This window comes from Anomaloglossus baeobatrachus, chromosome 1, assembly GCF_048569485.1.
Source record: "Anomaloglossus baeobatrachus isolate aAnoBae1 chromosome 1, aAnoBae1.hap1, whole genome shotgun sequence".
Lineage (NCBI taxonomy): Eukaryota > Metazoa > Chordata > Amphibia > Anura > Aromobatidae > Anomaloglossus > Anomaloglossus baeobatrachus.
In genome coordinates this window covers 658,253,175-658,375,070 of record NC_134353.1, presented here as the reverse complement: position 1 = coordinate 658,375,070, position 121,896 = coordinate 658,253,175, and the positions used below count along the sequence as shown (strand labels likewise).

The following is a 121,896-nucleotide window of genomic DNA, read 5'->3' as shown; positions in this document are numbered from 1 at the left end:
TTGGGTTATGTTGAAATATAAAATATCTAAGCATCTTTGCTATGTTTTGTCAGTAATGATTGCACATGCTAAGAGTTAAACTATGTGCGCACGTGTGCGTATTGCATGCAGTTACGCTGCGTTCTGCACCACAGCGTAACTGCATGCGTCCTGCGTCCCCTGCACAGTCTATGAAGATTGTGCATGAGCCGTGCGCACGTGACGTATTAGAACGCAGCGATTCGGCTGCTGCCCGAAGTGTGCATTCTAAGAAGTGACATGTCACTTCTTTCGTGCGCTTTGCATGCGGTCTATAGGGAGAGGCAGCATGCAGAGCGCACGAATTCTGCAGGCAACAGGTGCTTCAGAACAGAGCTTTTCGGCTGCGCTCTGAAGCGGACCTTTGTGTGCGGTGAAGAGTACACACGTGCGTACATAGCTTTAAAAGAGGTGGTTCACCCCTTTTCATTACTGGCCACATCGATATGTTGAGAAACAAGGTTTCTCTCAAATACTTTGTGTTGCCAATAGTGCCTGTGAGCAGCGCTACTGCCGTCCGCTCACCCCCTTCTTGTGACCCCCTGGGCTCCATGACCTCTGATATCCAGTGATGTCAAGTCAACTGAGGCAGGCTGCAGTCTTCCTGAGTGACTGGGCTGTGGATAGTGTTTCACCTCTCGTCCCAGCCCAGCATCTTGTGTGCTCTCTCCTTCGCTGCAGAGCGCTGCAAGCAGGAGTAACACTGGGCTGTGATGAGTGGTGAAATGCCACCTACAGTCCAGTCACTCAGGAAAAAACTGTGGCCCACTTCAGTTGATTGACCTCTGATGTCTGGTGAGGTCACAGAGCCCGGAGGTCACGCAATAGAGATGAGCGGACCGCAACAGCACCGCTCACAGTCACTATTGGCAACACAAGGTATTTGAGACAAACCTTGTTTCTCAACATAATATCGATGTGTCCAGTAATGAAAACTGGTGAACCCCCTCTTTATAGCGCAGCACCGGACTACAAATTGGCACGTCCAACACGTACCATAGCGTTCAAGTGACACTTGATAGATTTGGAGCTCCAACTCTCTAAGCATTCTACAGGTGAATCCAGTAAAGGTGGACGTGGACATTAATAAAAGTTCCCTTTTTGGCAGTGAGTTACTTTGTACGTCTTAAAGGAAACCGGACATTTTCAGAAATGTCATTTATCTGCAAATATAGGGTTAATATGCAGGTAAATAACAGTAAAATGATGCATGACTAGCTTACTCGCGCACTAGCTACAGGGAGCAAAAAGTTTAAATTCTCCCTGTAGCCACTCTTTCAGTCATTGGGGTGGTACAGGGACCTGCAATGGTCACTATACAGTGAATGAGGCTGTAATCCTTCCCTAGCACTTTTACAGTCAGCTCTGTAGCATGTGTGTATACCAGGTTGTCAGAGTGCTGGGGAGCAATTACCGGCAAGGTATAGTGAGTGGTAATTGTAACTGCTCCCTGCACTGCCCCAATGACGAAGCGAGCGCCTACAGAAAGAGTAGAGCTTCATTTTGTCCCTGTAGCTGCTGCTCCAGTAAGTCAGGCAGGATTTTAAAAGTACCCTGTATCTGAAGGCAAATAGCATTTTCAGACATGAAAGGTTGCCTTAAAGGTCACTAGACAAGGAAATGCTAAGGACGGTTATCGCACACCTTTAGCAGTAGGCTTGCTACACAGATATTAATCTGCCCCTATGGATGTAGAGATCATTGGTGATGCAGTAAAATCTACTAACAGCTCATATATGGGAATGGTTTCATTGAAGAGATGATAGCCGCCTCATTGAAGAGGAGAAATCTTTAAAGGAATCATGATACGGGACTCCATATTCCGCACAAGAGGTACTGCAAAAATAAATAAAAAAAAAATTGTGTCAGTAGAAAGATAACATTAGCGAACATCTATTGGTTAATTACTCCATCTTCCATTCAACACAACTACAAAATTTGAGATAATGTGGAATTGAATACTAAAACTCACACGTTTCACGTCTTGCACACTGCATAAAGAAAATATTGCAACCTTTAAAAAAGCACTCCCATAAAAGCTTTATTTATCATATTATATAGTACTATATACTTACAATTGCTCGTTTTCCATTCTATATAGTTCATTTTTGTGTTTTCCATTAAGTTTATCACATCATGTGATTAAAAACAGCCTAGCTCTAAGCTCCATGTAGAAACAGGAAGTCTCCTTTCCCTGCATGAGTCATCACCGCAAGAGTCCCTGGCAGAGGGGAGGAGGTAGCATCTGGGTCAGGAGATGAAAGGGGGATGAGTCATGCAGGGAAACGTGACCATTTCTGCAAAAAAGCAGAATTTACCAGGTAGAAAGGTAAAAATGAGCAACACCGTGCCATCCAATAGCATGATTGCATTATAGGAGGATAGAAAAAACAAAAAAAAAAAAAACAAAAACATTGGAGTTATTTAAGTATTTGCCCCTCAACCAAAAAAAAAAAAAAAAAAAAAAAAAAAGTCATGTCCTCGCTACAGTTATACTTAAAAAGTCACCGGGACTTGTACTTTCACACCATGTACCATCAGATGCCATATGTATGGGGAAATGGTTCCAGGTGAGGACTGCTCCAACTATAGCATCCACTGGAGCATAGCAGAATATTACAGTGCCATACAAATAAGTATAACAGTGCTTATTGAAGGCATATTACGGTTTTATACTATTAAATATATAAGTTATGTAAATCTAAAATAAGTTGTTCTAGAATGCTGCTCTCATACCACTGTATTAATCCCTCCCCCGTGTAGTGTATACATATGCTAAATTAGGCAAAATGTTGGACCAGTCATGTGACATGCATAGCCAAGGTGATCGTGTGCATGTCTAATGTCATGAAATCCAGCTCAAACTTCCATTTACTTATCCATACATAGGCAGTTTTAGGGCAAAAGGGAAGGCTTGGAAGGGAAGCACCATTTGATTTTGAGAGTACAAATTTGTCTGGATTTGATTGTGAATGCCATGTTGCATTTAGGCTACATGCGCATGCTGCGTTTTTTGTTGTGCGTTTTTTGGTGCAGTTTTGTTGTCAGTAAATCTGACTTCTCGTACACTTTGCTGGGAAGTCAAATGTCAAAGTTCTATGTGTACCTTGCCATCGTTTTTTTTTGTCAAACGTTTGACAAAAAAGATGCAGCATGTTCATTTTTCTAGCGCAGTGTTGCTCAACCCCAGTCCTCAGGACCCACCAACAGATCATGTTTTCAGGTTTTCCTCAATGAGGTTTTAAGAATTTCCTTAATGTTGCACAGGTGATGGAATTATTCCCTGTCTAATATTGAGGGGAAACCTTGAAAACATGATCTGTTGGTGGGTCCTGAGGACTGGAGTTGAGAATCCCTGTTCTAGCGTTTTGTCAACATTTGTCACAAAAAAAACGCATCAAAAGCACATGCTGTCAATATGGTGCATTTATGTCACAAAAAAAAAAAGCACCAAAAACGCATGAAAAACACACCTACATTACAAGCTTTTTTTTTTTACATTTCTAGGCTCTCTCAGACAAGGTGCAGTTTTGGTTGCAGTTTGTGTGCAGAAAAAAATGCAGCGTGTGCATGTAGCCTTACAGCGCCCCTGGCATGCCAAAACAGCAACCTCACCCCCACAAATAACCCTATTTGAGAAACTAGATCCTTCAAGGAGTTAATCTAGTAGTGTACTGAGAATTTTTAGCCTACATGTGACTCAAAACTTTATAACATTTAAAAAGGTGAAAAAAAAAAAAAAAAAAATGTTGTGCCACTAAAATACTGTTTTAGCACCAAATTTATAATCTGCACGAGGATGGAACGTGGCATACTCCATAGGTAAATGTACACTGCGGTGTGACCACATGACGGTGGGGATCAGATGGGAAGGAGCACACCTTTGTAGATAGATCACAGATTCTGTTTGAATAGATTAGCCAAGGCCCTCAGGTGCCAGATTAGCAGAAACTCCACAAGTGATCCTATATTGAGAAGTTCACTGCATCTAGCGGTGTAGTGAATTTTGTGAACCCACAGCTAGTGCAGGAGCTCATAAGAACAGATTGGTGTCAGAACCCCATTGACCTCATTGATGACCAAGGGCCGAACATACCATTGGTGCAACCTGGGCCCACTTCTACTCTAAAGCAGTACACGTGTGTAATGAACTATTGGCCTGAAAAGAACACACAAACCATTCTTTAACAGGGGCACTCTTGTCTGTATCAACAGTAGTGATGAGCCATCCTAGTAACACAGCATTTTACCTTGGAAAATATTATGTAAGCTACAAAAAGTGCACAGTACCTGTATAATATACATTTTCATCCCAGCCTCTCTTGCTCCATGCATTTTTCCTAGTTTCTTCTCTAGACTGTAGATCCTTGTAAGCTTAAAGATAAAATAAAAAAAAAAAATTAGCATTTTGTACATGGATTCTAAGTGATAACATGGACTCTGTCAGTGCCTAGCAGGGGTTAAATTTCTTAAAATTCAGCCAGACATGAAGATAGTGTTTACTGGATGCTATTTAACTTCTTTCTCTGCCATTGACCATTATTACTGGGATATTCTGTATACAGCTTGAAATTCATCCAATAAGAGAAGCAACCTTGTACAACCAATCCGATAAGGGACAGTATATCCTAAGGGAAGGCTTGGGCTATAAAAAGGGACTTCTTGGAGTCACCAGTTGTAGATGTTGCATAATCCAGTCTAAGCTCTTAGGAGTTGGCTAGGGGGATCAGAACCAGGATGCCTTGTGGACTCGGTCTTGGGACTTTGGCTCCGACTAGAGGATCACTTGGCTACATGGCTTCAATATAGGGGCTCCGATTCCGATTGGAGACCATAACCACAGTCTAGGGATTTCGACTCCTGCTGACAGGATTATATCATATCATCATACCAGAGACTACTTAAGGAAGAAACCCAGGTTGGGACAATTTGGTCACCTGGCTACAGAATTTGTAGACCTCAGCCAGCTTCCTAAATCTGGCGTTATTCCAGTCTCGGTGGGTGCCAGCCGAAAGCGGGGTGCTGTTGGATTGGAGTAAGTAGCCCTGGAAGCACTGAGGCACGGACATTCTAAATCCCTGGTGAGCTGGTTATGTGCTATGTGCCGTTAATTGTTTGGGGATCCAATAAAGTCTTAATATTGTGATTCCCTCACCCTGTGTTGTCTGAGTAGTGTTCTGCCCACGGTCAAGGAGGTTGGGCGTTCAGTTGGGATGAGCCCTGAGCCATGCTGTCTTTCTAAAGGCGGCCCTGCCAGCAGACGAGAGCACCCACTGGCCCCCGTGTCTCCACAATAAACATTCTTTATACTGTTTAGTTTGGGGGGGGGGGGGAACAAGAATATTTCACAGTGCTCCTATAGCCTCAGGTACAGTACCTTAGTGTAGCCCATCAAAGCTTAAAAGGGGCTCTCACCAGGTTTTTGCTACCTTACCTGAGAGCAGCATGATTTAGAGACGGACACTGACTCCAGCAATGTGTCTTACTAGGCAGTTTGCTGTCATTTTCATAAAAAACAATATTTTCTCTGCTGCCGATCTAGCAGTTATACAGAGCTCATGAATATGCTGGACTACCTGGCAGCACGCCCAAGTAGTGCTTGAATGATAATCTACTGTTGATTAATCAGTGATTTTATCAAAACTACACTTGAGGCCCCGTCACACTAAGCAACATCGCTAGCAACATCGCTGCTAACGAACAACTTTTGTGACGTTGCTAGCGATGTTGCTGTGTGTGACATCCAGCAACAACTTGGCCCCTGCTGTGAGGTCGTTGGTTGTTGCTGAATGTCCTGGGCCATTTTTTAGTTGTTGCTGTCCCGCTGTGAAGCACAGATCGCTGTGTGTGACAGCGAGACAGCAACAACTAAATGTGCAGGCAGCAGGAGCCGGCTTCTGCGGAGGCTGGTAACCACAGTAAACATCGGGTAACCAAGAAGCCCTGTCCTTGGTTACCCGATATTTACCTTTGTTACCAGCCTCCGCCGCTCTCACTGTCAGTGCCGGCTCCTGCTCTGTGCACGTGTAGCTGCAGCACACATCGGGTAATTAACCCGATGTGTGCTGTAACTAGGAGAGCAGGGAGCCAGCGCTCAGTATGCGCTGCTCCCTGCACGTGTAGCTGCGTGCGCTGGTAACCAAGGTAAATATCGGGTTGGTTACCCGATATTTACCTTAGTTACCAAGCGCAGCATCTTCCACGCGGCGCTGGGGGCTGGTCACTGGTTGCTGGTGAGCTCACCAGCAACTCGTGTAGTGACGCTCCAGCGATCCCTGCCAGGTCAGGTTGCTGGTGGGATCGCTGGAGCGTCGCAATGTGACATCTCACCAGCAACCTCCTAGCAACTTACCAGCGATCCCTATCGTTGTTGGGATCGCTGGTAAGTTGCTTAGTGTGACTGGACCTTAAGCAGCTCAGTAAGTGAGACACCATTGGAATCAGGATCTCTGCCCCCACATTATGCTGCTTTCAGGTTAGGTGGCAAAAAGCTGGTAACAGATTCCCTTTAAAAGGGGTACTCCAGGGAGATAAAAAATTATTATAATAGCCATGCCTTTATACACAATAAGGTTAACATAGCTAGTACTGTTTGAAAACCTCATGGTATCTGAAATTCGGCCTGACGCTGGAGCTGCTGATCACGGCTTCCCCTCCCTTCTGGGACATTAGGTCACAGATCAAGGGTCATGGCCTGCTCCCAGCCCCTTGAGGTCTCCTTCACTGCAGCGCAGGATGAGGGGGCATGGCCTGCTCCTGGCTTTTAGCAGTAGCCAGCCCCCTAAAAATGACTCCTTGTCTGCAGTCTGAGGTTAGGGGGTATGGCCTGCCACCAATCTTCTAGTAGCAGTCACAGGACTGAGGTGAAGGAGCATGGCCTGCTCCATGCTAGTAGCCCTGCAGTGAAGGAGACATTATCAGGTGGCTGACTGCTACTAGAAGCCAGGGTAAGCAAGCACCACCCCCTCATCTTGGACTACACTGAAGGAGACACTATCAGAGGGCTGGCTACAGCATCAGGCCATGCTCCCTGATGTGTGACAATGTTCCAGAAGGGAGGGGGAGCAATGAGGAGCAGCTCCAGTGTCAGCCTGAATTTCAGGTACTGTGAGGGTGGCAAAGAGTACTATAAATGTTAAACATGTAACCTTATTCTTTTGAAGGAATAGCTATTGGAATATTTATCTCCTCGTCGTACCCCTTTATTCATCCTTTAATCATCTGTACTGCAGGCCTCTCCTACATGCTAATTCAAGTTATCACACATGTTAGATATATGCCTGCTAGCAAACAAAGTAAGGTATCCTCATTTACAATCATTTAAAGAAATGGTTCACTTATATTCATTATTGGCCACTTCGATATTATGTTGAGAAACAGGGCTTCTCTCAAATACCTTGTGTTGCCAATAGTGCCTGTGAGTGGCGCAACTGCGGACCACTGTTCCCCATCGTCTGACCCCTGGGCTCCATGACCTCTGATGTCACGTCAACTTACTGTTGACCTGACATCACTGCGGCCGGCCACAGTCTCCGTGAGTCACTGGGCTGTTGGCAGCGTTTCACCGCTCGTCACAGTCCAGCATTCTTCCTGGTTGCACGCTCTGCGGTAGAGGAGGAGGGAACAGGGAGATGATGGGCTGTGACGCTGGGTTGTGACGAGCCGTGAAACGCCGCTCACAGCCCAGTCAGTCACAGAGACTGCGGCCGGCCTCACTTGACATTACATCACCGGATCCCAGAGGTCATGAAGTCTGCAGCTCACCTGAAGGAAGGTGAGTGGAGCACAATAGCGCCGCTCACAGGCACTATTGGCAACACAAGGTATTTGAGAGAAACATTGTTTCTCAACATAATATTGATGTGGCTAATAATAAATATGGGTGAACCACCCCTTTAAAAAAGGTGAGGTGTCCCTTTTTTATTTTTGTATTAATTAATAGTGATTATGAAATAAAGTATTTTTAATACAAAATTAAACTCACAGTTTTTCGTTTTTATTTAATTCTAGTTTTACTTAAACACTGGGGGCTGCCATCTTGGATATGCTGTGTGTAACAACAGTAACTCACCACATTTATGGCAGCCCTCTGTGCATCAATTCTCGGGCTCCAACCCTATTCTTTAACACAGACAGCTTTAAGTGAGACACGCCCCCCTGGGCTGTCCAGATCACAGCAGAGGGAGGAGATTGCCGCCTTCTTTGTGGAGCTTACTTTGTGGATGCTGCACTTTCCCCATCACCCGCCAGGAAGGGGAGAATACTGGTGCAGGGCAGCAATGACTGCACCATAACTGATTCTGGTGTGCTGCTCCCTACCCCTCCTTGCCCCCCCTCCCCCGCTGTTTACCTAGGGCTTCTGTTCCTCGCTGCTCTGTGCGGTGATTGCGGATGGGAGGAAAATACACCAGACTGACAGGACAGGCTTCCGGGGGCGCAGGTCTGTGGTGAGTGCATGTGGCTGAAAGCAGTGATCGCGGCATGACATCTGCAGCCTGAGCGGCACTGCACTACAGATCACCCCTCCTTCCCGCATATCACCTCAGACCTCCAATCCCGGCCAGCAGCACAGTATATGGGGGCACGGGATACAGTGGGGCACTATGCCAGCTGTCCTTAGTGACACTTTAGACATTAAGATCACTTTGCGGTCAACAACAAAATGGCTCCGCACTGTGATCCTAAAATTCATTCTCCATCCTTTTGGAAACCCCCAGATTGGGAGGGGGATGTGACATCACACACAGGAGAGCAGATTCTGCCCACTTTTACTGTAGTTGGTATGCGAGCTAGTTCTACAGTAGGATTCCAGCAGCTGCTCCCCTAGTGTTTGAGTGGAAACTATGAAAAACTTTTAAATATTTTTATTTTTGTCAATTAAAAACAAATATTTAAACAAAACCATTAATACTTTACATTTTTTCAGTTCAATTTTTTTTTTCTTTTAACGACACCTTCCCTATAACCCCTTAACGACCGCGGGCAGTAAAATTACATCCTAGTGGTCAGTGTTAATCTTTCCCGGCTGCTGTAGGCAGCTAGGGAAGATCGGCGCACAACTCAGCTGATTTACACAGCTGACATGTGCCTGCCAGGCACGAGCGGAATAGTTATCCGCTCGTGCCTTTTAACCCCTTAAATCGCACTGTTAATAAGTGACAGCACCATTATAGCCGCGATCGCGCTGAAACTTAACTTACAGGCCAATACCGGAAGTCACGTGATGTAATCACGTGACCTCCGGTGGTTGTCATGGTAGTACAGGGTTAACGGGATTATGTGATGACTCCTGTGCTCACATGACTAAGGTCCTGTAAAACAGCCAAGTACTGGCTGTTACAAGAGATTATCATTTCTCCTGGTCGGAGCGATGTTGCTCTGATCGGGAGAAATGAATGAGCGATCAGAGTGCTGATCGTTATAATCCCCTAGGTGACCTAGTAAAATATATATATAAAAAATAAAAATAAAATAAGCTAAAACCTAAAAAGTTCAAATCACCCCCCTTTCGCCTCATTGAAAATTAAAGGGTTAAAAAAATAAAACTACACACATTTGGTATCGCCGCGTTCAGAAACGCCCAATTCATTAAAATCAATTAATCTGATCAGTAAAAACGTAGCGGCAAGATTCCAAACACCAAAATTACGTTTTTTGGTCGCCACAAATTGAGCAAATTGCAATAACAGGCGATCAAAACGTACCATCTGCACAAAAATGATACCATTAAACATGTCAGCTCAAGATGCAAATAAATAAGGCATCACTAAGCCATAGATCCCAAAAATGAGAACGCTAAGAGTTTTGGAAAATGGAGCAAAACGTTCACCACGGTTTTGGGACAAAATTGTGAATTTTTTTTTTAACCCCTTAGATAAAAGTAAACTTCTACATGTTTGGTGTCTACAAACTCGTACCGACCTGAGCCACCACACCCACACATCAGTTTTATCATCTAGTGAACATGGTAAATAAAATATGCGATTGTGGTTTTAAGGATTACATTTTCTGTAGCCTATTGAGTGCAATTTTTAATTGCTATATACACATTAAATTCTGTCTATAAATGAATGGATACGGACAATTGACCTTATTAACATTATATGTGATAGAGATATATAGAGAGAGAGAGAGATCTATCTATATACACACACAAATACGGTACCAACTGAACAATTATAACGTATCATAATACCTAGCTGTTTAATTATTAAGATTATACATATCAGCTTCAGCATTTTGGTTCATGTCCCTCTTGGTGGCTCCCGGTTTTCCACCTTTTTTTGATGTTTTATAATTCTTCATAATAAATTCACATTTGATTAAACATTTATAGTGCAATCGCATTTATTGTCCATGGGATGGTATTCCTTTGGGCATTTGTTGGGCTAGTTTATGTTGCCGTGTGTGCACTAACTATATGTAAAGGACAATTTTGTTGATTAACTATATACTTTGAAATCTTTACCTGTGAGGGACTTTTGCTCATGCAGTAGAACTACCTTGTGTATTGCTGCCCAGTCTTGCCATGATATATAATAATCTGCGATATGAAACTTTTCCATAATTTCACCTTTGTAGCAGCATTTGGCTCAGTTTTAGATGGAATCCGTCACCAGGTTTTTGCTATCCCATCGAAAAAGGAGCAGATAATATTTCATAAAAATATCACTCTAGGTCTCTCATTTTGATAAAATAACTTCTATTTGCTGCAGATCTACTAGTCCTCTGAATGCGGACCTCTGCACAACTGATTGACAGCTTTTTGTGCACACAGCGCATAGTCAGAAAGTTGTTGATCAGTGGTGGAGGTTGAGTTATACAGAACTCCTGAATATAGAATATTACATGGCATCAGATTTACTACTCTTCTAATGACAAAATCACTTAGCAGGAGATCGAAAAATTAAACAAGCAGCCTAAAAAGGATCAGGATCTCGACCTTCAAATTATACTGTTCTCTGTATAGGTAGCAAAAACCTGGTTATAAATTGCCTTTAAGCCTCCCACACAGCTGTTTCTATTTCAGTTAACTACTTTCATCCTACATATGAAAATTATGATCACCACCTGTTTTGTAAAACTGGCTTTCAGCAACTGTATTTAGAGGAACTGATGCGGTGTTAAAGGCAAAGTTATGGTCACAACAAACATTGATGTGATTTAGATTTCTCTTTTGTTAATTAACTTTAACTTTATAGTTATCAATTAACAAAATGAAAAACTAGTGATCCTTCTATTTTTGAAAGCATTCTTACTTTCCGGTAACTAGTAAGACTTTCAGGTCTTCCACACCTGCCTAAAACTTATGCACAGTAAAAGGTTGTTTTTTTGGGGGGGGGGTTTTAAACCCTTTTCAAATTTTAAACCAATTTTGGCTATTATGCTGTGCAATCTGAAAAGCAATTCGATAACGGAGGAGTTTTTCCTAAAGCAGCGTCCAAAAGCGCTTTATTAATTTATTCTCCCTTCCAGCATCATCATCCTGACCAGGTTTTCTTTCAATACTAATAGGAATAATGAAAAGAGCATATACAGCATGGGAGGAATAGAGCTATCCAACAGCATGTGTGAAAAAGACTTATCGTAGTGTGCAAAGTACCCCTATCGCAGGTGCGAGGTCGGTGGGGTCAAATCGAAAGTGACGCACATCCGGCGTCGCTGTCGATATCGGAGTGTGTAAATCGTTTTTGATACGATTAACAAGCGCAAAAGCGTCAGAATCGTATCATCGGTGTAGCGTCGGTCATTTCTATAATTTCGGAAGGACCGATGTTACGATGTTGTTCCTCGTTCCTGTGGCAGCACACATAGCTGTATGTGAAGCCGCAGGAGCGAGGAACATCTACCTGCATCCTGCGGCTCACGCCGGCTATGCGGAAGGAAGGAGGTGGGCGGGATGTTTACGTCCCGCTCATCTCCGCCCCTCCGCTTCTATTGGCCGCCTGCCGTCGCTGTAACGCCACAAAACCCGCCCCCTTAGGAAGGAGGCGGGTCGCTGGCCAGAGCGACGTCGCAGGACAGGTAAGTCCATGTGAAGCTGCTGTAGCAATAATGTTCGCTATGGCAGCTATCACAAAAGAACGCAGCTGCGACGGGGGCGGGGACTATCGCGCTCAGCATCGCAAGCATTGGCTTGCGATGTCGTAGTGTGCAAAGTACCCCTTAGGTATACTAATAGATCACAGACTGAACATGAGTCAACAGTGTGATGCAGCAGCAAAAAAGGCAAACACCACTCTAGGATGTATTAACAGAAGCATACAGTCTAGATCACGTGAAGTCATTATCCCCCTTTACTCCTCTTTGGTCAGACCTCATCTGGAATATTGTGTCCTGTTCTGGGCACCACATTTTAAAAAAGACATCAACAAACTGGAGCAAGTTCAGAGAAGAGTGACCAGATTGGTGACTGGTCTGCAAACCATGTCCTATGAGGAACGGTTACAGGATTTAGGATTGTTTACCTTGCAAAAGAGAAGTCTGAGAGGAGACCTAATAGCTGTCTACAAATATCTTAAAGGCTGTCACACTGTAGAGGGATCAGTTTTATTCTCATTTTCACAAGGAAAGACTAGAAGCAATGGGATGAAAGTGATCGGGAGGAGAAATAGAATAGATATTATAAAAAAAACTGACAGTGAGAGTGATCAATGAGTGGAACAGGCTGCCACGAGAGGTTGCGAGTTCTCTTATAATGGAAGTCTTTAAAAAGAGGTTGGACGGACATCTGTCTGGGATGATTTAGTGAATCCTGCTTTGAGCAGGCGGTTGGACTAGATGACTCAGGAGGTCCATTCCAACTCTAATATATAGCAATATTCTATGATTCCATGAATGAGAGGAGTAAATACGTGTGCCACAGCTTCAGTACAAGAATTAGCAGTCGGGAGTTCTTCTAACCGCCATCAGACACAAATGATTAAGGAAGCCAATTTGCCACAGGAGGTTTAAACAAGCGCCTTGCACTGGGTATTTGTTTGTCACAACAGTAAGATAAAAGGTCAATGGCAGAGAAGTCATTCCATAAATTATGCATGGGCTGTTACCACACATGGTTTTCGTGCTCCAATAACTTGTAAACCACCACTGGATTAATGATGTACAATAATCATGTGGTTAGACTGTCACTAATTACACTGGGGTTTCACACTGAAGGCACCAATAAAACAAAGTGCTCTTGATTTATTGACCACTTTCTCTGCCGTTAATCCTTGCTATCATACTAGGTAAACATACCTATATTGGCTCAATGAAATATTATAGTTTGTTTGACCTATTTTTAGATTAGGATTGATCCTGTTTCCTGACAAGGAGTGCTTTTAACCCCTTGGGTTCTGATAGGCCGAGCAATATGGCAGACCTGCAGGTCTTTTTCAAGCCTCTGGTTGCCAAAATAATATGTTTAGTTGCAGCATAAGTAGCAGGAGTTCAGCTATGTCCAAGGAGATTATGCCCATCTCATCCAGCGGGAAAAAACTGTATGATTGATTGCAAGAGGTTACCACTTATGAGGCAAATCTGTTGGTATAGTTACATCCATTTGCTAGAAAGGGTTAAAAAGGAAGCAATAAAGAAGGGAATTTTGTTACTTACCGTAAATTCCTTTTCTTCTAGCTCTTATTGGGAGACCCAGACGATTGGGGTATAGCTACTGCCCTCTGGAGGCCACACAAAGCACTACATCAAAAGTGCAAGGCCCCTCCTCCTCTGGCTATACCCCCCCCGTGGTATCACGGGTTCTCCAGTTTTAGTGCCAAAGCAAGAAGGAGGAAGCCAATAACTGGTTTAAACAAATTAACTCCGAATAACATCGGAGAACTGAAAAACCGTTCAACATGAACAACATGTGTACCCGCAATCAACAAAAAAACATCCCGAAGGACAACAGGGCGGGTGCTGGGTCTCCCAATAAGAGCTAGAAGAAAAGGAATTTACGGTAAGTAACAAAATTCCCTTCTTCTTCAGCGCTCTATTGGGAGACCCAGACGATTGGGACGTCCAAAAGCTGTCCCTGGGTGGGTAAAGAAATACCTCATGTTAGAGCTGCAAAAACAGCCCTCCCCTACGGGGGTGTCACTGCCTCCTGCAGGACTCTTCCACCTAAGCTGGCATCCGCCGAAGCATAGGTATGCACCTGATAATGCTTGGTGCAAGTGTGCAGGCTGGACCAGGTGGCTGCCTGGCACACTTGTTGATCCGAAGCCTGGTGTCGCAATGCCCAGGACGCACCCACGGCTCTGGTAGGATGGGCCTTCAGCCTTGATGGAACCGGAAGCTCAGCAGAACGGTAGGCTTCAAGAATTGGTTCTTTGATCCATCGAGCCAGGGTGACCTTAGAAGCCTGCGACCCTTTGGGCTTACCAGCGACAAGGACAAAGAGTGCATCCGAACGGCGCAAGGGCGCCGTGCGGGAAATGTAGATTCTGAGTGCTCTCACCAGATCTAACAAAAGTAAATCCTTCTCATACCGATGAACTGCATGAGGACAAAACGAAGGCAAAGAGATATCCTGATTAAGATGAAAAAAGGATACCACCTTCGGGAGAAACTCCTGAATGGGGCGCAGCACTACCTTGTCCTGGTGGAAGACCAGGAAGGGAGCCTTGGATGACAGCGCTGCCAGCTCAGACACTCTCCGAAGAGATGTGATCGCTACCAGAAAAGCCACTTTCTGTGATAGTCTAGAAAGTGAAACCTCCCTCAGAAGCTCGAAGGGCGGCTTCTGGAGGACAACTAGTACCCTGTTCAGATCCCATGGATCTAACGGCCGCTTGTACGGGGGTACGATATGGCAAACCCCCTGTAGGAACGTGCGCACCTTAGGAAGGCGCGCCAAACGCCTCTGAAAAAAGACGGATAGCACCGAGACCTGACCTTTAAGGGGGCCGAGCGACAAACCTTTTTTCTAACCCAGATTGCAGGAAAGATAGAAAGGTAGGCAATGCAAATGGCCAGGGAGACACTCCCTGAGCAGAGCACCAGGATAAGAATATCCTCCACGTTCTGTGGTAGATCTTAGCAGACGTGGGCTTCCTAGCCTGTCTCATGGTGGCAACGACCCCTTGGGATAATCCTGAAGACGCTAGGATCCAGGACTCAATGGCCACACAGTCAGGTTCAGGGCCGCAGAATTCCGATGGAAAAACGGCCCTTGGAACAGTAAGTCTGGTCGGTCTGGTAGTGCCCACGGTTGGCCGACCGTGAGATGCCACAGATCCGGATACCACGCCCTCCTCGGCCAGTCTGGGGCGACGAGTATGACGCGGCTACAATCGGATCTGATCTTGCGTAGCACTCTGGGCAAGAGTGCCAGAGGTGGAAACACATAAGGGAGCCGGAACTGCGACCAATCTTGCACTAAGGCGTCTGCCGCCAGAGCTCTTTGATCGCGAGACCGTGCCATGAAGGTTGGGACCTTGTTGTTGTGCCGGGACGCCATTAGGTCGACGTCCGGCCTTCTCCATCGGCGACAGATTTCCTGAAACACGTCCGGGTGAAGGGACCATTCCCCTGCGTCCATGCCCTGGCCACTGAGGAAGTCTGCTTCCCAATTTTCTACGCCGGGGATGTGAACTGCGGATATGGTGGAGGCCGTGGCGTCCACCCACATCAGAATCCGCCGGACTTCCTGGAAGGCTTGCCGACTGCGTGTCCCCCCTTGGTGGTTGACGTATGCCACCGCTGTGGAGTTGTCCGACTGAATTCGGATCTGCCTTCCTTCCAGCCACTGCTGGAAGGCTATAAGGGCAAGATACACTGCTCTGATTTCCAGAACATTGATCTGAAGGGTGGACTCCTGCTGAGTCCACGTACCCTGAGCCCTGTGGTGGAGAAAAAACTGCTCCCCACCCTAACAGACTCGCATCTGTCGTGACCACCGCCCAAGACGGTGGTAGGAAGGATCTTCCCTGTGATAATGAGGTGGGAAGAAGCCACCATTACAGAGAGTCCTTGGCCGTCTGTGAAAGGGATACTTTCCTGTTCAGGGATGTTGACTTCCCGTCCCATTGGCGGAGAATGTCCCATTGAAGTGGACGCAGATGAAACTGCGTAAACGGAACCGCCTCCATTGCTCATCTTCCCGAGGAAGTGCATGAGGCGTCTTAAGGAGTGCGACTGACCTTGAAGGAGAGTCTGCACCCCAGTCTGTAGTGACCGCTGCTTGTCCAGCGGAAGCTTCACTAGCGCTGAGAGGGTATGAAAATCCTGCCAAGATACGTTAGTGATTGGGTCGGTGACAGGTTTGGCTTTGAGAAGTTGATGAGCCACCCAAACGTCTGGAGAGTCTCCAGCGCAACATTCAGGCTGAGTTGGCATGCCTCTTGAGAGGGTGCCTTGCCAAGTAGATCATCCAAGTAAGGGATCACAGAGTGTCCCTGTGAGTGCAAGACTGCTACCCCTGCCGCCATGACCTTGGTGAACACCCGTGGGGCTGTCGCCAGACCGAATGGCAGAGCTACGCACTGAAGATGGTCGTCACCTATCACGAAACGTAGAAAAACATTGGTGCTCTGTAGCAATCGGCACGTGGATATAAGCATCTTTGATGTCTATTGATGCTAGGAAATTTCCTTGAGACATTGAGGCAATGGCGGAGCGGAGGGTTTCATCCGGAACCGCCTGGCCTCCACGTGCTTGTTGAGCAGTTTTAGGTCCAGAACGGAACGGAAAGAGCCATCCTTTTTTGGCACCACAACCAGATTGGAGAAAAACCGTGTCTTGTTCCTGAAGAGGAACAGGGATTACCACTCCTTCTGCCTGCAGAAGAGCATCGGCTCGGTGGGGAGGTGGGGACGGTCTGAAGAATCGAGTCGGAGGACGAGAACCGAACTCTGTCCTGTGCACGTGGGCACAATGTCCCTCACCCACCGGTCTGTGACCTGTGGCAGCTAAATGTCGCCAAAGGCGAGCGAGTCTGCCATCAACCGTGGATGCGGAGAGATGAGAGAGCTGAGAGTCATGAGGAGACCGCCTTGGTAGCGGTTCCTCCGGCTGCCTTCCTTGGGCGTGATTGAGCCCGGCCGGAAGCTGAGCCCCTCTGAGGCTTTTCAGCCCTTTTGGACGAGGACAAGTGGGACCTGCCCGAGCTTGGGAAGGACCGAAACCTCGACTGTCGTTCCAGGACAGCATCAATAGGGTAAGTCGCAATGCAGACATTGCGAGGTTACGGACGCCCCTGCGGCATAGATGTACATATGCTCAAGACCAGCTGCGTCAAGAACAGCTGAAAGCTTAGGGTGCCCCTACGGCTGTGAATGCCGGAGCAACCGACACGCCGATAGCCTCATAGACAGATTTCATCAGAGTCCATCTGTCAGTCAATGGCATCTTTAAGTGAAGCCCCATCTCCACTGCAACTATGGCTTTAGCCGCAAGCCTGGAGATTGGAGAATCCACCTTTGGACCCTGGGTCCAGCGCTTGACCACGTCAGGGGGAAGGGGATAACGTGTATCCTTAATACGTTTGGAGAAAACGCTTATCTGGTAAGCGTGGTGTTCCTGGACTGCTTCTCTGAATTCAGCGTGGCCAGAAAAATACTCAATATACGTTTGAGCTACTGGAATGGGACTTCTCCTGCTGTGAAGCTGACTCCTCCGCTGGGGGAGCTGAGGGAGAAAGATCCAACATTCCATTGATGGACGCTATAGGATCATTCCTTATGGCGTCACCATCCGGTGTATCCGGATTGAGATGTCAGGATCAAAGTCCTGATGAGCTACGTCTGCCTCACCATACAGAGAGTCCTCCTGGGACCCCCCCGGAGCACCGATTTTATTCCAAATGAGGGTGGCCAGGGAGCAATGAACCAGATTGCGCATGGCCTGTCTGATGACAATATATCAGCCAAAACTGCAACTCTGTCCCTGTCCTTGGACAGGGTTGACAGGTGGTTCCTTTGGCCACGTCTAGGAGAGACCCCGGCTGACCAAGTGCTACAGGAGAGCATTGCAGACAATGGGGGTCAGTGCCGTGGAACAGTATCACATGCAGTAAAAACAGCATTGAAAGCCTGTGTTGCTTATATGCTGCTGCCGACTAGCCATCTAGGATTATAGCGCCAAGAATGGCGACCGTACAGTGCAATGTATAGCATACCAGCACAAGTACAAATGACCACTGCAGCACATGCAATACAAGCAGCGTAGAAGCCTGTGCCGTGGCACCCCAGCTCTACTGCTGCTGTAGACTAGTCATCTAGGGGAATATGGCCCAGAAGAGTGACCATACAGTGCAATGTATAGCATACAAGCACCAGTACAAATGCACACTGCAGCCCATGCAATACAAGCAGCATAGAAAAAAACCTGTGCCCCAGCACCCTTGGTTTTCTGCTGCTGTAGTCTAGCCCTTCCAGGAGAATATAGCTAAGACTAGCGACTGTACAGTGGAATGTACAACACAAAAACACAAATGAGCATCTCAGTCTGCGATACAAGTAGCCTAGAAAGCCTGTGCCTTAGCACACCTGCTTTCCTGCTGCTAATGTGTCGCTCCCCAAGCGGGCATATAGCGACCTGTGCAGTTAAAAACAACACATGTACACACTGCATTTATCTGTGTTCAGCACTATGTGTGCCGCTTACCGCCCGCCTATCAGCGGGTGTATGATCGCCACCGTCCTGCCTGGTTGCTGAAAATCCGAGCTCGGACTTCAGTAATGGCTGCCGGCTTCTTCCCCAGCTCATGTGAGGAGGGGCGGGCCGTGGGCGTGCCCCCAAGGCAGAGCGGGAATCCGGCGCCCGACAGTGTGCAGTGAGAGGGCTGGAGCATGTAAAAAGGCTCCAGCCCTCGGCGCTGCTGATTGCTCAGCGCCTGTCCCCTTCCCTGAGTGACAGGGAGGGGGCGGGAACGAAGCGGCCCTAGGCCGCAGAAGCCGGGGACTGTATTTATAAGCGCCGCCGCCGTAAAAGCGCGGTCGGCGCCCAGTCCCCGGCGAACTACAAGTCCCAGCCGCGCCGCCGCTCCCGGAGCGTCCGGCGCGGTAGTTCCCAAAACACAAAGTCACTCAGCAAAGCTGCAGTGACTGTAACCCATTACTGTCCCCGGCGCACTAGCACACCCAGCAAGCCTGGAGTGTGCTGTGCCTGTGTGTACGGGGACACAGAGTACCTGTATGATGCAGGGCCTGTCCCTGAACGGTACTCCAGCTCCGTATCCAACAGGTTCAAATGGGTCTGTGGATGGAGCCCGGCGTCAGAGCTTTGAGGCCGGCAGGATCCCACTTCCACAGAGCCTCTCAGGGGGATGTGGAAGGAAAGCAGCATGTCAGGCTCCAGCCCTGTACCAGCAATAGGTACCTCAACCTTACAACACCATCCAGGGGTGAGAAGGGAGCATGCTGGGGACACTATATGTGTCCTCTTTTCTTCCATCCGACATAGTCAGCAGCTACTGCTGACTAAAATCTGTGGAGCTATGCGTGGATGTCTGACCTCCTTCGCACACAAAGCTAAAACTGGAGAACCCGTGATACCACGGGGGGGGTATAGCCAGAGGAGGAGGGGCCTTGCACTTTTGATGTAGTGCTTTGTGTGGCCTCCAGAGGGCAGTAGCTATACCCCAATCGTCTGGGTCTCCCAATAGAGCGCTGAAGAAATCAGAAAACTACCTATTGTTTAACACCTTACCAACATTCGCCATACATATACGGCACAAGTCAGTAGCAGGTGTACGAAGCAGGCCAATAGGGTGACTCAGCCCCATACCAGACAGGTAATGATTGTTTGCACATCACAGCTCTGTCAACTGCGTGGTCGCGATATTTAACCTATTAAATTCAGTTGACAAACTTTGACAGTTCCTTTAACAGGGCATCGGCATATCATTCCATGCGGACCATCAGTAGCCCTGAGATGAGCTTGCATGGCGCCGATGGGTTGCTATGACTGCAAGGGGTCTGTTGAAACGCTGGGGTCCTGGGTTCAAAATTCACAAAGGACAACATCTGCTAAAAGTTTGTATGTTCTCCCTGTGTTTGTAGGGGTTTGCTCTGGGATCTGAGATTTACTCCCACACTCCACAGATATACTGATAGGGAATATAAATTGTGAGCCCCAATGGGGACAGCGATTAAGTCTGTAAAGTGCTGTGATACATAACGGAGTAAAATAAATAAATTCAAACGTACCACTTGACCAACAAAAAATTAAACCCTCAAAGACAAAAGAAAAAAAAAAGAAAAGAAATAAACAATAGATAAATAACTGGGGACAGGAGGCTCCTATACTGTCCCTCTTGCTAGGGGGATCCTAGGCTATTCCTAAAACCATAATCTCTCACAGCAATGAAGTACTACAACTACCAGTAAGTACAGATCACACCACCTCTCCAAACCAGTCTCAAATTAATGGAATTATCCAGGCAGCACCTACAGTGTGTCCACCGCCATTAATTTGAGAACGGAGACAGCTATAGGCATAGAAGTGGTGTCTAGGTATAGTAAAGTAGCCATGCGCTACGCAATGAAACCACCTATAGCGCCACCAGGTGGAAAACAACGGAGGTAGCATTTTTATCTCAAACGGAACGAGATAGAGAAAAAAAAAAGTGAAATACAAAGTTGTAGGGCATCATCAATTCAATAAGAATCGACACCTTGCATACAGAAATGCTATGATTAGAACGTGTAAAACTCACAAGGCTGCAGACGTGAAGCGATATTTCATGGAGACCTTCCTACAAGTCATTTGGTATGGTGGCTGCGTGGAGTGGCCTCCACGCTCACCTGACCTGACCCCACTGGACTTCTTTCTGTGAGGTCACATCAAACAGCAGGTGTATGCGACCCCTCCACCAACATTGCAGGATACACCGATTAATGCCAAAGGGAGGTTGGTGTTAAATTATCACCAAAAGGATTAAATACTCCTCAAATTCATAAGAAAGGCTATAATATAGATACATAAACCAATTCATAGAAAATAGCCAACATCAGTAGTAATAAAATAAAAACATCTCTTTATTGATAATGTATTAAAAACATACAAAATAGATCAGCAAGGAAATGGTGAAGAAAAAAAAAAAAGAGAGAGGGGCCTAAAACACAGTACTAATATGGCAATGATATTGCAATATAACTTCAATAAAGTGCAAAGAAGTGCAGTTTCATATATAAGGCCACCAGATGGCAGGATGGGGAAATAGCTACAGATGCGCATAAGCAAAGACCAAAATCACCATGAATATCTGTGCAAAATTTGCAAGTAATAAAGTGCATATAATAGACCAATATGGGAGATGCACAGAAGTGCTATAAGAATGGTCAATACTAAAGTGCACTATAAAGATCAGTCATGGTGATAGGTGTCAGCAAACGTCCACCTGCAGAATCACACTACACATACCACTGGAGGTGAAATCCATCATAGAGTAGTAAAATATAGTATTAATATTACCATGCACCCATATGGCAGCAAGATTAAATGGAGATGGATATACCTGAGGCCATCAACAAGACTGTGTGTAGGCAACCTCCGACCCTACACGTGTTTCGGCGTACCTTCGTCAGGGGATGAGTTTGTTTTTCCTCTGTTGCTTCAAACAGACATATTATCCCTTGCCATAAAGTATTAGCGTGGTGTGGCAGCAGTCTGGTGTATTTATGGGCTGCAAGCTCCCTGCATACCATCTTATTGTAGAACATGAATAGTACACTAGTGATTGTCATACAGAGCCAGAATTTAGCAAAATTTGTTTATACAGGGGATTTGGCGCTTTGTATAAGAAAAAGGAGCTGACAAATAAGGAGACATTAGAAAATGTAAAGGGTTCTCCAGGAATATGAAGAAAAATATAATTATAATAATTTTCTATATACTAGATATAAATGGATCACATTACGCAACTCTAGTTCACCACGTCAGTCCTCTCTGGCCATGGACAGGAGCTGCATGAATTTCCTGATCTGCCAGGTTCCGTGGTGCGGCGTTTGATTCACCGGCCTGGTGTAATGTCATCTGTGCATTGTACAGATATGATTTTGCTATTCTGGCGCTTTCACAAGAAGCGCCCAGGATTCCTGCAGCTCCTGTCCACAGCCAGAAGGCACTGTTCTCTTTCTTCTCTACAAGCATAAATTGACATGTTGTGGTTTGGGAGGCAGCGCCGCATGTCAGTTTACACTGCATAAAAAAGGAGCACAGTGGGCATGGGATTTCTATAAATTCCATCCATTGAGCTTGTAATGTAAAAACACAGCAAAAGCCATGCTGTATCCAAAAGGCTGCAGACACTGATCATGTGCACATACTCTTACAGTCCATGAAGAGAAAAGGAGAAGGGTGGTCCGCACACAATCCAGTGGCTTAGATGCATAGGTACGAAATTACTAAATCCACTTATACTGATCTTGTCTTTATTAAAAATGTAAAAAAAAAAAAATTTAAAAACAATCGCTTGCTGTACAACGTGTTTTGGAAGTCTCTGCCTTCATCAGGTTCATAATACGTCTAAGCCACCAGATTGTGCGAGGACCGCCTTTCTCCTTTTGTTGATTATGCTCAGAGCCCAGAGAAGGTCTCCGATTCAGTGGGCCGACCAGATGCCACCAGACAGACAGATTCCCCGGATTACATGCTCGATCCATTTTACCCCAAAAGGTGAGTATTACCATTCAAGCACTCCTTGTGATCACAAATACTGCACCCAGAAAAGCGCCACCTGGCGCTTCCTTTCTAGGAATTTTTTTCCACTTTGCACTTAGTCCATGAAGCAGTGTATATAATTCTATCATGTGTGATAGAGTGAGCAATGCAACACCAATTAACAAAAGATAGATTTTTGTGTACTCACCGTAAAATCTCTTTCTCTGAGTCTTCATTGGGGGACACAAGACCATGGGTTATGCTGCTGTCACTAGGAGGCTGACACTAAGTAAACAGAAAAAGTTAGCTCCTCCCCAGCAGTATAACCCCTGAGCCAGAGGCGGACTCAATCAGTTTAGTGCACAAGCAGTAGGAGGAGAACCAAACAATCCTGAATAAGACAAGGAAAAAACTATAACCAAATAGACGTGCGACCAATGGCCTGGGAATATGGCCACTGAGGCAACAGACCGGTAAAATGTAACCCAAAAAACACAAGCAGGGTGGGTGCTGTGTCCCCCAATGAAGACTCAGAGAAAGAGATTTTACGGTGAGTACACAAAAATCTATCTTTCTCCATCGTTTCATTGGGGGACACAGGACCATGGGATGTCCAAAAGCAGTCCCTGGGTGGGAAGAGAACCATCACCGGAGATCGGTAGGAAACCGCTACCTCCTGTCGGGCTTGACCCAGACCTACAATTACCTACCTTGTTACAGGTGTGCTACTGCCGCCCGCGAAGATAACGGCAAGACTGGCCACTGCCAAAGCTTGGGTGTGACCTGATAGGAACTAGTAAAGGACTGCCTACTAGACCAGGAGGAGGACCGGCAGACCTCGGTCCGTCAACGTCTGTAGTCCAATCATCCAAGAGACTCTCCTTGGACGGTAGAAAAAAAAACGGCGTAGGTCCGTTTTCCATGCGATAGGCTTCACCTATGACGGAAGGATCCCTATGGAAATCTTAGCCCTGGGCGCTGGCAAGCGCCTCCTGGGACCGGATGAAAAGATGAACTGTCCTGAAAGATGAACTGACTGTCGGAGTAGACCGAAAAGTGCGGTCCTGAGGGCACAACCTACTGAGGGCTCGTACCCGTTCAGGAACGAACTAGGCTCTTTTCAGGCTGAGAGAAGGTACTAGAACCGAACCCGAAACCCCAAACACTTTATCTGGAAGGAAGGCGGGCTGCCTTGGACCGAAGGGAAGGTAGTGGCCGGAGCACCCCCCTTGCCCTACTGGAGGACCTGGAAAAAAAGGGGGGGGGGACAAAGGCAACAAGAGAGAGCTGTCCGCCCTGATGCCCCTTGAGACAAGGAGACGGCCACGAGGAGCCCACCTATCCAAACATGTGGGAGTAAGAAGCCCTCGGAAAAGCTCAAACCGAGAGCCGTGAGGTGAACCCATCGCTAGATTAAGGTCCCACGTTACTAGTGGACGGCGATGCCGCCGAGCCAGATGGACGCTTCTCTGCGTGAAACACCTTGGTCGTGGGACGAGAAGTGATAAGCCTCTGAACTGAAATGACCGCGTCGACACCAGGCCCCTAGAGGGACGCGCTAGAAGGCCGCATCCAGATCTGACTGTCAGCATGGCAGTAGTGCAGGAAAGGAGCGAGAGAGAGAGGAAAGAAGATGTGCTCTTTACACCCCGGAGGAACTCCACACGTGTGGTAATACCTTTTCGAGGGAACCGGCTCCCCGGTCTCCAACATCGTCTGCATCCTTCTTGCCAACCGGCCTGTGCGAGCAAGAACCCGGGATCCGCTCTTAAGGTCGGGAAACTTAGGGCTTCTAAGTCCTGGTGGCAGAGAGGACTCGACACGGAAGAACTGGACGGTCTGGAAAGCGCCACAGGGCCTCTGCGAGTGGATTGAGTGACTTCTGTGAACTATGCTCGCCTGGGCCCCTCCATAGCCACCCTCTGCCTTGGTCCCTCTTGAGAAGCTCGAGATCATGGGAAGCCGTAGGCAGATGCCCAAAAAATGAATAAATGAACCGGCCTCACAGCCGGGCGAGGGCGTCGTCACCTAGCGCAGAAAAGGGGGCACCCTAGACGTGCCGTTGACTAGAAAGCTGGATCGGGGGGCCAATAGGACCACGACTGGAGGTCTTCCTTCGTCGTAGATCTGGCTGGAGACTTCCCTGTTGAGGAGCCATTCTGCCTAGGCGAGGCCCCTCCTGCTGAGAAAAAACGGCCGTCCAAACGTCCACGGTAGGGATGTGAACTGCTGAGATTAGAGAGCGCGAGATCCGGCCCAGAGCAAGATCTTCTTGACCTCTTCCTTTTTCACGCCACTTCCTGCGCCTCCCTGGTGGATGATGCACGCCACCACTGTGGCATGGTCCGACTGGAACCTGACCGGAACAACCTCGCCCCAGTGAAGAAAACGTAACCAGTCTAACCGGATGGATCTGAAATCCTGGAATGCTGAAGGGGAGACCACACATAAGGGGTGTTCCTCGGGATCGTGCTGTGGAAAGGTGGACAAGCCCACCCTAGCATAGGAGACTGGCAATGGCTGATGCTATTCTCCAGAGGAGACGGAGAGGGGATCTTCCCAGGGACCGGACACGAAAGCTGGTCCACTAGGAAGGGAAGGCGGATCCCCCGGGTCAGACGGAAGCTACTTATCTCCGTTCTTCAGTGGGGACCTCTGGAAGGGCAAGGATGAACACCTGGTAAGTGTACCACCGCTATCACCTCCCCCGGCCGCTGCGGACTCGCATACCGAACCCGACTTGGTGCGGGGAAGGAAAAACTACTCCTGCTTGAAGAGTAACTTCCCTATGGCGGTCTCGAAAAACATGCCTAAGGGGATGATCTACCGGGCCGGGATCTGAACGGACTCCAACCGGTGGAGCAGCTGCCCTAGTAGCGAGAAATGACGATGAGAGATAGAGGCGCCCTGACGGTTGCGGCTTGAACGGACAGGAGCCGAGCGTTGAAGGCGACGATCCTGAGCGTCTGGGCCGATGCTGGGAAGAGATGTGCTCTTCCCTCACGTAGCCTAGGGAGAGATGTACACTTCCCTCACGTAGTCTAGGGGGTCCACTGGACTAACTTATGTCCGAAGGGACGTTCACCTAAAGGCGGAAGGAAGGTCAGCGACTCTTTAGATGTCGCCTCCGCGATCCAGCTCCTGAGGCAGAGGCCTCGACGGGTGGTCACACTGCTGCTATAGACTCAGGCCGTGAAGCTGGTAAGTGCCAGGGCTATGATGAGAAGGTACTTACCGAAGATGTCAACCAGTTCTGATCGGCAGAGATGGAATGTAGTCCTCTGTGTAGGGAGTCCGTGGAGTCCCTGAGAGACGTCACCTTAGGGATGATAAGCCAAGAGGCAACCTGGCGGGTCGATCGCAGGGGGGCATGCCCCTTCTCTCCGGAGCCCCTTGGAGAATGAATAAAGACAATAACAAGACCTACCGCTGGTAACGTCCAGTCTGGCTGATGTCTGTGAAGGGGCAGTAGCTCTGCGAACTATTGGATGTCCACTGAAAAACATCATGGGTCCTCTAGAAAATTCCTAAAGGAGACCTGTGTGCTCAGAGAGAAGAAGAGAACTATCCGTGGCCTGATGGTCTGACTCACCGTTTCTTCCAGGCTAATCGTCATGCGCGGAACCTCGGCGCTTGCTCGGAATCCAGCAGAGGTGGTACGTCTGGGTCATCACCAGAGAGGTCGGAAGGCTTCTGGACGAGCGGGAGCTTTGGACCTGGGAATGAAGGAAAAACCAGGGGGAGGCGCCGAGGGCGAGACCTGGTGGGTACGCCTCGAGCAGCGGGTGAGGTCCCTGGTACGGGACTCACCTCCCCCGGTGCGTGCACGTAGAGAAGGACTGTCCGTACCTTTAAGGCTTGACTCACCATCCTTACCCGGCTATTAGTCATGCGCCAAACATCCTGGTACTCCTGCTCGAAGTCCAGCAGAGGTGGAAACGCCTGGGCCATCCCCGAGAGGTCGAAAGGCTACCAGAGGAGAGGCAGTCTGGACCTGGGGAGTAAGGTGAGCCCTGGGGGCGCAGAAGACGAGACCTGGCGGGTCCGCCTTGGGCAGAGGAAAAGTTCCCTAGTACAGGACCCAACTCCCCGGGGGGAATGCGCCAGTCTTGCGGATGGTTACGGTAGAGCAACGGCCCGGGGACGCAGCGCATGCGCACCCACCCGAGGGACGTCAGCACGGGGATGCGGGGTCTGAGAGAGGGCGCCAACCCGCCTGCCGGTGCGGGATACCGGGGCGTGCAGTGCCAGGGCCCGCGGAAGCTGGGAGCGCTAATGTGACAACGTTCGGGGTAATTTACAACTGAGAGAACAGCCCTAAACCAACTGTACCTATTATGCAAAGCAAGAACCCGAATAAGAGCTCGTAAGAGTTAATATACATATATATATATGTCTACATTTACATATTGAAATAAACTGAGCCCATGACAAAAGAAACAGAAACAACCACTACCGTTCAGAGAACGTGGCTAATGTTGGCTACTTTTCCCCCATATGAGGGTTGCTGAAGCCTCAGCAATCCGCAGACTAGAGGAACTGCTATAATAAGTCTTTTTTTTTTTTTTTTTTTTTTTTTTTTTTTTTTAAAATGGATGCTGAGGAGGCTGGAGGTGGGGGGGGGGGGGGGCCGAGGAGAGCGGGAAAAACCTCCACCGCCCCCCCCTGTGATGCCTGGGGCTGGGAGGAGGGTGGAGACCGAGCGGCCGGCGGCCAATCGCGCTGGGGCAGGAGGCGGGCCTAGGACGCCGGGGACAAGGCCGAAGCCGGGGCCTAGATTTTGAAGGCTGCCGGAGCATGGCAGGTACCGGCCGGCTGCCCTACCAGCGAACGGTGGCTGCGGCGCAGCTGCGAAGACCGGATGTCGGCAGTGCGTGCGCTCTGTCACCCGATGCGGCCCGGGGCGTCCGGTGACTAGGCCCAGGCCGGAGCCTAAATAGAAGCCGCCAGCGCAGGGTAATGAAGAAACCGGCGGTTCTACCTATGGGGGCGGCGGCGCGGCAGCGACGTCCGTGCACCGTCCGTCTGTGTGGATTCCAGCGCTGGATGAGGACGTGGCCGGGGCGCCCGGTGAGTAGGCCCGGACCGGGGCCTATATTTTGTAACCGCCTGGGGCGGGGGGGGGGCGGGGGGGGCCCCAGGCGGTGTCCTACCTGCCTCTGCCAGTGTACAGGCGTGGAGCTCTGCACCTGTGTCCGTGTGCTCCGCACACCGGAGGACTGGCTGCGGACCGCAGAAGAATGAGGCAGGCAGGCAGGCAGGGAGGTGGACGCCGGTGGGGGCAGGGAGCCCCCTGTAGTGGAGCAGCGCTGCGGGCCCCATCATCATCCAGACGCGCTGCGAGGTCCTGTCCCTGCTGTATGCCCCTTGCACCCTTTGGGGTGATACCGCAGGGTGAATAGGAGGTGCCCAGGAAGGATTAACCCCGCGTGCCAACCTGGGAGTGGTACCGTGGAATTGGACGGGGGAGAGGGCCCGACGACTCAAGCTTCTGCGACCCAGGGGAGTGGTACCCACACGGGCTGCGAGAGCTGAGGTAGGGAAACGATACCTGCAGAAAGAGAGAATTCCAACAGATGAGAGCGACGAGCGTCGCCGAGAGAAAAATGAAAAAATAAACGCAAAAAATCAAGTGGCTGAAAAGGGCCCAGTCGGCCCACATCAGCCTCCTACGACACTAAGCAAAAAACTGATTGAGTCCGCCTCTGGCTCAGGGGTTATACTGCTGGGGAGGAGCTAACTTTTTCTGTTTACTTAGTGTCAGCCTCCTAGTGACAGCAGCATAACCCATGGTCCTGTGTCCCCCAATGAAACGATGGAGAAATTGGTGCTGCCATCAGTCCTGGTGACTCAGTCTACATGTCAGTAGCACTTTGTAGTCACTAATACAGCCGTGCTGCACTGTGATCCTTAAAGTGGTTGTCCGTGACTTTTGATGTGCCAAGCGTGCATGCGGAGCTGCACATCACAGCTCTATCAACTGCATAGTGGTCATGGCCAGGTACTGTACATCTGCCCCTTTTGATTTGAAGAGGAGGTGGATGTGCAGAACCTGGCTGTGACCACTATGGAGTAGTGCTGTTAAATTTTGCAACTCCGCAAAACTAACTTCATTCTCCCTTAGGCTACTTTCACACATCCGTTTTTTGCAGCGCGGCACAACACGGCAACAGGTTTTTTTTTTGCCGCCGGTTGCGTTTTTTCTTGCATAGACTTGCATTAGCGCCGTATTGTGGAGCATGGCCTTGCGTCCGGTTTTTGCCAGATGCGGCATATTTAGCCCATGTGGCGGCCGGATGGAACGTTGCCTGGCTATTTTTTTTTTTTTTGTGCGGCGAAAAAAACCGCAATTTACAGTGCAAGCCAATGGACAACGGATGCGATGTCCTGCGGCAAAAAACGCATCCTGCGCATGCTCAGTATCAAGCCGGATCCGTCAAAAAACGAACGGGCCGCATGGAAAAAAACGTATGCAATGGATCCGTTTTTTTCGCCGCATCCGTTGCATAGGTTTTTGAGCCGGATTGAGCCGCACTGCAAAAAAACGGAGGTGTGAAAGCAGCCTAACACTTTTGTAAATACCCAGAAGGGGTGAAGAGGAGTGATATCAAACACATACTAGCAGATCCTGCCCACATTTACTGCAGTCATAATCTAGGCTAGCAGTACACTAGGTTGTCATGCCAAATGTTAGCAGCTGCTCCCCCTATTGTTTAGAAGTTGAATGTATCACAATTTTTCATATTTTTATTTACCCCTTGAAAAGAAAAAAAAAAAAAAAAAAAACAAAAAAAAACCACGTTACATTGTTTAAAAAAAAAGATTAAGAAAAATGTTTTTGGGGATGATATTTCTTTTAAATGGTTGAAAATACACCAGTTCTTGGTTTTTAATCCTTACCCCAAAGGTGGTGCACTACATACAGCTCGCCAATCTGAGAAAAGAATCCTCCCACGGCTTCCAGATTCTCCTGGCGATGCTTGATAGCATGAGCCCTTAATGAAACAATATATAAAGTTATGTAGATAATGACAGCCTGTTGATGCAAAAAAACTGACAGCAGAATTAGTAAAACACAGTATAAGCTCACACAAACTATTCAGGGAAATGTTCCATTCCACAAGTGCTGAGAGCAGCAGTGTTTCCCATGACCTACTCCTAATTACAACTTCCTGTTACAGAGCTACAAAGTACAATATTTTGCTTTTTTTTTTTTTTTTTTTTTTTTCAAATAGAAGTATTTTCCTGCATAATCAGCTTGAAAAAGTTTAAAAGGGAACCTGTCAGCAGATTTGGAGCCTATAACCTGCGGCCACCACCACTGGGCTCTTATGTACAGCATGTTAGAATGCTGTATATAAGAGGAGCCCAAGCTGCTGTGTAGAACGTAAATCACTTTATAATACTCACCTAAACGGTCGCTGCGGTGGAGTTGGGTCGGATGGACGTCTCAGTTCTCAAGTGCCTCCTCTTTCGGCCATCTTTGTCCTCCTCCTTCTGAGGCTAGGGTGCATGATGCACACTCGCCGGAATTGAGGTCCTGCGCAGGCGCACTTTAATCTGCCCTGAGCAGGGCAGATCAAAAAGTATTGTAGTGCACCTGTGCGGGACCGGCGAGTGTGTATGACGTAGGACGCGTCATGCACCCAGGCTTCAGAAGGAGGACGAAGATGGCCAAAAGAGGAGGTGCCCATATGGCCCAACGCCACTGCAGCGGCCGTTTAAGTATTTTTTACGCTTTACACAGCAGCCTGAGCTCATATATACAGCATGTTAGTATACAAAAGCCCAATGGTGGTGGCCGCAGCTTATAGGCCCCAAATCTGCTGACAGGTTCCCTTTAACTGTATTTTTTTTTTTTAAATCAGATCTTTTTTTATTAAATCATTAGGGATCAATACAGAGAGTATTTCACTTTTCATATAACTGATAACAAACAGATAAACACATGTGATTTAGAAATCAGGTTCTTTCTCTGCATATATGTAAATATAATAATAGAGTTCTCAAATCATAGTTATATTATATAGCTTGAGCCTACAAACCTCGTGGCTCTACAAATAAACAAAACTTAAATTATGCAATAATGCCTCAGACTAACAGGAACACCTCCTCCATCAGCCGTGTCGCTCCACATCATATTGCTATACTCTCCTGCTCCTCCCTCTTCATGCAGTCATCCATGAAACCATTCCAGTCCTCTCTCACCTCCTCATTCAAAGTCCATTTCGCCACAGAAAAAACTAGTTTTAATTCCCTTCCTCACACATGCCATCACTGCAGGCACAACAGTAACCGGTCCAGCATTGCATCCCGAACCAGTGCACTAGAGGGTAGGCCCGGCACCTCCATCCATGGCCGCCAAATGTTGTAAAACTTTTTCAATGTTTTTTTTAAATAAACTCCCCTTTCCAATCTTATGACGTTATTTAATTTGTTTTTGAGCTCTGGTAATGTTGGTGGTAGAGGGTCTAACCAGTGATATGCAAGTAGCTTTCTTGCTTGGTACAGGATACGTGCTATTCCCAGGGCTGTTGGAGAATCCGGATCCACTTCTCCTTCCCATAGACTCAACAGGCACAGGCGGGGCGACGGTGGTATTGTGATATGATATATTTGACCTATAAGTCCCAGGGTTTGGTTCCAGAAATCACCAATGTGTCCACACTCCCACATAACATGCATCAAATGGGCATCATCCTGTCCACACCTAACACACTGTGTGTTTGGTCTGAGTCCCATCTTAAATAGTAGACTGGGAGTTTTATATACCCTGTGGATGAGATATATTTGAGACAGCTTTTGGCACTCCGATACCGCCAGTTTAGGAACTTGTTCCAATATATCAGACCACTGGCCTTCCGTCAGGGGACCGACGTCTCGTTCCCATTTGCTTTTAACAAGCAATGGGTGTGTTTCCAGATGGGCAGGTAGTAATTTTTTATATAGTTCCGAAATAAGACCCTTAGAGGACTCAGATGTAAGCAGCCTATGTAATGTTTGATTATGTGTCACTGTGACCGGGTTTGTCCTCCCCTGTCTTTCCAGTGCGTGTCTCAGCTGCAAATACTGATAAAAGAAGACATGCGGAAGGTGAAACTCCGTTCTCAGTTGTTCAAAGCTTTTAAGAGTATTATTTTGTAGTACTTGTGACACTAAATGGATCCCTTTATCCTCCCATCCTCTGAACCCTACTAATTTTTTAATTTCTGGCAAGTCGGGGTTCTGCCACAGTGGCCAGAGTTCTGTAGGTCCGTTTATCCCCAAAAGAGACTTACCCCTGTCCCACACCCGGAATATCATAGCCAGTGTGGGATATCGTGCCCCATTTATCTGTCTTTGTCCCACATCCAACCGGCAACCTGGGTACTTCCATACTGATCCCTCTCTCACTATATCACCACTGGTATCATACCCTCCTTCTTTGCCCCAACCCCTCAGATGTTGCATCTGGGAGGCTATATAGTATATATATGGGTTTGGTACCGCCAGTCCTCCCTCCTCCTTTCCCCGCTGTAGCACTTCCAGTCGAATCCTAGCTTGCTTTTTCTTCCAAATAAGTTCCCGGAATATTGTATTAATTTTTACAAAAAATTCCCTACATATCCACACTGGAGAATTATGTATAAGGTATAGTAATTGTGGCATCATTACCATTTTAATTAAATTGGATCTGCTGACATTTGATAGCGGCAAATGGCACCAGGTATGCACTTTTGCTCTGAATCGCTGTAACAGGGGTTCCAGATTTAGGGCCTGGAAATCCTTCGGGATTGGGCTGACAATTACTCCCAGATATTTAAACTCCCGGACCACAGGAACTGGAATCTGTAAGTCCGAAAAGTCCCCCGGAAGGGGGTCCAACGGCATTAAAGCCGACTTGGACCAGTTGATTAGTAGACCAGACCTCTGTCCAAATTCCCGAATGATATTCATTGCCGGCAAAATCGAGGAACGTACCCTGTCTAAATATAAAAGAGTAGATCATCTGCGTATAATGATATCTTTTGTTCCACGGCTCCACACCGAAATCCCTCTACCTCCCTGGATTTCCGTATTGCCACTGCCAACGGCTCCACTGCAGTCGCGAATAGCAAGGGTGAAAGCGGGCACCCCTGTCTAGTACCTCTTCCAAGAGGAAAAGACTCGGAGACCCTGCCATTAACCCTAACCTTTGCCACCGGTGAGTCATATAGCAGTTTTACCCAATTTATGAATCTATGTCCAAAGCCCATTTTCCGAAGTACAGCCCACATATATTCCCATTCAAGGCTATCGAACGCCTTAGCGGCGTCTAATGACAAAATTGCCCTTTCCCCCGGTACCTCAGAACTATGTTGAATTCCCAAATATAATTTCCTGAGATTCATAGATGTGGCTCTGCATGGAATGAATCCTGTCTGATCACTCTGCACTATAGATGAGATGACTCGGGACATCCTATTGGCGAGCACCTTGGCCAGCAATTTAATGTCTGTTTGTAGGAGAGAGATTGGGCGATACGAATCCGGGATCTCTGGATCTTTTCCAGGTTTTAATATTAAGACTATTAAGGCTTCCCTCATAGAGGGCGGGAGGACCCTCTGCCTTTCAGCCTCTTCAAATACCTTAAGTAGTTTGGGTAGCAGTAAGGGTGCATACGTTTTATAAAACTCTCCAGGCAGGCCATCCGTTCCCGGAGCTTTTTCATTTTGTGTCTGGCCAAGCGCTTCCTCCAGTTCTTCCAATGAGATGTCCCGGTCCAGCAATTCCCTGTTTACATCACTCAGTGAAGGAAGAGAGAGAGCATCCAAATACTGCTCAATCTCAGTCTCCGTGAGGTCACAGTCTGATGTGTATAGCCGCATATAATACCTCTTTATTTCTCTTATTATATCCTCGCTTGCTGTTACAAAGTCACCCGATTCCGTCTTTAACCTATTTATATAAGAAGATCCTTCCTGTGCTCTAATGACTGTGGCCAGTAGGTGCCCCACGCCCTCCCCCGCCATAAAATAATTTTGTTTAAGGAAATAGCGTTTATTTTCTGCCACCGACATGAGATTTTCTTTGAGTGACATCTGTGCCTTCTCTAGAGTGTTTTTAGTTTCTACTGTCGGGTTGAGCACCACCGCAGCCTCCGCATCAGATACCTCCTGAATCAGACTCTGGGTGTAACATTTGGTTTGATTTTTGCGTATGCATATTTCTCTAATATATATGCCCCTTACCACAGCTTTCATAGAGTCCCAAACTATGTGTGGCGGTGCAGAGCACTCATTAATATGGAAGTATTCCAGAATGTTATCATATAAAGATCCCCCAATAAGCTGGATCCAGAAGGGATTAAGTTTCCAGATAGGCCTGGGCAGAGTGACTGGGTTTCCCCATGCAAGCGTAACATGTAATGGTGAGTGATCAGATACGCTTCTAGGTAGGTAGGCCACCTTTTGTGTATATGAGGCCATAAGTGCGTTTCCAATAGCCAGGTCTATCCGTGACATGGTGTGGTGGGAGCTAGAGTAACAGGAGAATTGTTTGGTTGTGGGGTGTTGGGCACGCCAAAGATCTACAAAACCCAGCTCCGTTAGCATTCTAGCAAATGAAGTCGGGGCGGCGTTCTCCGATATGTTTCCCGAGTGTAACTTATCTAGATAGGGATGTAAGTAATTATTAAAATCCCCTATCAAAAGCGTCAGCACAGATGGAAGGGAATCTAAAATAGACAATATCCTTTTTACCGGTTCGACTGAATATGGTGGAGGGATATATATTGCAACCAGAATAAATTGTATACCATACAGCGTGCAAAGCAAACAGACAAATCTGCCCCCCGGGTCAATCACTGATTTGGTACATGAGAACGGGATGGATCTGTGCACCAACACACTCACACCCCGTGCATGGGTCGAGTATGTGGAATGATATTCATGCGCGATCCATCCCTTCCTCAGCCAATGAACATTATCCCTGACCATGTGGGTCTCGGAGAGACATAAAATAGCCGGTAAAAGTTTCTGTAGGTGAGTGAATATAGCACATCTTTTGTTCGCATCTCCGAGCCCTCTAACATTCCACGCTACAATATTTAAAGATGTCGCCATAAGCGTAGACTAAGATATGATCCGGACGGATACTTCATACCTGGAGGAGAGAGGCGTTCTCCACCGATTCTCAAAAACATTAGGTTGAGCGACACGACTGAGGCACACCACACTTCCCAAACAGATTGCATCATACAACAATAAACAAAAAAAACAAGGAGAGAGATAGGGCTCCGCACACCAGTGCGCAGTGCCCCTGCCCTCAAAATCAAGTGTATCTTACACATTTCTCCCAAATAGAGAGAATCAGGGCTAAAAACACGCCCCAAGTCCATGCAGGGAGGGGGGGGTCCACAACTCGCTAGTGCAGCGGGTGTCCACAATGAACCGGCCGTCTCCCAACCTGGATCCTAGATGAATTTAACTGTAATGAGCTCACCAGCATAGCGTCCCAAACAAAAACAACGCCTGGCGGCAGAAAGGGAAATCTCAGGTATTCTTCCTCCTCAGGGATCTCTCATTGATATCCAGCCAAGACAATGCCGCCCCAGCCGTATCAAAAAAATGAGTCTCTCCGTTCGCAGCAATCCGTAGCTTAGCAGGGTACATCATGGAGTATGGCACTTGCAGGTTGCGCAGTCGTTTTTTGATCTCAATAAATTGCGCTCTTTTACGTTGCACTTCCATGGAGAAATCAGGAAATATTGATATCTTCCTCCCATCAATTGCAAGTTCTTTGATATCTCTGGCTCTGCGCAGGATAGTGTCCCTATCTTTATAGTGCAGTAGTTTAATCAGAATAGGACGTGGGGGTGCTCCCGGCTGTGGGGCACGCGCAGGGACCCTGTGCGCCCTTTCAATGGTGAAGAAAGAGGATAGTATGTCTTTTCCCATGGTGTCTTTAAGCCATTTTTCAAAGAAATTCAGTGGGTCATTGCCCTCCATCCTCTCTGGGACCCCGACCAGTCGCAAATTACTTCTGCGGGAGCGATTTTCCAAATCATCCACCTTGTTTAGCAGTGTGGAGATATTTTGTGTGGCCTTTCCCAGCTCTCGTGACATTGGGGGCAATTTATCCTCTGTTGTACTCACTCTTTCCTCCAGCTCCCCAATTCTGACAGTCACCCCTTGCAGCTCACGTTTAATACAGGCCATATCTGAGGTGACAGTTCCCATCTGGCTGCTTAGAGTGGCCAATGTGGTATTGCAAGAGTTAATTGCTGCCAGAATGTCTCTCAGTATGGCCTCAGTGAAAACAGGTGTTGTTTGCTCCACATCTCCCCCTCCTCCCTCTGCCAGCGCAGGCCTCTGTGTCTGCATACCTTGTGCTGCTGAACATGCAGGGCCCAGGGTACTCACAGTCTCACTGTCGGGTATGTTTTCTCCCTGCTCCAGGGCCCGTTCAGCGCTGCCATCGGGTGCCTCGTTGCAGGTAGGCTCTGTGCCAGGGGCCACTCTGGCAAACCGCTCCAACCTGCTTGCTACTCCCACTGCTCCAGCTCGGGATGGTGTGGATGCCGGCGGCGCCATATTGGATTCTTCAGAGGCACGCTCCTGCGCGTCTCTGTCCCTTTTATTGCTGCTGCGGGTCGGCATATCCTGGCTGTGCTCGCTTCCCTGGGTGTTATAAGTTGTGTTGCAGCCCTCCAGGGTCGGTAGTGCCTGTCAGCAAGGCCGGTGTGCAGGATAATTCAGGATCCAGGCAGGAGCTCACCCAGGCTGCTTCCTCTCTACATGAGGTCCAGGCCACGCCCTCCCTTTAACTGTATTAACATGCATTTCCAGGTTATATTCAACAGCAGAAAAGGTTTATACAGGGTCTTAAAAGCATTTTCCCCCTTTCAATATGTGCTGGAGTGCTAAAGCCACGTGGCTTGGGGGGGGGGGGGGGTTTGTGACTGTACATTGTAACTTCTTTCCACGTGTGTCTGTGCCGAGGAGTCAGAGGCTGGTTCCTAGTGCCCCCTCCTTGCACTGACCCCTTTGGCTGACTGGTTTCTCGATATTTACACATCTAGGGAAGATCTCCTTGGTTTAGTATAACAGGGCGGGGAGAAGTTAATCCAGGAACGCCCTTGTACCAGTCATGCAAGACACATAGGGCCAAATTAAGAATGGCATTTTGTACACCAGTCCTAATGATGGGTTTGCAGATATATGCTGAGCCTAATTCACTAAGAGGTGCATGATACTATTTGAATTAAGAGTATCACAAGCATGAGCCTCGCCACAAATGTTATTTCAGGCTGGGACTTGTGATCAACTTATCAGGTGGTCTTTGCCAAGACGTGTCCCAGCTCTGCTCATTTTGGTGTAGCTAACAGAAACTGGCATGAAAACACACAAAAAAAAATAAATAAATAAAAATTGCTCAAATTAGTGTTGCACAAAAAAATGTTGATAGGTCACACTCCTTGTTCTAACATGTCATCCCCCCCAAAAGATATTTTTTTTTAAACGCTGCAGCATTAGAGTAACACATCTAGCTTCAATCAAGCAGTCTGTGTTCAATTAACGCTATGTGTCCACAATGAGCTTTTATCGTGTTTTTTGTGTAAGCTACGTATTTTCACTGGGTCAAAAATGCAGCATTTTACAGTAAAAGCCAAGTGGATGGGATTAATAGAAATCTCAAGCCTGCTGTGCTTTTTTACGCTTTGTATACTCACCTACGGTGAGTTTATGCAATCCACAGCACATCAATTTCTTTTGTGGGTACGCCAAGCTTTCTGTAGGGAATTTACCTATAGATTTGCATTAGATGCGGAAAATCCTCAGGCAAAAAAAAAAAAACAAAAAACCAAAAAACCCCCAAACACATGTGTTTAGTGTTATGCAGTGTAAATACACTACAAAATAAAACATGTTATCCGCACCCAAGAACGTCAAAACCAGGAGGCCTCAAAAACAAGGCAGCTTTATTTAAAAGCATTGCACACCAAGCAGAAAAAAAAAAAGCCAACAACCCCACCACAAGTACATCAAAGTGCAGAAATTCTGCATCGTCAAAATTGCAACAAAAACAGATTTTGGAACTGTAGTTTAATACTGCATTTGATTCAGGCAGCATGAATAGGTTGATGGCATCAGACAATACCCTTTAAAATTTTGTTCACGTCACTAATTAATGACCACTTGTTGGGGGAAGGAGAAAAAACCCCCCAAAAACACAGGAATGAATGTAGCCAACCTGGAAAAAAAAAAACCCTTTAGCCAAGCTTCAATTAGAATATTGTGGGACATTAATTATGTTTACAAGATTGTTGTAATAAATAGGTATTTAGCTAAAGAAATTTAGATTTAGTGCTCTAAAATTCAGCTTCAAAAATGATGCAGTGTGTGAGCCATAACCAATATAAAAGCTTTATGGAACATAAGGCTTTCTCAATTATATCCAACATTATGCATATTTGATATCTTCTTATACAACCATTTATGCCAGTGCACTCTCAAGTGATATATACAAGAAGATGCTTAAGAATTGTTGAAAGCCATGTATTGTGCCAGTCCTCTAATTCCTCCTTAAAATGTTAAAAAAAAAAACAAAAAACACCACATTGACACCAGGGTGTTCCTTGTTAGGGGTGTAGATAGGCCAGACTGTGCATTAGGCCCCCTTTACACATCTGCGTCTCCGCTCCATGTGACATCCGTTTTCACACGTAGCGGAGACACGGGCACACGTAAGCTCATTCAAATCAATGGGTCTATGCACATCTGCGTGTTTTGACACGGACCATGTGGAGCATACGTATGTCAGTGTGCTCCACACGTAGACATGTCAGTTTTTCTCCGGCAGCACAGGTGTCACACGGATCGCACACTGATGTGCTCCATATGACATCAGTGTGACACATACCGGAGAAAACACGTGTCTGTAAAATAAAATGCTTTCTTTGTCGCTCCATTGGGAGACCCAGACAATTGGGTGTATAGGCTATGCCTCCGGAGGCCGCACAAAGTATTACACTAAAAGTGTAAAGCCCCTCCCCTTCTGCCTATACACCCCCCGTGCTCCCACGGGCTCCTCAGTTTTTTGCTTTGTGCGAAGGAGGCAGACATGCACGCACAGCTCCACAGATAGTCAGCAGCTGCTGCTGACCATGTCGGATGGAAGAAAAGTGGGCCCATATAGGGCCCCCAGCATGCTCCCTTCTCACCCCACTCTTGTCGGCGGTGTGGTTAAGGTTGAGGTATCCATTGCGGGTACGGAGGCTGGAGCCCACATGCTGTTTTCCTTCCCCATCCCCCTCAGGGCTCTGGGTGAAGTGGGATCCTATCGGTCTCCAGGCACTGAGACCGTGCTTCATCCACAACTCCTGTGGAGCCTGCTGGATAGGAGCCGGGTATCGTTCAGGGACATGGCCCTGCTACTTGGAGGTACTCTGTATCCCTGTGGGGACAGCGCACAGCAACACTCCAGCTTTGCTGGGTGTGCTAGTGCACCGGGGACCGCGGCGCTGACCGGGTTAATATGTGCCATTACACACTCAGCGTTGCTGAGTGTGTTTATGTATAGGGACTGCCGCACTGACCGCCGCTGCCATGGAAACACCGCGGCGCGGCTGGGACTTGTAGTGCGCCGGGGACTTCCACGCCGGCCGCGCTTTTACGGCGGCCGCGTTTATTACTAGAGTCCCCGGCTTTTTGCGGCCTAGTTTCCTTTCTTCCCACCCCCAGCCCTGACAGGCAGGGGAAGGGCGGGACGCTGCACAGAACGAGCAGCACTGAGGGCTGGAGCATGCTTTGCATACTCCACCCCTCTCACTGTGCACAGTGCGGGCACCAGTTCCCGCACTTTCTGGGTCACGCCCACGGCTCCCTCCTCTCCTCAGGACGCCGGCAGCCATTCCTGTCAGCTCCTCGGACGCTGCAGAGGGGGACAAAGTCTGGGAGACCCAGGCAGGGACTCTGGTGGCCTCACAACCGCTTTAAGCGGGTGGTAAGCAGCACCTGTGGTGCTAGCCCCATTGTGCAGTAGTGTAACATTATATGTTTATGGTATATATATTTTACACTGTATGGTGCACAGTTGATTTCTGGCTATATACCCTATTGTGTTGCTCAGGGAAGATAATAGCATGGCGCCCACGAAAGGCAGGGGTGCCAAAACACAGGCTTTTTATGCTGCCTGCGCCGCATGTACGACCCCGCTACCGGCAGGTTCCACTGACCCTCATTGTGTGCACTGTTCGGCCCCTGTGGCACTTACTCAGCCAGAGCCTCTGCTAAGAGGGGCCCAGGGGGAGCCACCTGCTGACACTGTCCAGGTGACGAGGACGGAGTTTGCAAAACTCTCTGAGACTATGGCTAAGATACTAGAAGCCTTGCAGTCCAGGCCGGTATCTCAGCACAGGGACTCTGTTGAATCTTTGTTCCCTGGCCCACCTCAGTTGGACCAACAATGCCCTCCCGGGGTATCTCATGGGTCCCAGGCTGAGGGTTCTGACACAGACCCCAGCCCCAGGCCGACTAAGCGAGCTCGCTTAGAATTTCCCTCGACATCATCATATTGTGCAGGGTCTCAGAGGGGGGAATCTCTGGTTGATGAAGCGGAGACAGTTGATCAGGATTCTGATCCTGAGGCCGCTCTCAATCTTGATACTCCTGACGGGGACGCCATAGTGAACGATCTTATTGCGTCCATCAATCTAATGCTGGATATTTCTCCCTCAGCTCCTCCGGCGGAGGAGTCGGCTTCTCAGCAGGAGAAATTCCGTTTCAGGTTTCCCAAGCGTACACAGAGTATGTTTCTGGACCACTCTGATTTCAGAGAGGCAGTCCAGAATCACCATGCTTGTCCAGATAAGCGTTTTTCTAAGCGCCTTAAGGATACACGTTATCCCTTTCCCCCTGACGTGGTCAAAAGTTGGGCTCAGTGTCCCAAAGTGGATCCTCCAATCTCCAGACTGGCAGCTAGATCCATACTTGCAGTGGAAGATGGGGCGTCACTCAAAGATGCCACTGACAGGCAGATGGAGCTCTGGTTGAAATCCATCTATGAAGCTATCGGCGCTTCTTTTGCCCCAGCATTCGCAGCCATATGGGCGCTACAAGCTATCTCAGCAGGTCAAGCACAAATTGACGCAGCCACACGCACGTCCGCGCCACAGGTGGCGTCCATAACCACTCAGACGTCGGCATTTGCGTCTTACGCTATTAATGCTGTCCTGGACTCTGCGAGCCGTACGGCGGTTGCAGCCGCCAATTCGGTGGTACTACGCAGGGCCTTGTGGCTACGGGAATGGAAGGCAGATTCTGCTTCCAAAAAGCGCTTAACCAGTTTGCCAATTTCTGGCGACCGATTGTTTGGCGAGCGTTTGGATGACATCATCAAACAATCCAAGGGAAAGGATACATCCTTACCCCAGCCCAAACCGAAAATACCCCAACAGAGGAGGGGGCAGTCGAGGTTTCGGTCCTTTCGGGGCGCGGGCAGGTCCCAATTCTCCTCGTCCACAAGGCCTCAGAAAGATCAAAGGAACTCTGACGCATGGCGGTCTAAGTCACGTCCTAAAAAGGCCACCAGAGGTGCCGCTACCAAAGCGGCCTCCTCATGACTTTCGGCCTCCTCACTCCGCATCCTCGGTCGGTGGCAGGCTCTCCCGCTTTTGCGACACCTGGCTGCCACGGGTAAAAGACCGTTGGGTGAGAGACATTCTGTCTCACGGTTACAAAATAGAGTTCACCTCTCGTCCCCCGACTCGATTCTTCAGGTCATCCCCGCCTCCCGAGCGAGCCGAGGCTCTTCTGCAGGCGCTGGGCACTCTGAAGGCAGAAGGAGTGGTGGTCCCTGTTCCTCTTCAGCAACAGGGCCACGGTTTTTACTCCAACTTGTTTGTGGTCCCAAAGAAGGACGGGTCTTTCCGTCCTGTCCTGGACCTGAAACTTCTCAACAAACACGTAAAGACCAGGCGGTTCCGGATGGAATCCCTCCGCTCCGTCATCGCCTCAATGTCCCAAGGAGATTTCCAAGCATCGATCGATATCAAAGATGCTTATCTCCACGTACCGATTGCTCCAGAGCACCAGCGCTTCTTGCGCTTCGCCATAGAAAACGAACACCTGCAGTTCGTGGCACTGCCGTTCGGCTTGGCAACAGCCCCACGGGTTTTCACCAAGGTTATGGCTACTGTAGTAGCGGTCCTCCACTCTCAGGGTCACTCGGTGATCCCGTACTTGGACGATCTGTTGATCAAGGCACCCTCTCAAGAGGCATGCCAACACAGCCTCGACGCTACCCTGGAGACTCTCCAGAGTTTCGGGTGGATCATCAATTTTCCAAAGTCAAATCTGACACCGGCCCAATCGCCGACATACCTTGGCATGGAGTTTCATACCCTCTCAGCGATAGTGAAGCTTCCGCTGATCAAGCAGCGGTCACTACAGAAAGGGGTACAATCTCTCCTTCAAGGCCAGTCACACCCCTTGAGGCGCCTCATGCACTTCCTGGGGAAGATGGTGGCAGCAATGGAGGCAGTCCCTTTCGCGCAGTTTCACCTGCGTCCACTTCAATGGGACATCCTACGCAAATGGGACAGGAAGCCGACGTCCCTCGACAGGAACGTCTCCCTCTCTCAGGCGACCAAAGCTTCCCTTCGGTGGTGGCTTCTTCCCACTTCATTATCGAAGGGGAAATCCTTCCTACCCCCATCCTGGGAGGTGGTCACGACGGACGCGAGTCTGTCAGGGTGGGGAGCGGTTTTTCTCCACCACAGGGCTCAGGGTATGTGGACCCAGCAAGAGTCCTCGCTTCAGATCAATGTTCTGGAAATACGGGCAGTGTATCTTGCCCTGAAAGCGTTCCAGCAGTGGCTGGAAGGCAAGCAGATCCGAATTCAGTCGGACAATTCCACAGCGGTGGCATACATCAACCACCAAGGCGGCACACGCAGTCGGCAAGCCTTCCAGGAAGTCCGGCGGATTTTGATGTGGGTGGAAGCCACGGCCTCCACCATCTCTGCAGTTCACATCCCAGGCGTGGAAAACTGGGAAGCAGATTATCTCAGTCGCCAGGGCATGGACGCAGGGGAATGGTCCCTTCACCCGGACGTGTTTCAGGAGATCTGTTGCCGCTGGGGGGTGCCGGACGTCGACCTCATGGCGTCCCGGCACAACAACAAGGTACCGACGTTCATGGCACGGTCTCAAGATCCCAGAGCTCTGGCGGCAGACGCCTTAGTTCAGGATTGGTCGCAGTTTCAGCTCCCTTATGTGTTTCCTCCGTTGGCACTGTTGCCCAGAGTGTTACGCAAGATCAGGGCCGACTGCCGCCGCGTCATCCTCGTCGCTCCAGACTGGCCGAGGCGGTCGTGGTACCCGGATCTGTGGCATCTCACGGTCGGCCAACCGTGGGCACTACCAGACCGACCAGACTTGCTATCTCAAGGGCCGTTTTTCCATCTGAATTCTGCGGCCCTCAACCTGACTGTGTGGCCATTGAGTCCTGGATCCTAGCGTCTTCAGGGTTATCTCAAGACGTCATCGCAACTATGAGACAGGCTAGGAAACCAACGTCCGCCAAGATCTACCACAGGACGTGGAAAATGTTCCTGTCGTGGTGCTCTGCTCAGGGTTTTTTCTCCCTGGCCTTTTGCCTTGCCTACTTTTCTGTCCTTCCTTCAATCTGGACTGGAAAAGGGTTTGTCGCTCGGCTCCCTTAAGGGACAAGTCTCAGCGCTCTCTGTGTTTTTCCAGAAGCGCCTAGCCAGACTTCCACAGGTACGCACGTTCCTGCAGGGGGTTTGTCACATCGTTCCTCCTTACAAGCGGCCGTTAGAACCCTGGGATCTGAACAAGGTGCTGATGGTTCTTCAGAAACCACCATTCGAGCCAATGAGAGATATTTCTCTCTCACGCCTTTCGCAGAAAGTGGTCTTTCTAGTAGCAGTCACTTCACTTCGGAGAGTGTCTGAGCTAGCAGCGCTGTCATGCAAAGCCCCTTTCCTGGTGTTTCACCAGGACAAGGTGGTTCTGCGTCCGGTTCCGGAATTTCTCCCTTAAGTGGTATCCCCCTTTCATCTCAATCAGGATATCTCCTTACCTTCTTTTTGTCCTCATCCGGTTCACCAATGTGAAAAGGATTTGCACTTGTTAGATCTGGTGAGAGCACTCCGAATCTACATTTCTCGTACGGCGCCCCTGCGCCGCTCGGATGCACTCTTTGTCCTGGTCGCTGGCCAGCTTAAATGGTCACAGGCTTCCAAATCAACCTTGGCTCGGTGGATCAAGGAGCCAATTCTCGAAGCCTACCGTTCGGCTGGGCTTCCGGTTCCCTCAGGGCTGAAGGCCCATTCTACCAGAGCCGTGGGCGCGTCCTGGGCTTTGAGGCACCAGGCTACGGCTCAGCAGGTGTGTCAGGCGGCTACCTGGTCGAGCCTGCACACTTTCACGAAACACTATCAGGTGCATACCTATGCTTCGGCGGATGCCAGCCTAGGTAGACGAGTCCTTCAGGCGGCGGTTGCCCACCTGTAGGAAGAGGCCGTTTTACGGCTCTCTTACAAGGTATTATTTTACCCACCCAGGGACTGCTTTTGGACGTCCCAATTGTCTGGGTCTCCCAATGGAGCGACAAAGAAGAAGGGAATTTTGTTTACTTACCGTAAATTCCTTTTCTTCTAGCTCCAATTGGGAGACCCAGCACCCGCCCCTGTTTTTTTGTGTGTACACATGTTGTTCATGTTGAATGGTTTCAGTTCTCCGATATTCCTTCGGATTGATTTTACTTTAAACCAGTTTATAATTCTTTTCCTCCTTCTTGCTTTTGCACCAAAACTGAGGAGCCCGTGGGAGCACGGGGGGTGTATAGGCAGAAGGGGAGGGGCTTTACACTTTTAGTGTAATACTTTGTGCGGCCTCCGGAGGCATAGCCTATACACCCAATTGTCTGGGTCTCCCAATTGGAGCTAGAAGAAAAGGAATTTACGGTAAGTAAACAAAATTCCCTTCTTCTATACCGCTATCTCCAGCACTGTCATCACTTGCTCCCGCTCATTAAATATTCACTGCACCTTGAACTAGAAGCAGCACCACACACAGCAGCACCATGGACAGGTAAGTATAGAAGTTCATGGTGTCCGTGGGCTATGTGGATGTCACACGTATAGCACACGCACACACAAACGGACACACCCACAACGAGTGTGTTTTGAACGGACGTGAGAAAGAGGCCTCATGAACATGCCTGTTTGAGAACTGAGTGTTATTTAAATTTTCAATGTATTCATATAATTTTGCATTTCCTTTCAGAAATTTATGGAAAGATGCTGAAGAATGTTTAAATGGTAAATAAGGCTATTTGTTAAAATGGTTATGTAAGTAGTAAACATTTTTATGCTAGTTTTCAAGGACCACTGAAACAATTTACAAGAAGTAAGAAACAATGTTAGGATGCTTTCACAGTCTGAAAAGGATCCAACTTACCAGTTATTTCCCCATTCAATCATCGTACCTGGCTGGAACAAAACAGATTGCTCATTAGTAAAATCTCAATGTGCGTTTCATCAATATAGGGTATACTTTATGCTCATGATTTCGGTTTTTGCTCATAGTTTCTAAGTCATAATTTCAGAATGACAAGCTTGTCTCCAAAAGTATGTCAAATACTTGTTTTTAAAGTACTGGGATTTATTTTTGATTACGCATTGCTTATATAAACGCCATCATATTCTGCTGCGCTTTACAGGCATCATCATCATCGACTCCATTGGGGCTCGCAAACTAAATTGCACATCAGTATTTCTTTGGAAGAAAGTCTGAGCACCCGGAGGAAACCCACACAAACACTGGGAGAACATGCAAACTCCTTGCAAATGTTGTCTTTGGTGGGATTTGAAACAGGGCCCCAGCGCTGCAAAAGCAACTGTTAGAAATATTCAAGGCCAACAAATCAGTTCCTCTTATACCACCTTCTAAACTGAAAGCTTGAACAGAGCTTACACATCACATTTGCTTGTGTGTATAAAGTAACTCCCAAAATCTAATTGCGGACACTAAAGATCTACTATACAACATACAGCTGCCGATTTTGCCAATTTTCCCACCTACAAAGAAAGGAGAGGTCTGTAATTTTTATTGTAGATACACCAACTAACGAAATCCCCCCCCAAAAAAAAATCCAGAAAACCACATTGTATGATTTTTTTTATATAATTAATTTGCATTTTATTGCATGAAATAAGTATTTGATCACCTACCAACCAGCAAGAATTCTGGCTCTTACAGACCTGTTATTCTTCTTTAAGAAGCCCTCCTACTCTGCCCTCATTACCTATATTAATTCTATTTGAAGTCGTTACCTGTCTAAAAGACTCCTGTCCACACAATTAATCACTCCAACCTCTCTACCATAGCCAAGACCAAAGTGTGTCTAAGGACACCACCACCACCGTGGGACGAGCCTACGATAACCTAGTCGTCTCGACACAGCCAGAGAACTAAATATTCTTACAGATAGAGATATAAGAAAGCTAATCTGCTTCGGCGCAATCCCCAAAGATATAGATAGTCCACACAAAAGAAAGCTAGAAAAAGAGATTCAGCAAAGGTGAGGCCCAAACTATCTTTATAGAAAAGGATAGGAAGGAGCACTGTCTGCAGCCGTAAAAACCGTAATAAATACCAGCAAGACTGATATGGAAAAACCCTGAGGCCAAACGGCCTCTCCCCCACTAGATCAGCACTCAGATGTTACTGGGATCCAAAAACACTAATATACATGAGGGACTGAATTAATACCAAGCATGACAAAACACATTGCAGAATCATGGAGCTAAGTATACAGACACTCCCAGCAGGGAATGATCCAATTCCACCAAGAACTCCACACAGACAAAATAGGAATCTTGCAGAAGCACAAGACCACTTATCGGAGAGGAGATCTGGTAGTGAGCAGGGCTGGTATCAGAATGTCCTTAACACACAGGATATCCATTGAGCACCGGCAAGTAACAGGATTGACAGTCCTCCACAGGTGTGTGGTTTTCATTCAACATATCAACTGCACCGCCAGCACTGACCACAAGAGGGAGCCCCAAACTGGAAAACGTATTCACAATAGTCCTGTGTATGTTGCTTGCTCAGCAACTGAGCTTGCATCATATATTAAAACATGCAGCTAACACTCAGCCCAATCCTGCCTGCTAAATCCTTTACATGCTACCTTCACTAGCACCGCTCCAGCACCTTAACAGCCACCTGCAACACGACTATGGTGAATATGTATTTGGATACCATAGCTAATCAAATGATATTTTTATAGGATCTACTCAGCAACAACCAAAACACATGAAAGAGCTGTGCGCTCCAGCTCTGTTCAAGGTCTCTACAGCCTGGAATCACTGGAGCAAATAACAGCTAATTGGTGAAGGTGCCAGGACTGGAACTCCCTCCCATTGGATATCAAGCAGATAAAAAAAAAAACAACAAAACAAAACCTTTGGATAGTTGATCTTAAAGTTGTGCTAAGGCTACCCCCTTTAACTATTTACAAAACATTTAAGAGTTAAAAATCTGTATATACTTGGGATAAGAATTATTTTTGGCAACATGTTTATCATTCAGCTTCTGCAGAATAATAAAATAAAAAAAATAAAAAAAGACTGCAGACACTCAATGTAAGTCACACTTGACTTACAGTGAAGTCTACGAAATCAAAGTCATCTGCAATGTGCAAACAAATGTAATAGGTTTGGATTTCTTGCAAACCTACTGAATCATTAACTGGTGTTGGTGTGTAGACCTAGCCTTATTGGTTCATGTTTTGTGGCAAGTTACCTTATTTTATGACCAGTGTACCTGTCTTATCTGAAATATAGGACCGGTGCCCAATACCATCTGATTGCACATGTGTGATGTGATGGATGGATGGATGGATGGATGGATGGATGTATGTATGTATGTATGTATGTATGTATGTATGTATAATCTTTTATTTTGAATACCATTAATTACATCCCGATGACTATTTCAGATCCAATTTAATGTACAGAGGCTGAATGATAAATTCTGTCACTGTCCATATACTTCTATAGCCAAGTACATGCGCATCAGTCAGTAACCAGAGATTTCATTTATGAACAGACCTTCAATCTGTATGTACGTAATTCATAGATGTTAGGACCTTTACGAGGTGTTGGCTCGTTCCAAAAACTAAATTCCAGAAGCAGCTGGTTTCTACGGGACAGCAGCATGCGACTACGCTCTTCGCGGAAAACCATATATTCCTGCAGAAAAAAAAAAAAAAAAAAAAAAAAAAAAGGAGAATTTGCTGCATTGGTAAAATTGGCAAATCTGTGGCATGTACTTCATAGAGAAAACTAGACAATAACATTCTGTGGAGGCAAAAATATTGGTTGTAATGTAAGGCACAAAGACTATATTACTTACCGGTAATGGGATTTTCCAGAGTCCACGACAGCACCCACGAGAGAGGGATCCGCCCCCTTCAGGACAGGAAACCTACAGATAAAAAGGGGCGGTCCCCCTCCCTCATCAGTTAGTTTCAGAGAAATGGAGAGGAACCGCCACGAAATAGTAATAAGACAAGAAAAATTAGAACAACCAAACCCAAAGGGTGAAAAAGCAAAAGGGTAGGGGTGTAAAGGGTGCTGTCGTGGACTCTGGAAAATCCCATTACCGGTAAGTAATATAGTCTTTTCCTTTCGCCACGACAGCACCCACGAGAGACTTGGAGAGATAACACACTTAGGGAGGGACCACCATCTGAAGAACCGATCTCCCAAAAGCAAGGTCTGAGGAGGAAGAAAGGTCCAGCCGGTAGTGCTTGTAAAAAGTAGAAGGAGAGGACCAGGTGGCAGCCTTACAAATACTGTCAATGGAGACATTCGCCATGGCAGCCCAAGATGAAGCCATCGCCCTAGTAGAGTGAGCCTGCACAGGAGACGGAAGAGGCTCATGTTTCAACTCATATGCAACAGAAATGGCATCCCGCATCCATCGGGCCAAGGACTGCTTCGTCACCTGACGACCACGTCTGGAACCCTGAAAGGCAATAAACAAGGCCTATCCTGTCGCCAAGGGGCTGTCCTAGAGATATATGCTAGAATAGTTTCCCTGACGTCTAGTGTGTGAAACTGGCATTCCTCCGGTGTGGTAGGGGCAGGAAAGAAGGAAGGAAGGATGATTTCTGCATTCCGGTGAAACTGTGAAGCTACTTTAGGCAAATAAGCCGGGTCCGTTTTGAGAACAATATGATCTGGAAAGATCCTAAGAAAAGGAGGATCTACAGAAAGAGCCTGAAGATCGCTAACACGACGGGCCGAAGTGAGTGCAACTAAGAGGCAGGTTTTAAAGGACAGCAATTTGTCAGACGCCGAGGTGAGTGGTTCAAAGGGTGGACGGGTTAGGGAATCCCGAACGAGAGTGAGATCCCAGGGGGGCGGGCAGGTAAGACGAAGCGGCTGACCTCGGTCACAGGCCTTGATGAAACGCATGACCCACCTATCCCCAGCTATATTTGAATTATAAAGGGCGCCCAGAGCAGACACATGAACTTTAAGGGTACTGACTGACAGACCCAGATCCCGCCCAGACTGGAGAAACTCCAGAATAGAAGAAATCGGGACCACAGAAGGTGAGGCATCAGGGAAGGAGACAAGGAACAGTTTCCATACCCGACCATACTGATGGGTAGTCACCGGTTTTCTACTCTGCAGCAAGGTATCCACCAGGCGACTGGAAAACCCCCGGGAGTCTAGTAACGCCCTTTCAAATTCCATGCCGTCAAGTGGAGTCCCTTGACGCGTGGATGCAGGAAAGGCCCCTGTGACAGGAGATCTGGTCTGGATGGGAGAACCCAGGGGTCCGTCACTGACATATGTCTCAGGAGGGAGAACCAGGGACGCCTGGGCCAGAAGGGAGCGATAAGGAGAATGCGAGCCTGATCTTCCCTGATTTTCCGAAGAACCGTTGGCAGAAGAATTATGGGAGGAAAGGCATAAGCAAGGCTGTACTGCCAGGGAACCTGAAGGGCATCCAGGACTGTCGGCTGATCTGCCCTGTTCAGGGATCCAAACTGTTTCAACTGCCTGTTGTCTCTGGTAGCAAACAAATCTATAACCGGGAGGCCCCAGTACTGTATGATTTGAGCAAACACTTCCCGATGCAAGACCCATTCTCCCTGATAGAGAGTGTGACGGCTGAGAAAATCCGCCTTGACATTGTCCACCCCTCGGATGTGTACCGCAGAGAGGGACAATAGATGAGTCTCGGCAAGTTCCAATAGGTGAACCGCCGTGGACATGAGGGAAGACGACCTCGTCCCCCTTTGGTGGTTGATGTATGCAACTACCGTCTGATTGTCCGTACAAAGCCGTACATGGGTTCCCCTGAGGAGGTGAAGAAACGACATCAGGGCCTGAGAGACCGCCATGAGTTCTTTCCGGTTGGAGGACTCGGTTGACTCTTGCTGGGACCAAAGACCTTGGGTCGTAGAGTCCCCCAGGTGAGCCCCCCACCCCCAGGGACTGGCGTCCGTCGTGAGGACACTGGTGGGGTGAACATGCCATTCCTTCCCCTTGGTTAAGTTCTCTTCCAGTAGCCACCAAGTCAGGGACGCACGTGCAGTGTCTGTCAATATCAGAGGACGATCGAGGGACCCTGGATGGGATCTTGCAGCTGCCAGGACCTCCCACTGTAGCTGTCTGGAGTGAAGTTGGGCCCATTGGACAGCGGGGATACAGGAGGTCAGGGACCCCAACAGAGACATTGCGGAGCGGAGAGAGAGTGATCTGTGATTCTGTGCGTGTCGTACAATCCTCTGGATTTTTGCCATTTTGTCCGCTGGGAGAAAACAACGCTGTTGACGTGAATCCAGAAGCATGCCTAGGAAAGACTGAAAAGTTGAGGGCGTGAGTCTAGATTTTTGGAGATTCAAAAGCCACCCCAGACGGCCCAGAGTCGACATAGCATTATGGAGACGGAGAGAACATTGTGCCGCCGTGCTACCCACAACCAGTAGGTCATCTAGATAAGGGATTATGAAAGTCTGTTGCTCGCGAAGGTGAGCAGTGACCTCTGCCATGACTTTAGTGAAAATCCGTGGGGCGAGCGAAACGCCGAAGGGCATGGCCGTGAATTGGAAATGGTGAACAGAGTTGTGCATAGAGAGAGTGCTACCCGGAAGTACTGCTGATAATGTGCGTGAACCGGGACGTGGTAATATGCATCTTTGAGATCAAGGACCGCCATGTAGCAATTGGGGTAGAGCAATTTTATGGTGGTCAGGAGGGATTCCATTTTAAAATGTCGGTATTTTAGAAAGAGATTAAGCTTTTTTAAATTAATTATGGTCCGAAACGACCCATCAGGCTTTGGTACTAAGAAAAGAGGGGAGTAAAACCCTCGGCCCCTTTCATGTAATGGGACTGGCGTAAGCACCTGCTTTTCTACCAGAGTGAGGACTGCCGACACCAGTGCGCTATGTTGACCCTCCGACCTCCTAGTGGGTGTAAGACAAAACAATTGAGGAGGGAGGGAAGTGAATTCTAGCCGGAGACCATGAGAAATCAAATCCAGTATAAAGGAGCTGGAAGTGATGGTTTTCCAATGGGTTGCAAAAAACCCGAGTCTGCCTCCCACCGGAAACCCCCCATCATTGTTTAGGGAACTTCCTACGGAAGGAAGGGTTTCCGAACAGGGCCCCCTTGGAGCCAGAGGCGGGGTTGTCTGATCTATCCCTGCGGTCAGGTCGGGTGGGCTGGAAACGACGTTTGCGATACGGGAGCCTAGAAGGAGGAGCAAATGCATTAGGGAACCCCTTTTTACTATCACCCGCCTTGGTGAGTATGTCATCCAGCTGAGGACCAAAGAGGAACTCACCCTCACAGGGAAGTGCACACAGTCTCGATTTTGAGGATGTGTCCCCTTTCCACGATTTTAGCCAGAGGGCTCTCCGGGCTGCATTAGAAGACCCTGCCGCTCGGGCCGCCAGGCGGACAGAGTCAGCAGAAGCATCTGCCAGGTAATTAGCCGCGTCTTTGAGTAAGGGTAGCGAGGAAACAATCTTATCCCTGGAGGTGCCTGACTTAAGCTGCTTTCCTTGGAGGATGCAGAGTCCTCGTTCCTCTTACGACCCGTGGAACTCCTGGTGTCACTGGAGTCTTTATGTCCAGCATCCCTGGACGGAGAAGTGTCCCTGGATGGGGAGGCGCGGGGACTTCCCATCACTCGATGTGTAGAAGCTGAGTAACTTCTAATAGAAAAGAAGCCCGCTTTTTAAAGTTGTGCTCTCCCCAACCACTCCTGCAGTTCCGGTCACGCTGTGGCAACGAGCGCTGATGCAGCAAGTCCCGGACACGCCCCCCCCGCGCGCGTACACGTTACTGTAAGCACGTGGTGCAGGGGGAGCGCCGGACTCGCCGCACACAGCAACTCACCGGCCAGTCGATTACCGCAAGTCCCAGACACGTTGTACGTCAGGAGGAATCCACGAGTCTCCAAGCCATCCGTTCCTCCGGAAGTGTCCGTCCACTTCCGGGTCCCTGCAGGAGTTCGCGCGCGAGCTGACGCAGCAGTTCCCGGACCCGCCCCCTGCACATGCTCCGCAACCCAGAAGAAGCTGGAAACCGCGGCAGCACAGGGAGAGTCACCGTTTTACCATGAACAGCCTACTTACCGGCGCGGTCCTGCAGGCGTCATTTCCCAGGAGGACAAGGCCTAGCCGAGGGAAAGAGGACGAGGTGCACCGGAGGATGGAGTCCACGAGGGGAGCTCCACCGACCGTGCTTCTGGAATCCTGAGCTCCGCCGTTCCCTTAGACACCGCACGGACTCCTAGACCCAGGTATGGTAGGTTCCGATCCATTCAGGACAGGAAACCAACTGATGAGGGAGGGGGACCGCCCCTTTTTATCTGTAGGTTTCCTGTCCTGAAGGGGGCGGATCCCTCTCTCGTGGGTGCTGTCGTGGCGAAAGGAAAATGAAGGTTATACATTATAGATAAACAATATGTCTACCAAAGGGCTTCGTACATTGCTCATTACCTTGTTATTTTTCAACTTATTCATACAGTCCATGAGTGCAGGATATCCCCCAGAGAACCGCCACAGATGAACTGAAATGGAAACCAGCATTTAACCGCAAGCCATGCACATACAGTCCCAAAAAAGGTCTGTACCCACCTGCTTGGTCTTGCTCCCCATACCACGTATTCCAATTGCCCACCAAGTCACATGGGTAATCTGGGTCCTGATGCAGTTTCGGCAGCACTTCTTCTCTACACACATATACAAGGTAAGAGAGAAGTGCATTAGATGACAAAGGCATGTGAATTAAAGGTACTATCCTATACAACATTAGGTCACATGCACACCAAAAAAAAAAAAAAAAAAAAAAAAAAAAAAAAAAAGAAAGAAAAGAAAAAGGGAGGCCCCGGTTAAAGGATTATTCATAAAAGCTTCAAGGAAGAATCTCAACATTACAAGCAGCAATACAACAGACTGTCAATGCATAGGCTATGTTCACATTTCCGTTTTTTTGCATCAGTCACCTGCGTTGCTTGACGCTTGTGACTGATGCGTTGTACAACGGATGACAAGAATTCTCATGAGAAAGCGGATTCTGTTGGTGAAATGCTTTCAGTATAAAAATGAGAGAGAGCGATCAGCTGATCATTCTCAAAAGCTGGCTTTTATGAGAGCGATCAGCTGATCGTTCACAATAGCCGGCCGATCAGCTGAGAGCGAGAGAGAGAGCGAGAGCGACATTGATTTGAATGATTAAAACAGAAGATCTGAGCATGCGCAGTGGAAACAAAAGGATTCCGCTGCTCAAAAAACGTTAGATGCTGCGTTCCTGCCGCCTGACTGTCAACTGATCAGTCGGGTGGCGGATGCAATGCAAGGGCATCAGTCGCAATACACCGCTCATACAAGTCTATGGGAACAACGGAATCCGCTAAACGAATTGCGTTGTTTACCAGAGCGGCGTATTGTGACTGATCCTAAACAACGTAAATGTGAACATAGCCATAAAACAAGACAGGAAAACCACACAAGACATGCAAAACTTCTTTATTTTTATAATCTAATTTTGACTTATCGTATACAGCATGTGGGCCAATTTACTGGATAACTTTTATATACAGTCATATGAAAAAGTTTGGGCACCCCTATTAATGTTAACCTTTTTTCTTTATAACAATTTGGGTTTTTGCAACAGCTATTTCAGTTTCATATATCTAATAACTGATGGACTCAGTAATATTTCTGGATTGAAATGAGGTTTATTGTACTAACAGAAAATGTGCAATCCGCATTTAAACAAAATTTGGCCGGTGCAAAAGTATGGGCACCCTTATAAATTTCTTGATTTGAACACTCCTAACTACTTTTTACTGACTTACTAAAGCACTAAATTGGTTTTGTAACCTCATTGAGCTTTGAACTTCATAGGCAGGTGTATCCAATCATGAGAAAAGGTATTTAAGGTGGCCACTTGCAAGTTGTTCTCCTATTTGAATCTCCTATGAAGAGTGGTATCATGGGTTCCTCAAAACAACTCTCAAATGATCTGAAAACAAAGATTATTCAACATAGTTCAGGGGAAGGATACAAAAAGTTGTCTCAGATTGAAACGGTCAGTTTCCACTGTGAGGAACATAGTAAGGAAATGGAAGAACACATGTACAGTTCTTGTTAAGCCCAGAAGTGGCAGGCCAAGAAAAATATCAGAAAGGCAAAGAAGAATGGTGAGAACAGTCAAGGACAATCCCCAGACCACCTCCAATGACCTGCAGCTTCATCTTGCTGCAGATGGTGTCAATGTGCATCGGTCAACAATACAGCGCACATTGCACAAGGAGAAGCTGTAAGGGAGAGTGATGCGAAAGAAGCAGTTTCTGCAAGCACGCCACAAACAGTCGCCTGAAGTATGGAAAAGCACATTTGGACAAGCCAGTTACATTTTGGAAGAAGGTCCTGTGGACTGATGAAACAAAGATTGAGTTGTTTGGTCATACAAAAAGGCGTTATGCATGGAGGCAAAAAAAACACGGCATTCCAAAAAAAGCACTTGCTACCCACAGTAAAATTTGGTGGAGGTTCCATCATGCTTTGGGGCTGTGTGGCCAATGCTGGCACCGGGAATCTTATTAAAGTTGAGGGTTGCATGGATTCAACTCAGTATCAACAGATTATTGACAATGTGCAAGAATCATTGACGAAGTTGAAGTTACGCAGGGGATGGATATTTCAGCAAGACAATGATCCAAAACACCGCTCCAAATCTACTCAGGCAATCATGCAGAGGAACAATTACAATGTTCTGGGATGGCCATCCCAGTCCCCAGACCTGAATATCATTGAAAATCTGTGGGATGATTTGAAGCGTGCTGTCCATGCTCGGCAACCACCAAACTTAACTGAACTGGAATTGTTTTGTAAACAGGAATGGTCAAATATACCTTCATCCAGGATCCAGGAAAGCTACAGGAAGCGACTAGAGGTGGTTATTTTGGCAAAAGGAGGATCTACAAAATATTAATGTCACTTATGTTGAGGTGCCCATACTTTTGCACCGGTCAAATTTTGTTTAAATGCGGATTGCACATTTTCTGTTAGTACAATAAACCTCATTTCAATCCAGAAATATTACTCAGTCCATCAGTTATTAGATATATGAAACTGAAATGGCTGTTGCAAAAACCCAAATTGTTATTAAGAAAAAAGGTTAAACATTAATTGGGGTGCCCAAACTTTTTCTTATGACTGTAGGATCCACTATGCACAGAATGGTGATCTAACCAATTGAAACCAGTTTAGGGCTGTCATTTTGCAAGTCATGGTTAATAAAAAACAAACTAACAAATGTAACTAATGTGCAATAATTATTTTTGCCATCATTCTTATTAGAGCAAGCACATGGCCGCCCCTTCTTATATATAGCATAATAGAAGAGATGGTACTCACGTCAATTTATTATAGGAGTCCAGGCATTCTGGCTTCACATTATGAACTGAAAAAAAAAAAAAATAAATAAATAAAACACTCTTTAGTCAGGGGTTTGATTTGGCTTTAGATCATAAACAATAATACTGGTGTGTTTTCTTGCTCAATCTAATTAAAGCTTACAGTATTTTTAATACTGGACGAAAGAACATAGGCAGCCAGATAGCCACACAAATGTGTAGTAGCTGCCTTCACAGCAAAAGTGTATATATATTATATATAATCACACACACACACTGAACTTTACAAGTACAGTCAGGGCCAGAAATATTTGGACAGTGACAAGTTTTATTTTAGCTGTTTACAAAAACATGTTCAGAAATACAATTATATATATAATATGGGCTGAAAGTGCACACGCCCAGCTGCAATATGAGAGTTTTCACATCCAAATCGGAGAAAGGGTTTAGGAATCATAGCTCTGTAATGCATAGCCTCCTCTTTTTCAAGGGACCAAAAGTAATTGGACAAGGGACTCTAAGGGCTGCAATTAACTCTGAAGGCGTCTCCCTCGTTAACCTGTAATCAATGAAGTAGTTAAAAGGTCTGGGGTTGATTACAGGTGTGTGGTTTTGCATTTGGAAGCTGTTGCTGTGACCAGACAACATGCGGTCTAAGGAACTCTCAATTGAGGTGAAGCAGAACATCCTGAGGCTGAAAAAGAAAAAATCCATCAGAGAGATAGCAGACATGCTTGGAGTAGCAAAATCAACAGTCGGGTACATTCTGAGAAAAAAGGAATTGACTGGTGAGCTTGGGAACTCAAAAAGGCCTGGGCGTCCACGGATGACAACAGTGGTGGATGATCGCCGCATACTTTCTTTGGTGAAGAAGAACCCGTTCACAACATCAACTGAAGTCCAGAACACTCTCAGTGAAGTAGGTGTATCTGTCTCTAAGTCAACAGTAAAGAGAAGACTCCATGAAAGTAAATACAAAGGGTTCACATCTAGATGCAAACCATTCATCAATTCCAAAAATAGACAGGCCAGAGTTAAATTTGCAGAAAAACACCTCATGAAGCCAGCTCAGTTCTGGAAAAGTATTCTATGGACAGATGAGACCAAGATCAACCTGTACCAGAATGATGGGAAGAAAAAAGTTTGGAGAAGAAAGGGAACGGCACATGATCCAAGGCACACCACATCCTCTGTAAAATGTGGTGGAGGAAACGTGATGGCATGGGCATGCATGGCTTTCAATGGCACTGGGTCACTTGTGTTTATTGATGACATAACAGCAGACGAGTAGCCGGATGAATTCTGAAGTGTACCGGGATATACTTTCAGCCCAGATTCAGCCAAATGCCGCAAAGTTGATCAGACGGCGCTTCATAGTACAGATGGTCAATGACCCAAAGCATACAGCCAAAGCTACCCAGGAGTTCATGAGTGCAAAAAAGTGGAACATTCTGCAATGGCCAAGTCAATCACCAGATCTTAACCCAATTGAGCATGCATTTCACTTGCTCAAATCCAGACTTAAGACGGAAAGACCCACAAACAAGCAAGACCTGAAGGCTGCGGCTGTAAAGGCCTGGCAAAGCATTAAGAAGGAGAAAACCCAGCATTTGGTGATGTCCATGGGTTCCAGACTTAAGGCAGTGATTGCCTCCAAAGGATTCGCAACAAAATATTGAAAATAAAAATATTTGTTTTGGGTTTGGTTTATTTGTCCAATTACTTTTGACCTCCTAAAATGTGGAGTGTTTGTAAAGAAAATTGTGTCACTGTCCAAATATTTCTGGACCTAACTATCTTCTATAACAAAGGTAATGCTTGGTATTCCTTTCCTAGGGCAGACCATGTTGAGATCCAGTGTCATAGCAATTTCAATATTTTGTTGCGAATCCTTTGGAGGCAATCACTGCCTTAAGTCTGGAACCCATGGACATCCCCAAACGCTGGGTTTCCTCCTTCTTAATGCTTTGCCAGGCCTTTACAGCCGCAGCCTTCAGGTCTTGCTTGTTTGTGGGTCTTTCCGTCTTAAGTCTGGATTTGAGCAAGTGAAATGCATGCTCAATTGGGTTAAGATCTGGTGATTGACTTGGCCATTGCAGAATGTTCCACTTTTTTGCACTCATGAACTCCTGGGTAGCTTTGGCTGTATGCTTTGGGTCATTGACCATCTGTACTATGAAGCGCCGTCTGATCAACTTTGCGGCATTTGGCTGAATCTGGGCTGAAAGTATATCCCGGTACACTTCAGAATTCATCCGGCTACTCGTCTGCTGTTATGTCATCAATAAACACAAGTGACCCAGTGCCATTGAAAGCCATGCATGCCCATGCCATCACGTTTCCTCCACCACATTTTACAGAGGATGTGGTGTGCCTTGGATCATGTGCCGTTCCCTTTCTTCTCCAAACTTTTTTCTTCCCATCATTCTGGTACAGGTTGATCTTGGTCTCATCTGTCCATAGAATACTTTTCCAGAACTGGGCTGGCTTCATGAGGTGTTTTTCTGCAAATTTAACTCTGGCCTGTCTATTTTTTGAATTGATGAATGGTTTGCATCTAGATGTGAACCCTTTGTATTTACTTTCATGGAGTCTTCTCTTTACAGTTGACTTAGAGACAGATACACCTACTTCACTGAGAGTGTTCTGGACTTCAGTTGATGTTGTGAACGGGTTCTTCTTCACCAAAGAAAGTATGCGGCGATCATCCACCACTGTTGTCATCCGTGGACGCCCAGGCCTTTTTGAGTTCCCAAGCTCACCAGTCAATTCCTTTTTTCTCAGAATGTACCCGACTGTTGATTTTGCTACTCCAAGCATGTCTGCTATCTCTCTGATGGATTTTTTCTTTTTTTTCAGCCTCAGGATGTTCTGCTTCACCTCAATTGAGAGTTCCTTAGACCGCATGTTGTCTGGTCACAGCAACAGCTTCCAAATGCAAAACCACACACCTGTAATCAACCCCAGACCTTTTAACTACTTCATTGATTACAGGTTAACGAGGGAGACGCCTTCAGAGTTAATTGCAGCCCTTAGAGTCCCTTGTCCAATTACTTTTGTCCCCTTGAAAAAGAGGAGGCTATGCATTACAGAGCTATGATTCCTAAACCCTTTCTCCGATTTGGATGTGAAAACTCTCATATTGCAGCTGGGAGTGTGCACTTTCAGCCCATATTATATATATATATATATATATATATATATATATATATATATATATATATATATATATATATATATATATATATATATGTATTTATGAACATGTTTTTGTAAACACCTAAAATAACAAAACTTGTGTCACTGTCCAAATATTTCTGGACCTAACTGTAAGTTCACCAGAGTTGCCAGCCTAAGAAACCATCTCATAACAGCTCTTATGAATGGTGCAACAAGTTGGAGACAATTCAAAAATCAACTCTCCAGATCAGACTTCAAAAAGCAAGGCTTTATGGTAAAATTGATGCAAAGAACCCACTATTAAAGACCACAAACAAGAAAAGGCTTGGTTTGAGCCAACTAATCAATGCAAGGATCTATGTAAATCTGTAGTGTGGTCTGAGGAGCCAAAATTTGAGATTTTTGATGCCAACCACCTTGTCTTTGTGAGATGCACAATGGTGAGTTAATGGTTTGTACAGGTATGGTTCTCATGGTAAAGCATGGGGGGAGAAGAAGGGGTGATTGTGTTTTGACGATGACACTTAAGGATTTATTCAAAGCTCAAGGCACATTTACCCAGCATGGCTACCACAGTATTCTGCAACGCTATACCATCCCATCTGGTTTGAACTCATTGGGACCAATATTTGTTCTGCAACAGGACAATGATCCGAAAAAACCTCTTCCAGGATATGTAAGGGCCAGGTGACCAAGAACCAGAGGGATTAAGTACTGTATCATATGACACAGCCTCCAGAGTTACCAAACCTCAATCCAACGGAGATGCTTTGGACGCCGAGTGAAGGCAAGGCATCCAACAAGAACTCGGCACTTCTGGAAACTCCATTTCAGGTGACTGATGAATATGCTTAATGGAATGCTAATGGGGTGTAAAAAGAACCTAAGCTTTAACTCATTCTGGTGTCTTTCACGCATTTATTTCTTCTTGTGTGTTCCTTTGTGGTTATGCTGCTTTCAGTCTCAATAAATTGTGCACTTTTTACCTGGTGCTAAATTTTTCTACCATACTGTATATACAGGAATGCTGCAAAGTTGGAAAAACCTTTAGCCTTTTTCTATATTTCTGCCTAAATTTTTTGTCTTTTTTTAAATCAGGAACCAATCTATCATTGTGGCATCAAAACGGGACTCATCGCTGAAGTAGATATATCTACACTGCCCACGTGGGCACCACATGCAGACCAGAGACTGGAAAGAAGCAATGTCAGAGAACTCTTCACGGAGGAGGAGAGAGGGGAAAATAAAATTTTATAATTATTTAATTATATAATATATATTATTTTAGCATTTCTGTATGCAAGGTGTTTCTTTGTATTGAATTTACTTTTTTCTCAATTTCGTTCCATTTTCGAGATAAAAATGCTAACTCTGTTGTGTTCCACCAGATGGCGCTATAGGTGGTTTCATTGCGTAGCGCATGGCTACTTTACTGTACCACTTCTATGCCTATAGCTGCCGCTGTCCTCCAGTTAATGGCGGTGGACAAGATATGGGTGGACACACAATATAATATAATATAATATATATATATATATATATATATATTTTATTATCACACCGCTCCTACTCTCGGACTGTGGTGAGGAGTGGTAGAATGTATGGTAACTGAGCCCATGTAATCTTCATTCCAGTTGCACTACCAGCTTGAAGTTACTCTTACTTTATACTAAGGCTCCTTTCACATTGCGTTTTTCCCTACGTCCACAGTTCCCGTCAGAGGATCCATCCGAACCGCCCCTCCCCCACTCTGCAAAGCGTGTTCCGGACGCATGCGCCCGTCAGGGTCAGTCACTGTAATGGTGCGCACTGCGTTAGCGTGTGCTCTGTTTTGTGCCATTTTTGCACATATACGTTTTCTGCAGACTGACACCCGAACGTAGTGGACGTTAGAAGAGAGATTTTTTTTTTTTACATTTGTTTCTATTTTTTTTTCCATCATTTGCATGTCAATACCTTGTCTATCCATCCTATGATTTCCAGAACTCCATGATAAATCCTTCTTGATGTTACAATTTTAGTGTATTTATTTCCCCCAAAAGATCCAGGTAAATCAATTTGCTAAATATTTGTTAACTTGGTCCTTACATTGAATCTTGTACAGGCCACTTGTCTCCTTTTTTGACAGTAATGTTGAATGTGCATCTTTACGTGGATCTACTTTCCGTACAAATAGAGACCGAAGCCAGCCGCTCTCTCTGGAATCAGACGAATAGCTGGTGGGAAAAGTGGCGAGTGAGTGGCAAGACTGACATCAATGGCACCGTCATTTGCTTTAAGTGAATACCATATTTGTTATTAAAATTTTGCACTTGTCATTTTCTTGATAGATCACACAGGAAACACACAAACACACAAACAAACACCACACACACACACACACACACAAACGTGGGCTCCCAGCTTTACTGTGGCTGGTTTTCAAAAATAGAGGGGATCCCATGCAGTTTTGTTTTTTTTAATGCAAAGAAAAACAAGGCTGTGGCATGGGGTCCCCCCACCATTTTTGTTAACCTGCCCCACTAAAGGGAGGAGCCATGGTTATTGGCTCCTTCCAGCCTAAAAATACCAGCCCGCAGCTGCTTCAGAAGTGGCGCATTCATAAGATGTGCCAGATCTAGTGCTTTACCCGTCTCATTCCGATTACCCAGGTGTGGTGGCAATCGGGGTAATAAGGGATTGACAGCTGTGATTTGTCATAAATCACAGCTGTCACCAAGCACTGGATTAGTAATGGGGAGCGGTCTATGAGACAGATAGTAATGTGGGTAAGTCAAAAGAACTAAAAAAAATCCTTTATTTGAAGTTTAGAAAAAAAAAAAAAAAAATCACCTTCATTCACTCCTTTAATAACCTCTAAAGCACCCCTGTAAATCCAACATAATGCACGGACGATCCTCAGCTCTGCTAAGTCCAGAGTATGCAGTGATTGAAAACACAACTGATCACTGCAGACTCCGGGACACACTGATGGAAGCGGTGACGTCACTGAGTTCACCGATGGTCACAGCTGGGCTTGCGCAGCACACAGTGTGATCGCAGATAGAACTGCTGCCGTATTGTGAAACACTGCCACAGCAGTCCGATAACTTGAAGTTCACACTCAGGGGGGCTCCTCCACTGCTCTTTGAACTTAGTTGAGCCCACTGCAAACTGTTGTGCAGCCGTGTCCCACAATCCAACAGTCTGGTAATGGGTTCAACTGAGTTCACCAAGAACAATGTGAACCCTAGTGATTGACTGCTGCATTGCTGTGGCGCTGTATCCCGTAATTTGGCAGCGGGTTCACCGATGGTCACACTTGGTTTCAACCACTGCAGCTTCTGGATGAAACAGAGCCGTGTGTGTGTGTTGGTGTTTGTTTAATAAATATTTACTTTTGACTTACAGCGTTAGTAATGGGGGTTGTCTCGTAGACCCCTACCCATTATTAAAAAACAAAAAGCCAGCACTAAATGTTCATTTCAGCACTAAAAATTGCAAACTGTACTTATAAAAATTTGAGATTTTTGGCAAAAAAAAATAATTGCAATTTCTTGAGTTACCCCCACCACGTCACGTCAAATCTCTTTGGAGCAGTCCTACACTAAAGTATTTTTATAAAATGTGCCAGACTGCCTCATAGAGTTAGTAATGGGGGTGTCTCATAGACCCCTACCCATTATTAATCTAGGGCTTGATGGCAGCTGTGATTTTTGACAAATCACAGTTGTCAATAACCCCAAGTACCATTGCACCAGGGCAATATGGAAGATCCGAGTAAAACGCCAGAATTGGCGCATCTAATGGATGCACAAATTCTGGGGTGGCTGCAGGCTGATATTTTTAATATATTAATATAGGAGGGACCAATAGCCATGGCCCTTCCCACCCTGACAATACTAGATCTCACCTAAAAAAATTGTTTAAAAGAACAGAGAGTCCTCAGTGGTTGATACCTTTTAATGGCTAACTGAAAAGATGGTAATAATTGCAAGCTTTCGAGACTACTCAGGTCTCTTCATCAGGCATGGTATAACACAAAATCTGAAGAGTCACGTATTTATACACAACAGGACTTAGAATAGTGCAGTAAAAAAAAAAAAAAAAAAAAAAAAAGAACAAGTTATATGAAACAGAACTATCTCTATGGCAGGGGGACAAGCTGTTCTAGCCATAAATACTGCTGCAGTTCAGTGCAGCAGTATTTATGGCTAGAACAGCTTGTCCCCCTGCCATAGAGATAGTTCTGTTTCATATAACTTGTTCTTTTTTTTTTTTTTTTTTTTTTTTACTGCACTATTCTAAGTCCTGTTGTGTATAAATACGTGACTCTTCAGATTTTGTGTTATACCATGCCTGATGAAGAGACCTGAGTAGTCTCGAAAGCTTGCAATTATTACCATCTTTTCAGTTAGCCATTAAAAGGTATCAACCACTGAGGACTCTCTGTTCTTTTAAACAATTTTTTTATCTCTACTGGCTAACACGGTACAAAGATATATTTTACTTAGATCTCACCTGTGAGCTTTACCGTGGCTGCTTATCAAAAATGGGGGGACCCCATGCTGTTTTTTGTTGTTTTTTTTTTTAATTATTTAAATAAAATTTAAAGAAACTGAACAGGATCCCCTCTATTTTTGATAACCAACCACGGTAAAGTAGATCGCTGGGGGTTGCAGCCCATAGCCATCTGTTTTACCTGCGCTTATCAAAAATAAGCGGGAGCCCACACCATTAATTTATTTCTTTTTACACTACCATTCAGCAAACTGGTTTGCAACCAATCATAGATGCCAACATAGGATGGGGGTGGGGGGTAAGCGTGTATAGCAGTCAACATTTAAAGGGGGAAGAAGCCAATATTTGTGAAGCGTCATGAGTGGGCTCAGAAAAAGAGTCTGAGTGTTATACATACAGTGTTTCCTGGAAGATAATTGTCCTGCTCTTACCACCATTTAGCTTCCTTTTGTAGGCCCCTAGCATTTATTACTACCATTGTTAAAGAACAGAGCTTCTCGTCCCCATTCACTTGCATGGGGTTCTTTGTCCGGGGTTAAGTACGCGTCAAGTTTGAGTCCCAAAATGAACTTTTTTTTTTCCAGTCCTTCCAAGTTTGGGGAACACGAATATCCACAGGTTCGCTCACCCCTAAACTATATTATGCGAAATGTGAACTCTGGCCTTCGAGTCCATTTGGCTTTTGAGCTCAGTATTTAGTTTTGTATATTGTTGCTGCTGTTCGCAAACTTCAAGTTTCACTCAAAATGCGGATAGTGCCGGACTTTGCAGTGTAATCAGTTTTCTAAGTTACTATTAGCGATTTTTGCTGATGACCCGCAGTTTGGACTGACTCAAGTTTGTGCTTTATAGGCAGTGTTCAGCTCCTGCTGTCAGAGCTGGAGCGAGGCTCACAGGATTATACAGCTCATGCACTGAACACTGGCTAAGATACAAGCACGATACTGCTTAAGTTTGTGTAGACCGCAGCACAAACGTAGTGAAGTTTCTACAACAGGTTATCAAAAAACGCCAACAGTGAATTTGAAAAATGATTATACTACACAGTTCTGCACCACAGTCATTATCTTGTGAAACTGGAGGTATGCTTTTGTATTGCATACACAGCTTCTGATTCATCTACATTTTATTTACAGGGACTACACACTGAGATAAGACTCGGATATACAGTGAAGAGATAAAACATTTAAAGGGATATACCCATCTTAGTAAGTGTTTATGTCATAGTTTAAAGGGGTTGTCAGACATAACAAAAATTTTTGAGTTTAAGCTAATCTGTGCTGTATTGTCATATAAAACACCCCTATATTGTTATTTTTTGTTTTCTAACTTTTGTTCCTCTTGAATTCACCCTTTATTCTCTGCAGCTCTTGTTTACATTCAGCTCGAGCAAACTGACCTCTTCCTGTGCAAAACCTCCCAGTCACAGCTGGCACCGCCCGGCCTCAGTGTCCAGCCTCGCCCCCTGCACACACAGTCCCTGTCAGTATATTCTGCCCCAGCACCTGACCTGTTATCACTACAGCATTGCAAATAACAGCCCCACATCGGGGGCTCTGCACCGCACGCACACATCGGGCTCTGCACCGACCCCCCCCATAGGGAACACATGTAGGGAATACATACTCACCCGTCCTCGGTCCCCGCCGCTCCTGCACGTTCGCGCGCTGTCTGTGCTCTGGACATATCAGCACAGTAGTGACATCACGCTGTGCTGAAGAGAGCACAGTCAGCGTGCAGTGATGAGAAGCGCAACTCGCCTTCTCATCAGTGCTTTCAAATATACCGGCATCTGTGATCCGTGATGCCGGTATATTTGAATGTGCGATCCTGAGCAGGGGGCCCGGTGCTGGCGCTGACACCACGGCAGCCGCCGCCAGGCCCCTCCCCCAGGTCACGGGTCCCTCAGAAGTGCAGGGGGAGGTTGTGGGCAGAGTATGGGGTGCGGGGGAATGAGTGGGAGGGTGCAGGGAAGGGGGCGGGGCTCATCGCACAGTACCCGCCCAGCAGGGCAGCGACATGCTGTTTCCAGATTTGCATGTCAACATGGCCCTGCCCATGTTGACATGAAATGACCGGAAGCAGCAAAATCGCGGCAGGAGCGGTCACATGACCACTCTGAGCCGGGGGAGAGGGGCTGACAGCAGGGCAGGTAAGTGGTCTCTATCTACTTACCTGCCCCAATGTAGCCCAATAGGGTAATAATGAAAAAAAACTCAAAATAAGCCGGATAACCCCTTTAATGTTCAATAATGATCAGGCCTATAGGACCCCTACTGATGCAGAAAATAAAAGGTGCAGCACTACTTCAGTATGGTATCCCCTTGAATGAAGCCATGCTACAGTGGGTGGTCTGGAACACGGCTTAGGCACAGCAGTGCAGACCGATAGCACCGCAGAAGTGGACACTAACAGCAGGTTTTCAGACTGATAACAGCTGATCATTGGGAGTTCCAGTAGAGTCAAGGGATTCTTCTAATAAGTGCGGATTGTCAGAAGTGGAGTACAATTGTCACAATATAGAACTGGTTACATACCATATCTTCTCCTACAAGGTAATGTATGTGATGGGTGCGGGGTTTGTGTACCGTATTGTACAATTTATTTACAACAGCAAGCAGTGATTCCGTCATGTTTTCTCTATATCTAAAGCAACTTCCATTGTGCGCCTCTGTCACATATTCCCTAAAGTGTGCACACGAGGGTAAAGGTTGTGTTTGTTTCACGGACTTGGAGAGATTGACCTTTTGCCCAATCGTAATAGCACGTAAACTAGTTTAGTAGTTTAGTTAGGTTTATGTTTCTCTACCCTGGAAAACTAGTGAGCTCAGTCCTAAGACAAAGTTCCCGTGAAGACATCTCCAAACCAAGGCTACGGTAATAAAGTGATACACTGAAAAACAAAAAACCCGTGAATTTCTTTTGCTCCCATTTATCATGAGCTGAACTGAAAGATCTAAGACATTTTTATATATTTACACAAAATACCTTTTTATCTCAAATATTGTTCACAAATCTGTTAGGCCCTGTGTGCACTATAAAATGGAATTTTCTCAAGAAAATTCCAGAGGCTCTGAAAGATTTCTGCACCCGCGGAAAATAGAAAAAACGCACCGAAATCCGCATGCGTTTTGGTGCGTTTTTTTCCGCAGGTCGGTACATGTGATTTAATGCATTCAATGCAATAAAGCACATTGAAGGAAAAAAAAAAAAGGAAAAAAAAAAAGGGTAATTTCCTTCTGATATAGATAAATAGATAGAGGGATAAATAGATAATTCAATAGAGGACAGATCAATCAATAGAGTCCCTGTGAGGACACACACTGCAGTTCTCACGAGCGGTAATGTGTTTTCACATTACCAACCATGAGAAATGACCTGTAGTTACCTCTGCAGTTTCGTTACGAGGCTGCATTGAGTATGTGTCAAATGCGGCTGGATGCAAGTGTTGTGGGACCTGAGTGGATTACGCCGAAGCTGTGTGTTTGGGGTGGGGTTAATAAAATGGTGAAAGAGGTGGCTCTTTTGCTATTTTATATAAAATAAAAGAATTTTTCGGTGTGTGTGTGTGTGTGTGTGTATTCACTTTGCTTACGGGTTAATCATGTAACCTGTCTCAGACGCTGCCATGATTAAGCTTGGACTTAGTGGCAGCGATGTGCTGCCACTAACTCGTTATTACCTTGATTGCCACCGCATCACAGCAATCCGGAAGAGCCGGGGACACTCCGGGACTATCGCATAATGGATGCGACAGTCCCGGGGCAGCGGCGGGCTGATATTCTCGGCTGCAGGAGGGGGGGGGGGCATTAACCCTGGCCCTCGCCCTCCCCAGCCTGAGAATACCAGGCTGCCGCTGTGTGTTTACCTCGACTGGACTGTAAAAATACGGCGGAGCCCACTTTTTTTTATTTTTAATATGTACGTTTGATTTCTATGTGCATTCTATATGTCTGTGTGTGAGTGTGATCTGTGTGTATTCTATATGTCTGTGTGTGGGTGTGATCTGTGTGTGTTTACACTATGCTCCGCTTCCTCTTCCTGTCATAATGACATCACTTCCCTGCAAACCGCAGGCAGCGATGAACATTATGTCCTGAAAAACACGAAATACCGCAGGGAATAACGCAGGAAAACGCAATGAAATGCACATAATTTGCTACCTGCGTTATTCCCTGCGGGATTTCACGATTACATTGCAGTCAATGGAGTGAAATTCTGCAGCTACCTGCGGAAAATAAGTGACATGCAATTCTTTTTGCTGCGGGAACCCACAGCAAAACCTGTAACTGTCAAAATCAGCCTAGTGCGCACAGCATTTTTTTTTCCCCCCCCATAGGTTTTGCTGGTGAATCACTGCAGAAAGGTTCTGAACATTTTCTGCAGCGAAACATGCAGCAGATCCACGGTAAAATCCGCCTAGTGCGCACAGAGCCTTAGGCCTCTTTCACATGTCCATGTTTCTGGTACGTGTCACGTCTGTTTTCAGAGGCACCGGAGACATGGACACTTACAAACCCATTTAAAAAAAAAAAAAAAAAAAATGAATTTTGACACGTACCGTATGGAGGACACATGTGTCAGTGTGCTCCACACAGTGACATCAGTTTTTCCTCCAGTAGCACGGGGTCACATGGCTTACACACTGATGTAATCCATATGATGGAGAAAATACGTGTTTTTGAAAAATAAAGATTTTTTTATTGTCACCCGTATCCAGCGCTGTTTTCTTCTGCTCTGCTGCCTCCTGCTTCTGACCCCCCCTCATTATATTCCTTGATTATTCACTGCACTGAGGACATGGAAGCCGGAGCATCGCGGTGACAGGCGAGTATCCAGCAGCAAGCAGTGTGTGTGCAGTGACGTCCAGGAGGTCATCGGAGATCCTAATGAACTCCAATTACCTCCTGATGACACCCCCGCGACACAGCGAGTGTCAGGAGGGTGACTTCATGGCTTCATCAGAGTTCATTGGGAACTCCAATAACCTCCTGGACGTCACTGCGCACACACTGCTTGTGGGATACTCACCTGTCACCGCAATGCTCCGGCTTCCAGGTCCTCAGTGCAGTGAATAATCAATAAATATAAACGAGCAGGAGACAGCAGAGCAGAAGAAAACAGCGCTGATACAGGTGACAATAGAAAATCCTTATATTTCAAAACAACCATGTTTTCTCCGGTACGTGTCACACCGATATCTCACTGATCACATCAGAGTGCGATCCGTGTGACACCCGTGCAGCTGGAGAAAAAAAAAAAAAAACTAAACATGTCTCAGTGTGTGCGTGGGGCCACAAAGTCCGTGTGAAAACACAGCCGTGTAACAGCACAGAACAACATGGGTACGTGTGGCATTCGTGTTAAACACGGATGTCACACGTACCTGAAACACGGACGTCTGAAAGAGGCCTTAGACAAATCTGTGAACAATAATTGAGAGAAAAGGGTTTTTTGTGTACAAAGAAAAAAAAAAGTCTTAGGTTCAGCTCATGAAAAATGGGAACAAAACATACAAAAAAAAAAAAGTTGCATTTATTTTTGTTCAGTAATTAGAATACAATGCAGCCCCAGTTTCAGGTCATATTTACATAAAAAAAAAAATCACAACACAATAGTTCCCAGATAGAGCTCCCTATTTATCAAGCCCTGCACCTGTTTCTCCGACATTTACAAACTGCATGCATCGCTGACTATTATAAAAAAAAACAACAAAAAAAAAACACATCAAAGCAAACTTCACAACAGAGTGAAGTAGCAGTGAGTTACACCAGGCGAGATCCGTCCTCGCTCAGGAGCTATTGCTCAGCTATCAGGGCACAATTTCTATTCCAAGGTTGCTAAAATTATTTTCAAAAGTCAAAAAAAAAAAAAAGAAAAAAAAAAAAAAAGGGCAACGAACGTCTCAGTGGAGACACAAAATGCACCAGATTCATTAATAGCGTGCGCCAGGTTTTTTTGGTACAAAGTTCTGGTGTACGGCAAGTCTGTCGTTCTATAGTAGAGGAGCTTCTACCAGGGTGCACCAGGTCAGATGGCGTACAGGCGGGATGGATTTGGTGCATCTTCTGTCACTACCCAACCAAAGACAATTAGGAAATTGTCTAGTGGTGTGAGGCCTTTGTGTAACGCTCTCCAGTCACAGCAATTGTCAAACGGATGATCAGAAAGCGCGTGTAAGGCTAGTTTCACACTTGCGTTTTTTTCCTTCAGTCGCAATCCGCTGTTTTGGGAAAACAGCGGAATCAGTTAACGGATTCCACTGCTACCCATAGACTTGTATGGACGACTGATAGACCTGCGTTGCTTCCGCTGGGCGACGCTGCGTTGCTTCCGCCGGGCGGAAGCAACGCAGCATGTAATGTTTTTTCGTGAGTTAAAATGACGCAGAGCGGCGGATCCCGTCGGCGTCCGTTTTTATAATGAATGCCAACGGTGACGGATTCCATTAACGCATCCGTCTTTACACAACTGCGCATGCCCAGATGTGTAAAGTCAAGAAAAAAAAAAAAAAACTAACGGATTGCGTTCTTTTGTACAATCCGTTTCGCCACTATATGAAACGCATCCGTTATACAACGCAATGCAACGGATGCCGTTCAACGCAAGTGTGAAACTAGCCTAAATTGGCTACACTGCAAGGTGGCCATTAAAATTAATCCAGTCTAAACTTTTATTTTAAATCATTGGTGACTACTACAGTACATTGGATCCTGTTTCAGGAATTTTTGTTTACAAACAGACAAACTTCCAGAGGACAATTTCTGAAACCAGATTCAGATTCCATATCTGTGTGCATACAGGGCTGTCACAGGCACCCCTTAACTGCCAGAGATTACCGTGCTCAGGGGCCTCAGCCTGTGTGCATTGTGTGTATGGAGCGGGCTCAGGAGCTGCGCCTGCGCCATACAGCGCAGAGGCCGGTTATGTTCTAGGAGACAGACTACTTTGGAGCTAGTTCCCATTGCTGCAATTTAATGCAAGTTCATTGTAACAATAGGTGGGAAATGGGGGTGCAAACAGGAATGCATTGCCGCCAGCCATGTGGTATATGTCAGCGTGTCCGCCATGCTTGTACAACTGAGCCTCATAAGACATTTTAAAAAAAAATATACGACAATATTACAGTGTAGTGTCCAAGTCCCCTATGGGAACTAGTCAAATAAAAAAAAAAAAAAGTTTTCTACCTTCAAATCCCAAAAATGGATTCAAAAGCAATCAAAGTCATATGACCAAGTGATACCAAAAAAACAAGCCTCATACATCCTACCCCCCCCTCCCCCAATAAAAGTTTTAGCTGAAGGTGACAGTGAAGAGGGGTCCGCACACTCCAGAGGTCCTCCAGTCTCCATAACCATGGATCGTCATCTGGTCACATTACACAAGGGCTCCCAACCCCGACTAGTGATTCCCATGATGGCCAATTGTGATGTGGTCGCTGTTAACCCCTTATACCATGGATCATTAGAGGGACATGCTCAGTCATATGGCCGTCACATGTCCTGCCAGCTTGTAATGCATTACTCTGCCACCCATGTAGAAATACGTGCACACTGTACTCAAGGACAGAGGCACACAAACAGTTAATGCTCATACTACAACCTGGTGCTGTTCACAGAGTACACAGCCATAACATGCAGTGCGAGTCACCACTTCTCCATAATGCTCAGGTCTGTCCTTCTTACCAACGTGTCAGCTCGGCCATGCATTCTCCTCTGAGCCCATAGCAGCGGCTGCGCACCGGGACGAGGGGTATCCGTGACAGCATGTTCTCGGTGTGACACGAAAGATGGGAGCTCAGGTGGGTTACTAAGCGTGCGCGTCCAGGGCTTCACTGCGCATGTGCGGGCGGTAATCTGCGTGTGCGCGCCCTCTACCGACTGATGAAGGAGGGTGATGCTGCCTGGAAAATGCAAGGTGTACTCCATTATATGCACTTATCATGGAGGGGTATTGTGTTAAATGCACCCTGTCAGGTGGAATATGCACCCAGGACCACGAGCAGTTCTGGGTGTATATTGCTAATCCCTGCCTAACTGTCCCTGTATACACTAGCATAGCTAAAGGCTGTGTGCGCACTTTGCATTTTTTCATGCGTTTCGCAGCGTTTTGAACTGCAGCTTTTCAATGCAAAAATAATAATACTAATTGTATTCATTTATATAGCGCTATTAATTCCACAGCGCTTTACATACATTGGCAACACTGTCCCCATTGGGGCTCACAATCTAGAGTCCCTATCTGTATGTCTTTGGAGTGTGGGAGGAAACCGGAGAACCCGGAGGAAACCCACGCAAACACGGGGAGAACAACAAACTCCTTGCAGATGCATGCGATTTGATTTCCACGCAAAATCTATGGGAAATAGGGCTTTCTTGTGCGCACTACGCTGTTAAAAACGCAGCGTTTTAGATGCATAAAATTTGTCAAAATCTCTGCGTTTGAAGAAGCAGCATGTCAATTGTTTTTGCCATTTTGGCAGCGTTTTGCTAACATTGAAGTCAATGAGAATGATCAAAATGCATCCTGAATCAAATTTCTAGCGTTTTACGTGCTTTTTTGATGCAAAACGCATGCTTTTTTGACAAAAACCAAAGCATGCATTTTTGAAATTATAATGAGGTCTTGACGTCTCCTTTCACACACATCTAGTCCGAGTTTAAAAAAAATAGTAAAACTATAATTTAAAGTTATTTTATACATAAATATTAAAATCACATATTTTTAATAAAATCAGCTATTTTGTGTATGATTAAAAGTATGTACATTTTTTTTTATTATTTTTACTATAGTGTTTGAATGTTTAAACTTTATTTAGTAGTGTATTTGTGTTGTAAACTCATGTCTTTAAGCACAGAAAATGCTGCGTATTTCCTGCGTTTTTGTGGTCAAAACCAAATTTGACATTGACAAATTCTGCCAGAGGATGCGTTTACAACTGCAAATAACTGAACGCAACGTGCGCACACAGCCAAAGAGATCTTTAGAAAAAGTATTTCTAAAGATCTTATACCGTATGCTAATGAGTTAGGGGCCTAGTCCGTTGGGCGTTAGTTCCCCGGGCAGTCACCTCCATTACCATGTTAGTACACCCCTGTGGGTGTGTTAACATGATAATGAATACGCAGCATCACAGGTTGATCTCACTCACCTCTCCTCCGCCATCGCGTCCGACGGGGGATTTCGACTCCGGAGTTTGGGTAAGGTGCACTACTTCAGTTTGAAGCCAGGACACATACACTCGGCATCATAGTGCGCATGACCCAAACTCCAGGGTCATGCGCACTGAGCCGAAATCCTCCATCGGGCGGGGATGGCAGGGGAGAGGTGAGTGACATCATCCTGTGACGCTGCGATTTCATTAGCATGAAAGCACACCCACAGGGATGTACTGACATGCTAATGAGGGGCGCCTGGAAAGGGAAACTAACGTCCAGGGGACTAACACCCCACGTTCATTAGCATACGGTAAAACATCTTTAGAAATACTTTTTCTAAAGATCTCTTTATCCTAGTGTATACAGGGACGGTTAGGCTGGAGTCACACTTGCGTATAATTCGCACGAGTGCAATGTGAGAAAAGCTCACATTGCACTTGGCCCCATATAAGACAATGCTGCAGCTCAGAGCTGCGTGTTTTTCCTCAGTCCTAATTGGACTGAGGAAAAGATTGCAGCATGCTGTGATTGTCTGCGAGAGCCGTATCACTCGCACCCATTCAAGTGTATGGGTGCGTGAAAAACATCGGACTGCACTCTGATGTTATCCCAGTGCAGTGCGATATACGCACAGGCTGACAATGAAGGAGATGGGGGGATTAACCCCTCCCTCTCCTCCGCAGCGCCCGCCCTCAGCTTCACAGCTGTGACCCGATTGCAAAATCGGACCACAGTCACATGACACTCGGCTCACTCTCGCAGCAGAGCCTAAGTTGGTGGTCATTAGCATATCATATCCATTGCTCTCACGTTGGATGCCATACGCTAATTTGACTCCGGCCTCAGGCAGGGATTAGTAATATGCACACAGAACTGCTCGTGGTTCTGGGTGCATATTGCACCTGACAGGTTCCCTTTAAGTAAGAACATGAAGGGTTCACATTCCTAAAGCGTGTCGTGTAAATCCGTGCTGCCGTATAAAACGAACATGTCTCCTTGTGGTTCATATGGACGACACACGGTGTAGGTGAAAACACAAGCATGTGAAGATCGCCACAGGTTATAATGGGTACATGTGGTATCTGTGGAAAATGGATACCACACGCACCGGAAACACGGACATGTGAATGAGGCCTTATAGGCTACAAAGCTACTGGTATATGCAGTGAAATCCTGCCATACAATGAATACAGAGCTCAGGACGTACTGCTGCCTGTATAATGATTCATACAGTATCCAAATATTACTTTCATATCGTGCCCGCATAAAACCCACATACACTGACACAAAAAGCATGAATAATACACCCATAAAGTGTCCACATAATAATGCACGCATAATACTTTACCATTCTTCATGCCTATGTTAAAAATAATAGAAACAGCTAGTATTCGCCCTACACGGGTACAACCCTACTTCTATGCTGCTGACCCGCTGATGCTTTTATCAGCTGCAGTGTTGATATCATGGCAACAGCTCAGGTGCTTGTGACATCTACATCTAAAGTACAATGATTCTCAGTACAAATAATACTGGCTCATGAAACCTAAATAATACATCCATACCATGTCCAAATAATTCTGTCATATTCAACACATACACTATAGCAATACTGTATCAAATACCACTACTGTGGCGTCCCTGCAGCTCCAGTTGCCACAGGGTACTGCACCTCATTTAAGGTGCAGTATTCACCTCGGGTAAGGAGGGGTTAATCACCGGTGTTCCACATACACTTTACATACAGCTTAGGAGCCTTCACACTGGGGAGCTGGACTAGGGTAGGCAGGGGGGTGGCCTAGGACAAGCACCTGGGGAGCGGGTTCCACTTGGGGTGGAGGTAGGAGCAACTCACACACACCCGACAGTCAAGTCGGGACTTCAGTTCTGGCGACACGACACCACTTCTTCTCCTTTTTCTTCTCACGGGGCCCTGAGGCTTGGAGCAGGACCCTTAGCCCGGGTTCCCCCTCTCCTGAAGGGACACACCTTGGATAGGACACTTTCCAAACACCGGTGGCTTCCTCCAACTTATCCGAGGTGGCCGGGTCCAGCATGGCGGTGACCGGTGCCTCCCGGGCAATACAAAGACTGTAAGTAAAGACACCTGGAACAGCAGCAGCCGACTCGGACTCTTATTATCGATGCCGTCGCCCCGCGCTTCGGCACCAGCAGCCACTGCCACTGCTAATCCCTGGCCGTGTACCGCAGGTGGCGTCACGACAATCACCCCACTACAACGCCCATCTTCCCATCTCCCTTTCCATGGACACCTCGGGGTCACGAAATCAGGCAGGCCACCCGTGACATCCCCCTGACAATTCACCGGCCCGGCAACGAGTATCCCCCCAGGCCCTGTGGGGTGCTCTACTATCATAGATCATCAATGTACTACCGCTATACAATTCCTGTATTATTTCTGCAATAAATCTGCATGTCCTGTGCACAACCTTCAGAATTCTCACTGACTTTACTGGTAAAAGGTTTACAGGCATCAGGTTTTGCATGCAGTTTTATTATGACTAATACTGCCAGAGAGAGCCTAAATAATACACACATATAGTAAGGGACATAACTATAATAGGTGTAGGGCTTGCAATTGCACACAGCTTGGGAAAATAGGGGGATCAAAAGGTCTCTGCTCATTATGAAAAACTATTACTATTAAAGACCTGTATTGGTTGGAGACCCTGTTGGAGATTTTGCATTGGGGCCCACACACTTCAAGTTACATTACTTGTACTACCAAATTCTATTTATACTACTTTATATTACTGCCATAAAGTCTTAAGCCTGCTTTACACGTTGCAATTTTGCATACGATATCGTATGCGATTTGCAACGCCCCCATCGTATGTGTGGCACGTTCAATTTGTTGAACGTGCCGCACAAACGATTAACCCCCGTCACACATACTTACCCGTCCATACGACCTCGATGTGGGCGGCAACGTCCACTTCCTGGAGTGGGAGGGACGTTCGGCGTCACATCGACGTCACGCGGCAGCCGGCCAATAGAAGCGGAGGGGCGGAGATGAGCGGGACGTAAACATCTCGCCCACCTCCTTCCTTCCGCATTGTGGGCCGGGAGCCGCAGGACGTAGGTAAGATCTGTTCATCGTTCCCGGGGTGTCACACACTGCAATGTGTGCTACCCCGGGTACGATGAACAATCTGACGTGCAATTCTAGAGAAAGGTGCGATGTGTATGCGATGAACGTTTTAACGTTCAATCGCAATCGCACGTACCTGTCACACACTGCAATGTACCTTACAATGCCGGATGTGCGTCACTTACGACGTGACCCCGCCGACACATTGTAAGATACATTGCAGCGTGTACAGCAGGCTTTAAACACCATTATCATAAATTGGCACCATACTGCTGCTATACAATTTCTGTATAATGCCTCTATACAGTAGCCAAAAAATACTTTCATATAGTGCTCACATAAAACCACATATGAATAATACCTCCAGAGAGAGCCTGAAAAATACACACATAACGTATCCACATAATGCTGTCATATTGAGCCCACATACTATAATAATAGTGCCATACCGTCTCAAACATCACTATCATACGTTCACAACACAATAGTACTATTTGGTTCAGTCACGTGTCCCAGGACATCATTACAGCAGGATGTAGACATTTGTAGTAAATGGCCAGCAGCAAAATGTAGATATGAGAGGCAGAGAGGCAGAGAGGCTGGGGAATCACAGACAGGGAGGAGAAGACCCAGTGTACAGTCTGACCCCTGTGCACTGAAATCTAATTAGCAAAAAACTAAAGAAGAACAGAGAAGATTTATTTTCCAAAAGTATCAATGTAATCACACTAACAAGTAGTTAGTAAGGTAGTAGTAAGAACACTACCAGAAACACAGGCCAACAGAACCAAAATGTATGACTGGCAAAGCTCTGTGTAAGCATGCGCAGTAAAAAAGCAGATCAATTACCAGAAAGATGAAACATCTGTGCAATCAATCAACCTGCCAGCTCAGTAGCCCAGGAAAACACGGCAGAGCATCTCCTAGATTGGAAGATGCTCTGTACAGAGGAATCGTGACACTGCCAGCTCAGTAGTCCAGAAAAACACAGCACACACAGCAGAGCATCTCCTAGTGTGCAAAATGCTCTGCACAGAGGAATCGTAACAGTACCCCGTATTCAAGGGGGAGGGGCACTGGACCCCCAGGTTTCTCAGGAAACCTCCTATGAAAGGCCTTGACCAATCGACTGGCTCTCACCAAATGAGCCGGAACCCAGGATCTCTCTTCGGGTCTGTATCCCTTCCAATAAACCAAGCATTGAAGGGAATTCCGGATCCCAATGAGAGTCAACGATCCTCTGCAACTCATACTCCAAACCTCCGTCAATGGGAACAGGAGGAGGCGGGGATGAGGGAGACAAAGCTGAGGGAACAAACTTTGTCAACAGGTCCTTGTGAAAAACATTCGAGATATGAAAAGACTGAGGGAGTCTCAGTCTAAAGGCAACTGGATTGACCAAGATCTCATATGGCCCAATACATTTACGGCCCAACTTTGTCGAGGGTACCTTGAGCTTAATATTCTTAGAGGACAACCTCACCTTGTCTCCCGCCTTAAAGACGGAACCAGAAGAACGTTTCCTAACATCCTTTTGTTTCTGGCGAAATTGGGCCACCCCAATATTTTTTTGTACCTCACTCCAGACATCTCAAGTTTTTGCACGGCTACCTCTTCTCAGAACGTATCCTAGAAAATTCTCCAAAATGGGGATGAAAACCATACTTACAAAAGAATGGCGAGGATTCAGTAGACTGATTGGTCCGACTGTTGAAGGCGAATTCTGTAAGAGGTAAGAACGAGCACCAGTCCTCCTGCTGAGCCGCAACAAAACACCTTAAAATTTATTCAAAACCTGTTCCAGACTGATTTTTCCTCTCGGTCTGCCCGTTGGTTTCAGGGTGATAAGCCGAGGAAAATAACACATCAATGCCCAATTTTTACAGTACGCCCACTCCTCTATCGGACACAATAATTCAGGGGAATACTATGGAATTATACCACATGACTGATGAACAACCTGGAAAGAGTCACGGCATTGCGTAACCTCAATAATGGAATAAAGTTAGCTTGTTTGCTAAATTGGTCAACTATTACCCAAACAACAGACTTCCCACCTGATGTAGGTAAGTCATAATGAGATCCATGCACAAATGGGTCTACAGTCTTTCAGGAATTGGTAATGGAGCCACTTCCCTGGCCAGCCGGTTACAAATTACTTTAGTGCATGTGCAAGTATCACACGCGGATACAAAATCCTTAACATCGTTATACATGGATGACTACCAGAAGAGCCTAGAAATAGCCTTCTGAGTGGCCGTGACCCCAGGGTGACCACTTAACACCGAGTCTTGAAATTCCTGCAACAAACGCAAACTCAGGTATAAAGAAACAAATAACTTGGACTCTGGAGTATTGGAAGTAGCCAACGACTGAGAACTTTCACGTGAAACGACAGTCTATTCTTATTCTTAGAAATGAAGGATATTCCATGTGAGAAATTGCCAAGAAACTGAAGATTTCCTACAACGGTGTGTACTACTCCCTTCAGGGTAGAGCACAAACAGGCTCTAACCAGAGTAGAAAGAGAAGTGGGAGTCCCCTGCACAACTGAGCAACAAGACAAGTACATTAGAGTTGGCAGGACCGGAGACCGAAGATCAGCACCACGGACAGCGACACCAGGGACAGGTGAGCAGAAAGTTCCCGTTCTCCGTGTGTTATCTTGGATAACACACGGAGAACACACGTGTGCCATACACACGGCACACTGAGGGCAAAACGCACCTCTGACACGTTCGTGAAAAACGTGCATGTTTTTCAGGGACGTGTGAAAGAGGCCTTATATAGCGTATTCTCATTATTTTTGTTATTCACAGCGCCATCTCTGTTACTTAATCCTCTCTTGCTAGAGATAAAATGAACACAAGTCCATCAGCTATTCCGATACCACATAGCATCAGCCGTTATGTCATTGTATATCTAACAAAAGAGGACGCTATGAAACAAAGAGAGAGCGCTGTAAAAAGCAAAAAATAACAAGAGAATCCAATGTGTAAGGGATAGTGCTGTACATAACAAAAAAGGGCACTATGTGATATAAGTATGTATTGTCAAGTGTCCCAGGGTCAGATACCAGGAAAGCACGTCAAGGATTAAGGGGATAGACAGCGGCATAGTCAGGTCCCAGTCCGCAGATAGAATACTTGGAGGATAGCAGATCAGAGCTCACAGGATCTGAAATGTAGGGGTTAATAAGAGCTTGAGTAAAAAATCAATGGAGCTGAAAAGTTGCAGAGACAATGCAAAAGGGAGGTTAGAGGTCTGGCAGCAGTAGATCAGAATGCAATTTACCTTGACCAACAAGCACCACTGATCAGAATGCTACAACTGGCAGTGTTCTGAGATAAACGGCTGAGCTAAGTAGCTGGGCAATCGCAGGTAACATCTGAAGAAACACAATAGCCCAGCACAGGATTGAACGACTGAGTTGTCACTCAAATCACTGACAGCACAGCATGTTCCAGCATCAGACTGGCCTACTGTCACTCACCAAACTGACAGCTTAACACGCCCTGATCACTGAGCGAAGGAGGAATCATGACAGCGACCTGAAAAGTTAGCAGTTACTACTAGAGATTAGCGAACCTCTTCGGTTTGCATTCGCCAATTTCACATTCGGTACGAGCCTTCATTCAGGCTTGTCTTACCTAACTTTTTGTTCAAAAGTCAGCAATGTTTGGTAAGTGTTTGTTTACAGAAAACACACTCCCACTCATGTCAGGTGTTGGCATTGCTGTGATTGGTAAGGCAAATCACTGTTCAAGAAAAAGGAAGCAAAAGGGTTAAAGCACGATATACTTACTGAGTCTCCCCGCGGCTGTGATTGCTCCCATGGCTGTACTTCTGGGGCTGCTGATTATCCCTCTTATATATTCACTGCTATCCCCGCTGGGGCAGAGTCTGACTGCAGCCAATCAGAGACGCCGGTGGGTGGGGAAAGCAGTGAATATGTCTGATCGATTATTAGCGGCACCGGAAGTACAGCAGCGGGAGCAGTTACAGCCGTGCCGGAGACTCGTTAAGTATGTCCTGCTTTATTTTCTTTCTTTTACAGCTCCCTACACCATTTTACAACACTCTGGTCTCAACACAATGGTCTCCCATTGAATCCAATGGGTTTGTTATGTTCACTGGTTGGTGAACACCGGGAAGCTCGGTAAAGATCGGCAAAGCGAACTTTGAAAGGTTCGCTCACCTCTAGTTACTACATCTGTACTTTTGTTAGGAGCTTTAGTATTTGGGGAAACTGGCAGAAAGATGGGAATATGACCTCAGAGTGCTAGGCAGGCTAAAGCGGGCTTTACACACAGCGACATCGGTAGCGATGTCGCTCGTGAAAGCACCTGCCCCCGTCGTTTGTGCATCACGGGCAAATCGCTGCCCGTGGCACACAATATCGTTAGTCCCCGTCACACATACTTACCTTCCTAGCGACGTCGCTGTGGCCGGCGAACAGCCTCTTTTCTAAGGGGGCGGTTCGTGCAGCGTCACAGCGACGTCACACGGCAGGCGTCCAATAGAAGCGGAGGAACAGAGAGCAGCCGAAAGAAGGACACGCCCACCTCGTTGCCGGAGGACGCAGGAACGGTGTTGTTCGTTGTTCCTGCGGTGTCACACATAGCGATGTCTGCTGCCTCAGGAACGACCAACAACCTGCGTTCAGCATCAGCAACGATATTTGGGAAATGGTCGACGTGTCAACAATCAACAATTAGGTGAGTATTTCGTTAACACTCGCTCATAGGTGTCACACGCAACGACGTCGCTAACGAGGCCGGATGTGCGTCACGAATTCCGTGACCCCCAACGACATCTCGTTAGCGATGTCGTTGCGTATAAAGCCTCCTTAAGAAAGGCTGATTGGTTGTCCAAAGCTGCAGATTTCAAATCTGTGGCACCGATAAATATATAGTGCATATTTTTCTACAATGTGGGATGACATTTTGTAAAATTTCATTTACAATGCTGGTCCTCTAAGACTAATAACTTGTTGATTTTCCATACAGTTGGAAATCCACAGCATACTCATCCATGAGAACACACCATAATAACCATCTATTCTAGTGTAACGGGGTGCCGGGGGTGCCTCGGGGGGTGTAGTCGTGGCCCCTTTGGGCGACAGGCTAACCCCCGGCCCCGCCGTCACTATTGGGACAGGGGAATGTTTTGTGGGGCAGAGTGTGGATGAAGGGAGCACGCTCACGGACTCAGGAAAATTCCGCAGGCAGGTATCAGTTGAACCAAAAGGCATTTTATTACACGTATCTTCACAACAGGCTCAATGCACAAATCTTGTAGCGTCAAATCACAATTCCTGCCGGGGACACTGTTCCTGTCTTCTCTTTTCAGGGGCCTTGCCCGGCTACTCTAGTTTTCTTCACCTAGGCTCACACTCCGGCTACTGCAGAATTGACCCACACACTTTTGCTTCGCCGACTAGGCCTCTTCGGGTCCCACCCATACACTGCTGATTCCCGATCCGGTCACTTTCCTTTTCCTTTCTTTTGCTATCTGCCACCATAGCTCCCACACTCTGCCCCCGTTGCTTCTTCTCCCCCGTCCCAGCAGAAACTGCCTTCTTTCTCTAGCAACCTCTCACCCTCCCCCTAGACTGTCCGGCTCCTCCTCTCTCCTGTACTGTTCCTATGGGGACAGCCGTCTCACCCTGACATCTAGGGAGAGGAAACCCATAAACACTGTAAAACACAATTAACATTTTTAACTACCCCAACGTGGGGTATCTTCAGGGGGGGAAAACTGCGCCTCCGTGTAAGGGGTCCGTCCACCCCTTACATTCCTCCCCTCTTTTTGCCTTAGCCTCCCGGCAAGGCTCACATCTGTAAGACAACATCCTAACCAGCAAGGCAATCTCTTTATAAAACTTTAAAACCTTCATGTAAAAACACAACCAATGGGCACACAAGTCCGGCGCCCGGAGTCCCTCCAAGGGAGCTCCCGGTCTTTGTAGCATGTTTGCCCGGAGGCCCTCAACAGGCGCTCCCGGTCTTAGCTGGTCTTCTGCCCGGAGGCTCTCCTAGCACTCCCGGTCTTTGTAGGCAGGAAACAACAGACAATAAAAATCTCCGTCACAATCACGGAGGGAGTCCTTGCACAGTCCGGCATCAGGCTCCTTCCAGGCTCGGTAACTTGAACATTGCTGCAACTATAAATCTTCACCGGTTCTTCCAACAATTCCGGTTCTCAACACAGATATGTCCATCACCCCCGATCGCTATGGTTCACGCGGGGTGGTAGGCACGCAGCCATTCAGCCCGCTGGGCCCTCACATAATCGGAGAGGGATTGGCCGGGCAAGCGGCGCAGCCTTCGGAACGGTTCATAATCGGCCGGTGACTCTGATTCCTCTGTCTCCGGCTTTGGCTCCTCGGCCCCCGACGGGGGTGACGGGGTAGCTGGACGGGACGGCTGGGGACTACCAACAACGACCACCGGGTGCGTCACCATACTCTGGCGAATCGCTAATAACGCCGGTGTTCCCTTTTCCATTTCGGCTATCGGTCCTGTGACTATTTCTGGCGACACCGCCAGAGTGTTTCTTGGCCGACGAGCTTCAGCCAGCACCGGTCTCTGCTGCGTACGTCTCCGGTACTGACATTCCTCCCACTCGATCTCCTGTTGCCACTGCGCGGCCTCCTGGGCAGTGGGCATCCGGGTCACCCCCACTGCAAATAGGCCCCGGCATCCTACTTCTCTCCGGAACTTCACTTTCTCCCCCGGGTACAGGGTATGGAGACGTTGGGGTAACCCCTCAATGTCCAGATTGACCCGATTATAAAAAAAGTGATCCCCGGTCTCATCGTCTTCTATGAACCCGTATCCCTCGGCCTGATTAAACTTGACCACGGTGCCAATGCTACACTGCCGGTCAAATTCTTCACTAAGGGGTCCGGCCATCATCTCCCTGGCCACGGTCTCGGCCAGAAGCCTTTCTTGCACCGGATCTATCTCAGGCGGCGGGGACTGTCGTCGGGTTAGGAGCACCGGCTTCACCGGTTCCCATAAAAATCCCCACTCATCTTCTTCAAACTCCGGGGCATGTTGCTCTCCCGGGGCCGGAACTTCTGTGGGGGTTGGAGGTCCTACCTTGACTGGCGTAACCATCTCCGGACTCTGGAGGGGTATTCCCAGTGTTTCGCTTCCCGGCTGCAGTTGAGTCTTGTAGGTGGCCCGGACTTCCGTGGATGTTTCACCGGTCACGGCATCCCACGAAGTGACCCACGTAACTTTTGCGGGCTGCTCCGGACCTCCTGGCACAGCCGGTAACTTTATGGTAAGTGCCTCCTCGGCTACGCTCTGCCTCGGGCGTCCTCTTCCCAGGCTGGTTGTCACCAGCGCGCCCGCTGCAGCTCGCTGCTTTGTCTGCGTCTCCATCTCACTTAGAGTCAGCTGCTGAGTTGGTGTCTCCTGCGGCTCTTCCTGTAATGGCGCCGGGGAAGGTGGAGGCGGGCCTTCTTTTCCCGCTCTTGCATACACTCCACCCCTGGCCTCACTCACCAGGTCGACCCAGCATAGGCGACGCCTCTTCTTTCCTGCAACGCCGCCCACGTCTCTAGTCTTCAGCAGCATCTTGGGGCCAGTACCTCCCCTCTTTGGGCGGCGCACTCTGCACTTCTTTTTCTTCGCCGGCCAGCTCAGAGTTTTTCGTTTGGTGCCAATTTTCCGCGCGCTCACTGTGTTCGTGAAGACGGCGGCCATCTTAGCGCCGTCTTGCGACTGGTCCAACGCCTTAGGCACCACTTGATCTTCACATTCTTGGATCGGGACCCTCCGCAGATAGTCCGGATCCTGCCGACTACGCCACTTGTAACGGGGTGCCGGGGGTGCCTCGGGGGGTGTAGTCGTGGCCCCTTTGGGCGACAGGCTAACTCCCGGCCCCGCCGTCACTATTGGGACAGGGGAATGTTTTGTGGGGCAGAGTGTGGATGAAAGGAGCACGCTGACAGACTCAGGAAAATTCCGCAGGCAGGCATCAGTTGAACCAAAAGGCATTTTATTACACGTATCTTCACAACAGGCTCAATGCACAAATCTTGTAGCGTCAAATCACAATTCCTGCCGGGGACACTGTTCCTGTCTTCTCTTTTCAGGGGCCTTGCCCGGCTACTCTAGTTTTCTTCACCTAGGCTCACACTCCGGCTACTGGAGAATTGACCCACACACTTCTGCTTCGCCGACTAGGCCTCTTCGGGTCCCACCCGTACACTGCTGGTTCCCGATCCGGTCACTTTCCTTTTCCTTTCTTTTGCTATCTGCCACCATAGCTCCCACACTCTGCCCCCGTTGCTTCTTCTCCCCCGTCCCAGCAGAAACTGCCTTCTTTCTCTAGCAACCTCTCACCCTCCCCCTAGACTGTCCGGCTCCTCCTCTTTCCTGTACTGTTCCTATGGGGACAGCCGTCCCACCCTGACATCTAGGATGAGGAAACCCATAAACACTGTAAAACACAACATTTTTAACTACCCCAGCGTGGGGTATCTTCAGGGGGGGAAAACTGCGCCTCCGTGTAAGGGGTCCGTCCACCCCTTACACTAGTGTTGCAGCTTTGATACTGGAAGAGGTAACGTCATGTCCATCTGTCACCTGACTGCTGCAGCCAATCAATGACTTTAGCAGTAACATGCCACAAGAATGTGAATGCGTACCGCAGCCATGTGACTGGCGAATGGGACATTATCATATCTTCATAGCTTCGAGGACCACCATAGTGGGATTCTAAGGTGAGTAATGCTTATTTCTAGATTTTTTACCATTCTCTACCCCAAGGCAGATTTTCGAAACTATCGTCTATCGTCAATGTTTGATCTTTGATTCTGACCTCCAGGGTAGTGCAGTTTACACACTATTCCACATGACCCTGTAGCTTGTCCAGTGGCGCACACAGACATAAAAAGCCCCTGTGCAAGAACAGTATGGGGCCCTTTACAGCCCAATAACTCTTCATAATGCACAATCCCACCTGCTTTGGAGGTAGAAATGGGCCCCATATCTCTTCGGCCCCAGTACTGGTTGCACCAATATGTCCACCCTTGCTCGTGTCCCATTGATAGTGATTACATGGGGCTCTGGAGAATCCCTTTAAATGGTTTCTTTAATAATATTACTGACGTGAAGTGTGGAAAAGCCCACGTCCATACACAGGTATGAAGGCTGTGTGATTGGCTGCAGCAGTGAGCTGCAGTGCCTTCCATCCCACCGTGCAGCAGGAGTCACACACCAGCACCGGCAGTGTACAGCACCGCTCACTGCCCAGCATTACCTTTGACCAATTACCGCACGTTGTACACAAAAAAAAAAGGCAGGGTAAGTTGAGAGCCCTTCTGCTATTGGTGCGTTTTACTAAAAGGCAATTGGCTGGTCATAGCTGATGGGCGGGGCTGCAGCCGGGGAAGTGCTCTGTGCTGTTTGGAGATTTTCGCAGCTTCCGGTAAACACCGTTACGGAACGAATGTAAGTGATAAGTTCTCTGTACGGAATTGTACGGAAAGTGCCTGCACCGCGCTCCTCACTGTTATTGTTTACGTTAACGGAGTAGCTCTTTGTAATGGCAGCGCGTTGTGGAGCGTGATTTCAGTGTTTGGTGATGTGTTCTACTGGTCCGGTAGTTTTATGGAGGAAGGGGGGTGTGGGTGCCTTCCAGGGGCCGCACGGTTTGCTTTGTGGTGGGCTGTAAAATGACTGAGCTGTCGGTGGGTTGCACAGGTATGGTGTCTGATTGCTTTACCGGGCTTTCCACGAAAAGTTCAGAGAGGCAGCAGACAGTGCCATTGTGCGGAGGTCTTATCCTAGAGGTCTTCATATAGTGAATAGTGGCGCTGGCCTGCGTTACCACTGATGGGGGAGAGGGTGGCGCTGGCCTGCTTTACCACTGATGGGGGAGAGGGTGGCGCTGGCCTGCGTTACCACTGATGGGGGAGAGGGTGGCGCTGGCCTGCGTTACCACTGATGGGGGAGAGGGTGGCGCTGGCCTGCTTTACCACTGATGGGGGAGAGGGTGGCGCTGGCCTGCGTTACCACTGATGGGGGAGAGGGTGGCGCTGGCCTGCGTTACCACTGATGGGGGAGAGGGTGGCGCTGGCCTGCGTTACCACTGATGGGGGAGAGGGTGGCGCTGGCCTGCGTTACCACTGATGGGGGAGAGGGTGGCGCTGGCCTGCGTTACCACTGATGGGGGAGAGGGTGGCGCTGGCCTGCGTTACCACTGATGGGGGAGAGGGTGGCGCTGGCCTGCGTTACCACTGATGGGGGAGAGGGTGGCGCTGGCCTGCGTTACCACTGATGGGGGAGAGGGTGGCGCTGGCCTGCGTTACCACTGATGGGGGAGAGGGTGGCGCTGGCCTGCGTTACCACTGATGGGGGAGAGGGTGGCGCTGGCCTGCGTTACCACTGATGGGGGAGAGGGTGGCGCTGGCCTGCGTTACCACTGATGGGGGAGAGGGTGGCGCTGGCCTGCGTTACCACTGATGGGGGAGAGGGTGGCGCTGGCCTGCGTTACCACTGATGGGGGAGAGGGTGGCGCTGGCCTGCGTTACCACTGATGGGGGAGAGGGTGGCGCTGGCCTGCGTTACCACTGATGGGGGGAGAGGGTGGCGCTGGCCTGCGTTACCACGGATGGGGGGAGAGGGTGGCGCTGGCCTGCGTTACCACTGATGGGGGAGAGGGTGGCGCTGGCCTGCGTTACCACTGATGGGGGAGAGGGTGGCGCTGGCCTGCGTTACCACTGCTGGGGGAGAGGGTGGCGCTGGCCTGCGTTACCACTGATGGGGGAGAGGGTGGCGCTGGCCTGCGTTACCACTGATGGGGGAGAGGGTGGCGCTGCTGGCCTGCGTTACCACTGATGGGGGAGAGGGTGGCGCTGCTGGCCTGCGTTACCACTGATGGGGGAGAGGGTGGCGCTGCTGGCCTGCGTTACCACTGATGGGGGAGAGGGTGGCGCTGCTGGCCTGCGTTACCACTGATGGGGGAGAGGGTGGCGCTGGCCTGCGTTACCACTGATGGGGGAGAGGGTGGCGCTGGCCTGCGCTACCACTGATGGGGGAGAGGGTGGCGCTGGCCTGCGTTACCACTGATGGGGGAGAGGGTGGCGCTGGCCTGCGTTACCACTGATGGGGGAGAGGGTGGCGCTGGCCTGCGTTACCACTGATGGGGGAGAGGGTGGCGCTGGCCTGCGTTACCACTGATGGGGGAGAGGGTGGCGCTGGCCTGCGTTACCACTGATGGGGGAGAGGGTGGCGCTGGCCTGCGTTACCACTGATGGGGGAGAGGGTGGCGCTGGCCTGCGTTACCACTGATGGGGGAGAGGGTGGCGCTGGCCTGCGTTACCACTGATGGGGGAGAGGGTGGCGCTGGGCCTGCGTTACCACTGCTGGGGGAGAGGGTGGCGCTGGCCTGCGTTACCACTGCTGGGGGAGAGGGTGGCGCTGGCCTGCGTTACCACTGCTGGGGGAGAGGGTGGCGCTGGCCTGCGTTACCACTGCTGGGGGAGAGGGTGGCGCTGGCCTGCGTTACCACTGCTGGGGGAGAGGGTGGCGCTGGCCTGCGTTACCACTGCTGGGGGAGAGGGTGGCGCTGCTGGCCTGCGTTACCACTGATGGGGGAGAGGGTGGCGCTGCTGGCCTGCGTTACCACTGATGGGGGAGAGGGTGGCGCTGGCCTGCGTTACCACTGATGGGGGAGAGGGTGGCGCTGGCCTGCGTTACCACTGATGGGGGAGAGGGTGGCGCTGGCCTGCGTTACCACTGATGGGGGAGAGGGTGGCGCTGGCCTGCGTTACCACTGATGGGGGAGAGGGTGGCGCTGGCCTGCGTTACCACTGATGGGGGAGAGGGTGGCGCTGGCCTGCGTTACCACTGATGGGGGAGAGGGTGGCGCTGGCCTACGTTACCACTGATGGGGGAGAGGGTGGCGCTGGCCTACGTTACCACTGATGGGGGAGCGGGTGGCGCTGGCCTGCGTTACCACTGATGGGGGAGAGGGTGGGGATGGTGTGTCTTATCACTGATGGGGGAGAGGGTGGGGATGATGTGTCTTATCACTGATGGGGGAGAGGGTGGGGATGATGTGTCTTATCACTGATGGGGGAGAGGGTGGCAGTGGTATGTGTTACGACTGAGATGATGGTTGTGATCTACGGTATTATTGGAGGGAGAATGTGGTGGTGGTCTGCGTTATGACTGATGGGGTGGGGGAGAGGGTGGGGATGGTCTGTCTTATCACTGATGGGGGAGAGGGTGGCAGTGGTATGTGTTACGACTGAGATGATGGTTGTGATCTACGGTATTATTGGAGGGAGAATGTGGTGGTGGTCTGTGTTATGACTGATGGGGGAGAGGGTGGGGATGGTCTGTCTTATCACTGATGGGGGAGAGGGTGGGGATGGTCTGTCTTATCACTGATGGGGGAGAGGGTGGCAGTGGTATGTGTTACGACTGAGATGATGGTTGTGATCTACGGTATTATTGGAGGGAGAATGTGGTGGTGGTCTGCGTTATGACTGATGGGGGAGAATGTGGCAGTGATCTACGTCATGACCGGACTGAGTTCTAACTGGTGCGAGACAATCGTGGGTGCTGTATCAAACACTTTTTTTTTTGTTCTTAGTTTAACTATTTGTCCAATAATAAAAAAAATGTATGCTACACTCTTTACTAAATCAAATGAATAATAAATCATTTTTAGTTACAGAAAAAGACTGTGGCAATCCTGACATACAAGGGGCTGCTGATAAGTCTTTGGCTTTGTGATCTTTTTTTATTTCTATGGTAATGAATGTTAGATCACATGAAAGTCTTATGTGTCTAATACAGCTCTGGCAAAAATTAAGAGACCACTGCAGAATTTTCATTTTTTTTTTATTTTTCTCTTTATAGTTATATATTTGAGTAAAATGTAAATTGTTCTTTTATTCTATTTATATTAATTTTTGTATTTATTTTCTGAAAATGATAAATGGTCAAAATGACAAAAAAATGCCTTGCATTCAGACATCAAATAATGCAAAGAAAACAAGTTCATGATCATTTAGAAACAACAATACTAATGTTTTGACTCAGGAAGAATTCAGAAATCAATATTTTGTGGAATAAGCATGATGTTTAATCACAGCTTTCACGCGTCTTGGCATGCTTTCCACCAGTCTCTCACACTGCTTTTGGGTGACCTCATGCCACTCCTGGTGCAAAAATGTAAGTAGTATTTCTTTGTTTGATGGCTTGTGACTATCCATCTTCCTCTTGATTACATTCCAGAGGTTTTCAGTGGGGTTCAGGTCTGGAGATTGGGCTGGCCATGACAGGATTTTGATGTGGTGGTCCTTCATCCACACATTGATTGACCTAGCTGTGTGGCATGGTGCATTGTCCTGCTGGAAAAAGTAGTCCTCAGAGTTGGGGAACATTACCTGTGCAGAAGTAAGCAACTGGTTTCCCAGGATAATCTTGTATGAGGCTTGATTCATACGTCCTTCGCAAAGTTTAATCTGCCCATTTTTCATTTTCAGAAAATAAATACAAAAATGTATTGCTTGGAAATTTGGAGACTTGTTGTCAGTAGTTTATAGAATAAAAGAACAATTTACATTTTACTCAAACATATACCTATAAAGAGAAAAATCAGAAAAACTGAAAATTTTGCAGTGGTTTCTTAATTTTTTTGGCAGAGCTGTATATATTTTCAAAATTTTGTGTTTGTTGCTTATGGCAACAGTGTTCTACACACACGGGAAAACAAAATGGCGGAGTCTAATGCGATATTCACAGCAACTGAGAGCAGAGGAATGATAAAATTCTTGTTTCTGCAAGGAAAGTCCACCAAGGATATTCATGTTCATATGTCGCAGACATTGGGGGATTAATGCCCTTCATATTCCACAGTTAAGAACTTGGTTGACAAATTTAAAACGGGCCACTTCAGCACCAATGATGAGGAACGTCGTGGACCTAAAGCAATAGCAGACATCATGGGGATGTCCCGTGAACGTATTTGTGTCATTATACATGAATATTTGGACATGAGGAAGCTGTCTGAAAAGTGGGTCCCCAAATGTTGGATAACAGATCAGAGCAGCATGCGCGTGAAAACTTCCCGGTGCATTTGTCAGTGTTTCACTTGGTGCTATGGATGAGACCTGGATTTATTTCTATGACCCTGAAAACAAGGAGCAGTAAAGAGTGGAGGCACAGTGGTTTTCCTCATCCAAAGAAATTCAGGGGGCAAAAATCAGCCACTAAGGTGATGGTGTCTGTGTTCTGGGATAAGGAGGGCGTGCTGCTAGTGGACTACCTTCAAAAGGGTTCCACCATCAATGCAAGGTATTACATTGAACTTTTGGACCAATTGAAGGCAGCTCTGAAGGCCAAAAGGCACAGCTGTCCAAAGGGATCTTGTACCTGCAAGACGACTCCTCCACTAACACTGCACAAGCGACCATGACAAAACTGACAGGGCTGGGCTTCCAGCTGGTTCACCACCCACCTTATTCACCAGATCTAGCTCTCTCCGACTATCATCTGTTTCCAAACCTGAAGAAACACCTCAAGGGTACCAAATATCACACCATTTCTGATGCCATGGCTGCTACGGATGCCTGGTTTGAGGCATAATTGAAATCCTTCTTTTTACTAGGCTTACAGAACTTGGAATACCGATGTAAGAAGTTTGTTGACATCATTGGAGAGTATATGGAATAAATGTAAAGTTTCATCCTATCTCGTTTCTTTCTGGGTAAAGCCAAAAACTTATCAGCAGCCCCTCGTAAAATGTTGAACTTTTTGCCTCATGACTTAGGGTACCGTCACACTTTAGCGACGCTCCAGCGATCCCACCAGCGATCTGACCTGGTCAGGATTGCTGGTGCGTCGCAACATGGTCGCTGGTGAGCTGTCAATCAGGCAGATCTCACCAGCGACCAGTGACCAGCCCCCAGCCAGCAGAGACGCGTGGAAGCAATGCTGCGCTTGGCGACTAAGGTAAATATTGGGTAACCAAGCAAAGCACTCCGCTTGGTTACCCGATATTTACCTTGGTTACCAGCGCACACCGCGTAGCGCTGGCTCCCTGCACTTGTAGCCAGAGTACACATCGGGTTAATAAGCAAAATGCTTTGCTTATTTCCCCGATGTGTACTTCGGCTACGTGTGCAGGGAGCCGGGAGTCGGCACTGGCAGCCTGAGAGCGGCGGACGCTAGTAACCAAGGTAAATATCGGGTAACGAAGCAAAGCACTTTGCTTGGTTACCCGATATTTACCTTGGTTACAGCTTACCGCAGGCTGCCAGACGCCGGCTCCCTGCTCCCTACATATTCAGATCGTTGCTCTCTCGCTGTTAAACACAGCGATGTGTGCTTCACAGCGGGAGAGCAATGTCCAAAAAGTGAACCAGCACTGTGTGTAATGAGCAGCGATTTCACAGCAGGGGCCAGATCGCTGCTCAGTGTCACACACAGCGAGATCGCTAATGAGGTCACTGTTGCGTCACAAAAACCGTGACTCAGCCGCGATCTCGCTATGTGAGAAGTACCCCTAAGTTACGATACTGGAAACGCAATTTTGTTGATAAATTTACCCCATTGCACCTGACCTATGATGCATCCCTATTATTATTATTCTCAGAATAGCTCATCAGTGTCAGATCCATGGTGGTCCCACACCCAGCTCCTCCACTGATCAGCTGTTTGCATCTCCTGCTGCAGACAGATCTGTACACTATGTAGGGCCATTCTTAGTATTGACTCGAGTAGAACTGAGTGAAGTGAGCTGAGTTGTTGGTGGTGTCAGTTAGGCTAGTTTCACACTTGCATTGGACGGGATCCGTAGCATTGCGTTGTGTGACGCATGCAACGGATGCGTTGCATATAGTGGCACAACGCATGCTACAGATCGTACAAAATAACGCAATCCGGTGTAGGTTTTTTTCCTTGACTTTACACATCTGAGCATGCGCAGTTGTGTAAAGACAGCTGCGTTAACGGAATCCGTCAAATGACGGATTCTAACGGAATCCGCCACCATAGGCGTCCATTATAAAAACAACGGACGCCGACGGAATCCTGCAGGTTGCGTTTTTTTGACACTCCGCCAAGTGCAGAAAAACGCTACATGCAGCGTTCCATCCGCCCGACGCTCACTGACGGTCAGCGTCAAAGCAACTGATGCGCTGCGGGGTGGATGCAATGCAAGACCATCCGTAGCTAATAGAAGTCTATGAGGAATATAACGGTTTCCTGTAACGGTTACCGTAATTCCTCAGGGCTGCGGATAGGAACGGATCCCGTCCAACGCAAGTGTGAAACTAGCCTTAATTTGGAGTGATAAAGATAAAAATTTAGAAATAAAAACTAAATCACAATATAAAATGTACACATTAACTAGATCTCTGACCTCATGAGGCTGGTATACTTATTCTGGAAATCTAGGTCAGAATCACTCCAGAAACGTTTCTGCAAACTTCACCCCTGGTTATTAAAATGAGCATCTTAGAGCTGCACTCCTATCTTTAGCTCTACACGTGACCCGGCACCCCACCAATCAGCTATTTGCAGTTCTTGTGGATCGCAATATACAGTATGTTGATGTACTTATAGGAACACTTACATCAAATCCACACCACATCATGAGGGTTAATGGTGAATTTCATTGCAGAAATGTTTTGCATTTGCCGCAGTGAAAATCCGCAGGATAATTTGACTTGCTGAAGACTGAAACTCTGCATCGTAGGTCAATTTGCGCTGCAGATGGCTTTGCACAGCTTTAGTTGCAGCCTGCTGTAATATGCTACTTTTTTCTTCCTGCAGATCTGTATAGAGAATTCACTGCGTTTTCTTACTACATGAAACACACCTGTAATAGTGTCTGCAAAAAACGGTCCTGTTTTTCCAGGTATGCATCCGTGTGACATCTGTATCCGTTCCATATACGGTCTGTGTGCCTTCAGTTTTTTGCTGACTGCAAAAAAAAAACAAAACAAAAAACGGAAGAAGAGTTACATACAGTCAAAAGCTAGAAAGATGGCTGGATAGATAAGAAAGATATATATAATGTCCCACTCCCCTATATTTTGTAATATTGCACCCTTTAGTGCCTTTTATGTGGCACTGTTTATACTTCTTTTTTTTTTGCCACAAATTGATTATTTTACTCCAAAAAACGACTTTGGGTTCCCCTATCTTTTGTAGCCAGCTAAGGTGAAGCAGACTGCGGCAGCCTGCAGACCACAGCTGGGAGCTTCTCATTGGCTGGTAATCCAAAACAGAGATCTCTTCACGCGATTATTTTAAATTAAATAATTTAAAAAAAAAAAACATGGGGTCCCCCCAAATTGGATCACTAGCCAATGTAAAGCGGGCAGCTGTAGTCTGGTATTTTCAGACTAGGGAGGTCCACGGTTATTGGACCCACCCCAGCCTAACAAAAGCAGGCCTCAGCCGCCCCAGAAGTGGCGCATCCATTAGCCATAACAATCCTGGCACTTCGCAACAGCTCATCCCGTTGCCCTGGTGCGGTGGCAAAGAGGATAATATATGGGGTTGATACCAGCAATGTAATGTCACCTGGCATCAAGCCCTGACATTAGTGATGTCATGGCATCTATCAGATACCCGACACCACTAACCCAGTTAGTAATATAAAGAAAAACTTTTTTTTTTTGTAAAAACATTCCCCAACACATTTCTTCTTTCACCAATTTATTGAAAAGAAAAAACAAATCCGGGTCCGTAAAGTCCAATAAGGGGGTCTCACGACGATCCATACTCGCTGTCCCAGTCAATGAAGAACAGAATGTTCCCCATTGACTGGGAGAGCAGTGCAGTGACCTGAGCGAACATCAATAGGTCAGGCCAGGTCACTGCAGGGGATGACGAGCGCCGATGTCATGTGGTTAGCTCAGTTCAGTATCTGCGGTGATGAACTCAGCTGCACTTGTGACATCAGCGCTCGCCACTGAGTTAATGATGCGTTCCCTCGCAAAGTATTGTAAGCGTTCTGTGACGTCACCGCTAGTCACAGCCTCGGGTTCCTGCGATACTTGATGTGAGAACGCGGCAGTCATGGAAGTCAGTGACGAGCGCTGATGTCACGAGTTCAGTGGAGATAGTCACTGCAGGTAATGAACTTAAGTAACCTCATTATGTCAGTGCTCGTCATCCCCACGGCTGCTCACACACTGCTGTAAGCCGCTGTGGGGCTGATAGGGGCACCCATAGACGGAAGCCACACGGAAGTGCTTCCATCAATTTTGTGAACTCATTGACTTGTATTGGGTCACGGTCTGCATTCCTGCTGCCTAACTGGGGAGCCGACTGTCGATTAGCATGAGACCCGCAGTCACGCCCCATAGACAGTGCAGCCCGGAAGGGGAAGAGCTGCTCTGCTGTCATGGAGCAGGAATGGTTGATGAGCGCTCTGAGCTGGTGCCAAGTAGCACGAGAAGGTAGTTGCCTCTGTTAGCAACTGCCTGCCTGTTAATTTTTAGGCCCATGGTAAAAGAAAATTAGTCTTGAACAACCCCTTTCAAGGAAATCTGACAGCCAATTTATGCTCCCCCCTGCCACGGGCAGCATGATGCAGGCACTGGCTGTGACATTTCAGACTTTTCACTCTTATTGCTGCAATGTTTAAAAACAGATTTAAAAAACAACCGGGAGCCAAGCGGGTCTGGTATCTTCTCCAAGAAGTCGGTGGCTTATGATTGCCCTGCTCACCTTGAGTGATTGGCCTCTGCCTACTGTGGATACGGGATGTACTGAAGTGGGAAAGAAAGCGCACACAGTAGTGTGACCATAGAGGACAAAATGTAGAAATAAGTGGTAAGGCTCACCTAGGAGGATATGGAGTACCTCCTTATTTATAACAGTCGCTGCTGCTTGTGGCTGGGAAATAACCCCCAGATACAATTCACCAGTAGGAAAAAAAACACTTTAAGGCTATGTTCACACAAGGTGTTTTTGCTGCGTTTTTACCTTGTTTAATGCAAATCCATGCAAAAAAAACGCTGCCTTCACTCACAGTCCGAACAAAGTCTGAGATTCCAGAAATTTCATGCGCACACACTTTTTCCCCCCTAACTGAAATGTCAACTTTCTTGGTCGTTGCTGCATTTTTGTGATCATGAGCTTATCAATTCTTTCACCGGTTTTGCACCCACACAAACCAATGATGAAGTGGAAAATCACCTCTTATATCTTCTTCTTCAATCGCCAGTCGGTCTCTGGCAATTTGTGACCTGCTGCCACTTTCAGTGTTTCATGGAGAGAGATATGGTGGTCACAACTCAATGCAACTCTATGAGAGCGACTTTCTGGCCTCTTTTGGCTCTCATAGACTTGCATTGGGAGCTTATGACATAATTTCTGACTTCTGACCAGTCAGAAGTTACAGTCACAATATGGCGACATGGGCATCAACAAAAAGGTGAAGCCATATGAAGGTGAATATATGACGAGGATTAGATTTAAAACACCACTCCAGCACTGAAAAAGAACCAACAGAAAACACTTGACTGGTGCTGGAAAGGTGGTGACTCTGCTGGATACACCGTTCTCGCTGCTGTAGCAGTACAGATCAGGGTTTTGTTATTTAAAGGGAACCAAACATCAGGATTTTCCTATATAAGGTGCAGCCAGTGCAGTACTGGCACTAACTGGGAGAGGTTGTACATATCATCAGGGGGCAGCTCGGGTGTTTAGGCTGTGAAATCCAAGTTTATAAAGTTTGAAAATTCATCCACTTTTTGATTGACGTGTGCACCTCTCCAGATAATATCCGGGCAGGTTATGCACATGATTCCTGCCCCCCCCCTGCCGCCTGTTGCTCCCTCCCTCTGGCTGTATGCAAATTTCTCTCTTCAGTTACACGGCGTCGGAGTTGGCGCCTGTTGAAGTAGAGAGAGAAAGAAAATGCGCATATAGTGGGATCACCAGAAATAGTAGCAAATATCATTTATTTATATGAAAAAAGACATACCAAAACAAAGATAAGAGATAAAAACAATTAAAAAGCAACAGCTTGTACACACATTTAGTACCAATGGTATATGGCACCAAACAGCACCCTACCCCCTCAACAGGCCAAAGAACCCAAAATACGAGACTCCAATAAATATGTACAGTAAAGCAGGACCCAAATTGGTTCAATAATGTACAATGCAGCAAGACCCTAATAGGTTCAATAACAAAAAAGGGATTTACCCAGTAATTGATGTAATGCAGGTACCAGACAATGCAAGTATAACAACAGACAAAAATGCATACACTAAGGCTACTTTCACACATCCGGTTTGAGCACTGCGGCTCAATCCGGCTGTGAAAACTATGCAACGGATGCGGCGAAAACACCGCATCCTTTGCATAAGTTTTTACATGCGGCCCGTCCGTTTTTTTCCGGTTGCGGCATGCTACTGAGCATGCGCAGTGGAAAAAACCGCATGCGGCGAGTGGATGCGTTTTTTTTTCCGCATCGCGCCGCATCCGGCCTCCATAGGTATGCATTGAAAAATGCGCCGGATGCGGCGCGATGCGGTGTTTTTTGCCGGAGCAAAAAATGTTGCAGGGAACGTTCGATCCGGCCGCGGCATCGGCTAAATCTGCCGCATGCGGCAAAAAACGGACCGAACGCAAGCCCCTGCGGCACAATACGGCACTAATGTAAGTCTATGCAAAAAAACCCGCAACCGACGTTACAAAAGCCGGTTGCGGTTTTTCTGCAGAACGCCGTTTTGTGCCGCAGAGCAAAAATCCGGATGTGTGAAAGTAGCCTAAATGACGCAAAGAGAACTGCACTAGTATACACAACCAGTAACCTGCCTTAGAGAGATGAATGGAGCCACATGCGTAGCAGGACACATGCCTGCATGCAGATAACACAGGGTAAAAGGCCAAAGGGATGCGTGAGATGGGTAGGATGGTGGCACATATTTATTGGAGTCTCGTATTTTGGGTTCTTTGGCCTGTTGAGGGGGTAGGGTGCTGTTTGGTGCCATATACCATTGGTACTAAATGTGTGTACAAGCTGTTGCTTTTTAATTGTTTTTATCTCATATCTGTGTTTTGGTATGTCTTTTTTCATATAAATAAATGATATTTGCTACTATTTCTGGTGATCCCACTATATGCGCATTTTCTTTCTCTCTCTACTTCAATTTGTCCTTCATTATGTGCTAGTGGTTTTTGATCCCATTCTTATTAATCTACATATATACCCTTAGTGCCCTCCCATATGTGTTGTTCTAAGGGAGTTGGCGCCTGCACATAGCGCTTATCTCCGGCGCCATGTTTTTGAAGGCGCATACACAGTTTGGTGTCTGAGAGGGTGGCGCATGCGCCCTCGCTTCTTCAGATCTCGTTGTGACAGCGGGAGCACAACAAGACTGGAGAACAGCTGATCTTACCGATTAGCTGCAGCAGACGTCTGCCACGATATAGTCTGCTGCAGCTAATCGGTAAGATCAGCTGTTCTCCTGTCCTGTTGTGACACCGTGCACGCTCCCGCTGTCACAACGACATCTGAAGAAGCGAGGGCGCATGTGCCACCCTCTCAGACACCATACTGTGTATGCGGGCTTCAAAAACACGGCGCCGGAGATAAGCACTATGCGCAGGTGCCAACTCCCGACGCCGTGTAACTGAAGAGAGAAATTTGCATACAGCCAGAGAGAGGGAGGAACAGGCGGGTGGGGCGGGGGGGGGGGGGGCAGCAGGAATCATGTGCATAACCTGCCCGGATATTATCTGGAGAGGTGCACACGTCAATCAAAAAGATGATGAATTTTCAAGCTTCATAAACATGGATTTTTCACAGCCTAAACATCCGAGCTGCCCACTAATGGTATGTACAGCCTGTGCCTGATAGTGCCAGTACTGCACTGGCTGCATAAGGAAATCCTGATGTTTGGTTCCCTTTAATAAGTGTCAGCTGCCATGTTTTTCAAGTTAAAAGCCTGACCATACATGTGTGTACAGTGCCCTTCATAGTGACATGTTTCTGGCCCTGACATACCACCATGGCCTCAAGACCAAACATTCAACTTTGCAGCTTATTTTTCTTTTGTTTTATTTTTGTGTGCAGAAAATCTGCAACTTTTTAAGACTATGTTCCCACGATCAGTATTTAGGCCCTGTGCGCACTAGAAAAAGGATTTTTCTCAAGAACTTTCTGCAGCAAAGTAAAAACGCAGTGTGTGCACAGGGCCTTGCTGCATTGTTGATGTAGATTTTTCGCACCTATTATGTAAATTAGATTGCTTGCATTTTTCATTGCGTTTGATTTTTTTTCCGCTGAGGTTTTCTTGTTTTGGTTTGCAGTTTCATGCTTTGTTTTTGAATCCTCCTGGTATTTTCTTCTCTCCCCTCCTTCAGACGTATAACTAATAGTGATGTGTCGGTCGCGAACGATCCGACATAAAGATCCGGCTCCCTGCTGGGAACGACAGGAGCTGGATCACCAATGTGAGCCACTAAAATATCTAAACGGCTCTTTTCGCTGTCAAAACCCTGCCCACCCGCGGCTAAACTCCGCCTACTTAGCAATCTGGTCGCTTGTAAGTGGGTGGGGTTTAGCCGTGGGTGGGCGGGGCTTTGGCGGCGTTACTATAATCTTAAATATGTGTTCACCTGGGGTGAACACATATTTAATAAGGAGCTGGGAACTAGCTGAAAGATCCGGCTCTTTTTGGTGAGCGGAGCCATGGGAATCGGATCACCAAAAAGAGCCGGACTGCCCATCACTAATAACTAATCAACAGGAAGTGAGAGCTGCGGCTGCCACACTCACTTCCTGTTAATTACTGACACATCTGACACCAGCAGTGATTGGACACGAGGCTTGTGTGATGTCATTACTTCATGAGCCCTGGGAACGTGGGAGTGTATTATAAACCTTTTTAACCTAAATGGGGGCAATCGTGGGGATTGAAAAAGGGTTTTCCTAGTAGTGGACAACCCCTTTAAGTGCAGAATCTCATCATTTCTGCACTAGAATCGCTGCATCATATCTCCCCAAAAAAGGGTGGGGGATGTATAAATGCAAAAACAACCCCCCCAGTGTATCAAAAACAGTAATTGGAGCAGATGGTGCGCATTTTGGTGCAGACACCTACAGAAATAAAGTCCCAGCATTTACATTACTTGGGATCATGGCCATAAAGGGGTGTTCCCATCTCCAAGATCCTATCCCAATATGTAGTAGGAGTAATAATGATAATATTATCAAATACCTCCAATTATAAATGTAGTATAGTTCTCCTGATTCACTACGTCAATTACCCTATGTAGGACATTGCATTAGCTTAGGTATCCATGACTATGGCCATCCATATAGTGGCAGTTAGTTATTTGTCTGTGGATACCTAAGCTGCAATGCCCTGCACATGAGGTAAGAGATAGCTAATCAGGAGAACTATATTACACTTCTAATTGGAGGTATTTGCTAATATTATTATTACACTAAATATTGGGATAGGATCTTGGAGATGGGAATACCCCGGTAAATGTCTGTTGTGGAGTTTGACAAATTCTATACATATTTTATGAAACTAGTGTTACAATGTCGCACACAGCAAATTGTGTGCACGCTTCTATCTTATTTTAATTTCTTACTCCCTTTTTGTTGTGTTCTTTTTATTTCTTTTTCAGAATATCTGTACCAAGATCCAATGCTCAAATGCCATGTTTCATAGAGCAGGCTGACATGGAGGAAGCCAGAATCTTCAAGCACTGCTGCAACAATAGGAAGCATGGATGAAGAGACTTGTTGCTTTATGAGATAACTGCGAAGACCTGTTAGCGGGTTGTGTCATTTAGATAAGCACTTGGGAAGTACATTCACCATGGCTGGGGCTATTGCCTCCAGGATGAGCTTCAGCTCTCTGAAGCGGAAACAGCCGAAAACCTTCACAGTCAGAATCATTACAATGGATGCGGAAATGGAGTTCAACTGTGAGGTAAGGGTTAATCAGCTCATGTACATCATCATATAGCGCTGCCCTAAAAATTACTTTTATTTAATAACCCATTATTACCTTTCTCAAATACACGTCATTATCAAATCAGATGAAAAAGCGCAAAATCTGTCGAGGTTATTTATCTTTTTGATCACAACTGTGTGTTTGGGGGAAAAGTGAAGTTGTGATTCTGTGCATGTCTGAGTGCGAAAGTGCAGCTCTGTGCTGAGATCTGCCAGGATTTCACCTTTCCTTGTTCATCCATACAATACAGTTGGGAATTCAATCTACCTAGTTTTTTTTTTTATATTATTTATTTTTTTGGAGAAGGTCACCAAAATACAATCAGAGATGTTATCTCATCACCTCCACTGCAAAGTGAGACAACGTTATTTCATCCAGAATAATGTTATGAGCCACAATATAGGATGTGAAGAGGTGGCTGCATCGAAAAAGTTAATCTGCAATGGGGGGGGGCAAAGCTGCTTGTAAAGGATTAATGTCCAAAAGTAGTCAGAGGCCTTCAGGTCACTTAGGGTACCGTCACACTAAGCAACTTACCAGCGATCCCAACAACGATAGGGATCGCTGGTAAGTTGCTAGGAGGTTGCTGGAGAGCTGTCACACTGCGACGCTCCAGCGATCCCACCAGCAACCAGTGACCAGCCCCCAGCGCCGCGTGGAAGATGCTGCGCTTGGTAACTAAGGTAAATATCGGTAACCAACCCGATATTTACCTTGGTTACCACCGCACGGAGCTACACGTGCAGAGAGCAGGGAGCAGCGCACACTGAGCGCTGGCTCCTTGCTCTCCTAGCTACAGCACACATCGGGTTAATTACCTGATGTATGCTGCAGCTAAATGTGCACAGAGCAGGGAGCAGCGCACAATGCTTAGCGCTGGCTCCCTGCTCTCCTACTTACAGCACACATGGGGTTAATTACCCGATGTGTGCTGCAGCTACATGTGCACAAAGCAGGGAGCAGCGCACAATGCTTAGCGCTGGCTCCCTGCTCTCCTACTTACAGCACACATCAGGTTAATTAACCCGATGTGTCCTGCAGCTAGCTACATGTGCACAGAGCAGGAGTCGGCAGCACAGGCAGTGAGAGCGGCGGAGGCTGGTATTGAAGGTAAATATCGGGTAACCAAGGACAGGGCTTCTTGGTTACCCGATATTTACATTGGTTACCAGCCTCCGCAGAAGCCGGCTCCTGCTGCCTGCACATTTAGTTGTTGCTGTCTCGCTGTCACACACAGCGATCTGTGCTTCACAGCGGGACAGCAACAACTGAAAAATGGCCCAGGACATTCAGCAACAACCAACGACCTCACAGCAGGGGCCAGGTTGTTGCTGGATGTCACACACAGCAACATCACTAGCAACGTCACAAAAGTTGTTCGTTAGCAGCGATGTTGCTAGCGATGTTGCTTAGTGTGACGGGGCCTTTAGTCTTTGCTACATGCTGTACACCAGGGGTCTCAAACTCAGCTGGGTGTATGGGTCGCATATAGAAAAAAAATTGAGAGGGGCCGCATTCTTTCTATACACCTTTTGGATCACTTTTTTTGAACATTTTTTGCTTGTTTATTATAACAAACCTGTACTTTTTTTGTTCAGTTAAGTTTACATATAAAAAGCATTTTTAATGGCAAAAAAGTCATGCTTTATTTTGAATTTTTTTTTTTACATCTTATCACCTTCTTGTAATATTGTTTTACAATTAGCAGCATCATATAGTAATCTTAGCCAACATCTTGTAGTAATTTTCCCATGGTGCAGTAATGTCCCCCATCCATGTTGCCTGTAGTAAGGTGCTCATCCTTGTAGTATTGTGCTCATCCTTGTAGTATTGTGCTCATCCTTGTAGTATTGTGCCCATCCTTGTGTCCACTAGTATTGTGCCCATCTTTGTAGTATTGTGCTCATCCTTGTGCCCAGTAGTATTGTACCCAGTAGTATTGTGCTCATCCTTGTAGTATTGTGCCCATCCTTGTGTCCAGTAGTATTGTGCCCATCCTTGTAGTATTGTGCTCATCCTTGTGCCCAGTAGTATTGTACCCAGTAGTATTGTGCTCATCCTTGTAGTATTGTGCCCATCCTTGTGTCCAGTAGTATTGTGCTCATCCTTGTAGTATTGTGCTCATCCTTGTGCCCAGTAGTATTGTACCCAGTAGTATTGTGCCCATCCTTCTTCCCAGTAGTATTGTGCCCATCCTTATTCCCAGTAGTATTGTGCTCATCCTTGTGCCCAGTAGTATTGTGTTCATCCTTGTGCCCTGAAGTACTGTACTCCATTGTTTAAGGAAAAAAAAAATCCTCTGTTCACAGCAGTTTGGATGCAGCATGTTTCAGTGCGCTGTCCAAAACAATGCGATGTACAGTACAAGCAAAGTGGATGGGATTTCTAGAAATCCCATGCCCACTGTGCACGTGCAGCACGTGGCTAAAACTGACCTGCAGTGCGGCTTCCAGAGACCGCAGCATGTCAGTACTTTGCTGTGGAGCCGCATGCCCTCCCTAGGGAGGACACAACGAGGAGACCGCAGCACCCTGAACCCTGATCATGGGCACGGGCAGCTGCGGTCTCTTACAGAGGAAACTTGCAGCCCTGCAGGTCAGGACTCACTGAGTCCAGGAAGCAGCGGGTCCTGATTGTGGGTACCTTACCTGCTTGTTGCAGCCAGTGACGATAAAAAACTTTGATTTGCATACTTCCTAGGGGGCAATGCACCTAGGATTTCACTGTGTTGAGTGCCTTTGCTGGCTGCCGGCAGTGTTTTCTCTGGCTGGTCTCCCCAAGATCAGTGATTGTTTTGTCTTGCTGGACAGCAGTGTGAGCAGACGCTTCATACCTCATCACCCACGGTAGGTCCAGTATCATATCAGTTAAACAGGGTGGACAGCAGTGTCTACAGGTTCTTCTTTCCCCAGCAGCACTGTTTTCCCCAGGTATTAGATCAGAAAGACAGGATGGACTGCAGTGTGAGCTGTCTCTTCTTACCTCTTCACCCCTGGCATCTCCAGTATTGGATCAGAAAGACAGGATAGATACTAGTGGGATCAGAGTTTTCTTTCCCCAGCACTCTTGCTATATCCAGCCAGCTACAAAACATGATTCTAGAATAAAATGGCATTTCACAGAAAATCCATAGCAATATTTTTCCATGTTTTTATGTTATATTTCAGGTGAAATGGAAAGGAAAGGACCTTTTTGACCTGGTATGTCGTACTTTGGGGCTTCGGGAAACCTGGTTCTTTGGGCTTCAATATACTATTAAGGACACTATTGCGTGGTTGAAAATGGATAAAAAGGTAACCTGTAATCAGCAGCGCTGATATAGTGGTATAGTTTTCTTGTGATGATGCTCCTGCCTAAATTTGGTTACATTATATTTTAAAGGTATTGGACCATGATGTCCCCAAAGAAGAGCCGGTTACCTTTCATTTTTTAGCCAAGTTTTACCCAGAAAATGTTGAGGAAGAGCTTGTACAGGAGATTACGCAGCATCTCTTCTTCCTGCAGGTGCTTGGTTTACGTTCTGATCATTGTTCTGGTTGTACATCTGCCTGTACATTCATAGTTCTCCGTAACTTCTTCTATTTTCTTATTTAAATAGGTTAAAAAGCAGATACTGGAAGAGAAAATTTACTGCCCACCCGAAGCTTCTGTGCTGCTAGCATCATATGCTGTTCAAGCAAAGGTGTGTTTTCTATACAGCTGCTATAGGAACATTATTGCCCCTGCACATTTTTTTACTTTACTCTGCACATTTCTTTAAAATTTGAGATATGTCATAATTGCGGGTTAGAAGTTTTGATCAGTAGGGGGCTGAAACTGAACTGTTGTTGAATTGTAGGATAGATACAACTCTGCTCTTCTGGAAGACATTTTCTATGAGCAGGCTTCCTAGACATGTTAATTGGCTTTTCTGCATCTTTGTTTCAGTGATCTGGACCCCCACTGTTCAAATTTTCCTTCATGTTACCTTTACATGCCAAATGTTTTGAAACGTCGGCACTGATGTAAAATAACAAAAATCAGATACTTCCCTTCCTCCCACGAGCCTGCTCTGTCGCTGCTACACAAACAAAACCGCTGCAGCCAGTCATTGAGCTCAGTGGCATATGCCATCTACATCAGCACCACATTACAGCTACATATTTCATTACCAGTTAAGAAATGTCTAATTTTTTTAAGCTCTCCTAATATAGTTTCACTGATTCTTGCCTTCAAAGAGAACCAACCATCAGGATTTTGTGATATACTGTATTTTTCGGACTATAAGACGCACCCTGGTTTTAGAGGAGGTAAATACAATTTTAAGCAAAAAATGTGGCCATGACACACTGTTATGGGGCAAGGATCTGCTGCTGACACTGTTATGGGGGTAATGTCCCCAAATTCTCTAACTCAGGTACCCCATCCTGGTAATGATCCTCCTGCCTTTATATATGTCCCTCATCCTGGTATAGCCCACATCCTGTTATATTCTGCCATCCTGCTATATACTGCTATCCTGGTATGTGCTCCCATCCTGCTATATACCCCATCCTGGCATATGGCCGCATCCTGCTATATACCCCATCCTGGCATATGGCCGCATCCTGCTATATACCCCATCTTGGTGTATGGCCGCATCCTGCTATATACCCCATCCTGGTATGTGCTCCTATCCTGCTATATACCCCCTATCCTGGTATGTGCTCCCACTCTGCTATATACCCCTATCCTGCTATATACCCCTATCCTGCTATATACCGTCATGCTGCTATATACCCCTATCCTGCTATATACCCCCATCCTGCTATATACCCCTATCCTGCTATATACCCTTACCCTGCTATATACTCCCATCCTGCTATATACCCCCATGCTGGTATATGCCATCATCCTGCTATATACCCCTATCCTGCTATATGGCCACTTCCTGTGGCACACAAAAAAAACCCAAAAACTTTTATACTCGCCTTTCCTCGCTCCACGCAGCATCGCTCCTCCTCCCGTCTGTGCCAGCAGCAAGCGCCGCTTACCTGTGTGGGGCCGGCCACGCTCCCTGCAGTATCGCGATCTCCTCCTGTCTGTGCCGGCCGCGGCTGCGTGTGGACACATGCGCACAGCGATGACGTCATCGCTATGAGCACCGCTAGTCTCCACACACAGCCACGGCCGGCAGACAGGAGGAGATTGCGGTGCTGCAGAGATCATTGTCGGTGAGTGTACTGATTCACTGCACCCCGTACTGATGATGATGCCTGGAGGAAAATGAATATAGCCGCACATGATCACTCCAGGCTGTAGTTGCCAGGGGTGATCATGCGGGCCGGCTGTGTACTATGCGCTTCCCCCGCCCATCACCCTGTCCACCTGTCAGCGCCGAGGGATGATGGGGCGGGAGGATGGGCGTGCATATGAAATGAGCGGGCCCACGTGGTCACGGCAGGCTACTGCAGCCTGCTCATGCCCCAGATGACCCGCTCCACTGCAGCACCCTCATTCCCCGCAGCCCTGTATTCAGACCATAAGACGCACCCCCCACTTTCCCCCAACATTTGGGGGAAAAAAAGTGTGTCTTATAGTCCGAAAAATACGGTACGCTAAAGGCAGTACCATACTGGCACTTAGATGCTGAACCAGGCATAATTGTTGTAGAAAGATCGGATGCTTGGTTGCAGAAATATCTTTTTAATCAAAGTTACCCAAATGCACTGCACTTTGATTGACGGTGCGGGCCTTTGTGGGTCGGGTCCTCACTGTAAAGACCTCCTCCTGCGTCCTCCTGGCTTGACCCATCTCTTTATTTGAATATCGTGCCATGCCACCATTGCTGTTGTTGGCGGCACGTGTGCATTGCCACAGTATTTCTGTCTTTATTAAAATGGCTCCAGAGTCTGTGCATGCGCATACCGTGATCTCCAGCTCTATTTTATTGAAGACACTGCGGTGAAGACTATGAGCGGCAGGGGGCTTGCTCACAGATGTATATAAATAAATAAATTAAAAATCTGCAAACGTGTTGATGTCTCTTATAGTGTTCACCGCAGTGTCTTAAATAAAATGGTGCTGGAGATTTTGGTACGCGTATGCGTGGACTCCGGCACCATGTTAATAAAGACAGAATTACTGTGACAATGCGCACGTGCCGCCAATAACCGCAATGGCGGCACCATATTCAAATAAAGAAAAGGGAGCAAGTAAGGAGGTCACCTAAAAATAAGAAACCTTGTAGTGTATCAGAGATATATGCTTCTTTCTCTGCCAGGATTCATTAATAGGACTCTGTCAGCAGGTTTCTGCAATGTAATCTGAAGACAGCATGCTGCAAGAGTTAAAACAGAGAATTCAGGTTTTATTGTCTTATCCCAATGACTGTTTTTGATTACCTGCAATGTTAGTATACACATATTATCTTTATCATTAGTGGGTCTGAGCAGGGCTGAGCTGTAGTCTGACTTCACCCCCCTCTGTGATTAGCAGCTTCTGTCTATGGAAACGTACACTGAAAGCCTGGTGTGAGCTGGGATAGCTCTCCCAGCACTTCTACAGTGCCTTGCGAAAGTATTCGGCCCCTTGAATTTTTCAACCTTTTTCCACATTTCAGGCTTTAAACATAAAGATAACAATTTTAAATTTTATGGTGAAGAATCAACAACAAGTGGGACACAATTGTGAAGGTGAACTATATTTATTGCTTATTTAAAAAAAAAAACAAACACTAACTGAAAAGTGGGATGTGCATTATTATTTGTCCCCTTTAAGTTAATACTTTGTAGCGCCACCTTTTGCTGCGATTACAGCTGCAAGTCTCTTGGGGTATGTGTATCAGTTTTGCACATCGAGAGACTGAAATTATTGCACATTCTTCCTTTGCAAACAGCTCGAGCTCAGTGAGGTTGGATGGAGAGCATTTGTGAACAGCAGTTTTCAGCTCTTTCCACAGATTCTCGATTGGATTCAGGTCTGGACTTTGATTTGGCCATTCTAACACCTGGATACGTTTATTTGTGAACCATTCCATTGTAGATTTTGCTTTATATTTCGGATCATTGTCTTGTTGGAAGACAAATCTCCATCCCAGTTTCAGGTCTTTTGCAGACTCCAACAGGTTTTCTTCAAGAATGGTAATGTATTTGGCTCCGTCCATCTTCCCATTAATTTTAATTCCACCTTCCCTGTCCCTGCTGAAGCAATGCAAGCCCAAACCATGATGCTGCCACCACCATGTTTGACAGTGGGGATGGTGTGTTCAGGGTGATGAGCTGTGTTGCTTTTACGCCAAACATATCATTTGGCATTGTGCCCAAATAGTTTTGATTTTGGTTTTATCTGACCAGAGCACTTTCTTCCACATGTTTGGTGTGTCTCCCAGGTGGCTTGTGGCAAACTTTAAACGACATTTTTAATGGATCTCTTTGAGAAATGGCTTTCTTCTTGCCACTAAAGGCCAGATTTGTGCAGTGTACGACTGATTGTTGTCCTATGGACAGACTCTCCCACCTCAGCTGTAGATCTCTGCAGTTCATTCAGACTGATCATGGGCCTCTTGGCTGCATCTCTGATCAGTCTTCTCCTTGTTTGACATGAAATTTTTGAGGGACGGCCGGGTCTTGGTAGGTTTGCAGTGGTATGATACTCCTTCCATTTCAATATGATCGCTTGCACAGCGCTTCTTGCGATGTTTAAAGTTTTGGAAATCTTTTTGTAACCAAATCTGGCTTTAAACGTCTCCACAATATTATCACGGACCTGCCTGTTGTGTTCCTTGGTCTTCATGATGCTATCTGTGCTTTAAACAGAACATTGAGACTATCACAGAGCAGGTGCATTTATACGAAGACTTGATTACACACAAGTGGCTTATATATATATATCATCATCATCAGTCATTTAGGACAACATTGGATCATTCAGAGATCCTCAATGAACTTCTGCAGTGAGTTTGGTGCACTGAAAGTAAAGGGGACGAATAATATTGCACGCCCCAACTTTCAGTTATTTATTTTTTTACAAAAGTTTAAAATAAGAAAAAAATTTCCTTCAACTTCACAATTGTGTCCACTTGTTGTTGTTTCTTCACCATAACATTAAAATATTTTAATTTTTATGTTTGAAGCCTGAAATGTGTGATAAGGTTGAAAAATTCATGGGGGCCGAATACTTTCGCAATGCAATTCGTACATGCAAAATCTAAAGTCTGTCACTGTGTCAGAACGGGTGCACACAGTAATCTAAAGGCCGCTTTACACGCTGCGACATCGCTCAAGCAATGTCGTTGGGGGTCACGGAATTTGTGACGCACATCCGGTCGCTCTAGCGATGTCTTTGCGTGTGACACCTATGAGCAATTTTGAATCGTCGCAAAAACGGTCAAAATCGCTCATCGGTGACATGCCCCCCTATTTTCGAATATCGCTGCTGCAGGTACGAAGTAGTTCGTCGCTCCTGCGGCAGCACACATCGCTATGTGTGACACTGCAGGAATGAGGAACCTCACCTTACCTGCAGCAGGCCGCAATGAGGAAGGAAGGAGGTGGGCGAGATGTTACATCCCGCTCATCTCCGCCCCTATTGGGCGGCGGTTCGGTGACGCTGCCATGACGTCGTTGTGACGCTGAACGAACCGCCCCCTTAGTAAGGAGGCGGTTCTCCGGTCGCAGCGACATCGCAGAGCAGGTATATGCGTGTGACTCTGCCGTAGCGATAATGTTCGCTACAGCAGCGATCACACGATATCGCATGTACTATGGGGGCGGGTGCTTTTGCGCTCGACATCGCTAGCAATTGCTAACGATGTCGTAGCGTTTTAAAGTGGCCTTAAATGATACATTGTTCAAATCAGGACTTCCTTGCCTATATTATGCTGCTCTCAGATGAGGTAGCAAAAACCTGCTGAAAGATTAATTTTGAAAATCCCCAATTCTCTGGTAAAATTTTTATTCAGTGAAGACATTTTTTTTTTTTTTAATTACCGAGCTAGATGAGAGCTGCTACTGATAAGACTAATGTAGAGAGATAAAGGGGAGGGATAGAAAAGGAGCTAGAAGCAGAGGTATTGCCTACTACCTCCTGCCATTTGTATAGAATCTTACCAATGGCAATTGTCATCTCTTATTGCAGTAATTTTAAAAATCTGTCTTCACTGAATATAGATTTTACCCAGGTATTGAGAATTTTGAGAATTAATTATCAGTCCAGGAAGAGAGTAAAGCAGATTACTCTTATTACAAAGTTTTCTTTTTTTTTTTTTTTTTTACTATTGATTTATGAAATAAAAATGTAAGTGATGGTTACTGTTTAACCTGCAGTAAATGCTGCTGTTCTTCCTTTGCTTCTGTCCTGTATGTAAATCTAGTCTTATTAGCCAAGGAGGCATGATCGAAATTAGAACCATTTGACAGAACAGTCAATGAAAGTCAGCTATTAGTTAGATGAATGGATATTGTTTCTACTCAAAGATGCACTGCTCTGTATATCACAGGCGATCACAGTCCCCTAAGGAGGCAATTAAATATTGTAAAGAGTAAAAAAAATAAATTAATCACACCCCTTTTGCCCCATTAAAAGAAAAATAAAATACACATAACTAGGTATGATCTCATTCAGAAGTGTCTGATCTATCAAAATATAAATTAATCTGATCGATAAACAGCATAACAAGAAAAAAAGGCCAGAATTACAATTTTTTGTTTTCTTTATTGCCGCAACATTGCAATAAAAAAAGCGATCAAAACATTTTATCTGCCCCAAAATGGGATCAGTAAAATGTCAGCTCAGGGCGTAAATATGCCCTCAAACAGCCCCAGATCCCAAGAAATTAAAATGTTACGGAAAAAGGCAACAAAAGCAAAAAATGTTTTTGTTTTTTTTTTTTTTTTTTTTTTTGCCACCTAAATAAAAAAAAACTAAACTAAAACAACAACTATACATGTTTGGCATCTACGTACTTGTACTGACCTGGAGAATCATAATGCCCAGTCAGTTAAACCATCGTCACTGGGACTGGATGACAGGACCAGGACACCTAGGCTGACCCTCAGACTGGGAACCCTGCGCTATCCCTTTACTCAGAGGTACGCTTGATGGTAGCGAGGTCTTGGTCACCAGCATGACCCTAACGCCTGTCCAAGCCCTTATGTAACTCCCCTCCTCCAACCAAGGGATGAGCTGGGATAGAGTGACAAACCCCACAACTAAACATGGTCAGGGGAAAACCAAAGCTTGTACACACGGCACTCAAATACAAAGGAGCAACTAAACATGCACAGGGATAACAACATAAAAGTGAGGAAGTAAACAGACAACCGGGAAACTTCCACACCGCATAATAAGCACACCAAGACTGCAGCCAACACAGCAACTTGCAGAGAGAGCTCCACCAGCTCCTTCCACCATCAGGCCAAGCTTCCAAATGAGAACAGAGAATAACTAGCACCCTCTACTGGGAGCAGGGGGTATATATAGGAACTGGGAGTGGTCCAAACTGGAAACACCTGAGAAGGTGATGGGAATGCAATTGGCAGGGAAAAACTGACATTAATTCTCTCCTCCTCAAAGGAAAGGGAATATATTTAATGCCCTGTGACCACGCTGCGTATTTTGACTCGGATTTTGATGCGTATTTTCAGAAGTCTGCAGAAAAATCTGCATATCCATTGTGAAGCCAGCAAAGTCTATGAGAATTCAGAGGTGCTGTGCCCATGTTGAGTATTTTTTAACCTTGCGTAGTTGGTGCAATTTCTTTTTTTTTTTTGCACCAAATCTGCACCAAATACGCAAGGGAAAAATAAGCAGCGTGGGAACAGCACTTCTGAATTCTCATAGACTTTGCTGGCTTTACAATGGACGTGCAGATTTTGCTGCAGATATCTGAAAATATGCGTCAAAACTACACAGCGTGGGCACTGGGCCTTAGGCTGCAGACACATTAGCGTATGGCATCCCATGCGAGAGCAACACATGCGATATGCTAATAACCCCTGGCTCAGGCTCTGCTGAGCTGAGTGTCATGTGACTGTGACCGACTCTTATGAAGTAAAGAGTGGGCGCGGCAGAGGAGACGGAGTGGTTAATTCCCCCCCCCCTCTCCTCCATTGTCAGCCTGTGCGTATATCCCACTGCACTGGGATAACATCCGAGTGCAGTCTGATGTTTCTCTCACACCCATTCACTTGAATTGGTGCGAGTGATACGGCTCTTGCAGAAAATCGCAGCATGTTGCGAGTTTTTCCTCAGTCCGATTAGGGCTTAGAAAAAAATTGCTGATCTGAGCAGCAGCATTGTCTAACATGGGGCCGAGTGAAATGCGAGATTTTCTCGCATTGCACCCATCCGATTTGTACGCGCGTGTACTTTAAACTGCAGTCTCAAAGCAAGAGACTCTGGCCCAGAACCTATCAGTAGTCTCTATAACAGAGAGACAACTTTGACAACCATATAGTGAAAATGGTAAATCAAAAAAAATTAAACCGTTGTGAAAGTGCACTTTTTTTTTCTTCAATTTCACAGCACTTGGAATTTTCTTCCCGTTTTCCAGTACAATTTGTAGCATAATGAATGGTATCACTCAAAAGTACAACTGGTCCAACAAAAAAAACAAACAAAAAAAACAAGCCCCATATGGCTATATTGACTGAAAAATAAAAAAGTTATGGCTCTTGGAAGAAGGGGAGGAACAAACGGAAAATTGCCTGGGGCTGAAGGGGTTAAGCTGCTCAAATGATTCTTGACCATTAAATCTCAACAGATTTTGTAGAAGGACTGGAATGTAATGGGCAATTCTGTTACCATATGTACAGTCATGGCCAAAAGTTTTGAGAGTGCTACAAATATTAATTTTTCCAAAGTCTACTGTTTAAGTTTTTCTAATGGCAATTTGCATATACTCCAGAATGTCATAAAGAGTGATCAGCTTAACAGCAATTACTTTCAAAGTCAATATTGGCTAAGAAAATGAACTTCAACCCCCAAAACACATTTCAACATCATTGCATTCCTGCCTTAAAAGGAGCAGCTAACATTGTTTTAGTGATTGTTCCATTAACACAGGTGTGGGTGTTGATGTGGACAAGGCTGGCGATCAATCAGTCATGATTAAGTAAAAATGACACCACTGGATACTTTAAAAGGAGGCTGGTGCTTGGTATCATTGTTTCTCTTCAGTTAACCATGGTTATCTCTAAAGAAACACGTGCATCCATCACTGCTCTGCACAAAAATGGCCTAACAGGGAAGAGTATCGCAGCTACAAAGATTGCACCTCAGTCAACAATCTATCGCATCATCAAGAACTTCAAGGAGAGAGCTTCCATTGTTGCCAATAAGGCTCCAGGGCGCCCAAGAAGGACCAGCAAATGCCAGGATCGTATCTTAAAACTGTTTCAGCTGCGGGATCGGACTACCAGCAGCGCCGAGCTAGCTCAGCAATGGCAGCAGGCTGGTGTGAGTGCTTCTGCACGCACTGTGAGGTGGAGACTGCTTGAGCAAGGCCTGGTTTCAAGGAGGGCAGCAAAGAAGCCACTTCTCTCCAGAAAAAACATCAGGGACCGACTGATATTCTGCAAAAGGTACAGGGAGTGGACTGCTGAGGACTGGGGTAAAGTCATTTTCTCAGATGAATCCCCTTTTCGATTGTTTGGAACATCTGGAAAACAGCTTATTAGGAGAATAAGAGGTGAGCGCTACCACCAGTCTTGTCTCATGCCAACTGTTAAGCATTCTGAAACGATTCATGTGTGGGGTTGCTTCTCAGCCAAGGGAATTGGCTCACTCACAGTCTTGCCTAAAAACACAGCCATGAATAAAGAATGGTACCAGAATGTCCTCCAAGAGCAACTTCTCCCAACTGTCCAAGAGCAGTTTGGCGCCCAACAATGCCTTTTCCAGTATGATGGAGCACCTTGCCATAAATCAAAGGTGATCACTAAATGGCTCATGGATCAAAACATAGAGATTTTGGGTCCATGGCCTGGAAACTCCCCAGATCTTAAAGGGGTGGTTCACCCATATTTTTTATTGTCTAGATCGATATTATATTGAGAAACAATGTTTCTCTCAAATACCTTGTGTTGGCAATAGTGCCTGTGAGAGGCGCTATTGCAGACCGCTGTTCCCCGTCCAGTGACGTACCCGTCCAATGCTGCCACGTCACATCCGTGCAGCCGGCTACAGTCTTCCAGACTCTGAGCTGTGAGCGGTGCTTCACTGCTGTCACAGCCCATCTGCTCCCCGCCCCTCCTCCCTCCTAGCACAGCATGGCGCGTCTCCTGCTCCCCCCTGCCTCCTCCCTCCTCGCAGAACGCTGCAAGCAAGAGACATGCTGTGAGGGAGGAGGAGCAGGGAGCAGATGGGCTCAGAATGTAGCCGGCTGCACGGATGTGACAAGGCAGCATTGGACGGGTACGTCACTGGACGGGGAGCAGCGGTGTGCAATAGCGCCTCTCACAGGCACTATTGACAACACAAGGTATTTGAGAGAAACATTGTTTCTCAATATAATATCGATCTAGACAATAAAAAATATGGGTGAACCACCCCTTTAATCCCATTGAGAACTTGTGGGCAATCATCAAGAGACGGGTGGCAAACAAAAACCAACAAATTCTGGCAAAATGCAAGCATTGCTTATGCAAGAATGGACAGCTATCAGTCAGGATTTGGTCCAGAAGTTGATTGAGAGCATGCCAGGGAGAATTGCAGAGGTCCTGAAGAAGAAGGGTCAACACTGCAAATATTGACTTGCTGCATTAACTCATTCTGTCAATATAACCTTTCTTTGTCGCTCCATTGGGAGACCCAGCCAATTGGGTGTATAGCTTCTGCCTCCGGAGGCCACACAAAGTATTACACTAAAAGTGTAAAGCCCCTCCCCTTCTGCCTATACACCCCCCGTGCATCACGGGTTCCTCAGTTTTCATGCTTTTTGCGAAGGAGGCAGACATGCTCGCATAGCTCCACAGCTTAGTCAGCAGCAGCTGCTGACTATGTCGGATGGAAGAAAAGAGGGCCCATAACAGGGCCCCCAGCATGCTCCCTTCTCACCCCACTCTTGTCGGCGGTGTTGTTAAGGTTGAGGTATCCATTGCGGGTACGGAGGCTGGAGCCCACATGCTGTTTTCCTTCCCCATCCCCTTTAGGGCTCTGGGTGAAGTGGGATCCTAATCGGTCTCCAGGCACTGAGACCGTGCTCCATCCACAGCCCCTGGGGACTTTGCTGGACAAGGAGCCGAGTATCGTCAGGGACAAGGCCCTGCTACTTTGAGGTACTCTGTGTCCCCGTGGGGACCGCGCACAGAAACACTCCAGCATTGCTGGGTGTGTTAGTGCGCCGGGGACCGCAGCGCTGACCGTGCTTGTGCCATCACACACTGCAGCGTGGCTGGGTGTGTTAGTTTACTGGGGACTACCGCGCTGACCGCGCGCTGCCATTTCACACTGCAGCGCGGCTGGGAGTGTTAGTACGCCGGGGACTACCGCGCCGACCGCGCTTATACGCCGGCCGCGCTTATAACTTTAGTCCCCGGCTTTTGCGGCCTAGTCTCACTCTTTTCCCGCCCCCAGCCCTGCCAGTCAGGGGAAGGGCGGGACGCTGTACAGGACGTCAGCACTGAGGGCTGGAACATGCTTTGCATACTCCACCCCCCTCACTGTGCACAGTGGGGCACCAGATTCCCGCACTTTCTAGGGCACGCCCACGGCCCCCTCCTCTCCTCAGGACGCCGGCAGCCATTCCTGTCAGCTCTTCTGACGCTGGAGAGGGGAGACAAGCTCTGGGAGACCCAGGCAGGGATTCTGGTGACCACACAACCGCTTTGAGCGGGCGGTAAGCAGCACCTGAGGTGCTGGCCCCACTAGTGCAGAAGTGTACTTATAGATTATATGATTATAGGCTATACTTTACACTGTATGGTGCACGGTTGATTTTTGGCTATATACCCTCCTGGATTGCTCAGAGGAGACAACAGCATGTCGTCCGCAAAAAGCAAGGGTGCCAAAGCACAGGCTTACTATGCTGCCTGCGCCGCATGTACGGCTATACTACCGGCAGGTTCCACTGACCCTCATTGTGTGCAATGCTCGGCCCCTGTGGCACTTACTCAGCCGGAGCCTCTGCTAAGGGTGGCCCAGGGGGAACCACCTGCTAACACTGTCCAGGTGACAGGGACGGAGTTTGCAGTTTTTACTGATAGACTTTCTGAGACTATGGCTAAGATACTAGAAGCCTTGCAGTCCAGACCGGTATCTCAGACCATGGGCACTGTGGAATCATTGCACCCTGGTCCCCCTCAGTTGGAACAACAATGTCCTCCCGGGGTGTCTCATAGATCCCAGGGTGAGGTCTCTGACACGGACCGCAGCCCCAGACCGCCTAAGCGAGCTCGCTGGGAAATTCCCTCGACATCATCACATTGTTCAGGGTCTCAGCGGGAGGACTCTCTGTATGATGAAGCGGAGGTAGCTGATCAGGATTCTGATCCTGAGGCCGCTCTCAACCTTGATACTCCTGATGGGGACGCCATAGTGAATGATCTTATCGCGTCCATCAATCAAATGTTGGATATTTCTCCCTCAGCTCCTCCAGTAGAGGAGTCAGGTTCTCAGCAGGAGAAATTCCGTTTCAGGTTTCCCAAGCGTACAACGAGTATGTTTCTGGACCACTCTGACTTCAGAGAGGCAGTCCAGAAACACCGAGCTTGTCCAGATAAGCGTTTTTCCAAGCGCCTTAAGGATACACGTTATCCCTTCCCCCCTGACGTGGTCAAGGGCTGGACTCAGTGTCCCAAGGTGGATCCTCCAATCTCCAGACTGGCGGCTAGATCCATAGTTGCAGTTGAAGATGGGGCTTCACTCAAGGATGCCACTGACAGACAGATGGAGCTCTGGTTGAAATCCATCTATGAAGCTATCGGCGCGTCTTTTGCTCCAGCATTCGCAGCCGTATGGGCACTCCAAGCTATCTCAGCGGACAAGCGCAAATTGACGCAGTCACACGTACGTCTGCGCCGCAAGTGGCGTCCATAACCTCTCAAACGTCGGCATTTGCGTCCTACGCTATTAATGCTGTCCTGGACTCTGCGAGCCGTACGGCGGTTGCAGCCGACAATTCGGTGGCAATACGCAGGGCCTTGTGGCTACGGGAATGGAAGGCAGATTCGGCTTCCAAAAAGTGCTTAACCAGTTTGCCATTTTCTGGCGACCGTTTGTTTGGTGAGAGATTGGATGAAATCATCAAACAATCCAAGGGAAAGGAAACATCCTTACCCCAGGCCAAACCAAACAGACCTCAACAGAGGAGGGGACAGTCGAGGTTTCGGTCCTTTCAGGGTGCGGGCAGGTCCCAATTCTCCTCGTCCAAAAGCCTCAGAAGGATCAGAGGAACTCCGATTCATGGCGGTCTAAGTCACGTCCTAAAAAGACCGCCGGAGGTGCCGCTACCAAGGCGGCTTCCTCATGACTTACGGCCTCCTCACACCGCATCCTCGGTCGGTGGCAGGCTCTCCCGCTTTTGCGACACCTGGCTGCCACAGGTAAAAGACCGTTGGGTGAGAGACATTCTGTCTCACGGTTACAGGATAGAGTTCAGCTCTCGTCCTCCGACTCGATTCTTCAGAACATCTCCGCCTCCCGAGCGAGCCGATGCTCTTCTGCAGGCGGTGGGCACTCTGAAGGCAGAAGGAGTGGTGGTCCCGGTTCCTCTTCAGCAACAGGGTCACGGTTTTTACTCCAACCTGTTTGTGGTTCCAAAGAAGGACGGGTCTTTCCGTCCTGTCCTGGACCTAAAACTGCTCAACAAACACGTAAAGACCAGGCGGTTCCGGATGGAATCCCTCCGCTCCGTCATCGCCTCAATGTCCCAAGGAGATTTCCTTGCATCGATCGATATCAAAGATGCTTATCTCCACGTACCGATTGCTCCAGAGCATCAGCGCCTCCTGCGCTTCGCCATAGGAGACGAACACCTTCAGTTCGCGGCACTGCCGTTCGGCCTGGCGACAGCCCCACGGGTTTTCACCAAGGTCATGGCTACAGTAGTTGCGGTCCTCCACTCTCAGGGTCACTCTGTGATCCCTTACTTAGACGATCTGCTGGTCAAGGCACCCTCTCAAGAGGCATGCCAACACAGCCTCAACGCTACTCTGGAGACTCTCCAGAGTTTCGGGTGGATCATCAATTTTCCAAAGTCAAATCTGACACCGGCCCAATCGCTGACATATCTTGGCATGGAGTTTCATACCCTCTCAGCGATGGTGATGCTCCCGCTGAACAAACAGCGGTCACTGCAGACAGGGTTGCAATCTCTCCTTCAAGGTCAGTCACACCCCTTGAGGCGCCTCATGCACTTCCTAGGGAAGATGGTGGCAGCAATGGAGGCAGTCCCTTTCGCGCAGTTTCACCTGCGCCCTCTTCAATGGGACATCCTACGCAAATGGGACAGGAAGTCGACGTCCCTCGACAGGAACGTCTCCCTCTCTCAGGCAGCCAAAGCTTCCCTTCGGTGGTGGCTTCTTCCCACTTCATTATCGAAGGGGAAATCCTTCCTACCCCCATCCTGGGCAGGGTGGGGAGCAGTCTTTCTCCACCACAGGGCTCAGGGTACGTGGACTCAGCAAGAGTGTTGTCAATGTTCTGGAGATCAGGGCAGTGTATCTTGCCCTAATAGCGTTCCAGCAGTGACTGGAAGGCAAGCAGATCCGAATTCAGTCGGACAACTCTACAGCGGTGGCTTACATCAACCACCAAGGCGGAACACGCAGTCGGCAAGCCTTCCAGGAAGTCCGGCGGATTTTGATGTGGGTGGAAGCCACGGCCTCCACCATCTCCGCAGTTCACATCCCGGGCGTAGAAAACTGGGAAGCAGACTTTCTCAGTCGCCAGGGCATGGACGCAGGGGAATGGTCCCTTCACCCGGACGTGTTTCAGGAGATCTGTTGCCGCTGGGGGATGCCGGAGGTCGACCTAATGGCGTCCCGGCACAACAACAAGGTCACGGCATTCATGGCACGATCTCACGATCACAGAGCTCTGGCGGCAGACGCCTTAGTTCAGGATTGGTCGCAGTTTCAACTCCCTTATGTGTTTCCACCTCTGGCAGTGTTGCCCAGAGTGTTACGCAAGATCAGGGCCGACTGCCGCCGCGCCATCCTCGTCGCTCCAGACTGGCCGAGGAGGTCGTGGTACCCGGATCTGTGGCATCTCACGGTGGGCCAACCGTGGGCACTACCAGACCGTCCAGACTTGCTGTCTCAAGGGCCGTTTTTCCATCTGAATTCTGCGGCCCTCAACCTGACTGTGTGGCCATTGAGTCCTGGATCCTAGCGTCTTCAGGGTTATCTCAAGAGGTCATTGCCACTATGAGACAGGCTAGGAAACCAACGTCTGCCAAGATCTACCACAGGACGTGGAAGATATTCCTATCTTGGTGCTCTGATCAGGGATTTTCTCCCTGGCCATTTGCATTGCCCACTTTTCTTTCCTTTCTTCAATCAGGATTGGAAAAAGGTTTGTCGCTCGGCTCCCTTAAGGGACAAGTCTCAGCGCTCTCTGTGTTCTTTCAGAAGCGTCTGGCCAGGCTTTCTCAGGTACGCACGTTCCTGCAGGGGGTTTGTCACATTGTCCCTCCTTACAGACGGCCGTTAGAACCCTGGGATCTGAACAGGGTTCTGATGGCCCTTCAGAAGGCACCTTTTGAGCCTTTGAAGGATATTTCTCTTTCTCGCCTTTCGCAGAAGGTGGTCTTCCTAGTAGCAGTCACATCACTTCGGAGAGTGTCTGAGCTAGCAGCGTTGTCATGCAAGGCTCCTTTCCTGGTGTTTCACCAGGACAAGGTGGTGCTGCGCCCGGTTCCGGAATTCCTTCCTAAGGTGGTATCCACCTTTCATCTCAATCAGGATATCTCCTTATCTTCTTTTTGTCCTCATCCAGTTCATCAATGTGAAAGGGATTTGCATTTGTTAGATCTGGTGAGAGCGCTCAGAATCTACATTTCCCGTACGGCGCCCCTGCGCCGCTCGGAGGCACTCTTTGTCCTTGTCGCGGGTCAGCGTAAGGGGTCACAGGCTTCCAAATCCACCCTGGCTCGGTGGATCAAGGAACCAATTCTCGAAGCCTACCGTTCTTCTGTACTTCCGGTTCCCTCAGGGCTAAAGGCCCATTCTACCAGAGCCGTGGGTGCGTCCTGGACTTTACGGCACAAGGCTACGGCTCAGCAGGTGTGCCAGGCGGCTACCTGGTCGAGCCTGCACACTTTCACCAAACACTATCAGGTGCATACCTATGCTTCGGCAGATGCCAGCCTAGGTAGACGAGTCCTTCAGGCGGCGGTTTCCCACCTGTAGGAACGGGCCGTTTTACGGCTCTATTACGAGGTATTATTTTACCCACCCAGGGACAGCTTTTGGACGTCCCAATTGTCTGGGTCTCCCAATGGAGCGACAAAGAAGAAGGGAATTTTGTTTACTTACCGTAAATTCCTTTTCTTCTAGCTCCAATTGGGAGACCCAGCACCCGCCCTGTTCCCTTCGGGCTGTTGTTTTTTCGTGTACACATGTTGTTCATGTTGAATGCTTTCAGTTCTCCGAAATTTCTTCGGATTGAAGTTACTTTAAACCAATTTATTTGCTTTCCTCCTTCTTGCTTTTGCACCAAAACTGAGGAACCCGTGATGCACGGGGGGTGTATAGGCAGAAGGGGAGGGGCTTTACACTTTTAAGTGTAATACTTTGTGTGGCCTCCGGAGGCAGAAGCTATACACCCAATTGGCTGGGTCTCCCAATTGGAGCTAGAAGAAAAGGAATTTACGGTAAGTAAACAAAATTCCCTTCTTTGGTACTCATGATATGATTGCAATTATATTTCTGTATGTGATATAAACATCAGACAAACACAATTAAAAACCAGAGGGCAACAGATCATGTGAAAAAATAATTTTGGTGTCATTGTCAAAACTTTTGGCCATGACTGTATAGCTTGGATATTGTAGTGGGGCTTGATTTTTGTCAGTTAAAATACGATTAATTTCAGCTGACTGCAACTAGGATATTGGGAATCTTACAATTAGAACATTAGCCACCAAGCATGGGTTAAAAAATAAAAATAATTAAAAAAAAACTAAAAAAAATGTACACCTTTTTTTCCCTTTGTAATGCTGTCAATGTACCCTGCCAGTTTCCTTGGCTTCATTTCCAACAAGGATGGATTGTGACTGCTGCAGCCAAACAATGGCCGAAGCAGTGTCAACCTTATGGTTTCAGAGGCCGCACAATGGATTGTATCGGTGTCTGTGTGCAGGAAAAATATTTAAATGCCCAGATCTGGCCTGTTCATTCATAATTTGCAGTTTCTTCAGTGGGACCCCAACTGATCACAAGGTGGTAACATGTCACATACCTTTATGTGATCGGAATAACCCTTAAAAGTCTCTAAATTCTAATTTAATGTGGTTGATGTAAAACTTTGCAGTCTACCAGAATAAGGTAATGACACATAAGGGTCTATTAATAATAATAATAATAATAATAATAATATATTTGTCGTAGCTCATTATTTTCTTTTTTCTGTTACAGTATGGTGATTATGATGCGTCTGTACACAAGCGCGGATTCTTGGCAGAGGAGGAGCTGCTTCCTAAAAGGGTGAGTTGAAACTATTCCAGCTCATATTTTTAAGAACGTCATCTTTTTGTGACAAATGCAGACCCACAGAAGATATATCTCGAAGACTTGATCTGCCATGTTGGATTTTTTTTGTTGTTGTCTGGTGCTGTATTTAGTCGTTCACGCCCAATTGGTAAAAGCCACAGATCAAGGCAGCGATCAATCTGTAGTTTTCTCAGGATTGTTGTTTTTCACTTATGGCATGTTTGTCTAAGACTATACCCTTCACCCATAAATAAGTCCTTCACAAAACCCTACCTGGAAACACTAATGTATGACCATCTTTAGGTTGTACTCATACTGCTGCAGGGACACGTATGTCAAATGTATTCAGAGGTCCCCATTCACATAATTGAGGCCATCATTGTGGCCTGTGTGCATGCTATGTGGTGCATTCCAGAATAGATGGTATCGCTTGTTCTACTTTATTTAACATGGAATCAAATAGACATCTTATGTGTATACATAGAGTGGATTATGTCAGGAAATCCTTGCAAAGCATACCATCAGCATGGACTGTGAATAGTTTTCGTGTTAGTGTCTGTGCTTTGCACAAAACCACATAAAGTCTAGGAGCCATATTTTTAAGTGAATGGCTTAAAAAAAAAAAAAAAAAAAAAGAAGAATTCTCAATACTTTCCTAATCATAGATGACAGGCTGATACTGTACCTGGCTCATAAAGGGAGTCTGTCAGGTTTTTGGTATGTAAGCTGAGGACAGCATGCTGCAAGGGTTAAAAAACACATCAACTATGCCTCTCTTATCTGTGTGTGAGCTATTGTTTACTTAAGCTAATGGCTTTTTTACCCTGGGATTAACATAGCTAGACCTACTTGGCACATGCACAGGAGTCCAAGACTTGAAATAAGCAAAGGCAGGTGCAGTCGAACCTTAAAAAAATTTGGTTTGTGACCCCCAACTTGATCTGAACCTCAATAGAAGTCTGTAATTGGGCAGTTCGTGGCTCCACCCACATGGTGCCAGCCATAAGCAGAACATTTCCGAGGAGGATGGGCGGGGTTCATTTGATTACGCTGATATTACCTTAAGTGTGAGCCATTCAAACACTGCAAGCGGCTTGCAAAGGGCTGAGTATCACTCTTACCCAAGCACCGCGCTGCTCCTTTCAGTGGTTTGCACTCATACTCACTCCAACTTTGAAACCGAACTTTGTATTTTTGGTAGTCTGTTTCCGAACCCGAACTCTGAACCTCAGGTTTGCTCATTTCTAGCCAAGATGGCCTCTGCTGTGATTGACACCTCACTTTCAATGCTTAATCTCTATTGAGAGCCTGATGTGGGTGAGACAGCTTCCTGAGCTCAGCTGCATGGTTAAAACTCAATTCTTTGATTTATGTGAGAATGTAGCCAGTAATCTAAGTGATACACGTTTGGATTCAGAATCTCCTTGCCTACATTATGTTGAGATAGCAAAAACCTGCTGACAGATTCCCTTTAAGTGCACAGTATTACTGCCATGCGAATGAGCCGAAGGCTACATTCACAAATTTGTTTGATTTGTCCTTGTGCATAGACTTTTGTTGATCTATACACAGATTTTTTTTTTTCTTTTAAGTTTTAAAAATTGGTCTCTAGTTCATGAGCCTCCGAGCATGTCCTGTTTTCCTTCTGTTTTGCATTTCAGTCTCTGCCATTTAAATCTATGGGGATCTGTGAGACACAGAAGAATCTGTGGCCCCAATAGCTTAAAGGAAACCTGTCAGGTTCAATATGCACCCAGAGCCACGAGCAGTTCTGGGTGCATATTGCTAATCCCTGCCTAAC

General features: G+C 47.1%; 2 protein-coding genes across 4 annotated transcripts in view; one reads left to right on the top strand and one right to left on the bottom strand.

The window, feature by feature from the left end:
* Window positions 1-909: 909 nt before the first annotated feature.
* NIPSNAP1 (nipsnap homolog 1) lies at window positions 910-71,056 on the bottom strand. The gene is made up of 10 exons (XM_075341643.1): window positions 70,922-71,056; window positions 60,825-60,952; window positions 55,558-55,603; window positions 52,771-52,865; window positions 52,633-52,703; window positions 47,714-47,854; window positions 45,054-45,085; window positions 29,506-29,600; window positions 4,309-4,392; window positions 910-1,854 (listed from the first exon to the last, which is right to left on the bottom strand). Exons 1-10 carry the CDS (start codon window positions 71,002-71,004, stop codon window positions 1,790-1,792), a joined length of 840 nt encoding a protein of 279 aa, XP_075197758.1. The 5' UTR covers window positions 71,005-71,056; the 3' UTR covers window positions 910-1,789.
* Window positions 71,057-84,887: 13,831 nt separating this feature from the next.
* The window catches only part of NF2 (NF2, moesin-ezrin-radixin like (MERLIN) tumor suppressor), a 168,342-nt gene continuing 131,333 nt past the window's right edge, over window positions 84,888-121,896 (top strand). For 2 of the 3 annotated variants that reach the window (XM_075341632.1, XM_075341618.1), the window contains exons 1-7: window positions 84,888-84,976; window positions 92,318-92,402; window positions 99,152-99,459; window positions 102,651-102,776; window positions 102,865-102,987; window positions 103,082-103,165; window positions 120,021-120,089. In XM_075341632.1, the coding sequence (XP_075197747.1) occupies window positions 99,346-99,459; window positions 102,651-102,776; window positions 102,865-102,987; window positions 103,082-103,165; window positions 120,021-120,089 (516 nt within the window). In that variant the 5' untranslated portion in view covers window positions 84,888-84,976; window positions 92,318-92,402; window positions 99,152-99,345. The remainder of the gene's footprint in view (window positions 84,977-92,317; window positions 92,403-99,151; window positions 99,460-102,650; window positions 102,777-102,864; window positions 102,988-103,081; window positions 103,166-120,020; window positions 120,090-121,896) is intronic. The other variant, XM_075341624.1, reaches the window with a different exon arrangement.

Excerpts from the sequence above, each read along its gene's own strand:
- NIPSNAP1 (XM_075341643.1), bottom strand. The coding sequence starts at position 71,004 with ATGCTGTCACGGATACCCCTCGTCCCGGTGCGCAGCCGCTGCTATGGG. Across the intron at positions 60,953-70,921 it reads ATGGCCGAGCTGACACGTTG|CTATTCGTCTGATTCCAGAG; the intron begins GTAAGAAGGACA and ends TTTTCCCACCAG. Across the intron at positions 45,086-47,713 it reads TACGTACATACAGATTGAAG|CCAGGTACGATGATTGAATG; the intron begins GTCTGTTCATAA and ends GTTTTGTTCCAG.